The sequence below is a fragment of the Anser brachyrhynchus genome (assembly GCF_964034855.1).
Source record: "Anser brachyrhynchus genome assembly, chromosome: 17".
Classification (NCBI taxonomy): domain Eukaryota; kingdom Metazoa; phylum Chordata; class Aves; order Anseriformes; family Anatidae; genus Anser; species Anser brachyrhynchus.
The window spans coordinates 13,693,984-13,813,448 of NC_137710.1; the positions used below are offsets into that span (position 1 = coordinate 13,693,984).

At 63.4% G+C, this 119,465-nt stretch overlaps 8 protein-coding genes across 23 annotated transcripts in view; 5 read left to right on the forward strand and 3 right to left on the reverse strand.

Annotated features, from left to right (window-relative positions):
* Positions 1-11,268, forward strand: part of EWSR1 (EWS RNA binding protein 1) — a 21,011-nt gene extending 9,743 nt beyond the window's left edge. The window contains exons 5-17 of one of the 3 annotated variants that reach the window (XM_080559755.1): positions 34-220; positions 1,471-1,638; positions 2,402-2,616; positions 3,138-3,318; positions 6,121-6,158; positions 6,680-6,712; positions 7,599-7,717; positions 8,342-8,471; positions 8,885-9,007; positions 9,093-9,270; positions 9,676-9,773; positions 10,404-10,671; positions 10,863-11,268. In XM_080559755.1, coding sequence (XP_080415881.1) covers positions 34-220; positions 1,471-1,638; positions 2,402-2,616; positions 3,138-3,318; positions 6,121-6,158; positions 6,680-6,712; positions 7,599-7,717; positions 8,342-8,471; positions 8,885-9,007; positions 9,093-9,270; positions 9,676-9,773; positions 10,404-10,671; positions 10,863-10,902 — 1,778 coding nt within the window. In that variant the 3' untranslated portion in view covers positions 10,903-11,268. Of the gene's footprint in view, positions 1-33; positions 221-1,470; positions 1,639-2,401; positions 2,617-3,137; positions 3,319-6,120; positions 6,159-6,679; positions 6,713-7,598; positions 7,718-8,341; positions 8,472-8,884; positions 9,008-9,092; positions 9,271-9,675; positions 9,846-10,403; positions 10,672-10,862 lie in introns of all 3 variants that reach the window. The other 2 variants (XM_080559754.1, XM_080559756.1) reach the window with 2 other exon arrangements.
* Positions 11,269-12,612: 1,344 nt separating this feature from the next.
* Positions 12,613-20,986, forward strand: GAS2L1 (growth arrest specific 2 like 1). The gene is made up of 6 exons (XM_080558908.1): positions 12,613-12,859; positions 13,773-14,429; positions 16,859-16,966; positions 17,281-17,377; positions 17,631-17,883; positions 19,043-20,986. The coding sequence occupies exons 2-6, from the start codon at positions 13,779-13,781 to the stop codon at positions 20,160-20,162; spliced, it is 2,229 nt and encodes a 742-aa protein (XP_080415034.1). The 5' UTR covers positions 12,613-12,859; positions 13,773-13,778; the 3' UTR covers positions 20,163-20,986.
* A 239-nt stretch (positions 20,987-21,225) lies between these two features.
* On the reverse strand, positions 21,226-33,470 carry AP1B1 (adaptor related protein complex 1 subunit beta 1). 5 transcript variants are annotated; one of them, XM_080558903.1, is made up of 23 exons: positions 33,380-33,470; positions 32,329-32,381; positions 32,137-32,242; positions 31,355-31,490; positions 30,618-30,863; positions 29,804-29,994; positions 29,132-29,353; positions 28,072-28,192; positions 27,756-27,851; positions 27,273-27,388; positions 26,803-26,968; positions 26,323-26,421; positions 25,989-26,248; positions 25,404-25,605; positions 25,013-25,033; positions 24,699-24,728; positions 24,449-24,592; positions 24,204-24,349; positions 23,609-23,738; positions 23,443-23,527; positions 22,974-23,060; positions 22,537-22,691; positions 21,226-21,856 (listed from the first exon to the last, which is right to left on the reverse strand). In XM_080558903.1, exons 2-23 carry the CDS (start codon positions 32,363-32,365, stop codon positions 21,782-21,784), a joined length of 2,871 nt encoding a protein of 956 aa, XP_080415029.1. In that variant the 5' UTR covers positions 32,366-32,381; positions 33,380-33,470; the 3' UTR covers positions 21,226-21,781. The 5 variants fall into 5 exon arrangements, with proteins under 5 accessions (XP_080415029.1, XP_080415030.1, XP_080415031.1 ...); XM_080558904.1 differs by lacking the exon at positions 33,380-33,470 and adding an exon at positions 33,359-33,362 and having other exon boundaries at positions 32,329-32,385; XM_080558905.1 differs by lacking the exon at positions 25,013-25,033.
* A 2,704-nt stretch (positions 33,471-36,174) lies between these two features.
* On the forward strand, positions 36,175-41,757 carry NEFH (neurofilament heavy chain). Its single transcript, XM_080558909.1, is given in 5 exon segments — positions 36,175-36,901; positions 36,903-37,012; positions 38,101-38,300; positions 38,786-38,910; positions 39,107-41,757. Coding segments are annotated over 5 exon segments (2,955 nt in total). The 5' UTR covers positions 36,175-36,209; the 3' UTR covers positions 40,935-41,757.
* Positions 41,758-42,307: 550 nt separating this feature from the next.
* Positions 42,308-52,460, reverse strand: THOC5 (THO complex subunit 5). Of its 2 annotated transcripts, XM_080558911.1 has the most exons (19): positions 52,222-52,460; positions 51,799-51,942; positions 51,286-51,399; positions 50,490-50,587; positions 50,260-50,406; positions 48,983-49,097; positions 48,354-48,486; positions 47,375-47,452; positions 46,988-47,028; positions 46,332-46,431; positions 45,951-46,059; positions 44,474-44,575; positions 44,253-44,349; positions 43,936-44,050; positions 43,428-43,531; positions 43,260-43,347; positions 43,051-43,166; positions 42,700-42,890; positions 42,308-42,510 (listed from the first exon to the last, which is right to left on the reverse strand). In XM_080558911.1, exons 1-19 carry the CDS (start codon positions 52,315-52,317, stop codon positions 42,447-42,449), a joined length of 2,052 nt encoding a protein of 683 aa, XP_080415037.1. In that variant the 5' UTR covers positions 52,318-52,460; the 3' UTR covers positions 42,308-42,446. The 2 variants fall into 2 exon arrangements, with proteins under 2 accessions (XP_080415037.1, XP_080415036.1); XM_080558910.1 differs by having other exon boundaries at positions 43,051-43,347.
* Positions 52,461-52,701: 241 nt separating this feature from the next.
* NIPSNAP1 (nipsnap homolog 1) lies at positions 52,702-59,645 on the reverse strand. Of its 5 annotated transcripts, XM_080558912.1 has the most exons (15): positions 59,513-59,645; positions 58,971-59,034; positions 58,453-58,569; positions 57,779-57,851; positions 57,458-57,555; positions 57,129-57,232; positions 54,780-54,907; positions 54,615-54,660; positions 54,241-54,335; positions 53,953-54,023; positions 53,711-53,851; positions 53,461-53,492; positions 53,243-53,337; positions 53,064-53,147; positions 52,702-52,980 (listed from the first exon to the last, which is right to left on the reverse strand). In XM_080558912.1, the coding sequence occupies exons 2-15, from the start codon at positions 59,013-59,015 to the stop codon at positions 52,916-52,918; spliced, it is 1,194 nt and encodes a 397-aa protein (XP_080415038.1). In that variant the 5' UTR covers positions 59,016-59,034; positions 59,513-59,645; the 3' UTR covers positions 52,702-52,915. The 5 variants fall into 5 exon arrangements, with proteins under 5 accessions (XP_080415038.1, XP_080415039.1, XP_080415040.1 ...); XM_080558913.1 differs by lacking the exon at positions 59,513-59,645 and having other exon boundaries at positions 58,453-58,557; positions 58,971-59,030; XM_080558914.1 differs by lacking the exons at positions 58,453-58,569; positions 59,513-59,645 and having other exon boundaries at positions 58,971-59,030.
* A 1,834-nt stretch (positions 59,646-61,479) lies between these two features.
* Positions 61,480-102,174, forward strand: NF2 (NF2, moesin-ezrin-radixin like (MERLIN) tumor suppressor). Of its 5 annotated transcripts, none has more exons than XM_080560238.1 (17): positions 61,480-61,723; positions 67,692-67,817; positions 68,835-68,957; positions 71,138-71,221; positions 75,305-75,373; positions 75,825-75,907; positions 76,558-76,633; positions 76,946-77,080; positions 79,362-79,436; positions 80,945-81,058; positions 83,402-83,524; positions 83,915-84,132; positions 85,461-85,566; positions 90,713-90,843; positions 92,670-92,829; positions 94,604-94,663; positions 100,760-102,174. In XM_080560238.1, exons 1-16 carry the CDS (start codon positions 61,610-61,612, stop codon positions 94,637-94,639), a joined length of 1,773 nt encoding a protein of 590 aa, XP_080416364.1. In that variant the 5' UTR covers positions 61,480-61,609; the 3' UTR covers positions 94,640-94,663; positions 100,760-102,174. The 5 variants fall into 5 exon arrangements, with proteins under 5 accessions (XP_080416364.1, XP_080416363.1, XP_080416365.1 ...); XM_080560237.1 differs by having other exon boundaries at positions 94,604-94,648; XM_080560239.1 differs by having other exon boundaries at positions 90,716-90,843; positions 94,604-94,648.
* A 7,595-nt stretch (positions 102,175-109,769) lies between these two features.
* CABP7 (calcium binding protein 7) lies at positions 109,770-117,291 on the forward strand. Its single transcript, XM_080558917.1, has 5 exons — positions 109,770-110,137; positions 112,613-112,756; positions 113,742-113,854; positions 114,470-114,623; positions 114,700-117,291. The coding sequence occupies exons 1-5, from the start codon at positions 110,029-110,031 to the stop codon at positions 114,825-114,827; spliced, it is 648 nt and encodes a 215-aa protein (XP_080415043.1). The 5' UTR covers positions 109,770-110,028; the 3' UTR covers positions 114,828-117,291.
* Positions 117,292-119,465: the final 2,174 nt, after the last annotated feature.

Here is a 119,465-nt window from a genome sequence, read left to right on the forward strand (position 1 = left end):
GCGCTGATCTGACCAGGCTGTCCTCTGTTGTAGGTTACACGACCCCGACCGCCCCCCCGGCCTATAGCCAGCCCGTCCAGGGGTACGGCACAGCCGCCTACGATACCAGCACCGCTACGGTTACCACCACCCAGGCTTCCTACGCAGCTCCGTCCGCTTACGGCACCCAGCCTGCCTACCCTGCCTACGGGCAGCAGCCAGCAGCGTCCGCTCCCGCAAGGTAACGGGGATTCCTGTCGTCCTCCTCCGCTCTGCTGGTGGGGAGAGCCCCCAGGACGCTGCCTGCTGAGCTGGGGCCCGCTTGCTTTGCTTCCACCTTTTCTCTGCCTGTTGCGCTCCAGCTTTGCTTTTGCCGCAGCTGATCCCACCGCCTTCCCAGAGCCGGGGGAAGCAGTGTAGGTAGCTTCTGCTCTGGCACAGTGAGTCAGCGCCGTTACTGGGAGATGGGGGGAGCAACCAGGCAGCAAAAATGGGCTCTTGACTCATGATCTAGACCAGAAAATGGATGAGTCTGATGTGATCTTGAGTCATAGGGTTGCTAGGATGATGTTATGCCCTCCGATTTCTTGAGTGGGCGCACACGCTGAAGACAATTTCCTTTTTAAATCTCTTGTGTCTGGACGCTGTCGATAGCATGTTCAGCCTAATTGTTCGCTCAGGATGTGAAAGGTTTAGAATACAGAATGGAAACTTACTTAGTAATGAGCAAAAACGGCTTTATGCGTTTGCCTGATGTTTGCTGTAACTGTTCCTGTAAGGAAAGCCAGAGCTTGACAGCCCTGTCTGTATCGATCAGATTACATTCAAGTATGAATCCTGATGCCATTTTAAGTAATTTTACCCAGCTTGTAGTTCAGCTCTTCTTAGCTCTGATAAACGCTTTGATATTCTAAGCAGCGTGGGACAATTGTGAAGGAAGGGGACATGCAAATTGCATGCAAAGGGCTATCTTTATTTTCAGGCCTTGAGAGTTAATAATAAACATCCTTTCCCTTTCATCAGATAACGTATACGGGGCAATATCTGCCTGCAGTGGATTCTCCAAACAGTAGTGCCTTTAACTGGCAGCATTTCTGTCTCCTTTTGAGCTGATCATTTACGAGCGTTGTGCAAAAACGGCTGGAGCAGAGGGGCGATGCTGCTGACCGGCTTTCCTGGCCCGTTTGCGTCCTCCACTCCTCCCAAAGCCTAAGCCCCTCACTGTAGGTTTCATGATGCAGCTGGTAAACAGATGCTGTAGTGCTCTTTTATGCTCTCAGCTCAGGATGTTGCCCGGGCCTTTCCTGGTGGCAGGGGAGCGTGCAAATATCCAGTCGGCAGCTGGTAAAACGTTTAGGGCTCGACGCGCCTCTCCTAGCCGGCACTGATGTGGTGCCAGCTTGTAACGCCTCCCGAAGAAAGTGTTCTGTGGTGGGATCCGAGGTGGGGGTTTGTACCAGGCTCCCCTTATTGTTCGCTGTTGCTTTTCAGACCCCAGGATGGCAGCAAACCAGCAGAGACCAGCCAGCCGCAGTCAAGTACAACAGGCTACAGCCAGCCCAGCCTAGGCTACGGACAGAGCAACTACAGCTACCCTCAGGTGCCTGCCAGCTACCCGATGCAGCCAGTCACTGCTCCTCCCTCCTATCCTCCTACCAGGTAATTCTTTCAGAAAGCGAAGCCGCGTGCGGCTAGCCTGGGAACTTTGGGGTTAACTTGGGCAAAAGGATTTTTTTTTTTCCTCAAGGGATTTTAAATGAACAAGCGTAGAAAGAGGTTTGGTGTCCTGGAAGGAGGGAAGTGTGTTTCTGGTTGGGTGGTACTTGTCCAAGGGAAGATGAGGCTGGAATCGAGCACATAAACATCTCTGCCTGCACACCTGAAGTGGCAAGCCAAAACAGTGAAAAATGTTTTTTAAGAAATTCCCGAGCTGTAGAGTATGAAAGTGACCTTTTGCTGCCTCCTTACACGTGATTTTGAGAAGGAGCTCACCTCTTTCCCTCAGCTGTCTTTGATGTTTTGATGCTGCCTGCTAGAGCGTATGTTTTGAAGTGTTCAAAGCCTGAAGTGCGCGAGGGGAAAAGTTTCACTATTCATCATCTGAAAGTATTTGAGTACTGAAGCAGAAGGGGAGGCTGTTAGCTGTCTTGCCGCTGACTTTTGCCCTTGCACTTCAGCCTCTTTCCAGAGGTAAACTGTGAACGGTCACGTTGGTTTTGTTTGTAGCAGTCTACCAGGTTTATTTTTCCTCCTGCCATCAGACCAGACTCCGTAGGATGACTTCACCTTTTTAAGTGGTTTGCGATGGTGCATATGGCTTATAATTGCCTTACTGCCTGGCGTGAGCCAATTCTGCAGCCTAATGCACACGTGTCAGTGGACTGGCTTATCTTCCCGTCTTCTTAATGCTTTTGTCTTCCAGCTACTCCTCTACGCAGCCAAGCAGTTACGATCAGAGCACTTACTCCCAGCAGAGCACCTACGGGCAACAGAGCACCTACGGCCAGCAGACTAGCTATGGCCAGCAGAGCAGCTACGGGCAGCAGCCGCCCCCAACGAGTTACCCGCCCCAGACTGGATCCTACAGCCAGGCCCCAAGCCAGTACAGCCAGCAGAGCAGCAGTTACGGCCAGCAGAGTGAGTGTGCTTAGCAGAGCTGCGGGATTGTTGAGGAAAGGGTCGGTCTCCGTCGCCCTTGCAGGGTGAGCTGTCTCGGAGGGAGGCTTTGCCTAGCTTTATTTGGGTCTGAAGGATCTGAGCGTGCGGCTGTGTTGAAGGGGGAGCATACTGTAGCTGGTTTTTGCCCTCGCTCACTGACAGACAGCTCGCCTAGCTCATTAGACAATTACGATGCTCCCCTCGGTGTGGGGAAGGTGGGCAGATGGTTGAAAAACACAGCAACGAGAAATACCACTGGGGCTGGGCTGGGCAAGGCTCGGTACAAACAACCCGGTGACCGTTCTGCAGAGGGCAGACCGGTAGGGCCTGCCTCAAAACCCGATTCCCCGAGTGGCACGTCTCTCCCGAAGTGCTGTAGCAAACCGCTTTCATGCAATGCTGTCTGTTCTGGTGCTGAAGGTAGGGAGAAAGGCTTTAAAAGGGGACAGGACCCGCTCTTGTCTACAGCTCTCTGATGTTTTTGTCACAAACTTCCTCAGGCTCGTTCCGTCAGGACCATCCTAGCAGCATGAACGTATACGGACAGGAATCCGGAGGCTTTTCAGGCCCAGGAGAGAACCGGAATATGAGCGGCCCTGATAACCGGGGCAGGGGAAGAGGGGGATATGATCGTGGAGGCATGAGCAGAGGTGGGCGGGGAGGAGGACGCGGTGGAATGGGGTAAGAGCAAATCTTTTCTCCTTTTATCTAATTCTGTTTCACCCATAGGATTTGAAATGGAAAGAAGGGACTGAAAGGTTGACATTCCCAGCTGTACTTCCATGGAGAGCATCTCTCTAGCAGCATTGCTTCTATTCCATGGAAATGTTATCTGAGGGGAAATAGGAGCAGGATGTATGTTTTTTTCTGTCCTGCAGCTGGTTGGGCTCGGGGGAACTAGGGGTATTGCTAAACCTGGAACTTTCAGCTCCCTTCGTGGTCATGCAGAGGTGAAATCCTCTGTGGGGTTTAACAATAATTTTGGGTTGAACACACACAAACCTCCCGCCAGGTCCAGGAGTCAATTCCTGTGCCTCACTCACTAGTGGGGCTCTTGAGAGTTCAGGTATGTACAAGGCAGAAGCCTCGTGGCAGCCTCATCGCCTTAGCGGTAGCGTGCCGAGCTACGTCTGTACGTGTATGTGTGGGGCTGATTGCTGCTGTCGAAGCCGCGACTCCGAGTGGCCAGAACGCTTGGAGCTTGGCTGGAGCGTGAAGAAAGGCCCCGAGACCTTATAAAGCTCTGGCTTGACTTCCAGGACCGCTCCCCGTTGGAGCTTTCAGGTGGTCTAAATCAGTTTGGCCATTTTAACTGATGGCAAAACCTGGTTTGGTAAACCTGTGTCTGCAGGTCAGCAGTTCGTCTCCCTGTCTGTGCTGTTTGTTTGGATAAAGGCGAGGAAGGAGGACTGGTCCCAGAGGCGAGGAAGAGAAGGAAGATGTAGCTTTGTGTGTGTTCCATCCCTTCGCACCTTAGTTCAGAGCTATGCAGAGTGTCCGTAGATGCTCACTGGAAATGTGGCACAGGATGCAAAGCGCTGGCCCTCGCATTTGGCAGGGCAGGTGGAACTGCAGCTCCTCGCTGGTAGGCAACCTCTTGAGCTGTTTGAGTGCCTGGTGGCAACCAGAGCTCGGCAAGCTACAGTCCCACTCTGCATAGCTCTGTCGAAATGAATTGAAGTGGCATGAAATCTTTATCGGAGAAATGCAACCACCAATACGTGGAAACAGAAGAAAAAGCCTTGCTCGTGTTGGGACACATCTGGCTTGAATTGGCTCGAGTGGAAGCGAGTTCCACGGTTCTGCATAAAGATTTCACCCATGATGTATTTATTTCTCTAATGGTTTAAAGTAGATGTAGACACTTGAAATGTCTGTCATCACATCTTAAAGTTTCTAGCCCCTCTGGAGTTTCTCATGCCAAAGACGTATCATTTATCTCTAATTTCACGCCGTAATCCCAGCGTAAATTACGTATTTAGCGATTTCCACCTGACTAGACCATAAAAGAGGGCCCCCTGCTTTATGGACGTAGACTTTCTGCTGTCCATGGAAAAGGTGGCCTTCCTATGAGCACCAAGGGGCAGGTAGGGGAACTCGGCCCTTCTTATTATGCTGTGGTGATGGATTTCAGTGTCTCCAGCAGGTAAGGAGCTCGATGTTATTAACGTGCCCTTTTTCATTGACTCGATTATTTTATATTTTCATTGGCTGTTAAACATGGAAACTTTTTAACATGCTTTGTCGCATTTATATGCTACAGGTTACAAAGTGAGAGCCTTGTATACACTTCAATACTTAAAAAGTACCCGTACTCAGTACTCAGCCGGCAGCATAATGAAAAGTGGGACTAGACACGGTGTCCATATGGAGAGGAAAAATATACATAGAATATTTTTAACCAAATGTATTCACTGTATAAATGGAATCCTTCTGTAACTTTGGTAACTGAATACTTGTTGTTTGGTAATAAAACCAGAGGAGGTATACTACTTTAGAATTGTGTAACATTAAAAAAAAGTGTAAACGTATATGTTTAAAAAGAGAGACATTACGTAAATGGTGTGTACTTTAACAAAAGGAGGCAAAGCTGCATGCAACAGCTTGAAACTGTGTATTGACAACTTTTTTTTTTCCAGTATTAGAGGTGCAATACTTGCTAGAAAATAGTGGTGCTCTCCCTCCTCTGCTCATCTCCTTCAAAACAGCTCTTGTCTTTCCAAAAAGAGAAAGAAATGACAAAATCCTTCTCAGGTGGCGTTTTCCTAATTAACCAGCACTTGAAAGCAGTCCTAAAGCGAAAGCTTCAGCCAAAGCTTTCGATGAAAGCTGTGGCCGTGAGTTTGCATTGGCGCGTGCCAAAATCTTCGGTCCCGGTCTGTGTCCACAAAGCTGCACCCCAGGCCTTCGAGCCCTCGCTGTATTCTGTAAGTTCTCCTTCCACAGAGACTTGTTAAATTCAGTAGCGACCTGAATGTATGGCTTTATACCGAGGTTTTAGCGGAAATGTCATCTGAACTGTGTTGTAGGTATCGCGTATGGTTGTCTCCTACCTTTTAACTGTTAATGTCAGGGACCCGCGGGCTCGTGCTGCGAGAGGCTGAGGGTGCACCTTTATGTACACACAGAGGGGAGGGAGTTGACCAGCGAACGCCCCGGTGATTTCTTTGGAATAAAAGCACAATTTGTAACGCCCGAAAACATTTTTTGCCAAGTATTGCACTGATAATACCGCTACAAGTAAATGGAAGGGTACCGACAGCAAAGTGGTGTCTAAAACCAGACAAGCGAGGTTGTGTATGTAAAGGAAATTTGAGCAAGCTGCCCTGAAGAAAGGCATAGTGACAAGATGAGAGAGAGAGAGACAGATGCATTGTTTGGAGATGTTTAGCCAGTGCCCTTCTTCCCAGTGAGCCGCAGAGGCTCAGAGCGGTACTGGCTTTGTAAAGGGAAAGGCCTTCATTTCTTCGTTTATCCCCCCAGCAGCGCTGGAGAGCGAGGTGGCTTCAATAAGCCTGGTGGTAAGTTTTTGAGCATTACAATGGATAGTGTTAAAAAAAAAAAAAAAATTGCAGTCAGTTTTTAGAAAAAGTGTAATTTTTATTAGTTTAAGTGGTTAAAATGACATATGCAACAAGACTGTAATGGGTACTGCCGGCAATGCCTAGGGGTATGCGGTTACAGGACACAGGGTAACTTGGAAGAATTGAGAAACCACTTCTGTAATTTGGGGAAAATAAATGGTTTGGATTTGATAAATTTTTTTAAAAGTAACTTTTTTATTAATGAACTTAAAACCGATTGGCCTGGTAAAGCATTTTAAAAAAGCGTAATAGTGGTTAATGGTTTGAAAGGCTGCTAAAACTAGCGAACTGATCACCAAGTAAAGGTGCATTGCTGACGTTTTTGCAATGCAGGTCAATTTGAGTTTAACCAACGCCATCGAATGGTGGTTATAAGTAGATAGCATTGTGTGTGTCGGTCCTTCAGCCTGCAAGGCGTGCACTAACACAGCTTCTTATGATTCTCTCCCGACTGGCAGGACACATGGAAGAAGGACCGGACCTTGACTTAGGTAATTGCAAATAACTTCTCGCAATCCCTCCCAGGCTCGCGAAATTGCAATTTCTGTGCTCGTCCTCTGCTCGGGACGGGGGCTGTAGCCGTGGAAGACGTTACCCCGTGTCTCACCCTTCTGTACAAGGAGTACGAGGATGCTCTGCCACTTGCAGTCTCTTTGTGGCCGGTTCATTCATTCCTTTATTCCTGACTCATCAGAGCATGGACTGGTGGAAAACCACAGGTGTTTGTGAGAGGCTTACGCTTCTCCGTGGGAACCAGGGGCTCTTCGAGGAGCTGCCCTGTAGCTGCTCTGTGCAGCAGAAAGCACGATTCAGTCTGGGGCTTGCAGGTGCTTGTCCAGTAGTCCCCTTCCCCCTTGTGCCACCCCGGCCTGCAGCCCTGTAGCTCTTTCCTTCCTCCTGCACAGGCGCGTGGCAGTTCGGTGTCAGCCTGCCAGGACCAGCGCCTTCCTCTGACCGCTGAGAAAAGCGGGGATTAGCGCAGCAAGGAGCGGGGCGCGCATCCCTGTGCAGGAGTCCGAAGGATGCAAAGGCGTGTTGTGCCTTTGGGTCTTCCTCGTGCCTCCTCTCAGAGGTCTCCCGTTACACCCAAGTGGCCTAACCGTGCCGTTTGCTTGGCGCTGGGAGGGTCTGGGTGTCTGTCTGTCCCTCTGCAGGGAGCAGGGGAGGCAGCCGGCGCCTTCAGAGCGGAGCTGCCTCCCTGCCCTTAGCAGCTGGTGCGGGGTCACTGCTCTCAGTGCCTGCGTTCCCACGTCCTTTGGTAAATGCGCCCATTGAAAGGGGAGCCGCAGCTGGCCGAGGGGCTGACGTGACACAAGGGCTCCGTGCCGCCGAACCGCTGCCGCTCCTCGCCCAGTGACTCTGTGATTTGTCTCCTAGGCCCACCTATGGACCCAGATGAGGACTCAGACAACAGCTCGGTGTATGTGCAGGGACTCAATGATAATGTGACCCTGGAGGATCTGGCAGACTTCTTCAAACAGTGCGGGGTTGTCAAGGTGAGAGGAACCCGTGTGCGTGGGTCAGCACCCGCCTGCCTCCAGCGGGCAGAGCACAGGGAAGGGGACTGGGCTTGCCCGGTGCGTCGCTGGTTCCCGACGGCCCTTTCCCAGCAGCTGGGCAGGGCCGCTTGGGCAATAAGCTCACCGCAGCTTGGGGCTGCCGTGTAGCTCCAGCTTTCCCAAAGAACCTCTGCAGGATTTGTCCCTCAGCATCTCCATTAGGCGTGTGTGGAAGCAGCAGTGCTTACAGTCCTGGAGGAAGGAAGCGTGTCTCTGTGGATCTGCTGGTGGGATGTGTGACAGCTTGAGGGATCGGGGCGGTGGAGAGAGCGGGGGAGGATGTGGAGAGGCTGCAGCTCAGTTCTTGCACCGGCAGGTGCTCGCAGGAGAGGCTGTTGGGCCAGGCAGTGCTGTTTGGGGCCAGTTCCTCATTTGTTTGCTTATCTGGGGAGTAGCTGTCACACGTAGTAAGCCAGAGGGCCCTTTCTTCTGCCGTGGAGTTGCCAAAGTGAGGCTCACCTCGGAAGCCTGTTGTCTCAAATGGAAGCGGAACAGAGAAGAGAATCCCCCCTCGGCATGCAGGGCTGTGTGACTTGCCATGACATTTTGGTGTCCTGCTAGATGAACAAGAGGACCGGGCAGCCGATGATACACCTCTACATTGACAAAGAAACCGGCAAGCCAAAAGGAGATGCCACGGTATCTTACGATGACCCATCTACTGCCAAAACAGCTGTCGAATGGTTTGATGGTGAGCATGTGGGCTGTGTTTTGTGATGGATTTGCTTCATGACTTAAATTTGTGTCTGGCAGAAGTCAGCAGTTCTGTCCTCCGCATGGAGGCCGGTAGAGATTTAAGGCTAGCTCCAGACAGTCAAGCTCTTGCCTAAAAAGTTCCTAGTTTTAACTGGAACAGGTAAGCCTGGTACTTGGGTTGTGCTTGTCCCCAGTCACCCAGGCCTCTGTCACCTGCTGGGTTCTGCAGCTGGAGTTTCTCTTAGCCCCACAGGTGGAGTTTTGCCCTCCTGCTATCTTTGATGGGCGATGTTTTCCGTGCGGTCAGGGACTGCGTGTGCCGCAGCAAGATGTGGGTGATACCAGGGTCTGGTGAAGAGTGGAACCCCCTGGCTCGCAGTGAGGCTCTTGCCCTTGTGTTCCTCCTAGGGAAGGATTTCCAGGGGAGCAAGCTGAAGGTTACCCTCACGCGGAAGAAGGGCCCGATGAACAGCATGAGGGGCGGGATGCCGCCACGTGAGCAGCGGGGAATGCCTCCCCCTCTCCGCGGAGGTAACGTCCGGCTCCCCCGGGCCCCAGAGGGGCCGCGTCCTCCAGCCGTGGCTCGTTTCTGGCCCTAACACAGCCTTCCTTGCAGGTCCGGGGGGGCCTGGCGGCCCGGGGGGGCCGGGCGGCCCGAGCGGCCCCATGGGCCGGATGGGAGGCAGAGGTGGAGACAGGGGCGGCTTCTCCTCCCGAGGACCGCGGGGATCCAGGGGGAACCCCTCCGGCGGGAGCGTCCAGCACCGAGCCGGCGACTGGCAGTGCCCCAACCCGTGAGTACCCCGCCGCGGGCCCCGCGTGAAACCCCCTCCCCGGGCAGGTACCCGCACCGTGCCGCGTGTCACCGCAGGCACACGAGGGCCTGGCACCTGCGGAACCGCCCCGGGGCGGGGAGAGAGCCTCAGTCTGTTAACTCAGAGCGCCGCAGGGGACCTTTGGTTTGAGGTGCTGGCCAAGACAAATAGGTCCTTCTCAAAATAACTTGCTGGGCCTTCAAGAAGTTCCTTCCACCGTGCTGCGGGCTTGCTCCGGGACTTGCTCCAGGTCCTGCTGACCAGCTTTTGTGTTTCCTGTGCCCGGACATTGTGTTGCTAGTGGCCACGCAACGCTTCTGAGCATTACCTAACCAGGAACGTGTTCCCGGTCTTTGCTGACTGTTTGTTTGTTTTTTAACCTAGGGGATGTGGAAACCAGAACTTTGCCTGGAGAACAGAGTGCAATCAGTGCAAGGCTCCTAAACCGGAAGGGTTTCTGCCACCCCCGTTTCCCCCTCCAGGTACATGCGTGATAGAGTTCACGGCTGGGCTGGGCTGGTGGCACCGAGGTTTCCAGGACCGCCGTGAGGGCAGTAAGCTGCCCCAGGTTCAGTTTTGGGGATGTTTAGGGAGTGGCTGCTCCCAGCCCCGAGAGCTGCTGGGGAATCATCCCTCTTCTGAGCTGTGAGGCAGAGGCTGGGACTGCTCTGACCTCAGCCTCTCCCACGCCTTCCTGAGCTGCCAAGTCTCTTCCTTGGGGCTGTCGCTGGCACTTCAGTTCCCCGCAGCACCGCTTTGACCTCATTACTCCCGGGCAGTGCCCTCTTAACGAGCCTCCTGGCTCTCGAGGAGACTTCCTTGCCACAATCCATCAGCCACTTGGGTCCCCCCCCAGCCCGGCCAGCACCTTGCTCCGTTTGGTTCTGCAGCCCGGGTGTAACAACCACCGTGTGTGCGGGCAGCACCTCCTGTCCGCAGCCTCGTTTGCCCTCGGGCCCCACCAGCTCCTGCTCCTCGCCCCGTTTCAGCGCCAGCTGCATGTGCCCCGGGACATCCCTGGCCGGGGAGGGGACGGGTTGGAAAGCCTGGAGCGGTGTCTGGCCTCGGCAGGCTCTGGCTCCGGTTGCTCCGAGCTTTTTCCTTTCCTCCAGGAGGAGACCGCGGCCGAGGCGGCCCCGGGGGGATGCGAGGCGGAAGAGGAGGGGGCCTCATGGACCGCGGGGGACCCGGTGGCATGTTCAGAGGTGGCCGCGGCGGAGACAGAGGCGGATTCAGAGGAGGCCGGGGCATGGACCGAGGTGGCTACGGAGGAGGGGGACGGCGAGGAGGAGGACCTGGAGGCCCGCCTGGACCGCTTATGGACCAGATGGGAGGCGGAGGCAGAGGCGGAAGGCGTGGAGGACCAGGAAAGATGGACAAGTACGTAGGGGAGCGGGCTGGGGGCCATGAGGGCTCTGCTCTGCGAAGAGCAGGGTGGGAGGGAGGTGCTGGGTCATGGGGAGAGTCACGGGGAGACCCCAAACTCTGGAAATCGACACGGGGTGGTTCTGGAGCCCCCGGCTGGGAGGGACGCCCCGCTGTCACGACTGACCCAGCCTCTCTGCTTGCAGGGGTGAGCACCGCCAGGAGCGCAGAGACCGGCCCTACTAGAGGCAGACCCCGCAGAGCTGCATTTACTACCAGATTTATTTTTTAAACCAGAAAATGTTTTAAATTTATAATTCCATATTTATAATGTTGGCCACAACATTATGATTATTCCTTGTCTGTACTTTAGTATTTTTCACCGTTTGTGGAGAAACATTAAAACCAAGTTCAACGGTAGCGTGCCGAGTTATTTTTTCCCTCCCCCCTTTTAAAAATGGTTGTTTAACTCAGACTAAACCGATGCGAACCCTTTGTTGTGAGCATGCTCGTATCATCGTGTGCCACCCCCCGGAGGTGGCGACTAACTGTAACGATGTTAATGGTTGTGATGTTTTTTTAAAAATAAAATTCCCGATGTTTATAAACGTACCACTTCTGGCCTCTCTTGAGCACGTCCCCCTGGAGCACCGGCCCTGCGAGCGAGCTGGGACCAGCAGCGGGCTCCATCCTGCAGGTGAGAGCTGCTGCCTGGAGGAGCACGCTGAGGGAGCTGCAGCCCCTGTCGGCCCTCCTGCGCCTCGGGGGGGCAGTGGGCCTGCGTCCCCCTTGATCAAGGACCCTGAAACCACAGCAGAGCTTTCTCCTGGGTCTACCGGGCACCTGTGGGGTCCGGCTCATGCTGACCATCTCCCCCTGGGGGGGCTGCAGGAGCTCCTTGGGGCCCTGCCCTCGCTGCCGTGAGCCAGTGCCAGCACCCAGGTGTGGCTCAGCTTGGGGCTGGGTGGCAGAGCCCCGACACAGCCCCGGGGCACAGCGCTTCCCTGCGCAGCGATGGAGTGGGGCTGGAAGCAGGGCTGGGGACAAGGAGCCTGCGGGAGTGGGGGGGTTGCAGGCTGTGTGTCCCTGGCACCCCAGGGATCTCCCTTTGCTTTCATCCCCATGGGGACGCCGAGGGTTGGGGTGACACAGATCCTGCTGCTGCAGCTGGGCCTTGCCCCTGCCACCAGCCTGGAGGGCCCCGAGCCCTGCTGCAGCGAGCGGCTGCTCTGCCCCTGCCTCAGTTTCCCCCTCTCCGTGGGGCTGGGGCCAAATCCTGTTCCCGCACTGAGCCACCACGAGGTGCGAGGTCTGGATGGTGCCTCTGTTCCTGCCTCCCCACGGCCACGTCCCCTTCATGTCCCCACGGCTGTGTCCCCCCGTGTTTGCGTCCCTCTGTGGCCATAGCCCTGTGTCCCTGTAGATGTCCCCCCCGTGTTGGCATATCCCTGTGGCCATACCCCCCCCCGTGTCCCTGTCCCCCTGTGGCCACATCCCCATCATCCCATACCCCCATGTCCCCACGTCCCTGTCCCCCCGTATCCCTGCCCCCCCAAATTCACACCCCCCGTGTCCCCATAGACGTCCCCCCCCGTGTTGGCATGTCCCTGTGGCCATACCCCCCCGTGTCCCTGTCCCCCCGTGTCCCCATCGCCCTGCCATCCCACCCCCCATGTCCCCATACCCCACGGCCCTGTCCCCCCGTGTCCCTGCCCCCCCAAATTCACACCCCCCGTGTCCCCACGGATCCCCCCCCCACCTCCCTGTGGCCACCCCCCCCGTGTCCGTGTCCCCCCGTGTCCCCATCCCCCTGCCCCCCCCCGTCTCCCCCCCGTGTCCCCATCCCCCTGCCCCCCCCGCCGCCCCCCCCGGTCCCGCCGCCCCCCCCGGCCGTGCCCCCGCCCCCGCCGCTCCCATCCCGGCCCTTTCTGGGCCGGCTCCAACTTCCCGGCCGGGCGCGGCGGCGGCGGCGGCGGCGGGGCTGCGGTGGGGGCGCTCGGCCCGGTTCGGCCCCGGTTCGGCCCCGGTTCGGCCCCGGTTGGGCCCCGCTCGGCCCCGGGGGCCGCCGGCGGATGGCGGCGGGGGCGCGGGGCCGGGTGGCGGCGGCGGGGCCCCCCCCCGGCGGTCAGAGCCCGGCCCGGCCCGGCCCGGCGGCAGCGGCCCGCGGCGGGGAGCGGCGCGGGGGGAGCGGAGCGCGGGGCCGGTGAGTGCGGGCCGGGGGGGGGCCGGGGGGGGAAGGGGGGCTGGGGGGGGCTGCGTCCGGCCCGGGTCCCCGTGCCCCCCCCCCCATCCCCCGGTCGGCATCTGCCGCGCAGGTGCTGCCCCTCCCCCGACCCCCCCCCCCCGCCACCGACCCCCCCTGCTCCGGCAGTGAGACCCCCCCCCAAAAATGGACCCCCAGTTTGAGAGCTCGCCCCTCCCCCTGTTAACCTCCCCCCCCCCAGCACAGCGCCCCCCCTCCAGCAGACACCACCCCAAGACCCCCCCCCCGTACCCCTCCAGGGCACCCCCTGTCAGAGCCACCCCCCCGGCAGACACCACCCCAAAACCCTCCCATTCCCCCCGGGCACAGCCCCACTGCCCCCCCCCGGACACCCCCGTGTCAGTGCCCCCCCCCAGCAGGGACCCCCGGGGTGAGGGGTTGGGGTGGGGGGGCTCTCCCCAGGGGCTCACTGGCTCTTGTGACCCCCCCCCCAATGTCCACCCCCCCCCAGTGCAGCCTCCGCAGCTCCACGTTACACCCCCACAGGGTTGCTTTTCGGGGGGTCTCCCTGGACGCCCCCCCCCCCCCCAAGGGTCCCTCCAGGAGGCACCCAGGGTGCTGGCAGCCGGGCGGGTGGGTGCCACCCACGATGACTGGGCAGCTTTGGGATGGGGGGGGCAGTGGGGACATCAACCCCATCGGGGGGGGGGCACACAGCACAGCGGGGTGACGCGGGGCAGAGGGGACACGATGGGGGTCCCGCAGGCGGCGGTGACATCCCCCTGCCCATGGGGGGACGCTGGGCGGGAGGGGGCACCGGGCGGGGGGAGGCTGTGCTTCAGAAGGAGCTGCTGCGGGGGGTGCAGGGTCTGAGCCCCCCCCCAGTCCCTAACGGCACCCGCTGACCCCCCAGCTCGCCATGGCCGACCAGAGCAACATCCAGTCGGCCGCCTCCAAGAGCATCCGCCCGTTCCGCTCCAGCGAGGAGTACCTGTACGCCATGAAGGAGGACCTGGCCGAGTGGTTCAACACCCTCTACGAGCTGGACGTGCAGGCCGACACCTTCCTGGAGAGCCTGGAGACGGGCTGCGCCCTCTGCCAGCACGCCAACAACGTCAACCGCAGCGCCGGGGACTTCCAGCGGCGGCACCCGGCCGCCGCCGCCCGCATGCGTGTCCCCCGGCGTGAGGTGGTCTTCCAGGCCCGCAACGTGGCGCCCGGCTCCTTCATCGCCCGCGACAACGTCTCCAACTTCATCCAGTGGTGCCGGCAGGACCTGGGCATCCAGGACGTCCTCATGTTCGAGACCAACGACCTGGTGCTGAAGAAGAACGAGAAGAACTTTGTCCTCTGCCTGCTGGAGGTGGCCCGGCGGGGCGCCAAGTTCGGCATGCTGGCCCCCATGCTGATCCAGATGGAGGAGGAGATCGAGGAGGAGATGCGGGACCAAACGGCCTCCGGCGCGCTGGGCGTGCACCACGAGGGCCGGGCCTCGCGCTCCCAGGCCCTCGCCTCGGCCGGCGGGGCGCAGCGCCTGGCCCTGTGCGACCTGAGGAACCTGGACGAGCTGGTGAGCAGCGCGGCCGCCGGGCGGCCTCGTGTGGGCGAGGGCCTCCGCTTCCTCCGGCGGGGAGGTCTGGCCTTGGGAGGTTCTCTCTAGCCACCCAACGGGGAGCTCTGTGGCCCATGGGAGGTCCTGTCTAGCCACCCAACAGAGCTGTATGGCCCATAGGATGGCCTCTCCATCCCCCCAACGGGAGCTCTATGGCACATGCGAGGTCCTCTCCATCCACCCAACTAGGAGCTCTATGGCACATGGGGGGTCCTGTCTAGCTACCCAACGGGAGCTCTATGGCCCATAAGATGGCCTCTCTATCCACCCAACTGGGATCTCTATGGCCCATGGGAGGTCCTGTCTAGCTACCCAATGGGATCTCTATGGCCCATGGGATGGCCTCTCCATCCACCCAACGGGGAGCTCTATGACCTATGGGAGGTCCTCTCTATCCACCCAAGAAGGATCTCTATGGCCCATAGGAGGTCCTCCATCCACCCAATGGGGAGCTCTATGACCCATGGGAGGTCCTGTCTAGCCACCCAACGGGGAGCTCTATGACCTATGGGAGGTCTTCTCTATCCACCCAGCGGGGATCTCTATGGCCCGTAGGATGGCCTCTCCATCCACCCAACCCGGACCTCTGTGACCCATGGCAGGTCTCTCCATCCACCCGCCCGGGCTCCCAGCAGCCCATGGGAGGTCCTCCCCGTGCGCCCAACGGGAGCTGTACGGCCCGTGGGAGGTCCTCTCCGTGCACCCAACCAGGCTCTCCGTGCTCTGTGGGAGGTCCTCCCCGTGTGCCCAACCAGGCTCTGGCCAGCCCACGGGGTGCCTGCGCTACCCACCTAGCCAGGCTCTCTGCGGTCCGTGGGAGGTCCCCGGCCGCCCCGCTGGGCTCCGTGCCCTCCCGGCGCCGGGGAAGGGCTATTTCGGGGGCCGAGGCCATAATCGCAGGGAGGACGTGGGTGTCACCGCCACCACCACCTCCTCCCACGGATGTGGGGCTGCCACCCCGCGGTGGCCTCCCCGGGGACATCAGGAGGGGCGCCGGGGGGGGCACACGGCACCGCGGGCGGCTCAGCCGGGATTAGCGCCGTGCTGGGCGCAGGATCCGGCCCGTGCGCAGGGCGGATTAACGCGGCGGGGAGGGGCGGGGGGCCCTGCCCTCCCCTGACCCCCCCCATCCCCTAATCCCAAAGCCGTTTTTTAATCGAAACCCCGATTCCTCCCTAAGTCCCGCAGCCTGACGCAGCTCGGGGAGGGAGGCGGGGGGGGGACATGGGGGTGCTGCTGCCCCCCACCCCGGGCACCCCACCTGCCCCGGTCCCCCCGCCGGGTGCTGCCAGCCCCGGGTGCATTTTTCCGGGCTGCGTAATGCCTCGCCATGGGCTTTTATGGGCAGCGATGGAGCCAGGGAGGAGCCTGCATCCGGCCTGGCCCAGCCACCGCACCGGGGGACGGGTCCCCAGGGGGGGCAGCGCTCGTCCCCACGTCCCCAGGGCTCGGGGTCAGGCCCCGTGGCTCCCCGCTGCCCGCAGCCTCCTCCCGTGCCTCAGTTTCCCCACGGCTGAGGAGCTCGGGGGGGGCCGCATCCTGGCCTGGCTGGAGGAGAAAGATGGGCAGGAAGGAGGAATTGCACAAAAAAATAAGAATAAAAAAGAGGAATTGCTAAAAAATAAGCAAACGGGGGGGGTTGGCGAAGCCAGAGAGGTGCAGGTGCTGGGAGCACCGTCGCAGCAGCACCCTCCCCAGCAGCACCCACCCCTCGGGCCGGGCCCGTGCTGATGCCAAACCCCAGCTGGGGCTTAGCCCAGGCACAAAAGGGGTGTGCCAGGGGGTCCCTGTCCCCAAATCCCACCCCCCGAGCCCCCTGTGTCCCCAGGCTGTGCCCCTGTGCCCCGCCACTCCTCCAGCCAGGGCAGGATGCGGCCGCGTCCCCGCGTCCCCCGGCGTGGACCGGTGCCTAATCCCTGACGTCAGCCCCGCGGCTTCCCGGCCCCACGGGCGCGGGCGGACTGGGACGGGGGACGGCGGGGGTCCACAAGCCCCTTTGGGGACCTCCCCCGCCGTGGGGCACAGCCTCGCCGCCCCCCAACATCCTCGCTTGTTTTTATCCGTGCCAAGAATTAAAGCCTTCCTGAGTGGAAAAACCCACCCCGGGGACACGCCTGGGAGCCGCGGGAGGATTCTGGGGCTTTTTTAATTCTCCTTTTTTTTTTTTTAACGGCTGTTTTCGGTGCCCGGCTGTGGGAAGTCCCTGGGGCCCCTCTCCCAGGGAGGCTCTGCGGGCGCTGCGGCCCCCGTGGGTGCCCCCCAGCCCGGGGGGCACACGGGATGGGAGCTGCTCGGCTCCCCCCCCGCCCCCGGTCGTGGCCGGGGCACGCAGCCAGGTTTTGGGGTGGGGGGGCTGACCGGGGGGGGTCTCGTCTGTCTGCCCACAGGTGCGGGAGATCCTGGGCTGCTGCACGTGCCCGTCCCAGTTCCCCATGGTCAAAGTCTCAGAGGGTAAATACAAAGTGGGAGACTCCAACGCGCTGATCTTTGTTCGAGTAAGAGCCGCCGCACCCCACCTCCTGCTGCTTCCCCTGCCTGCGTTTTGGGGGGGAGGGGGCTGGGGACCCATCCTGTGCGGTGCTGGGGGGGGTCCGTCCACGGGGGAACCCCAGGAGGGTCAGGGTTTGGTGCCCCGGGGCTCAGTGCCCCCAGCCCCGGGTGAGGACGGGATTTATCGTTCCCTGCACACCCCCCCCCCCCCCGCCTCCCTTTGGGGACCTGGTGGGGGCTCCCCCCGCACCCTGGGGGTCCATGATGCCATTTTGGGGGGTTTTGGGGTTTTCGGGCTGATGGCATGCCCCCTGCCCAGGTGCTGAGGAGCCACGTGATGGTGCGCGTCGGCGGCGGCTGGGACACGCTGGAGCATTACCTGGACAAGCACGACCCGTGCCGCTGCGCCTCCCTCTGTGAGTGCCCCCCCGGTCCCCAAAGCCCCCCGCTCACCCCCCCGTGGGGCCGTTTCCCCGTGGGGCGGCCTGCGCGGGGCTCTGATCCGGCTGAAACGGGGGAAAACGAGAAAAGTTTGTTCCCGCTTTCGGCCAAATCAATTCACCCCGGAGAAGGCCCCGGGTCCCGGCACTGCGCGAGGGGCTGGGGGCGGGTGGGACGGGGCGAGCACCCCCTGACCCCCCCCCCCCCCGCGTCCCTTTTCCCTTGCAGCCCACCGCCTGCCCCCCGCCCGCCCCCCGGCCTTCTCCCCGCAGAAAGCAGCCGCCAGCCCCAGCGCCCCGCGCCGTGCCGAGCCCGCCTGCCCCGGGGACCGGGACCGGGACCGGGACCGGCGGCTCCCCGTTGCCGGGGGCTGCCCCCCGCCCAGCGGCATCCCGAAGCCGTCGGCCGGTGCCGTCCTGCCCCCGCGGGTCCCCGCGCACGGCTCCGCCAGCCCGTCCAGGAGCCCCGGCGGCGCCCTCAGGTAGGGCTCAGCGCCCATGGGTGCTGCTCGGGGGGGGGGGGGGGGGGGGGGGGGGGCGGGGCCCCACGGGGACCGAGCGGCACCACAGTGCCCCCCCCCCCCCCGCCTCACTGCGCAGGCGCGGTGCGCGCGGCCCGGGAGGGGCGGGGCTTCGCGGGGCCACGCCCACTGCTGAGATTGACAGGAGGGGGCTGGGGGTGGGGGGGGTAATGGGGGTGCAATGGGGGGTAATGGGGGGTAATGGGGGTGTAATGGGGGGTAATGGGGGGTAATGGGGGTGTAATGGAGGGTGCAGTGGGAGGTGCAATGGGATGTAATAGGGGGGTAATGGGGCTGTAATGCGGGGTAATGGGGGGTAATGGAGGGTGCAGTGGGAGGTGCAATGGGATGTAATAGGGGGGTAATGGGGCTGTAATGGGGGTAATGGGGGTGTAGTGGGGGTGTCATGGGGGTGTCATGGGATGTAATGGCAGGGTGCAGTGGGAGGTGTAATGGGGGGTACTGGGGGGTAAGGGGGTGCAATGGGGGGGTAAAGGGAGGTAAGGGGGGGTGTTAATGGGGGGGCAGTTCGGTGCAATGGGGAGTAATGGGGAGTAATAGGGTGCAGTGGGGTGTAATGGGGTTGCCATGGGATGCAATGGGGGGGGTGCAATGGGGGGTGTAATGGGGAGGTGCAGTGGGGGTGTAATGGGGTGTAATGGGGGGGTAATGGGGTGCAATGGGGTGCAATGGGATGTAATGGGGGTGTAATGGGATGTAATGGGGGTGTAATGGGGGGGTAATGGGGTGTAATGGGGGTGCAAAGGAGGCTGCACAGGGCACAATGGGGGTGCAGGGGTGCAATTGGGGGGGGGTACTAGGGCTGCAATGGGGCTGCACAGTGCAAGGGGGGGGGGCGGAGAGGGTGCAGGTGCAAGGTGTGCAATGGGGGTGTAATGGGTGGGTGCAGTGGGGGGGTCAGGGGTTGCAATGGGGGTGTACTGGGGGGTTCAAGGCATGAAATGGGGGGGGCAGTGGGGGGGGTTCAAGGGGTGCAATGGGGGGGTGCAATGGAGGCTGTAAGGGCATGCAATGCGGGGGTGCAATGGGAGTACAATGGGGGCTGCAATGGGGGTCCGGTCCCCTCACCCTCCTCTTCCTCTCTCCCCCCCCCTCCCAGGCCCCGTGACCCCGCTCCCGCCCGCGCCCGGCGCCACTCCGGGGACAGCGACTCCTCATCGGTGTCATCGGTGTCCTCGGCGGGGCCACCGCGGGGCCACCGGCCTGCAGCCCCCGCGGCCCCCTCGCCCCGCCGGCAGCCCCCCGGCCGCAGCCGCTCGGGCGACCGCAGCCCCCTGCCCCTGCGCAAGCCCCCCGCGGGCCTCGGGGACGAGCGGGGCCGCCCGCGTGTCCCCAACGGGCCGGGCACGGGGCCGCCGCGTGCCCGCAGCCAGGGCCGCCCCGGCGCCGAGGCCGTGCTGCTGATCCGCCGCGGGCGCGATGGGCAGCACTCGTGGGCACGCACCGACGGCGGCACCCGCACCCCGGCCAGGGTCCCGGCCCCCCGGCGCTCCTCGCTGCCCGGGGGAGCGGGACGGGACCGGGACCGGGACCGGGACGGGGACGGCGATGGGGACGCCTTCCAGGAGGAGCTGGAGGAGCTGGTGCGGAGGCTGCGGGCGCCGCTGCGGCTGGAGCCCGGGCAGGAGCAGCAGCTGCTGGGCAGGCTGGAGGAGGAATTTTTGGCTAACACGCGGCTGATGGAGCTGGAGGACGGCGAGCCCTCGCCCCCCGCCGCCCGCCCGACCCAGGGGACCCCCGAGCCCGGCGGCGGGGCGGCCGCCGACTCGGCCTACTGCTCCTCCTCGTCCTCCTCGTCCTCCCTCAACGTCTTCGGCAAGCACGGCGGGGCCGGGCCCCCCCCGGCCGCCCCCCACCCGCAGGAGGGCAGCGGGGGGCACGGGCGCCCGTCCAGCTCCTCGGACGAGAGCAGCTTGGTGCCGGCCTCCGGCGCCGAGTCCGACCTCGAGTGGGTGCCGGCGGAGGAGGAGGAGGACGACGAGGGGCCGGGGGACGCGGGGATGCCGGGGGTCCCCTGCCCCGCACCCCCCGCCCCGCGGCCCCGCGCCAAGCCGCGGCTGGACACGCAGCCCGGCAAGAAGCCCTCCCGCATCCCCACGCCGCGGCCCCCCGGCGGCCCCCAGCCCTGGCGGGCCCTGCAGAGCGTCCTCTCCTCCCTGCTGGAGCCCCCCTGGGCGCCGCGCGAGGCCGAGGGGCTGGAGGAGGACGCCTGGCCCTGATGGGGGGGGGGGGGGGTGCAGGTGGGGGGCACCCCCCCGGGGCAGCGATGGTGGCCACAGGGACGGTCCCCGGGCAGGTGATGGGTGCTGGGTTGGGGTGGCCACGGGGACGGGGTGGTGGCACCGGTGGCACCCGGGGGCTGTCGGAGGGTGGGGGCCCCAGGAGGGCCCCAGGGTCCCCGCGGGAGCAGCCCCGTGGCGGGGGCTGGAGCAGGGGGTGCGCCCGGCCGGCCATAAGCAGGGCTGGGGGCGCCCGGCGCCTCTCGTCCTCTTGGCTTCTCGTCCCACCTCTACTGCCCTTCCCCTTCCCCGTGCCTTTCTTCTCTTCTCCTCCTCCTCCTTTCCTTGCCCTTCTTTTTCTTGTCTTCCTTCTCCTTGCCTTTCCCTTCCTCTTCCCCTCCTGCTCCTCCTTTCTTTGCTCTTCTCCTTCGCTTGTCCTTTTCTCCTTCTTTCCCTTCCTCTTCTCCTTGTCCTCCTCCTCCTTCCCTTGGTCTTCGTTTCCGTCCTTTTCCTTCTACTTTCCCTTCCTCTCCTTCTCTTCCTTCTCCCTTGCCCTTTTTCTCCTTTCCCTTCCTCTTCTTGCCCTTCCCCTCCTTTCCTTGCTCTTCTCTTCCTGCCCCTTCTCCCTTTTCCTCCTCCTCTTTTCCTTTCCCTGCCCTTCTTCCCTTCCTCCTCCTTCTCCTCTCCCCCCACGGACACCACCCGGGGACCAGCAGCTCACCTTACCACCCTGACCCCCCCCAATCCCGGGGGTCCCCCCCATGTGTGCGTATTTAAGGCTCCCCCACGCGCTCCCAGAGCCAGTAAAGCCCGAACCGAGCTGAGCCCAACGCCTCCGCTGTCGTCTGTCCGGGGGGGTGGCAGAGTCGTGGACCCCCCCCCTTTGCCTTTGCCCCCCCCAAAAAGCACGTCCCCGCCGCGCGCCCACCCCAGGGTGCCGGTACCTGGGGCACGGTGAGGGCAGGGCACTGCGCCGAGGAAGCTCGCAGCACCCCGAGCCCCCCCCGGGGGGGGGGGCTGCGTGGGGCAGATGTCACCTTACGGCACGGAGGGGACACAGGCTGCGCGTTACGTATTTTATATATCTATATATTAGGTGGTTCCTGCGGGGAGCTGAAGGCCTGCACCGCACGCTTCTATCGACGGGGGATCGATGGCTTTATTTGGGGGGGGGGGGAGCCATTCGTGCCACCGCTGGGGAAGGGGACACGGCTTCTGTGTCCCCAGGGCCGGGGGGGGGGGACGGTGGGGAGGGGAGGGAGCCGCAGCCCCCAGCTGGGGGCCTGGGGCCGAGTCCGTGCTGGGCCCCCCCCTGCGAAGCCAGGGAGCCCTGCAGGGAGGAAGAAGCCCTTTTTTTGTTTGTTTTCTTTTTTAAACAGCACTCCAAAATTTCAATTTGATGCCTTGAGCCCATTGGGGCAGTAGAAGCATCCCCCGTGGTGGCGCGGGGGGGACCCTCTCCAAGGCAATCCCCCCCCTCTGGGCCCCCCCAGCCTCAGAGCCAGCCGGGGGGGGGGGGGCACGGATCCGTCGGCAGCCCCGGGGGGGACCCAGAGAAGCGGCGGCTCCGTGCTGGGGCTGGAAGGAGAGGGAACATGCAGGGGGCCGCGGCCCCCCCGTCAGTTCTTCAGGATGGTGTCGTAGGCCTGGTACACGTGCTGGGAGACCTCGGGCGCTCGGCATTTCAGGGAGAGCTGGGGGGGGGAAAGGGGGGGGGCGCTTACGGGGTGCCGGGAGCTCAGCCTGCACCCCGGGGCCTGGGGACAGCCCCCAGGGGCCAACGGATGGCACCGAGCCCCCCCAGCCGCCCCCCACGGCCACGTTCACATGCAGGGGGGCGTCCTCGCGGGGCTCTCCCCCCGAGGCATCGCCTGCGCTCGAGCTGGAGGCGCCCCTGGAGCGCAGCACGCGTGTGCAGGAGGGGGCCCTGCGGCTCTCCCCATGCAAAGCGGCCCCCCCAGCGGTGCCCCCCCGGGGTGCTGGGCCCGGCCCCGAGCCCCCCACCCCTCCAGGGCTGGGGAAGGGAGGGAGCAGGCGGCAGGCACAGCCCCGAGGCAGGGTAGGACCCGTTGTGCTGACCTCCAAATCCTGCAAGCGCGGGGCGGGCGGCAGCGGGCGCGCAGCGACGGAGACACAGAGAGGGGAGTCAGCACCGCCGCTCACCCCCAGCGCCCCAAAAAGTCAGCGAGGATGGGGACAGGGACAGGGGGCTGCATCGAGCGCCGCGGCTTAGCCAAGGGACTTCGGGGGGCTGGGACCTCTCTGCTCCCCCTCTGCTGCCTCCCCGCTGCTGCAAGGGCGACCCCACAGGGACCCTGCGTCCCCCCCCCGGGCACGCGAGGGGCACGGGGACGGCGAGGGGCAGGGGCCGTACCGTGAAGGTGGGGTTGCTGGGCTGGATGCGGAGCTCCGCCAGCACCCAGATGCCGTTGGTGAGCTTCAGGGACTGGTAGAGCATGTCCTGGCCCTCCACGTTCCTCTTGGCGATGGTGAAGATGTTGCTGCCTTGGAGCTTGCTGCTGACGGCGTCTGGGGGGGGGGGGGGGCAGAGAAGAGCTCAGCACCAGCTGGAGCCGGCCCCGCTCCCAGCCCCAGCACCGCCAGCCCCATTTAACACAGCAATGCCCCTCCTGGGGCACCGAACATCTCCGCTGGAGGCCACCAGGCCCCAGGCTGCTGTGACCACCTCCGTGGCCATAGGGCAGGGGAAAGGGGAGCCCCCCCCTTTCCCCAGCCCAGCTGGGGTGAGCTGAGCACCGAGTCCAGCCCCAAGGACGAGGCTGAGAGCCCCTGGGAAGGGTTTGGACCCACCTGCGCTGAGGGAACAGTCCTTGATCTGGAACTGGGCTTCGTTCTCGTTGGGGATGTCCTTCCAGGTGGCCAGGAACATCTGCCGCTCTGCAGCCACGACACAACCGGGCGGTGGTGCCGCCGGAGGAGCCGGCTCCTCCTCCAGCCCCCGGCCCCGGCGCAGCACGGGGCCACGCTGTGCTGCCCCCCAGGGCCGGCGGGAGCACCCTGCCGCCCCTCCGGCAGCCCCCCGCGACCAGCCTCGCCCAGCTGCTCGCTGCTTCGGGGTCGGCCAGCTCGGCTGCCTCGGGGAAGAGGCTCAGGAATGAGAGGTGGTGGCCCAAGGCCACCTGGGGCCACCTGGGGCCTGGTCACACCGCGGGATTCCCGTGGGATTCCGGCTGCCCGGAGCTCCCAGCTCCATCCCCAGGGCTGGGAACACGGCCGGGAGGATTTGAGGAGAGGGGGTGGCACCCGTGCTGCGACTCACCCATCTTCCCGTCCTCCACGAAGAGGATGTGCAGAGGGTAGAGGGTGCTGAAGTAGAAGACATCGATGTTGTTCTTCACCGCAACCTGGGAAGGAAGGACAGCGGGACGTCAGCAGGTGCCCGGGCGCCAAAGGGAGCTCCCGGGGGGGTCGGGGGGTGCCCCCACCTGCAGGTTGTTCAGGGGATCCATCTTCATGACGGAGCCGACCGTGTTGAGCGGCAGGGAGATCTCCACCGACTGGTTGGGGGCGAGCGGCGCGTGGACCTGCAGGGGGGCGGCCGGGGCCAGGCCGAAGCTGGGAGGGGGGACACGGGGCGAGGGGGGGTTAGGGCAGGGGGTCCCACTGCCGGCTCTGGGACCTCCCCAGCTCACCTCCCTGCACCCTGATCCCCTCCAAGAGCCCAACCCATTCCCGCCCTGCCCATCCTGGGGCAATCGGAGGCAGCCCCCCCAGCCTGGCACCCTTCTCCTCCAGATTTCCGCTGATTTTTGGTGCTCCCCCACTACGAGCACCCCTCGGTGGTGCTCCTCTCGGTGAGGACAAAGCATCGGCTCCCCAGGAGAACCAACGAGGACGCCCCGCGCCCAGCGAGGCGGTCGTGCCCCGGAGAGCAGCCTCCTCAGACAACTTCTCAGAGGCTTCGCCTTGGCGACCATCACATCGGCGCCATCAGGGAGGGAAGGATCATCACGCGAGGCCGTTCCCCGGCGGCTGCCACCGCCACCAGCCCCTGGCAGCGCGGCCCCGGGGGCGCCCCACCTGTTGCGGTTGAACTGGATGGCGAAGTCGGACATGACCTGCAGGGCCTTGTTGGTCAGCACCAGGTCCATGGAGATGGAGCCCACCTGGCGGCTGAACGTGCCGGAGATCTCCAGCCCCTTGGCCTTCATGGCGGGGAGCCACACCTGGGTCCAGACACAAAATCCACGTGGTTTTACCCCCAAAATAAACGCTTCGGTGACCAAACCCAGCCCGGGGCAGCCGGACCCCGCCGCCCCACTCACCGATTTGGGCGCCACGTAGGACCCCGACAGGGTCCCCACGCCCCCGGTGAGGTCGAAGAGGTCCCCGAGGCCGCTGCCGAGCGGCGCTCCCATGCTGGCCGGCACCGCGGGGCCGGGCGCCGCGAAGCCACCGCTGCCACCCATCTGCGGGGGACAAGGGAGCGGGTCAGGGGACACGGCGGTGAGGAGGAGGAGGAGGAAAAAAAGAGGAGGAGGAAGAGGAAGGTGCAAGGGGCGCGAGGGCACTCACAGCGGGGCTGCCTCCCACATCGCTGCGCAGCTGCAAGAGACAAGAGAGCGCTGTCGGTGCCGAGGGGCCCCACGGGACACCCCATCACGGGCACTTCCCAAAAGCTTTGGCGTGAGTGAGCGAGGGCTCGGGGTCGCTAGGGCTCCCCAGGCACGCCGAGAGCCGGAGGGACGAAGGCTGAGCGCTTCGGGGGCTGGCTGTCCCCAGAGGGGTCCCGAGGACACGGCGGGGGCAGCTCCGCACCCAGCCCTCGGGGCAGGGGGCTGCGGAGGTGGGCAGGGGGCTAGAGGGCTAAGAAAAGGGCCGCTGCATACCCCTTCCGACTCGTCCCCCATCTCCAAGCAGAAGCAGGCAAGGCGGAGAGGAGAGCCAGGCGCATGCAGAGAGAAGCCAGGAGAGGAGAGACCAAAAAAAAAGAGAGACAGGAGATAGGGAGGAGGGAACAGAGGTTAGTCCTGCCCCGGCATCTTCTCCTCGTGGCTCTGGGGCGCGCAGGGCACGTCCCCACGTCACAGAGCTGCTCGGGTGCAGGCACCGAGGAGCCCTGCTCCAGCTGCCTGATGGGATGAGGTTAATTAGCACCCCTCATCATGAGCCGGAGAAGGAACGGGCTAGCCCAGACGTCTCCAGGTGGAGAAGACAATCCCACCCCCAGGAGCCCCAACATCCAACCCCAGGGCAGGAGCACGCGGCGCGGCGACCCACCAGGCTATCCAGGCCCCCTCCCAGGAGGTCCACGGCACCCATCTGCACGGAGGAGGCGGCGAGGGGGGGCCCGCTGACCGGGGGGCCCAGGTCCAGGTTGAGGAGGTCGCCCAGCAGGTCGCCCTGCGCGGGGATGACGGCCGGCTGCTCCGCCGCCTGCCCGGCCGAGGGGGCTGCCTCGGGGCTCTCGGCGCTCTCGCTCCTGCAGGGAAGGACAAGGGAGAGGCATGAGATGCTGAAGGGCTCTGCCTGAGCCTGCTGGAGCCCCCGCGGCTGAGAGCCACCCAGCTGGGCTTTGTAGCAAGATGTCCCATCCGACAGGGCTCCCAACGCCATCCTTGAGATCCACCTTCCACCTAAACCTCCGATCTCCAGGCTTAGGAGGACAGCATGGAGTCCATACTGCTCCTGCTTGGGGATGCTCCTACAGGGAGCCCCCCCTTGAGGACACCCAGCTCACCCAGCCACGCTGTGACCACACCAGGACAGCCAGCCCAGCCCCGCGTCCATCCCCATCACACACACCCAGCTCCGGACATCCCCGTGGGTGGTGGGGACAGCTGGCAGCGAGGAGGGGACACTCACGAGCCCGTTCGCGGGGGCAAGCTCTTGTGCACGACCCCTCTGCTCCCCTCCACGAAGGCGCTGGGCGGCTTGTGGTAGACGGAGGCCAGCGTCCCGATGTAGCAGATGAGCTCGTCCAGCAGCGTGGGCTCGATCAGGTCGGTCTCCTCGGAGATGAGCGGCTTCTCGGCCAGCACAACCTCCTTGGCGGCCACGGGGTCGGTGGAGAGCAGGCGCCAGTAGATGTAGCCGCGGTCCCGCAGGTCGGGGTTGTCGGAGTCCTTCGGGAAGCAGGGGGTCAGTGCCGAAACACGGGGCGGGGGAAGCTTGGCCCCCTGCAGGAGCTGGTACCCACCTGCGTGGCCAGGCTCAGCACCTGCTGCACCAGCTCCTGGGTCTCGGTGGGCTTCTTCAGGAAGAGCTTCACGATGGCCGTCAGCAGCTGCAGCTGGACCTGCGGGCAGACAGAGCAAGAACACGTGAGCTGTCCCCGCACACGCCGCTGGGACGCGATCTTGCACAACGGGTCGGAGGAAATTTCCATGGGTGACCCCCCTCCAAAATTTCCCCCGAAAAATCACCTGCCCCAGCTGAAGGGGCAGGCGCAAGCAGCCCCCCCAAACCAACCCGCCGCTTCTTCAGCTCCAAAGGGCAGATTCTGCGCTGGCACGAGGTGACCAGCGGGTCCCTTCCAGCCTCGAAGAGGGGAAGGTGCCCGGGTGGCACTTCACAGAGGGTGCCCCACACCCAGCGCCACACGAGGCGCTGCGAGGACACCTCCAGGGCCCCGTGACACTCGCGTGGCCGCCAGCTGCGCCCCCCAGCCCCGCCACACCTGGGTGCTCTCGTCGTGGAAGCCCTCCAGGAAGCTCTCCAGCAGCTCGTCGGCGTTGTCGATGCGCTCGGCGTACTCGCCCACGATCCAGATCATGGCAGCCCGCGCCTCGGGCTCGTCCAGGGAGTCGAGGTTCTCGCACAGGGTAGCGATGACGCTCTCGTACCTGCCGGGGCAGGGACGGGTCACCCCAAATCCCCGGCTCCGCTCCCTCATGTTGCCCCGTCACCAGCAGCAGGACTGTTCCTGCTGTTCCCAAAAAGTTCCTGTTTTCCTGAAGGAAGACTTTGGGACACTGCCCACGCCACCCCTTCGGAGAATTCACTTCTCAGCCCCGTCTGTCTGGTCCCCACCCTCTCTCCGAACCGCTGGCTACTCGTGCAGACTGCTGGCTTACTGGTTATCACCGCGCTGGGAGCACCACGTTAGGAGCCGGGGGGGAGCTCCGTCCCGCCCCTCGCCCCACGCACTTGTTGGGGTACTTGCGGAAGATGTCCTTGATGACGACGATGGCCTCCTGCACCACGTAGTTGACCTTGGTCTGGATGAGGTCCAGCAGGGTGCTGACGCAGCGCTCCGCCGATTGCTGCCGGGGGGGTTCGGTCAGCGATGCCCTCACACCCTCGTCACACCCCTCCGTGCCCCCAAAACCCAACGCGGAGCAGAAGGGGGACACACACAGGTGCTCTCTCCCCTTCCTGTGCCCCAAATCCTAAACCAGCTGCAGGCAGCGAGGGGATGTGACGCACTCCTTGTGCCCCACGGAACTGCTCTGAGCCGCCCCCAAGCCCCACCAAAGCTCCTCGGGGATCCTCTTTGGGATGCAAGGCCTTCAGCTCGCCCAGCACGGGCTGGAGCAGGATGCTTGCCCGGCCACAGCTGGCAGCAGGACACAAGGTGACACAAAGGACGGCGTGCCGAGGTGCACGTGTCCCCTTCCGCACCGGCCTCACCTCCACCTTGATGGCGCAGCGGCCGATGGCTCGCACCGCCTTCCTGACGAAGTCCACGTCCACCTCCGTGGCGTACTCCTTCAGCTCGGCCAGCACCTGCCGGGGGGACGAGGCGCTGAGCGCGGCGCGGCCGGGAAAGCCCCCAACCCACAGATCCCCCCGACGCAATGCCCCAAATCCCAGCTGGCTGCCAAGCCACGGCCGGATCAGGAATTTAACGGGGCAGCCGCGGCCCCGGCGGCACCGGAGCATGGGACAGGCAGGGGGAAGCGTTAACGGGGACGGCCAAGCCCCTCGTGCCCGCCCGGAGCCCGACCTGCGCGATGTTGGCCTGGGAAGCCAGGCGGATCATGATGTCCAGCTTCTCCAGCTTGACGTAGATGGGGTCGTTGTACTTGACGAAGAACACCTTCATCTCGTGCTTCAGGATTTCGGGCCTGGGGGGCAAGGAGAGGCAGTGATTAAGGAATCTGGCTGAGGTGAGCGGAGCTGGGAGCTGCCAGGGCTCCAGGCCAGGAGGGTGAGGCTGCCCGGCCATAAGCACAAGGTTTTGGGGCTGCTCAACGCCCAGGGGTTCAAGATGCCACGATTTTCCCCTGACAACTCTTGCCCTTGGTTCCCCTTTGCGGACACATGCCCAACCTTGCCGCAAACCAAGACCAGCTGCAATGCAACAGGGGACGCTGGCCTCGGCGAGGTCGGGTGGGACACCCTGGGGGAGCAGGGACGCCAGCCCAGAGCCCAGGGCCAAACTGGACCTTCCTCACCACAACAGCCTCGAAGGCGGGGAAGGGGGATGCCAGGTCCCCGAGGAGCCAAGCTGCTTCCCGCACGCCCCCTCGCAGGGGCGCTAATTGCTTTCCACCTCCCCCAGGAGCTGCTGCTAGTTTTAATAGGCCACAGCGGCGATGCCGGCAGGGCGATGGGTCATCTGACCGCAGCTCTCCAGCTGGCCGCTGCCGCCCTGAGCACGATCACGGGGCCTCGGCCACCTCCTGCCCTCCAGCAACGTGAGATGGGCCAAGGGACAAGGGGACTTTCAGGACTCGCTTGTTTGATAAGGACGACCAGGTAGAAACAAGTCACAAAAATTCCTCACCAGACTAAAACGACTGAACCAACGCCTCAGCTTTTCGCCTTTCCATCCTTCCCTCCCCAAAATAAAAAAATAAACTGAAATAAACCCTCTGTGGACTTCCCAGCTTAACTCCCTGCCCACTGCCTCTCCTGACGCCCTGCGCCCAGCCCTTGGATTTCAACGATTGGAAGGAGAAAACCCCTGCGCTGGGTCGTGTCGCCAAAGGCTGGATGCCACCACGGCCCTCGGGAGGGCTGGAGCACGGGGAAGCAGCGCCCGTGGGCAGGAGGACACGCACCTCTTCTGCACGATGAGGTTGATGTTGCGGAGAGCCACGTACTGCAGCTCGGGCTCCGCGGAGAGCAGGGTGACCAGCGGCGGGGCCAGCTTCTTCAGCAGCGTGCCGTAGTAGTCCAGGTCCTTGGAGAGCATCTCCATGAACTTCATCAGCACCTTCACCGCCGACAGCACCACCGCCGAGTTGGCGTGGGACAGCCGGGGCGTCACCCGCTCGCAGATGCTGGAAAAGAAAAAAAAAAAGGGGGAAAGAGGCAGTCAGAGCCCAGCATCCCACTTAGAACTCCAAGGAACGTCGGCAGTTTGCAGCACAGCAGGCGGCCACCACTGAAGATCCCCATAAAAGCCGAGCAGCTGGCTCTTAAACGCTCCCGATGATGGTTATTTCCCCGTGGCAGGGGGAGCTCCCTAGTGCCCAGCCCCTTCTCCCTCACTGCACGGTGAGACCGTGTTTTGAAGTGGCTGGAGAAGCCCACTCCCCGTGCCACCGTGGTGACAGCACTCCCTAAGGGACCGCGGGGTCCCCAGACACGGCGCCGAGCAGACGTGGGCTGCTCCTCGCCTGCAGCAGGAGAGGGAAAGGAGAGGAGAGGGAGAAGAGAGGGAGAGGGGAGGGGAACAGGCAGCGCCAGCCCCGTCCTGCCTCCGCCCTGCCGCCCCCAACCTCCCTCACCTCTGGGCCTCCCGGTCGTCCTTGGGCATGTAGTTGGCCAGGCAGTCCAGGATGAAGATCTGGCCCCACTCGGTGCACTCATTCAGGGCCGTGAGCAGCTTGTTGATGGACTGGGGGTTGAGGTCCAGCAGGTTACTGCTCGGGTGCGACTCCGCGATCTCTGACAGCGCCGCCACCGCGTTGGCCACCACCTGCGGAGGGGACGGGACGCGCAATGGGACAAGAGCCGTGTTTAACGGCCCAGGGGGAAGCTGGTGCAGGAGGATGAGCTGCATCCTCAGCGTGGGCCCCCCGCTCCCACATCTGGGCGCCAGCCTCCCCCCGCCAGCTGGAGCGCAGACGGGCCGTCAGCAGCAGCGCGGCCCCGCCGCCCACACCGCGGCTCTCCCGGGGGGCCGGGCTGCTCCCCGCTCCCCACCGCTGCTCGGCGAGTTGTGTGGGCAAACCCCAAAGCCCTGATTCCTCCCGTCCCTCCCCGCAGCTGCAGCGGGTCTGAGCTGACAGCAGCCATGGGAAGCAGACATGCAGCACCGCGGCATCCCCGGCCAGCAGCTCCCCACTGCTACCCGCCCCGATCCCCCAGGGGACAGGAGCTAATCGCACAGGGATTAACGCAGCCCCACGGCTAGCAGCGGCCAGGAGACAGCCACACAACACAGAACACAGCCCCAAGGACTGCTGTCCCTGGAAGCGGCCTGCCAAGCACCAAAAAGCGCGAAGACACGAAGGGGAGCACGGGAGCGAGGGTGTGGAGACGAAGGAAAGAGGGAGGACACCCGCCGCCACCCGGCCGGGGAAGGCAAACCCTAATCACCATGGGGTTGGAGTCCGAGATGAGGTCCTTGAGGGTGTCCAGGAAGCCCTGGTCCTCCACCAGCTGGGCGTTGATGTCGTGGAGCTTGGCCACGCAGACGGCCGCCGTCTTGCGCACGTAGGGGTCCTCGTCCTTGAGGCACTTCCGCAGGGGCTCGCAGAGGTACTCCGTGATCTTGTCCACGCGGATGCAGCCCATGGTCCGCACGGCCAGCGCCCGGATCAGCGGGTTCGGATCCTCGCAGTCCTGTGGGGACAGAGGGGACGGTTAAGACTCCCAGCTCCTGTGGCCACAGCCATCGGGACCTCAATTCTCCTTCGGGTTCCCGAAACCTCGAGGTTTTAGTGCTCAGGTTGCGAGAGGAGGTGAAGCGAGAGTGCCTCCCGCGGGAGGGGACTCATTCCAAAAACTGGAGCATGCCAAAGCCTTAACACCAAAAACATTCCAGAGGTGCCCCAGCCATCTCCACTGCTTACGTCTCCCCTGCTTACACTGAGGTCCCAAACCCCGCAGAACATCCGCCAGACCCGGGGCACACCCCAACGGGTGAACCGCTTTTTTTCTTTAAAAACAAACAAACCGAAAACCCAACAAACCCCAAAGTCCCTGGCAAACCTTCCCACCAGAGGAACCTCACTCCTCAGCTCCTGACCCCACCACTGGGGCCCTCTCTGCCGGTGCGAGGCGAGCCCCGAGCACGGCCGGGCCACCCCGCGGGCACGCGGCGCTCCCGTCACCTTGACGAAGGTGTTGACGGCCATGATGGCCATGTCGGGCTGGCTCTTGGCGTAGTTCATCAGGTAGAGGTAGACCAGCTTCTTCAGCTCCAGGTTGTCCGTCTGCATGCAGTTCACCACGTCCGGGAACAGAGCGCTGCAACGCAGAAGCCGCTTCGCCACGGAGCGCAGCGGGCGCTGAATGGCCCCCGGGTGGGCGGGGGGGGTCAACGTAGGTGCCCCCCACCGGGGCAGGTGTCCCCATTGTCTTGGGAGCGTGCTGCCACCAAAAAGTGTGGGTGGCCGAGGGGGTGGCTGTGCATTGGGATGGGTGGGAGGCGTTTAAGGGGCATGGCATAAAGGGACGAGGTGGGACACGGAGGGACGTGGTGGGACACGATGGGACACCATGGGGCATGAGGGGACGTGGTGGGACATGATGGGACACCATGGGGCATGAGGGGATGTGGTGGGACACGAGGGGAAGTGGTGGGGCACGGAGGGACGGAATGGGACATAGAAGGACATGGTGGGAGATGATGGGACACGCTGGGGCACGGAGGGATGTGCTGGGGTGACACGAACAGACTTGGGGTGACACAAAGGGACTTGGGGTGACACGATGGTGGCTGGTGCTGGGGACCTGTAAGGCCTGATCCAACCCCAGGAGCACCTCACGGGGCACCCCCAAGGCCCAGGCAGCGTTATGGGGCCGGGGGAGCGCAGGGAGCCGCCTGCTGCCCCCTCGGAGAGCCCCAAAACGAGGGAATCCCACCCCAAAACCCGTCAGCGGGGCCGCGCACCTGACGTCCTTGCCGACGGTCATGGAGGCGATCACCTTCTTCACGGCCTCCTTCTTCTTCTCCTTCTTGTCGCTGTTGAGCTCGGCCTTCAGCTCGAAGATCTCCCCTGGGGCCGGGCGGGACGGGCGGGCATGGGGACGGGCCCTGGGAGCCCCCCGGCACCCCTCAGGGCCAGCCCGGGCCCCCCCTCACCTTTCTTGGTGGTGGTGAAGTACTTGGAGTCCGTCATGGTGCCGCCGCGCCTCCTGCAGGGCGGGGGGATTTCACTGATTTGTGGCTTTTTTACCCTAAAAGCACCTGGGGCCTGATCCGAATCCCAATCCTTGTCCCGATCCAGATCCAGATCCGGATCCCGGTCCCAGCGCCCAGGGGGGCTGCAGCTCGCCCCCGGCCCCAGTCAGCCCTGGTCAGTCCCGGTCCTGGTCCCAGTCCCAATCCCAATACCGATCCCGGTCCCAGTCCTAATCCCAATCCTGATCCCAATCTGGATCCCAATCCTGGTCCCAGCACCCAGGGGGACCGTAGATCGCCCCTGGCCCCAACCAGCCCCGGTCGGTCCCAGTCCCAATCCCAATCCCAGTCCCTGTCCCAGTCCTAATCCCAATCCCAATCCCAGTCCTGATCTGGATCCCGGTCCCAGCACCCCGGGGGGTCACAGCTGGCCCCCAGCCCCGACTGGCCCCAGTCGGTCCCGGTCCAGGTCCCGGTCTCGGCCCCGATCCCGATCCGGATCCGGATCCCGGTCCTAATCCCAATCCCAATCCCGGTCTCGATCTAGATCCCAATCCCCATCCCAATTCCGGTCCCGGTCCCTGCACCACAGGGGGCCGCAGCTGGCCCCCGGCCCCGACTTGCCCCAGTCGGTCCCGGTCCCGGTCCCGGTCCCGGTCCCGGCCCCGGCCCTGATCCCAATCCCGATCCTGATCCGGATCCCGGTCCTAATCCCAATCCCAATCCCGATCCCGATCCCGATCCCCATCCCAATTCCGGTCCCGGTCCCTGCACCCTAGGGGGCTGCAGCTGGCCCCCGGCCCCGACTGGCCCCAGTCGGTCCCGGTCCCGGTCCCAGTCCCGGACCCAGCCCCGATCCCAATCCCGATCCTGATCCGGATCCCGGTCCTAATCCCAATCCTAATCCCGATCCCGAACCCGGTTCCGGTCCCAGACCCAGCACCCCGTGGGGCCGCAGCTCGCCCCCGGCCCCGATCAGCCCCGGTCCCGGCCCGTCCCGGCCCCCCCGCACCTGCCCCGTCCCGGTCCCGGTCCCGGCCCCGCCGCCACCGGCCCCAGCGGAAGTGAGCGCGGGGCGGGAGCGGTTCCGGGGCGGGGGGCGGGGCTTGGGAGCGGGGGCGGGGCTTGGGGCGGGGAGCTCGGGGTGGGGAAGGGGCGGGGGTGGGCACGGGGGGGACGGGGGGGACGGGGGGGGCAGGGGGGGACACGGGGAGGGACACGGGGGGGGACAGGGGACGGGATGGGGGAGGGCGTGGGGCATGGGATGGGACACGGGGGTGGCACGGGGGGGGACAGGGGCTGGGGACAGTGGGGACAGGGGCTGGGGACGCGGGGGGGGACGGGGTAAGAGAGCGGGAGGGGACAGGGGACAGGGCAGGGCTCGGGGGGGGTCAGGGATGGGGTGTGGGGAGCGGGGGGGGGCAGGGGACAGGAGGGCGGTGGGACACGGGAAGGGAGCGGGGCTGGGGAAGGGCGCGGGGACAGGAGGTGCGACAGGGCACGGGGGGGGGAGGGCAGGGCTGGGTGTCCCCCCCCCGAGCTGCGTGTGTCCCCCCCCCACACCCGGAGCCACCGCGTCCCCACCGGGATCGGGGCCACCCCGCTGAGCCCCTGTGCCGAGCCAGGGGACGGGAGTGCCGGCTGGGGGGGCGGTTATGGGGGGGCTATGGGGTGGGGGGGTTATGGGGTGGTGGGGTTATGGGGGGGGTTATGGGGGGATCATGGAGAGGTTACGGGAGGCTTATGGGGGGTTATGGATGGTGGTGGGGGTTATGGGGAGGTTATGGGGGGGTTATGGGGTGTGGGGGGGTATTATAGGGGGTTATGAGGGGGTTATGGAGGAGTTATAGGAGGGTTATTGGGTGTGGGATGTCATGGGGGGGCTACGGGAGTGAGGGGGGCTATAGGGGGGTTATGGAGAGGTTATGGGCGGGTTATGGGGTGTGGGGGGGTTATGGAGGGATGATGAGGGGTGGGGATGGGTTATGGGGGGTTATGGGGGATGTGGGGGGGTTATGGGGGAGTTATGGGGGTTTATGGGGTGCGGGGATGTTACAGGGCGTTATGGGGTGGGGTGGGACTGCAGCATCCTGCCGCCGCCCGGCACTGCAGCGGCTCTGCCTGCCAACGCGCTGCTCGCTCAGATCCTCGCCTCCGTCCTGACACAGGGAAAAAAATGGAAAAAAAAAAGGAAAAAATAAATAAATAAACCAAAAGTGATGAGTAGGGAGAGTTTTGCAGGGCATGCGTCAAGGTCAGCGCGTGCCATGCGCGTGGGGAACTCCATCCCAGCACGCCCCGGGGCTGGGGGGCTGCAGCCTCTCCAGCATCCCCCCCCCCCAGGGACCACTGCCAGGGCCGGGTGCTGCGGGCGTGCTAATTGGTGGGGCCGGGCCCAGCTGCTGATTGGCCGAGCTGCTGGTGTGCTGATTGGCTGGGTGGTGTAGGTGACATGGCCGCCGGGGGGGTCCCAGCGCACTGGTTGGCCGGGGGGGGGTCTGTGAGCGACGCGTGGTTGGGTGCAGTGCTGCAGGTGGGCACCGTGCCCACGGCCCCTCGTGGGCCAAGTGGTCCCTGCGTGATGGTTGGGCAGGGGGTCAACGGGCTGGGTAGGTGGTCACCTGGTTGGGTGGGTGGTCACCTGGTTGGATAGGTCATCAACTGGTTGGGTAGGTGGTCAACTGGTTGGATAGGTCATCAACTGGTTGGGTAGGTGGTCAACTGGTTGGGCAGGTGGTCAACTGGTTGGATAGGTCATCAACTGGTTGGGTAGGTGGTCATATGGTTGGCCAGGTGGTCAACTGGTTGGGTAGGTGGTCAACTGGTTGGGTGGGTGGTCAGCTGGTTGGCCAGGTGGTCAGCTGGTTGGTTGGGTGGTCACCTGGTTGGGTAGGCGGTCAACTGGTTGGGTGCATAGTCAACTGGTTGGGTCTATCACCTCTTGGCCCAGTGAGCCATGAGAGCCAGTAGATTGGGTGATCCATGTGCACTGGTTGGCCATGTAGTTCATAGCTCCTCATAGACCAAGTGGTCCATGAGTGCTGGTTGGCTGGGTGGTCCATGCATACTGGTTGGGCAGGTGGTCAACTGGTTGGGTCTACGCATGCCTCTTGGCCCATTGAGCCATAAGTGCCAATAGATTGGGTGCTCCATGAGTGCTGGTGGTCCAGGTGGCCCATGGCTCCTCATAAACAAAGTGGTCCATGTGTGCTGGTTGGCTGGGTGCTCCATGGCTCCTCACAGACCAAGTGGTCCGCATGTGCTGATCAGTGGGGTCTTGGCCCGGTGGTCCGTGAGTGCCGATGGCTCGGGTGCTCCACGCGCACTGATAGCCTGGGAGGGGCCACGTGTGCAGCTTGGCTGGTGGCCCCGTGGGCTGACGGGCTGGTTGCCCCCCATCCCGGGGTCCCATCCCTGATCCCCCCCATCCCCCTGTTCTCCTGGGGACACTCCCACCTCCCCTCCACCCTGCAGTGGCACCCGGGAACCCGTCCCCAGGGGGTCCCCACTGCGGCACGGCTCCCCCAGCACCTGGGGGGAGGGGGCTGCGAGTGGAGCACCCCGGGGGTCTTTGCCCCCCACCCACGCCACGGGAGTGCCTCCGTGCGGCCCCCGAGGGTCCCCAGCTCTCTCCCCCTCGCCCCCCTGTGCCTCCCTCTCCCCCCCGGCGCCGTCCCCCGGCCCCCCCCCCATCCCCCGGGGGGCTGCGGCGGCGGCTCGGGGCGGCGCCGCTGCCGGTGCCCGGCCCCCTCCCGGTGCCGGCGGCGGGGCGGGGCGGCCCCGACGGCGCCCATAAAGCGGGCGGCGGCGGCGGCGGTGCCGCAGTGAGGGCGGGGGCCACCATGAGCCTGGTGCTGGAGGCGCTGCTGGCCCCTCCGGGGGGGCTCCGCAAGGAGCCCGCCCGCTCCGCGCCGCGCTCCGCCGCCGCCTCCTTCTCCTCCAGCGGCTTCCACTCGTGGTCGGTGCCGGGGCGCGGGCTGGGGGCGGCGCGGGGCGGCGGGGGCAGCGCCGCCGCCTCCTCGTCCGCCACCACCGAGAGCCTGGAGTCGCTGGAGGGGGAGCCGCGGGCCCGCAGCGAGAAGGAGCTGCTGCAGGCGCTCAACGAGCGCTTCGCCGGCTACATCGAGCGGGTGCGGGCGCTGGAGCAGCGCAACCGGGCGCTGGCGGCCGAGGCGGCGGCGCTGCGGCAGCAGCAGGCGGGGCGCTCGGCCATGGGCGAGCTGTACGCCCGGGAGCTGCGCGACATGCGGGGCGCCCTGGTGCGCCTGGGCGCCGAGAAGGGGCAGCTGCGGCTCGAGCGGTGCCGCCTGGCCGAGGACGTGGCCGCGCTGCGGGGCAGGCTGGAGGAGGAGGCCCGGCACCGCGCCGGGCTGGAGGCGGCGGCCCGCGGGCTGGAGCAGCGCTCGGCGCGGGAGGAGCGCGCCCGGGGGCCGCTGGAGGAGCGCGCCCGGGCGCTGCGGGAGGAGGCCGAGCTGCTGCGGAGGCAGCACCGGGACGAGGTGGGCGCCCTGCTGCGGGAGGCCCCCGCCGAGCCCCCCCCCCGCCGCGCTGCGCCCCGGCGTCACGGCGGCGCTCCGCGACCTGCGCGCCCAGCTGGAGGGCACGGCGGCGCGCAGCACCCTGCAGGCCGAGGAGTGGTTCCGCGGTGAGCAAACCCCCCCCCAAAAAAAAACCCTGTCCCCCCTCCCAGTGCCGCCCCACGCCCCCCGCATGCTTCGGGGGTACCCCCGGGCCGGGGGTCCCCCGTTCGTGCTGCGCGCCGGGAGGGCGCCCCCACCCCGGGAGGGCGCAGGGGGCTCCCCCCACAGGCTGAGCCGCAGCAGGGCGTTGCGGTAAGTCCCTCTGTCCCCCCCCCCAAGTCCCTGTCCCCCCTCCCAGCCGTGTGCATGGCCCCCGGGTGCGTGCTGCGCTCCGGGAGCATCTTATGGTAACCCCCCCCGCCCCGTCCCCCGCTGTCTGCAAGGGCGCTGCGAACTCCCCCCCCACACACACCCATCCCAACCCCCCCGGGGGATTTTTGGGGAGCCCCCCCCCCATCACCTCCCCACCACCCCCAAGGTCGGGGCAGCCCCACGCTGCCCGCTGGAGCGAGGCCAGGAGCTGCGGGGAGGGGAGGGGGCTGGTGCCGCATCCCCGGCGGGGGGGGGGAGTGGGGAGGACGAGGGGGGGCCCGCAGGGTGTGTCCCCCCTGCGCTGCGGGGCTCGGCACCCATGGGTGCGCTGGGAGCCGGGCGGGAGGGCTCAGCACCGCGGACAGCGGCCCCTGGGCACCGCGGACAGCGCCCAGGGGTGCGGCGTCGGCCCCGGGGTGCGGGGGGCTGCGGGCTCCGGCTCTCCCCGTCCCCGGGGGGGTTGCGGAGCTCTGCGGCACGCCCCTCCGCAGTTCTGCCCCCCCCCAGCGGTGCGTCTGGCCGCAGCCCAGCGTGGCGAGGTGGTGCCCGGGGTGGGGGGGGGTCTGTAGGGCTGCGGCAGGAGCTCGAGGGAAGAGGGGGGGTTACGCTGGAGAAGGTCCAGGGTGGAGAAAATTCCTGCCCAGCCCTCCCTGCCCAGGCGCCTCCGTCCTCCTGGTGCAACGTGGGCACCACCAGAGGGGGGCTGGAGAAGGGGGACCCCTCGGGCTGGCCCCGCAGGGGACGCGCGCGGGGGATTTGCAGCCTTTAAAGGGTTTGAGGCTCCCCAAGGAGGGGAGACCGCAGCCTCCCTCCCTGCAGCTCGTCCTCTCCCCCGCCGCAGTGAGGCTGGACAAGCTCTCGGAGGTGGCCAAGGTGAACACGGACGCCATCCGCCTGGCCCAGGAGGAGATCTCCGAGTACCGCCGCCAGCTCCAGTCCAAGACCACCGAGCTCGAGGCCCTCAAAGGGACGCAGGAGTCGCTGGAGAGGCAGAGGCAGGACTCGGAGGAGCGCCACCATGCCGATGTCCTGTCCTACCAGGTAACGCGGGCAGGGTCCCAGCCCCTCCGGTTGGTGCAGGGGGACTCCCGGGGCTCCCGTAACAAAGCTGTCCCCTGTGTCATCTGCCCATGGCGTTGGTCACAAATGCCACTGAAGCGTGCCCAGGCTGCGTCTTGTGTCCCGAGCACAGCTGCACTGGGTGGTGGCTGTGGACTGAAGCGTTGTCCCCAGGGCGATGCCACAGCCTCGGGCTGGGGTTTGGTGGCTGGGGTGGCCCCCAGACTCACCCGAGTCCTAGAAATGTCACCCCTGCCATCGGGAGCCCTCAGTGGAGGTGGCGCAGGGCTCTGGGGCTCCCCTGGGGACTATCTGGAAGCCCCTGTGCTTGCCCCCTTCCCCCCGTGTCCACCCCTCTGTGGGGGCACCCCAGTGCTGGGTGGGCAGCATCCCCCCCCAAAGACCTGGGGGCGGTTTTGGGGTGCTGCTGCCACCCTGCCCGGCCCCAGCCGCTCCGTGTGTGGCAGGAAACCATCCAGCAGCTTGACAGCGAGCTGAGGAACACCAAGTGGGAGATGGCGGCCCAGCTCCGCGAGTACCAGGATCTGCTCAACGTCAAGATGGCGCTGGACATTGAAATTGCCGCCTACAGGTACGGGGTCGGCAAGGGGAATGGGGGGCCTGGCCGTTCCCCAGGGCTGGTGTCTCTTAGGGCGCTCCCTGGGGACCCTTCTCGGTGAGGGGGAGGCACTTCTGTCCTCTGGGACCACCTCCGAGGTCCAGCTGGGTGACCCAGGAGGGGGCGGGAGGCAGCTGCTGACAGCCCCGCTCTGGTCTCCTCCTGGCAGAAAGCTCCTGGAAGGGGAGGAATATCGGATCGAGTCCGGCTTCGGGATGATCTCCTTCCCCGAGGTGGTCCCCAAGGCTCCCGGCATCGCGGCCAACATCAAGGTGAAGAGTGAGGAGAAAATCAAGGTGGTGGAGAAATCTGAGAAGGAGACGGTGATTGTGGAGGAGCAGACGGAGGAAATCCAAGTGACCGAGGAGGTGACCGAGGAGGAGGAGGCTGAGAAAGAGGCTGAAGAGGAGAAAGCTGAAGCAGAGGGTGGAGAAGAAGAAGCCAAGTCTCCTGCAAAGGAGGAGGCCAAATCCCCAGCTGTGAAGTCCCCAGAGAAACTTGAGTCCCCTAAAAAGGAGGAGGCCAAGTCTCCAGCTGTGAAGTCCCCTGAAAAAGTCCCAACCCCCTCAAAGGAGGAGGCCAAGTCCCCAGCAGTCAAGTCCCCAGAAAAGCCACCAACCCCCTCAAAGGAGGAGGCCAAGAGCCCAGCTGTCAAGTCCCCGGAGAAACCCACGCCCCCCAAAAAAGAGGAGGCCAAGTCCCCAACTGTCAAATCCCCAGAAAAACCCACAACCCCTTCCAAAGAGGAGGCCAAGACCCCAACTGTGAAGTCCCCAGAGAAACCCCCAACACCCTCAAAAGCAGAAGCCAAGTCCCCGGCAGTCAAGTCCCCAGAGAAGCCACCAACGCCTTCAAAGGAGGAGGCCAAGTCCCCAGCAGTCAAGTCTCCAGAAAAACCTGCAACCCCCGTAAAGGAAGAGGCCAAGAGCCCAGCTGTGAAGTCCCCGGAGAAACCCGCTACCCCCTCCAAAGAGGAGGCCAAGTCCCCAGCTGTGAAATCCCCAGAGAAACCCACAACCCCCTCCAAAGAGGAGGCCAAGACCCCAGCCATGAAGTCCCCAGAGAAACCCCCAACGCCCTCAAAAGAAGAGGCCAAATCCCCAGCAGTCAAGTCTCCAGAGAAACCTGCAACCCCCTCCAAAGAGGAGGCCAAAAGCCCACCTGTCAAATCCCCAGAGAAACCTGCGACACCCTCCAAAGAAGAGGCCAAGACCCCAGCGGTGAAGTCCCCAGAGAAACCCGCAACCCCCTCGAAGGAGGAGGCCAAGTCCCCAGCAGTCAAGTCTCCAGAAAAACCTGCAACCCCCTCAAAGGAGGAAGCCAAGGCCCCAGCGGTGAAGTCCCCAGAGAAACCCCCAACCCCCTCGAAGGAGGAGGCCAAGGCCCCAGCAGTCAAGTCTCCAGAAAAACCCGCAACCCCCTCAAAGGAGGAGGCCAAGGCCCCAGTGGTGAAGTCCCCAGAGAAAGCCAAGCCTCCCATGAAGGAGGAGGCCAAGCCTCCGCAGAAGGAGGCAACGCCAGCCAAGGAGCCCGTCCCCTCCCCTCCCAAGGAGCCGAAAGCCCCCGCGAAGGAGGAGAAGGCTGCCTCCAAGCCCGGAGCTGAGGAGGGCAGGAAGGAGGAGGCTCCCAAGAAGGACGCCCCAGCCAAGGTGGAGGAGAAGCCCAAAGAGAAGGTGGCCGCTGGGCCAGAGCCTCCGGCCCCGCAGGTGAAGGAGACCACCAAGGCCGGCCCCAAACCCACAGAGGAAGGGAAAGCCGAGGGAAAACCTCCGCAGGAGGCCGGCAAAGCAGCCGTGAAGGAGTCAGAGAAGCCGAAGGCCAAGGAGAAGGTGGAGGAACCAAAGAAAGCGGTGGAGGAACCCAAGAAGAAGGTGGAGGAACCCAAAGCCAAACCCAAAGACGAGCCCAAAGCCAGTAAAGAGCCCCCCAAGGCTGAGAAGCCCTCCAGCACGGACACCAAAGCCCCGGAGCCGGTGCCCGCTGCGGGGAAGAAGTGAGGGGAGCCCCAGCCCCGAGGCAGCACCCCTGGGTGCAGGAGCTGCTCCGCTCCCCTCCGAAGGGCGAGATGGGGAGGGACCCGCGGAGGGCCCCCCACCCGGCCAGGCCTTACCTTAGCAATATGTTCGTGAGAGACACAGCCCCTCGCCGCCCCACTCCCCTGGTATGTTATGATAGCTTCCGTAGCAGAATGTGATGTACGCAGAGCGCCACATTTAACACTTGAATTACAAGGAGGAGAACAGCCCCCAGGGGACCCGACTGCCCTTCTCCGATAAGTGCATTTATTTAACGGCCGTGCCATCGAGGGACAAGTGCACCGCAGAGCTCCAGCTGCAGGGGACGCGTGCCACGGGCTGGCTGGCAGCGTCCTTCCTCCCCTCCCCGGGGGCACCGACTGTCCCTGCAGCGTGCCCCCGGCTGCAGCGGCCTTCGGTGGGGGAGCACCGCGCAGGAACGCCCCCGCCCCGGGACTACACCGTGCACTAGGAACCTCGAGCCCACTGTCAGTTGCTTATGTGCAATAACCAAATAAAGTGCTTACAGAGACAGCCCGGCTCTTGCTGGCGTTGCTTGGTGGAGGGAGGCAGGGAAGCCTGGCCCGGGGGGGGTAGGATTTGTCAGCTGGGGTGCACAGGGGGTGGCACGGGGCTTTCTGAGGCACGTGGCGGCATCAAGGGCAGGTCCTTCACCTCCCCGCTTTCCTTGGGGGAAAGCCCAGCTGGGAAGCAGGGGAGAGCCCAGCTCGTGGGTGGGCACCAAGGACTGCACTCCCCAGGGGGGCAGGGGCTGGAAACGGGGCCAGTCCCCATCACGCTCCGCAAAGGCCATGTTTTTCTTCCTTCTCTTTTTAAATCTCAGCTCCCCAGGGGTGGGGAGGGCCTGGTTTAACCCAAGCACTACCCTGCACTGCAGCACCGCGCCTGCAGCACCTGCAGGGGAGGGGAAGAAGGGCTACGAGCCTTCGGGGGGGTTGCTTTGGCAAAAATTGTCCCTGTTGGAGAGGCGGGAAGGGGACCTTGTGTCAGGGATGGAGCCCCAGGGCTGTGGGACAGGACCCACCATGGGGAGCTGTGAGGGATGGAGAGGGGACAGGTCGCAGCCCAAACCTCCCCTTCTGCTCCGGGGTTTGTGCCGAGTCAGCTGGCAGGCAGCTGGTGCGGACAAGGCAAGGCTGGGGCTGCAGTGCGGAAGCAGGAAGGGGCTATTTTTATCCATCTCAATTCCCTGTTACCAAGGTTCTGCAGCAGGGAAGGAGGCAGGGCCCCAGGCACAGGGGCTGGGGGGGACACAGCCCTGCCACGGCCAAGACAGAGGGGACAGGATGACCCCCGGGTCCCCCTCCCCAGCCTCAGTCATCACACACACATCATTTTCCTTCAGTTCAGCGTTTAATCCTTTTGGCTACAAAACAAGACCCAAAAATCTCAGAAAAGGAACTCAAACAGCGGGACGGGGACACTCCTCTCTGTGCCAGGATGAGTCCCGGTCCCAGAGCAGCGCGGCAGGGCTCAGCGGTGGCTGAAGAAGCCCTGAGGGTAGTTGAACTTGAAGGGCTTCAAGCGCATGGGGCCCCTGCGAGAAGAGAAAAAGGTGGAGGTTGGCCCCCAGGTGTCTGCTTCCAGCCAGGCGTGGGGGTAAATGCAAGCTCCCAGGCGCGGAGCACCCACGGGAAGGGCCAGGCAGCAAAGGAAAGGCTCCAAGCGGTGCGTGGCTGTCACCAGGTGCGGGGACAGCAATGCCACCAGGGCACGGGGCCCTCACCTGACCAGGCGCAGACACATCTTCTCCTGGGGAAACTCCTTGGGCCCCTCCACGCTGGTGTCGTGGGGCTCTGTCTCCAGGTAGACGTCCAGCACCATGCAGAGGCGCTGCAGCTGGTTGGTGAGCAGCTGGTAGCCGGGTTTGGGCCCCCACAGCTCCTTGTAGCACACGTTGACCTCGCTCTCCATCGCCTGGCAGAGGCACAGAGAGCAGCACGGCCTGAGTTCGGTTTGCTGCTCCTCCCAGCCCCCCACCTGCCCCCGTGGCTCCCTCGCTAAGGGCACAGAACCGCTGGGAACAGCCCCAGAAGCCAGCAGGTCCCCAGCTTCCTCCCCCACCACCCCTGCTTACCCGAATGTTGTCGTCGTTGTTGCCGGTTCGCTCTCCTTTCCAGTTCAGGCAGAGGCTGAAGATGGGCGGCAGCGCGGAGTAGCCGGGGTTCAGGACCACGGCGGCCTGGAGCTTGGCTGAGCGGGGCAGGGCACAAACATCACCCACAGACCACGGGGGCGACCCGGGCAGCCAATAATTAGGCATTACTGGGGGAAGGAAATGCCTACCTGTGCCCCTTTCTATCAGCGCCATGTAATAGAGGTGCGTGTCTTCGGCCAAGCCGGCCTCCAGCACGTCCTTAGTGTAGGGCAGCTCCTGCAGGGGGAGGCAAGAGGAGGAGTGAGCGGCTGCTGGCGCAGGAGCTGGAGGGGACGCGGCCTCCACGCGGCGCCTACCGCGTAATCCTCGAAGGGGATGGCAGTCCACTTCACCAGGCGCGAGACGATCTTGGTGGGGAAGAGATGCTGGCACTCACTGGAGACCGGCACCACGCCGTGCTCTGCAAGCAAGGACCAGGCTGAGCGGGGCAGGGGACGAGAGCTCTCTGCGGGTGGCGGCAGGACCGGGGCCCGGGGACATCCCCTGAACTTCTGACACCTTCACCAGGCGCCCAGAGAGCGGTGGCGGCCTCGGCTGCCATCCTGCTGCTGCTCACAGCCTCGGCGGCGCGTGCCCAGCCTGCTCGAGGGGCACTCGGCACGCCTGGGAACGCGGCTCTCCTACCGCCACGGCCTGAAGCTGCTCCGGCGCAGGGATGGCCGGTCCCAAAGGCCATCAAGAGGGGACACAGCCGCCCTGTCCCACCCCAGCAGGGCCCCCCCCGAGCACAGAGGGGCGGTGGCAGCGCAGCGCTGTAGCACCAGGCACCGTCCCCAGGCAGGGGCCGTGGGGCCGGGCACTCACCGAGAGAGGCGAACTGCTTGTGGAGAGCCAGGCGGGACTGCAGCCTCGTCCGCAGCAGCTTCACCGTCAGCTCCATGTGGCTGGCGCTCAGCGAGTTGTCCGCGGTCACCGTGTGCTGGGGGACCAGGGGACGTCACCGCCTTGCCCGGGACAGCAGCCCCCAGCCAGGGCTGCTCCGCGGCCGGGGCTGCTGCCAGCCGGAGCCCCGGGCCCTCGGGGGGACGGGACAGGACACAACCGCCCCCAAAGCCTCCCCAGAGCCCCGCCAGCCCAGCTCGGCATCCTGCCAGAGAGGGGAGGGAAGGGGCGAGACGTGCCTGAGGCTGATCCTTGGGGAAGTGCAGGCCGCCCAGCTTCTGCACCCACACGTAGGGGTGCCCCAGCTCCGACACATAATCGCTCAAGGTCAGGATGCTGCGGGAAGGAGGAGGCAGGGTCAGGCCACCCCGGAGAGAGCGCCCTCCCCCGCGGGGAGCGGGCTCCTCCTTCCTCCAGCGCGAGCCCGCGGCAGGGCAGCGGCCGCACGCAGCCCGCTCACCCCACTTTGTCGAACTGGAACTGGTTGGCGGGGTTGGGGGTCTTCTTCCCGTGGTCCCCCGGGTACAGGCAGCTCAGGAGGGAGTCCGGGGAGAGCAGGTCGCTGGCGGGAGGGAAGAGGCGGATCACGCAGCAGCACGGCCCCACGCCCCTCCGGGGCACCCACTAACGGGCTGTGAGCCCAGAGAGTGGGGGCAACAAGCCCCATGGGCTGGGTTTTGAGACCACAGCGGCTTTCCTCTAGTTCCACTCCAGAATCCCCCAGGGAGATCTCCCTGGCTGTACAGGAGCTAAAAATCCCCGGGGTTCCCAGGGAGTTACTCCAAGGCACCCCGGTGCGTTAACTCTGAAGCCTACTGATGACCACCTGCACGGGAACCCTGCGGGGAGCCCAGTCTGGGGGGGGGCTCGGCCAGGGGCGTCCCTGCCACCGCCAGCCTCCCCTAAGCAAGGGACCCCGAGGGACCCTGCCTTCGGGGGTCTCACCCGGGGCTAGGGGGGCGCCGAGACAAGATTTGTCTCGGCAGGAAGGATGGACACCTGCCTGTCACGGAGGGGTTTGGGCTCCTACAGGGAAAAGCGAACCCAGGAGGACCGGGAGCCCTCGCGGGGACAGCCTGGGAGGCAGCACCTGCTCACGGGGGTCCCAGGGCAGCCTCTCCGGCCTCCCTCAGACACCTCCTCCTGGCCTGGGAGAGCGCTCAGCTGATCTGAGCTCCCTGGGCGGGCTCCCATAGCTGCCATTTCAGCCACTCCTCACACAAACCAGGCTCAAGCAGTCCCTGGGGAGCCCACGGAGAGGCAGCTGCACCTCTGGTGCTCAGGACAAGGTGACCCGCAGAGCAGGCAGGCAGAGGGAGCTGCCAGGCAAAGGCTGCAGCAGGGAGGAGAGCAGTTTGGCCGCAGGACGGTGGCCGCACGTGGACGAAGAGAGGTTCCCCACAGGCACTGCTCTCCTAAGTGGTTCCCAACCTGCCCTGCCCCTGGTTCGGTCGTGGGGATGTAGCAGGGGGAGGGAGGGGAGGGGGGAGGGAGGCAGGACGCTGCCTGGAGCTGCGGCAGCCTGGCACGGCTCCCACAGCAGCCCTGGAGCTAACGGGGAGGACGCGGCAGGGGCAGCGAGGCAGAAGCACTCTGCACGTGCAGAGGGGCGGCCGTGCTCTTGGGGGCCTCTCGCACCCACTAACGAACAAACCAGGACAGCCCTTGGGCACTGCGGCTCCGCACAAAGGCCTCTGCGATGCCCCCGGTAAGGCAGGTGAGGGACTGAGGATAAAAACTCACCCACGGGCCCACGTCACCCGCGGGGGAGCCGAGGAACGCTCACTGGGCGTTGCGGGGCTCTTACAGCCCACGGCTCAGCTGAGGGACGTTGCCAGCACGTGCCAGCCCTCGCGCCGCGTCACCCCGCTGCTGGGACACCTGGGCAGGGCGCTCGCGACAACCTCTGGGCTCAGCACCCACGGGGCAACGCTCACCCGGCGCTGACGGCGGTCGTCATCTCGACGGCAGTGGTCACCTTGGTCTTCACCGTCATGACGTTGAGGTTCATCAGGTAGTAGAAGGTCAGGTGGAGCACGTTCTCGTCTGCGCCAACAAAGGAGGGGCAACAGCGCGTTGTGCTCCGGCTCGGAGCGCCCACGACTCGTGGGCAAGGGGAGGGCAGGGAGAGCTGCCAGAGCTGCCCAGCGCCTCTGCTCGGCCCCCGCCGCAGGGCCACGCTCATCCCTGGGGAGTGGGGCTGAGGGCAGGGACAGGGCCCCCCCCCGGCGCTGCCCCGCTCTGCCCTCGTTGCCACAAAGGCCCCCTGACCCCCCCGCCACCCACCTCCGCGCCGAGGGCCGCCCGCCCCCACCTACCTTTACACTTGAGGTCGACGGTGACGGACAGCGGGTGCCGCTTGAGCATCTCCTTGCGCTTGTCGTCCAGCTGCACGCCCAGCGTGGGCCGGCGCCGCTTCTGGGGAGGGGCACAGAGCTGTGGGCCCAGTCCCGCTGCCCCTCGGGCCCCTGCTGCCCTCTCCTTCCCTCCCCACCTCCCCAGCCCCGAGGTCCTTCCCTGCCTGGCCCCCTTCCCGCACCCAGGCAGGGCTGGGAGCCGCCCCGAGCAGCCCCGGTGCCGTTTCGGGCAGGCGGCGAGGCCCAGGGGCCGTTTATTCGAAGCGGGGCAGCTCCAGCGGGAGAGCTGCAGGGCGCACGCTGCCCTGCATCCCCAGACGGGATGCGAGTGCGGAAGGGCGCGAGCGCGGCAGGATTGCCCCCCCCCCCACGTGCTGTGCTCGGGGCAGACGCTGGGACGCAGCCTCCCCCCGCCCCGAGGAGCACCCGGGGGTGCCCAGCTGCTCCGGCAAGGCCAGCTCTCCCCTCCCCTGGGACCGGCCGGATTTAAGGCCGGCACGCTTCCCCGCACGCTGCCAGCGCCCGGGGCCGGGCCCCCAGCCGCTCCCAGGCCAGCAGGCGCACGGGGCCCATCCCCGAGACACGGCGCTGGGAGAGGGCACGGCGCCGCCCCTTACCGTGGTCTGCTCCTCCTCCACGTCGGAGTCGCTCTCATCATCTGCCCGAGGAGAGGAGAGGGAGTGAATGCAGAGGAGAGGGAGTGAACGCCGCGGCGAGGGGCTTTTCCCACGCCCAGCTCCTCAAGCTGACACCGCAGCTCCCCCCAGACGTCGGCATCCCCCCTCGCGAGCAGAACGGGCGCGATGCCCTGCTCGGGAACGTTCCCCCGGCACCAGAAGTCACTCCGGCGGACGAGGGACCACGGAGCCCTCTCAGGAAGGCCTTGGGCACAAGGGCGATGGGCTGCCGGGATCTCCATGCAGCGCCCCCAGGCCAGCCCCCCGCCCAGAACACGCCCGCTCCTCCCCCCACGCCGCTGGCTGCAGCAGCAGCTCCCCGCTCACCCTGCGAGTCCTCGGGCGGCTTGTACAGGGCTTTGGCTTCCTCCACGCTGCCTTCGATGGCCACGACGAGCTTCTTGTCTACACAGGGACACGCAAACCGAGTCAGGAACCCAATTCCGTGTGGGAAAATCAGTCAGCAAAAGCCTTGGTGCGGGGTGGTAAGGTGGGGGCGTGGGGGACTGCAGAAGCACGCCCCCGTGCAGCATTTACTAAGCCCAAAGGAAATCCCGGCTGCAGCGCTGCCCCAAAAAACCTCCTGCCCCACGGCTGCACGAGGCAGAGCCCCACAAAGCTCAAACGAGGGGTCAGCAGGAAGAGGAGGGTGTGCAGGGGGTTCTGCGGGGCCGCCATGGGGCCGGATCTCCCGGCAGGATGGGGTCAGAGGAGGCGCAGCACTGGGGTTGGAGGGACCGTCACTGGAAGCCGTAAACACCAAGTCTGTCAAGAACCAGCACGGGCTGGGGGCTGGAGAGCACGAAGAGGGAGCAACGAGCTGCCGAGGCGCTCATTTTTAGGGGCGTTTTGGGCAAAGCACCCCCTTCCTGCTGAGCAGCAACCCAGGAGACGCAGCCGGCGCGGGGCGGCCCTGAGCCCTGCTGGGAAATCCTGGCTCCGGGAGAGCTCGGCGAGCGCCACGACAGGCCTCCCCGCGCAGAGCTGGCCGAGGCAGGGGGGATGATTTCAGGTGAACTGCAGAAGGCAGCACCGGCACCGGGCGGGCTCGCAGGCCGCCGTTATCCTCGCCGACCTCGGTGCGGTGCCGAGGACGGGGGGCGGAGGCGGGCAGGCAGCTCCCCCAGCAGCCCTTCTGGCCAGCAGAGCCAAGCTCCGACGAGGTTTCAGACGCTGCTGCCTCAGGGCGCTGCCTCCGGGCTGAGCAGAAGGCGCCGGGAGGGCCGCAGCGCCCCACGCCTCCCCGGGGCGGCGCTTCCTGCGGGCACCACCAAAACCCGGCCCGCGAGGCGCCGCCGGTGCTCACCGCAGGCCTGCCCGTAGGCGCTGGCTTGGACGAAGAGAACGTAGAGGGGCGGCGGCAGGTGTCGGGCCGTCTCGTACTGCTTGTGCGCCTGGTCGAAGGGCATGAAGAGGTACTCCTGGACGGGCAGGGAGGCCTGCGGGGACAACGGGATGGGCTCCGGGACCAGGGACGGAAGGGAACGGGCGCCCTTCTCAGCGCCTCCCTCGCCCCCCGGCACGTGGGAGAGCGGAAAGCGGCTGAGCAGCTGCGGCGTTAAACGCGAGGGGCAGCCACGGCAAGCCCCCGGGGGGGCCGGCAGCTCGCCCTCCCTGGAAAACTTCTGGACGCGAAAATAACCCGGTTCCTCCTCCTGCTCCCTCCTCCCAAGGCAGCCACAAGGGGCTGGAACTGCGCACGGCTCTCCGGGGGGAGGCCCGCTCAACGAACCCTCGGCCGCAGCGCCGCAGGAGCTGCCGCAGAAACAAGGAGGCCCCGGAGAAGCCAGCGGGGCAGGGAGCAGCTCGGACACACGCGCTCGCTCAGCCGGGACCCGACACCCCCTGGCGCCACGCTGGGCGGGAGGGGACCGCGCCAGCAGCGCTCCCGGGGCCGCGCAGCACTTCCCCTTCCCCGCGGGGCTCAGGGAGTACCTGCATGATGCTGTTGAGGCGAGGCTGCAGGCTGCTCAGGTACTCCTTCTTCACCTCGATCTCCTTCAGGATCTTCTCCTTGATGGTCAGGCACTCCTTGTACCTCTCTGCCAGCCTGCGGGGGGGGAATTCGGTTAGCACCACGCAGCGCGGCGCTGCGGCCGGCCCGGGGCAGCAGCCCCAGGTGCCCTGAGCTGACCCGAGGCCCCGCAGGGTCCGGGAGAGCCGGCGCAGGGGCACGCAGAGAGCTCTCGAGGGCAAGCGGAGGCAGCCGGGAACTCGGAGCAAGCAGGGAGAGGAGGTGGAAGCTGAGCCTCGTGCTGTGCCCAGTCAGGGCAGCGACCACAACTTCCCTCAGCAGCGCTGCTCCCGCGCCAGCTCCGCTGCCGGGACCCAAACGGGTTCATCCTGACCCCGAGGAGCCTTCTCCACTCGGCGCCACGCCAGCAGATCCCAAGGTCGGCCCCTGCGAGTCGGCTCAGCAGGGCAGCGCTTACGCAGTTCTCCACGCCCGGCTGGAAGGCCGAGGGAAGCGGAAGCTGGCCGCGACTCCGGTGCCTCCAGCCACTAGGCACCCTCCAGAACGAAGCCCAGGGGACACGCAGCACGCCGCGCGACGGCAGGGCTACAGATGCCACCGCGACCGCCGCGGAGAGACGCCAACAGGCTGCTCCTCGAGCAGCCCTGCAGCAGCTGAGGAACCCAGGGGGCCGGACCCTGCCTTAGGGCAGCAGGACCCTAGGACCGAGCCCCCTAAACCCGCTCCTTGCCCAGCAGACACAGCAGCGATCGCTTCCTCCCACGCGTCCCGTCCTGCACAGCGGGGTTCCGCATCACAGCGCCTCGTCGCCCGTCCCGAAACGTCACCGCCCCGCCGGGCGGCCTCTGGGCAGACACGTGCCAAAAGCAGCAAGCTCCAAAATCCATTTTCTCCTCTCCACGCCCCGGAGCCAGCGCTGATGGGCACGGCGGGTTCCTCAGGACGGCCGAGGACGCCTCGCTGCCCAAAGCGGAGCACGAGGCGCAGTCCCAGCGGGGCTCCCCTCCGCCAGGCACCCCCGTGAAAGCTCCCCGCTCTGCAGAAAGGGCCCCGGCCAGCCCAGCCCTACCCAGAGGGCGGCTCCCTGTGGCAAGGACTCAGTTACAGTTACCTGCCACTTGCTTTAGGCTTGCTTTGACGGCTTCAAAAGGGTGACAAAAACCTCTCCCCTGTGCCCGCCTCGCGCGGCAGCCCGCAGAGCCCAGCCCGCAGCTCTTTGCGGGCGGACCCGACCCACCTCTTGCGCTGCTCCAGCTCCCAGTCGAGGCGGGCGAGGGTCTGCTGGTGGGGCTCGGTCAGGGTGATGTCCGGCCGGCTGATTTCGGTGGGGGCCTCGCTGTAGAACTCCTCCAGGCTGACCAGCTCGATCTCCTCGTGCTTTGACCTGCAACCACGCAGGGACCGCGGTGAGGGAAGGCGGGGTGGCAAACGCACAGCCCCTCCTCGCCCCCCCCCGGCCAAGCTCACTTGAACTCCAGGCACTTGGTGATCTCTTTCTGCAGGTGCATCACCTCGTAGAGCAGGTTCTGGAGCTGCAGGTGATAGGCGTCCACCTTCTGCTTCGCCTGAAACACGGACGCGGCCGGTGACCACGACAGATGCAGAGCGGGAGGCACAAGCGGCGGCGGCAGAGCGGTGAGGATGCCCTCCCCAGAGACCCCGAGCACACGGAAGCGCTCGGCGGGGTGAGCGGGGACGGGCTTTTACCCCACAAAAGTCACCGATACCCGCGCACCCCCTGGCACCGCCCAGGGATGACGGCTTTGGGGGTATGCAACCGTTTAGGGGAAAAAATGACGTTTTCAGGACTGGGGAAGCAAACGCTCATCACCTCAAACCGATCCCGTTCCCTTTCAGGGACACAGCGTGTTCTGGGAATGAGACCAGGGCAGAGCTGCCTGGGCACGCGGGCCTGGTCTGTCCCAGTGCCTGTTTCCCCAGCAACACGCTGAAAACAAACGCTGCTGTACCATGAAAACCTCTTTGAGGTGTCTGGGTAAAAGCTCTGGAGCCCGTAATTCACATCTCTCAGGCCCTCAGCACACCGGGCTCCTGAGGCAGAGCTTCCCGCCTCACCGCCACAGACAGGAGCCGTCCCTCCTTCGTAATCCGTCACGATTACGTCCTCCGCGTCGCCGCTGAGCCTCCGGGCAGACCTCCAGCACAGGGAGCACTGCCCGGCAGGGCCTCATCCTGCCCACCCGCGCATGCCGCAGCCCCCCCCGGAGCCCCCATCCCAGGCTGGCCACCCCCGGCCCCGTACCTCGTGGGTCTGGTCTCGCCCCTTCTTCAGGCGGATGTGCGCCAGCCGGTTGAGCTTCTTCAGGGTCATGAAGTGCACGCAGCTCTGCATACGCCGCTCGTCTATCTCGGAGGCCTGCGGGCAGGAGGCAGCTGCGGGAGGCGGCGGGGAAGCCCCGGCCGCAGAGCCCCTGAGCTCTGCGGAGCCGCGGCGGCGTTACCGGGCCTCCTGCTGCCCGCGCCCCAGGCTCCCAGCACCACAGGGGGCTCAGCGCCGTCCCTGAGAGCCCCGGTCCGCCAGCGCGCTTCCCAGCGCAGCCCAACAGCACCTCGCGTATCAGTGACCCAGCCTGCGCAACGAGGGCTCGGCCAGAGACCCCACGCCCTCAGCTAGGTCGTGTTTTATTTTATTCGCGACAGACCGTTTCGTTTCCCTAATCCCCCCCGGCACAGAGCACGGCTCGTGGCGCTCCCCGTGTAAGGGAAAACGCCCAAGAGCAGCGCGCGTTCAGCCCGGCGCCGGGGCTTTCCTTACGTTGTCCTTGATGCCCCTGCTCTTCAGCTCCTGGATCTCCGCCATGAGCCTCTGCAGCTCCTGGCAGGTCTCCTTGTACAGCTCGTAGTCCCTGATGGGGTCGCGCAGCTCCACCTCGCACTCCTCGCTGTAGTACCGGGCGTCCTGCGCGGGGAGCAGGCCGCGGGGCCCCCCGTCACACCGGCAGCCCCCCCTCGCCCCGTTAAGTCGCGGAGGGCTTGGGGGCAGCGCCGTGACCCGGGGGCAGCGCCGTGACCCGGGACCCGACCCCCCCCCCCCCCAGCGGCGCCCCAGCTCCCGCTGCTCTCCGGCAGCGGGCTGTGCTGCGGCAGGGCCCGGCCTCGCCCTGAGGCCCCCGGGCGGCCCCGCTCGCTGTGAGGGCCGCGGCGCCCCCCCGAGGGCCGGGCCGGGCCCCGCCGTTACCTGCTCGCCCTCCGCCTTGCCGCGCTTGCCCTCCGGCGGGGCGCCGTCCGTGCGGATCACTTTGGGCTTCCGCTTCTTGCCGGCCTCCGAGGACATGGCGCTGGGGGCGCTGCCGGGGGCGCTGCCGGCGGCCCGGCCCCGGCCTCCCCCGGTCCCGCTGAGCCCCCCCGGTCCCTCCCGGTGCTCCCGCTCCCGTCGCACGCCTCCGCCCGGAAGTGACGCGCGGAGCAGACAAGCGCGGCCCAGGCGGGGCAGAGCGCCCCCCCCCTCCGGCGGGCGGTCCTCCCGAGGGGGCGTGGCCTCGGGCGATTGAGCGGGCGTGGCTTGCGCGCTGTGGGCGTGGCTTGCGCGGCCAGTGGGCGTGGCCTGGTGCTGTGGGCGTGGCCTGTACGCTGTGGGCGTGGCCTGTGCGCTGTGGGCGTGGCCTCGGTCCCGCCGGCGCGCCGGCGGTGCTTTGGTAGCGGGGAGCCCAGGCACGGAGAGCGGCAATGAAACGTTTAATTGGTCCCGCCGCGCAGCCCCTCATTTGCACGTCATTAGCGGTAATTAACAGCAGCTGCCCCGCCTCCGCAGCCCCCCCCCCCCCCCAGCCCCCCACCGGACCCGGGGGCTGCCCCAGCCCCGGGGCTGGGCACAGGACGGGGCCGGGGGTGCAGGATTCAGCCCCCCGCGGCCCCCCCCCCCCCCGGTCCGGTCACTGCAGCGGGGAGATCTTCAGCGGGATCATGATCCGCGACTCCATCGTCCGGATGAGCGGGACTGCAAAACGCAGCAGCGGGGTCACGGCGCGCTGCGGGCGGCTACGGGGCCGCCCCCCCACCCCCCCGGCCCCGCACGCTCACCCGTGTAGTACACGTTCTCGTCCCAGCCCCGCTTCCGCCACGCCGCGTTCCTCGTCTCCTCGCGGGACTGCAGGTCCTTGTAGGCTGCCGGCAGGGGAAGGTTCGCGTCCGAGCCCGCTGCGGCCCCGCAGCGCGCGGGGTTTCGGGTGCCGCGGGGGGCAGGGCGGCGAGAGGCTTACCCCAGAGGTGGTGCACGACGTACAGCTCCCCGATCTGGGAGAAGAAGCCGCCCACGGCCTCCTGGTTCTCCTGCCGGTACTTAATGGCCCGAGCCCTGGCAAAGGGGGCAGGAACGCAGAGGGGGGGGTTGCACAAGGTCCCCCCCGTGTCCCTGCGCTGAGGATGGCCGACGCTTTGTCCGTGCCCCACTTCCAGGGACGAGGAGGCAGCCGCTTACCAGTTGTTGCCCCACTCAATCATGGTCCCTGGCTGGAAACAGAGGAAAAACCCCGCCGGGTGAGCGGCCAGATCCCAAGCACCACCCGCTCCCTCTGCTCCCCACGACCAGAGCGGGATCCCCGGGGCTCAGCAGCCCCCCAAGCCCCCACAGAGCCAGCCCCCGCTGGGGGGGCTCTGGGATTTCCCAGCCGGGTCCCAGAGGCGAGCCCAGGAGGCGCCCAAACCCCGCGGAGGCGCCGTGCCCCCACCTTGAGCTTGTAGGTCCTGAGCTCGTAGATGTTGGGCCCCGGGCGGGGCAGGGGCTCGTTCCAGAAGCTGAACTCGAGCAGCAGCTGGTTCCTGCGCGACAGCAGCATGCGGCTGCGCTCCTTGCGGAAGTCCAGGTACTCCTGGGGACAGCCAGAGCCGGGGGAGCTGCTGCGAGCGGGGGCACCCCGGGGTGGGGGGGGAGGGCCGCGGGAGGGCGGCGCGCTGCCGGCTCGAGCGGTACCTTGTTCTGCTTCAGCTTGTTCATGCAGTCCATGAGGGCCGGGTACCCGCCCGAGAAGCGCCAGAGGTGCACTGGGATGGGACCGCCGAGGTGTGGGCTGGGGGAAAGGCACCGGGCGCCCCGCAGAGCCCCCCCCCCAGCCACCAGGGCTCACCCCGCGTCCTCTCCCTGCCCGGCGCCGGGGTCAGGGCTAGGAGGGGGGTGACGGGGGAGCCCCTGGGGGCCGCTGGGTGCCCCCGTTGGGGGCCCTGCCTTCGCTGTCTCTTCGTGCAGGAGCCCGGCGCTCACCTGCCTGGTCCTGCTCGCCGTACCACGTGTTCCAGTTCCCGACCAGGTCACAGGGGTAATCGGCGTCCAAGTGCAGCTTGGGCAGCACCTCCTCTCTGCGCGGGGCACAGGGGGCGGTTGGGGGGCGGCCGTCTTCCTGGGACACCCCCCCCCCCAAAATGAGAAAGGGGGAGGCTGGGGGCTGGGTGGGCAGCAGCTGCGTCTCTCCCAGCGAGAAGGGGGCTGAGTTTCTTACCCCTGAGTGCTCCTGGCACCCCCATTTGCCCTCCCAGCCCAGCACGAGGGGGGTCTCCCTCCATCTCAGCCCCCCCCCAGACCCCACTGGGACACCGGGCAGCCCCCCAGCGCACGGCAGGGCAGCAGCGGGGGCTCACGTCAGGCTGTTGTAGGCATCCAGGCATTCTGGCTTCACGTTGTGAACTGCGGGGGAAAGAGGGCGAGAGGCTCTGTCGCCTTCCGCAGCAGGGATCGAGGCGGAAACGGGACGGACAGGTGGGCTACAGGGGTGCGTTCCCCCCGCCTGCCTGCGGGGCACTCACACTGGATCTTGTAGAGGTTGCTGGTCTCCTTCTTGGACAGGAGGTTGGAGTGGGCGTCCTTGCGGGGGTCCACCTTGTGCACGAACAGGGAGCGGAACCAGCTGCCCTCGCTGTCCCGCGAGTACGCCCTGCGGGGGGGGGGAACACCGGGGAACGACCGCTGCGGCCTGGTGCGGGGGCACAACGGGAGGCGGAGGCGACGCGGACCCTCCCCAGCCCTGCTCCGGGACCCCTTTTCCCCCCCCCCATCCACCCCAAGGCGCCCCCCCGGGAGGGAGCTCGTTCGTCTCCTAGGGCCCACGCCGAGGGGCTGCGGCGCAGCACAGAGCACACGGAGGCAGCGCGGCAGGGCCGGACCTTTGCCCCGGTAATGTATTAACGGCGCGGGCCGGGGTCAACGGCCCCGTACACACGGGGGGGGGGCCGGGGTGACACCAAACCCCCCCCCCCCCAACCCTCTTGGCGAGGCCGCGGCTGGGGGGGGTGGGGGGGAGAAAGGAAGGGGTGGGGGGGAGAGGGGATGCTGGGGGGGGGCTGGGGGCTTGGGGGGGGGGCTGGGGGCTGAGGGTCTGGGGGATGAGGGGGGGGCGCTGGGAAGGGGAAAAGGGCCTGGGGGGGGGGGGGGGGTTGGTCTGGGCCTATGGGGGAGGGGCTGGGCCTGAGGGGAAGATGGGGCCTGAGGGGGGGCTGGGCCTAGGGGGGGGGGATGAGGCCTGGGGGGGGTCCGGGGCCTGAGGGAGCGGCCGGGGCCTGAGGGAGCGGCCGGGGCCTGAGGGAAGCTGGAGCCCGGGGGCTCCGCCGGGCCCCGGGAGCGGTGCCGGTGCCGTGCCGGTGCCGGTGCCGCCCCCCCCCCGCTCACCGCGCCCCGCCGCCGCCCCCGCAGCACCGCAGCCCCCGCAGCGCCGCCGCCATCTTGCCGCGGCGGGGCCTGGCCGAGGGGCGCGGGGGGCGTGGTCGCCCGAGGCCACGCCCCCGTCCGGAAGCGGTGGGCGGGGCCCCGCGTTGGCCACGCCCCCCGCCGCCGCCGCCCTCAGAAGCTGGCCTGCAGCACCGTGATCCTGATTGGCCGCCGCGCCGCGCCGCCGGCCCCGCCCCCGCTGCCCACAAGGCTCTGCTCCCACGGCCAGCGCCAGGCCTCGCCGGCCGCCCGCAGCGCGGCCGCGCCTTCGGTGGGCGGCAGCCAATCAGAGGGGCCGCTCGCGGAGGGCGGCGCCCGATTGGCCGCGGGGCCTTCCCCCGCGGCCCCCCGCCCCCCGCCGGCCGAGGCGGGCGGCTGCCGCCGATTGGTCGCGGCGCCGGGGGGGCGGGGCTCCGGCGGGGGGCTGCGGGGCGGGGCCTCCGGCGGGGGGGGCGGCAGCGGGGGCGGGGCCGGGCTGGGGGCGGGGGGCGGGGTCAGAGCCCCCCCGGCACCTCAGGGCCCCCTCGGCCCCCCCGTGTCCCCCTGTGCGCCCCCACGGCCCCCCAGATCTCTCCACGGCCCCCCCCAAGGACCCCATATCCCCATATGTCCCCCCAGGGCCCTCCTCCTGTGTCCCCCCATATCCCCCTGTGTCCCCCCCAAGGCCTCCCATGTCCCCTCATATCCCCCCGGATCCCCCCATATCCCCCCCGTCCCCCTGTGTGCCCCCAAGGCCCCCCCAAACCCCACCACGTCCCCCCCAAGCACCCCACATCCCCCCATGTGTCCCCCCATATCCCTCCGTGTCCCCCCACGTCCCCCTAAGGCCCCCCCAGCCTCCCATTTGTCCCCTTATATCTCCCCGTGTACCCCTGCATGCCCCCAAGGCCCCCAAAATCTCGTCATGTCCCCCCCATGTGCCCCCCCATGCCCCCCCATGTCCCTCCATATCCCCCCATGTCCCCCAAGGCCCCCCCATGTGTCCCCCCATATCCCCCTGTGTGCCCCCTAGGCCTCCCATACCCCCCCAATATCCCCCCCACCCATGTGTCCCCCCATGTCCCCCCATATCCCTCCATGTCCCCCCATGTCCCAATAAGGCCCCCCCAACCTCCCATTTGTCCCCCTATATCCCCCCGTATCCCCCCGTGTACCCCTGCGTGCCCCCAAGGCCCCCAAAATCTCGTCATGTCCCCCCCATGTGCCCCCCCCACGTCCCTCCATATCCCCACATGTCCCCCCAAGGCCCCCCCATGTGTCCCCCCATGTCCCCCCAAGGCCCCCCCATGTGTCCCCCCATATACCCATGTCCCCCCAAGGCCTCCCATACCCCCCATACCCCCCCCATACCCCCCCAAACCTCCCCCATACCCCCCCAAATCCCCCCCAATATTCCCCCCATGCCCCCCCCATACCCCCCCGTGTCCCCCCCCCCCGGTTTGGGGGCTCACCCCCCCAGGGGCGCGGCGCAGCGCCGCAGGGCACACACCCAGGCGCTCAGCTCCGCGGGGCTCTCGGCCCCCAGCACGTAGGGCCGCATCCCGGGGTGCTCCGCCTGCAGGGGGGGGGGAAACATGGGGGGGGGCCATGTGTGTGCCCCCCCCCCCCCAGCCACGGCACCCCCAGATCCCTGCGAGGAGCCAGGGCTTGGGGGCCCCATTGCACGGGGCTGGGGTCACCCCGCTCCCAGGGGTTTGGGGTCGCCGTTCCCAAGGGTTTGGGGGTCCCCCTGCCTGGGGGGGGGGGGGACAGGGGTCGGGGTGCCCCCCCCCGGACTGACCGTGAAGAGGAAGCGGGGGGCGCTGGCGGCGGGGCCCAGGACGCGGATCCGGTAGCTGGGCAGGGGGAGCCCCCCCCGAACCCGCTGCTCGCTGCTGTCTGGGGGCAACGGGGGGGGGAGGGGGGCTTCAGGGGGGGGGCAGCCCCAAGGACCCCCCCCCTGCCAAACCTTCCCCCCCAAAAAACCCCCCAGCCCCACTGTAGGGACCTTGGGACCCCCCCACTGTGCTCAGCCCCCCCAAGAGACCCCTGGGCCATCCCCCAGGGCCCCCCCCCTCACTCTGGGCCCCCCCGGTGCCCCCCCCCGGTGCCCCCCCCTCACCCCGGTAGTAGTAGAGGCAGAGATCGACCAGCACGAACCAGCGCCGCTTCCAGAGCCGCAGCCCCGAGCTGTCCTGGGGGGCACGGCGGGGGGGGGGCTGAGCCAGCACCGCCAAAAGACAACCCCCCCCCCAGTACGCTCCAGACCTTCCCCTAAAACCCTTCTGATCCCCCAAACCCCGTAACCCCCCCCCAAATCCAGCCCCCTCCAAACCCCATACCCCCCCCAAAATCCAACCCCCCCCCCCCGACCCCTTCAAACCCCATAAACCCCCCAGCAGCCTCAGCACCCCCCAGATCCCCCCGGTGCCCCCAGACCCTCCCCGTGAAACCCTTCTGATCCCCCAAACCCCATAACCCCCCTACACCCCCCCCAAACCCCATAGCCCTCCCCCAAAATCCAACCCCCCCAGACCCCTTCAAACCCCAAACCCCAGACCCCCAGACCCTCCCCCCCAAAACCCTTCTGATCCCCAAAACCCATAAACCCCCAAAATCCAACCCCCCCGACCCCTCCAAACCCCATAACCCCCCCAGCAGCCTCAGCAGCCCCCCAGCACCCCCAGACCCTCCCCTGAAACCCTTCTCATCCCCCAAACCCCATAACCCCCCCGAATCCAACCCCTCCCAGCCCCCCAAACCCCATAACCCCCCCCAAAATCCCCCCCCCCCCACCTGCTTGTGCAGCCAGCCCCTCATGGCTGGGGGGGCGCGGGGGTCCCTGCGCATCGCCTGCCCCCCCTTCCCAAAGGCGTGCACCCTCGGCACGGGGCGGCAGGGCTGGGGACGGGGCTTCACCGGGGGGGGGGGGGGGCTCAGAGCCCCCCCTCAGGGCCCTGTCCCCCTGTGCCCCCCCCCAAACACCCCCCCGTCTCCCCACAGCCCCCCTCAATCCCCGGGGTCCCCCTTCCCAGGTCCCCTTTGGGACCCCCCCGCACCCCCCAGCCCCAAGCCCCCCCCCCCATAGCTCCCCATGTCCCCTGCCCCCCCCATAGCCCCCTATGCCCCCCCCGCACCCCCACAGCTCCCCATGCCCCCCAGTGCCCCCCCATAACTCCCCAAGCCCCCCTGCCCCTCCCCATACCCCCTTGAGCTCCCCCTGCCCCCCCATAAATCCCCCTGCCCCCCATAAATCCCCCTGCCCCCCCATACCTCCCCCTGCCCCCCCATTTCCCCAGCCCCCCCGTGCCCACCTGGGTGCCGGGGTGCCGGGGGGGGGCCGTGTCGCGGCCGGCCATGGGGTCCCAGCGGGGGCGGCTGGGGGGGGGGCACCGTGAATGGCCCCATTCAGCCCCCGCCGCCCCGCGCACAGAGGCCCCGTTCTGCGGCGTGCGGGGGCGCTGGGCCGGGGGGCCGGGAAGGGGGGGCCGGGGGGCTCCTCGCCCGCCGCTCGTCCCATCCTGCCCGGCTCCGTCCCCTTGTCCCGGTCCCGGTCCCGTCCCGTTACCCAGTGCCAGTCCCGGTTCTGATCCCAGTCCCACCCCATTATCCCAGTTCCAGTCCCGGTCCCATCCCGTTATCCCCCCGCCGGTTCTGGTCCCATCCCATTACCCCTGCCCTCAGTCCCCACCCCGCTATCGGTGCTGGTCCCAGTCCCGACCCGTTATCCCCGCACCGATCCCAGTGCCCCAGTCCCACCCCATTACCCCGTTACCCCAGCCCCAGCCCCATCCCGCTCCATTTTCCCAGTGCTGCTCCCGGTCCCACGACCCCAGCCCCAATCCCAGTCCCGTACCGTTATTCTGGAGCCGGTCCCGGTCCCGTTATCCCGGTGCTGGTCCCGGTCCCGTTATCCCGTCCCTGCGGTCGCAGCCCGGCTGTGACCCTGCGGGGGGCTGGCACGGGGCAGCGCCCGCCCCCATCCCAACCCCGCGGTGACACCGCGGACGGGGACGACCACCGAGCAGTGGGGCACCCCGGGGACATCCCACGGCGGCGTCACGGGCGGCCACGGGAATGCGGCACCCCGAAGTATCGTGGGCACCCCGAAGTATCGTGGGCGTCTGAAGCATCGGGAACGTCCCACAAGAACGGGGACATCCTACAACGTGGACATCCTACAACATGGACATCCTACAACGACACGGACATCCCACAAGAACAAAGACATCCTACAACAACAGGGACATCCCACAGCATCACGGGCATCCCCCAGGAACGTGGACATCCCATGGCAGCACGGACATCCCACAACATCATGGGCACCCCACAAGAACAGGGACATCCCACAGAAATACGGACATCCTACAACGACACGGACATCCCACAAGAACAAGGACGTCCCCCAGGAACATAGACATCCCCCAGGAACATGGACATCCCATAACAACTCGGACATCCTATAACATCATGGACACCCCACCCCATGGAAACCCCATGGCATCGCGGCCATCCCACAACAACACGGACGCCCCACACCACCGTGGCCATCCCACAACAACACGGCCATCCCGCAGCGCGTCCGCTCCGAGCAGCGGGACGGGACCAGTGGCCACCCATGGGTGCTGCGGCCCCGGGGTCACTGCTGGCACCCCGACACCTCCGCTGCGGGGGGATCCCCAGGGGGAATGGGGCTGGGCTGGGGAACGGGGCCAGGGCGCTGCGGGAGGGCCCCGAGGTGGCCCCGGGCCAGCCCCACGCCCTGGTGGCTTTGGGATCGGGGCCGGGGATCCCGCTGAGGGGGGGCTGCCTGGGCACCCAGGGGGGCCGGGCCTGGTGGAGGCTGCCCGGGGAGGCTGCAGAGCTGGGGGCACCCCGGGGGCACCCCATGGCCCCACAGACACCCCACGTGTGCCCCAAAGATGTTCTGTTGACACCCTGTGGACACCTCATGACCCCACAGATGCCCCAAGAACACCCCACGGACACACTGTGGGTACCCCATGGACACCCCATGGCCCCACAGACACCCTACTGACACCCTGCGGGCACCCCACAGACACCCTGTGACCCCACAGACACCCCATGGCCCCACAGACACCCTACTGACACCCTGCGGGCACCCCACAGACACCCTGTGACCCCACGGACACCCCATGGCCCCACAGACACCCCACAGACACCCTGTGACCCCACACATTCCCTACAGACATCCCACACATGCCCTATGGGCACCCCACGGGCACCCCACGACCCCAAGGACACCCTATGGGCACCCCACGGGCACCTCATGACCCCACAGACACCCAGTGGGCACTCCATGGACACCCCACGACCCCCCCCACGCCCTATGGGCACCCCATAACCCCCCACAAACCCCATAGGCACCCCCCCCATCCCCCATAGACACCCCACAGACCCCCTATGGGCGCCCCATGGGCACCCCATAACCCCCCCCAGACCCCCCTATAGCACCCCATGGGCACCCCATAACCCCACACAAGCCCCATAGCCCCCCCCATAGCCCCCCCCCGACCCCCCAGACCCCCCATAACCCCCTCCCTGGTCCTAGTGCCCGCCCCCCCACCACGCATGCGCCCCCCGCATGACGTCACTCCGCGCCCCTCTCTCCTCCTTCCGCCAGGCGGCGCCGCACCCTCCTCCTCCCTCCACTAAGCCCCGCCCCACCCCCTCCCTCCTCCCTTGACCGACAGCCTCTCCCCCCAATCCCCACCCCTTTCTCCCCTCTCCCCGCTTCCCATTGGCCAGAGCGCCCGTCGACCCCGAGGGCGGGGGGCGGGACGAGGGCGGCGGCGGACCAATGGCGTGGCGGCGCCGTGAAGCTCGGCGCGGCCGGGAGCCGCCGCCATGGCGCTGCCCCCGCGGCGCTGAGCGGCCCCGGGCCCGTCCCCCCCCCGGCCCTTCGCGGCCCCCCCCGGGCCCCCCCCGAGCCATGGCCGGGGCCATCGCGTCCCGCATGAGCTTCAGCTCGCTCAAGCGCAAGCAGCCCAAGACCTTCACGGTGCGCGTCGGCACCATGGACGCCGAGATGGAGTTCAGCTGCGAGGTGGGGGGCTGGGGGCTGCGGGGGGCTGGGGGGGGCCTGGGGGCTGAGGGGGTGTTGGGGGGGCTGAGGTGGCCGGGGGGGTATTGGGGGGCTGAGGGGGTGTGGGGGAGGGGGGGGAATATGGGGGGCTGAGGGGGTTGGGGGAGGCTGAGGGGCTCTGGGGGGGCCTGAGGGGGGCCAGAGGGTGGGGGGGGTATGGGGGGGCCTGGGGGGGCTGAGGGGTCCTGGGGGGGCTGAGGGGGTATGGGGGGGTCGGGAGAATATGGGGGGGCTGAGGGGGTATGGGGGGACGTGAGGTGGCTGGAGGGGTATGGGGGGATTGAGGGGGTATGGGGGGGTTGGGGGAGGCTTAGGGGATCTGGGGGGGCTGGGGGGGGCTGAGGTGGGTGGGGGGCGGCTGAGGGTGGGATATGGGGGGGCTGAGGGGCCTGGGGGCTGCCCCCCCCGTGCTCTGCCCCCATCACAGGGGGATGTGGGGCTGTCAGAGCAGGTCCAGAGGGGGCCACGGAGATGATCAGAGCTCCCCTCCCGTGGAGAAGGGGGGGCCGAGGGGTTGGGGGAGGTGTTGGGGGGCTGAAAGGGGCTGGGGGGGCAGGAGGCTGGGGGCTGAGGGGGTCCGAGGGGGGCTGGGGGTCCAGAGGGGGCCACGGAGGTGATCAGAGGCTGGAGCCCCCCTCCCGTGGAAAGGCTGAGGGCTGGGGGTGTTCAGCCCGAGGAGGAGGAGGAGGCTCCGGGGGGGCCTCGTTGCGGCCTTTCAGCACCTGAAGCCCAGAGCGGCTGCGGATGCCCCGTCCCGGAGGTGCTCAGGGCTGGGCTGGATGGGGGGCCCTGGGCGACCTGGTGCGGTGCTGGCAGCCCTGCTGTGGCCGGGGGCTGGAACCGGGGGGGCTTCGAGGTCCCCCCCAGCCCGAGGCAGTTTCCAGGGCGCGGGCAGCGCGGCTCAGCCCCGGCTCAGCACCCGTCACCGCGGGGTGCAGGGCTGAGCCCCAGGGCTGTGCCCTGGCCGTCCCTGCGTGCAGGTGTCCTGCTGCGTGCAGGGCTTGTGCTCTGGCCTTCGCACCTCTTGTATCTGCTTCTGCTGCTTCTTGTTTCCTAATTTTTTCACGGTCCCCTGGTAGTTCTCGAATGTCCCCCCCTTGGTGGTTGCCGTCAAGCCCCAGGGGCCTCATTTGCGGTCGTGTTTGCAGCTCCGGAGGGATGGCACACGCGAAGCGTCGCGCGTGTTGAAGCGTTAACCCTTAAAAAAAAAAAAAGCCAGGCTCGTTCTGACCCAAACCTTGACGCAATTCCAGCGCCCGCGAGCCAGCGGGCACTTCTCCTGCTAACCCTTCTTCCTGCTGCGGCACACTGCCAGCCCCGAGCGCCGCGAGCCTCTCCCGGGGCTCCGGGGCTCGTCAGGACGCCGGGGGGGCTGCGGCCTCCCGGCTCTGCTCTCCCCCTTCCCCTGGCCGTGGCGGAAGGGAAGCGGCTCTGAGCGGGGCGCTCGCTGCGTGCCGGGCTCGGGCCGTTCCCGCAGGGTAACGCGGCGCTGCCGGGTCGGACCGGGAGGCTCAGCGCGTGCCGCGAAGCTGCGGCATCTCCGCCGATCGTGGTGCCCAGGAACTTCTCGTGACCGAACTTTACCGGGGCAGCCGGTCTGCAGGGAGTGAACACCGCTGCCTATTTTTCCCCCCCCCAGACTTTATTCCAGAGCTCTCGAGGCGCTCGGTGCTTTCCCAGGTCAGACCGCACGGGGCGGAGGTGACCCAGGAGCCCCCAGGACCGTGGGGTCGGGGACCGGCACCGCCGGCGTGCCGTAAGCTCCCTCGGGGCTCGGAGCACCCGAACGGGCGGCTCCTGCCCGCTGCTCGGAGGGGCGCCGGTGAAACCGCAGAGAGCCCCGCTCCCGGCGCTGCCTCCGGTCGCAGGATCCCCAGAGGGTTTGGGTGGTGGGGGACCTTAAAGCCCGCCTCGTTCCATCCCCTGCCAAACCCTCTCGGGCGCTGCGGCGCCTCTTCCGCCTCCTGACCAAGTCCGTGCCCCCTCTTCTTTGGTCAGTGCTCCCTGTGGGAGTTCCCAGCCGGCTGTCCCAAGAGAGTAAGTCTGTTGGTCTCTATGAGTTGAGACCAAATCTAAAATAATTAATAGAAAGGGAATCTTACTCTTTGTGACAGTGCGACGAGGCTTATGGTCACGGGTGGGTCTCGCTCTAAAGACCTGTATTTTTTTTGGGGGGAAATCTGAGAGGCGCGAAGTCGGCGTCTCCCTTTTTGTTCCCTCAGCTGAGGCTGTTCGAGCGCGGTCCCCGGTTAACGGGCGGCACCTTGGGGAGGCGCGCGCGTTTCCCTGGCCCTCGAAGCCCCGCTGCAGAGCCAGTCCCCGGCCGCCCCGCGTTCCCCAGAGCCCCTCCGACAGCTCCTGCGCCTGGAGAGCGGGGGCCTGGCAGAAGAACGCCGTTCTCGGGCAGATCGCCCCGCGGCACGCCCCGCGTACCTCTGCCGTGCCCCTTGGGGAAGTTGTTCCTGGCAGCGGCAGGAGGCAGGCGAAGGGGAGGGAGCCGTGGCGGTGCCTCGCGTTGGTGAGCTGGGCGGCTCACCCCCGGCTCTCGCTCAATATCCGTGCCCCGGTGGCGCTGGGGATGCCTTCGGCTCTGCTCCCGCAGCAGGGCGATGGCGGGGGGAGCTGCTGGGGGCGCATTGGCTTCGTCGCCTCTTCTTCCACGAGCTGCCGGAGCGATGGCAGAGCCTCTCCGGCCTCGTTTCTGCGGGGCTCCCGTGCCCACGTCGTCTTCTCGGGGCCGTGGTCGTGGTTGGGCTCCTGGCTCCCCGGCGTCGGAGCCGCAGCACCTTCCCCGGAGGGCACGGTTCTTCCCCGTCCCTTGCCCTGGTGCCCGGACCTGAGGCTCCTGCAGGCAGGAGGCAGCAGCATCCCCGGCCTTAACCTCGGTCAGCGGCAGCTCCCGTGCTGCTGGGGAGAAACGAACGGGGAGAGCTTCGCCTAGACCTGGAGAAACAGCAGGGCGAGACCCTGCGTGAGCGGGCGAGACCCCCTTTGAGCCGCGTTTGGCCCAGCGGCAGCCTTTCTGTTAGGGCCGCGGGGATTTCCGTGGCCGAGCCGACCAAGCTCGTCCCTGGGCCCAGCGGCACGCCGAGGTTTGGTGTTGAACCTCTGCGGTTTCGGGTGAGAGCCGGCGTAGCACGTCGGGCAGCGATCGGAGCCCTCCCCGGCCGCTGCCCCCAGATAGAAGGGCAGGGGGAGGAAGCGGGACGAAGTTTGTGCCCTTCCCAAATCCCTCGGGGGGGTTTTGCCCGGGTGGCTCCATGCCGCCGAGCGTCTGCAGGCGGGGGGCGTTACGGGCAGAGCGCCTCGCTCCCTGGGGCGCGAGCTCGGGTTTTGCTGCGACACAGTGCCCCTCCTGTCGGCTCTCGGGTTCGGGCGGGCGGTGCCTTTTGACACCAGAGGTACCTGAGGAAGGAACGGCCTTGGGAGCGCTCTCCCGGAGGCTGGGGGGCGGCGCTGCCCGATGCCCCCGCTGGAGGAGCCCCCCGCAGCGCCGCCTCCGCCTCGGGCAGCCCCGAGGAGCGTGCCCGTGCCCGGCTGCGCCATCTGCGTGGCTACGCCTGGGCGCCTCTGTTGGCCTCCCCGGCGCTTAACGGAAATAGATTTTAATTAAAAGCTCGTTACCGGGTTGTCGAGGCATTAGTAAATAAAAACAACTTTGACGGCCCTGTCTTGTGGAAGTGGCGACTGCGAGTGTTTGACATCTGCTTGGGTAAAATAACAGAGGAATATCGACCGTTGGATTCCCCGTTTGCTCCAAAGGGGCTTCAAACCCAAATAAATGGCGCTCCGGGGGCGCTCCCTTTATCGCTGGGGGTCCAGGAGGAGAAAAGTAGCGGCTGCGGCCTCCAGGCTGCCTCGCTTGGGGTTGGGAGCCATGGGGGGGGGGCTCGGCAGCGTGTCCGCGTGTCCCTTCAGGCCGGTGGCACGGACCGAGCGGCCCGTGCTGGGACAGCACAGGCACGGCCGCGTCCTGCCCCTTCCGCAGCTGGGGCAGAGCTGCTGGGGCCCTGCGGGCCTCGGGGGGCTGCCACGGAGCTTTTTGGGGGCAGAGGGAGCTTGGGATCGGCGCGGTGCGTGGCCCCGAGGGGATGCTCCTGCCCTGCGCCTCCGCCTGGTGCCTGTCACACCAAGTTGTCCTGCTTCAGCGCAGGCACAGGGCAGGATCCGGAGCTGCCAGGCCGCCTGCACGGCCCTCGGCAGCACCTCCCGGCGCCCGCAAGGGGGGCTTTTGTTCTCTTTTAGGGCCAGGAGATGCGGCGGTTAATGCTACGGGGCCAAGCAGACGCGGGCGAGGAGGGCTGAAGGTCCTCCAGGTCCGTAAAGCACGCTCGGAGCTCGGCTCTCTGAGGCTGGCGCCTGATCGCTGCTTGAGGTGCCGAGGTGCGGGAGGAAGCCGTGTACGCCGCACCGAGCGGGGCTGCTCTTCCCGTTCCCCATTTAACGGGGGCGGCTCGGCGCGGCCGGGAGGCGTCTGCGCGCCGTGCCCCAGGACTGCTAAGTGCGTCTTCCTGCCCGAACGCTGCGTGCGGGGACACGGCGCCGGCGTAACGGCAGCAGCCCCCGACCCCCCTGCAGGGCCGCACCCCCAAACCCGTGCGTGCACCCCCAAACCCAGAAGCGGGAAAGCCGCGGTCTGGATGCGGCCGCCCTGCTCTGTCTGAAACCTCGACGTAACCTCTGAAACCAAGGGACGGCCGGGAGGAGATTTGCTGCCGTCCGAAGCCTCCTGCGCCAGGCTCGGGGCTCGTTCCGGGCACCGGCGGCGAGCTCAGCGTGTGAAACGAAGGTCCCGTAATTACAGCGCTGCGACACCCGCTCCTCCCGGCGCGTTCGACCTCGAGGCGCTGCCCGTGCCCCACAGGGATCGCAGAGAGGCTGCGGCGAGGCGGCCCGGGGCACTGCTTTTCGGGGGGTGGCGTCGGCCCTCGTCCCTTCGGCACGTGTGGGCACCCCGCGAGGGGGAAGAGCGGCGAGGCGCTCGTTCCGTGGCACGCAGCTCAACCGGCTTTGCCCACAAGGCGGCAGTGGGAGACAGCGGGAGCGGCGCTCGGCCCCGCGTTAATGTCGGTGCTGCCCAGGTGGCACCGAGCTGGGGTGGCGCTGACAGGAGAGCGTGGCCCAGAGCCCCTCGCCCCGGGGCTTTGGAGTAACGGCCACGTGTCTCGGCCCAGCGACCGCTTCCGCCGTGCGGACGGAGCACCGAAGCGGCTTTGGCGTATTCAATTCGCCTGCTTTACGGCCCTCCTCGCCTTCCTGCCTGCCCGCGCCTCCTGCTTGTATGGACAAACTCCAGCAGCGAGGTAGCTGCCGCCGCGAGCTTCTTCGAAGGGCACGGCCTCCGGGCACGACACTTGGAGCTTCTCTCCACTCCGAGCCGCTGTTACCGCCAGCGTTTTCAGCACGAAGCGCGGTTTGCCCCGATCGAAACGCGCTCGGAGGGAACCGAGCCGCGGTTGTTTTCCCAGGCGCTCCTCTCCTCGTACCTGCGCGGGGTCGGTAGCTCTGGGCGAGCGCCGTCGAAGCGTCGGTCGTTTCGCTCCTGTTTCGCTCCTGGTTTTCGGGAGCGGGTCGTGCCCTCGTCTGTCCGACCCCGTTGCTGCTCCTGGAGGTGGGATGGGGGCTCCTGGGGCTGGAGGCGGACCCCTTAAAGCTACTGAAGGGTGGTTCAGAAGGATACGCGGATGCTTATTTTTTCTTTTTGTGCTGAGAGCAGACTGCCCGCGGGGGTGCGTGGTTCAAAAGGGGCCTGAACCTCTGCTTGCTGCCAGTGGGTCGCTGGAGGAAGAGGCAGAGGGACCTCACGGTGTCGTTTGGGCGGGGGAGACGTTTCGGTTTCCCAGTCAAAAAAAAAAAGAGTGGATTCGGTGGAGTGGAAACAGTTCTGAAGGCCATTTTATAACTCTGCTTCCCCTTCCTGTTCCTGCAGGTGAAGTGGAAAGGGAAGGACTTGTTTGACTTAGTGTGCAGGACGCTGGGGCTCCGAGAAACCTGGTTCTTCGGACTGCAGTACACCATCAAGGACACCGTGGCTTGGCTCAAAATGGACAAGAAGGTCGGACCCAAATTCCCTTGAGAGGTTGTGTGGGGTGGCAGAAGGGGATTTGCTTTCCCCTTTCTCTGAATACTCGGCTGTTACACGCGATCCAGAAGTGAAAGGGGAGGAGTGTGTTTAAATCCCAGAGCCTCGAGATCCGTAAGCCCAAACGGGCAGAGCTGGCAGAGATTCCTCACCCCGTCTCCTTCGGGGCAGGGGAAGCCTCAGCCCGTGCAGATGGGCTCTGCTTGAGGCATTTTGGGAACAGCCGTGCCGGGACGCTGGGCTTCAGGAGGTCCAAAACGTGAATGCAGCCTTATGGCCTCCCCTAGCCTGTGCCCCTGAGCATCAAACACTTCAGCAGAAGAGCGAGGCTGCACCTGGGTTTCTTTTGTTGTCGAATGTACCGAGGGCTGGGGAGGAGGAGGGAGTGCAGAGGAGGTGGGGGTGAGGAGGGGAACGCTCCCCAAACCTGCGAGCCTCTGGGCTGCCCGGCAGTTAGAGGAGCGATGGATGCGGCTCCGTTTGCGTCCGGGCGAGGTTGCGCTACAGCAGGCGGCGGCTGTGCCCGAGGGAGCTCTTGGTGCCTCTCGTGCCCTGCCAAGGCTTTAAGCTGACACGGATCCGAACCGGACAGCGCCAGCGAAACAGGAAGGTGGCGAGGAGCAGGCGTGAAATACGGGGCGAGGCGGTGAGGGGACCGACCTGAAGGCCTGCTGGTGGCGCGGCAGGACGCAGCGGCACCTGCGGGGCTCAGGAGGCACTGTGCTCGCAGTGGGTCGGGCTCAGCCGCCGCTGGCTCATTTCGCATGCTCTTTGTTTTCTCGCGTCGTTCCGAGCGTCAGGAATGTTTGTTTGTTTTCCTTTTTTAACTCTGCTTTCTGACCTATGTAGGTTGCTTTATCCCTTCTAGACGTCTGAAGTGCTTGACAAAAGACGTGTTGATCTTAGCAGAAAGTAGCGGTGTGCCAGCCGCTGGAGCTAGGGCACGGAAGCAGCTAGAAGGAGTAGCTGAACGGCTCTTGTATCCCGCAGGTTCTGGATCACGATGTGCCGACAGAGGAGCCTGTCACCTTTCACTTCCTAGCCAAATTTTACCCTGAGAATGCAGAGGAGGAGCTGGTCCAGGAAATCACACAGCACTTGTTCTTCCTGCAGGTGAGCGCGCTGCTTTCCAGCCTGGGGGTGGAAGGAGCCAGGATGAGCCAGAAAGTTCTCAGAAAGTTGGTCAGCAAAATGTTGGCTCCTCGTCGTTACGCTCACGCCCCCCCGAGTGCAGTTGTCCTCAACAGCAGAAGTTCCTTAAAATAGGTCAGAGATGGATGGAGCAGTCGCAGGTGCCCAGACACGCAGGAACCTGGCCGTCAGGAATGATTAGGTGGTTTGTAACCTCGGTGTGTGGGAGCTAAGGAAGATGAATCCGTCAGCTGCGGGCACGCATGACACGCAGAGCCTCGGCGCCTGCCTCTCTGCAGGGCGCGGGTATCAGTTGTGCTGAGAGCTGGCGATCGCCTTCCGAAGCGATCGCGTTGTTGTGGGGAGCTGGGGAATTTCTTCCTCAAGCACAGAATGCAGACAGCCCCTTTGGTGTTCCGGCTGGACGAGGTTTGCCTCTTCACAAATCAGCCGTCAAATAACTGGAGCAGAACATCCCAGGAGCACACCTCCGTCAGGAGCTGGGGGCAGGAGGAGAGGGGGAAACCTGGCTGTCCCACCCGCACCTGCAGCTCGGGCTCTTGTGCCGAGCGTTTGGAAACTGTGGCTGACAGTTCTGCAGGCTTTTTTTTTTCTTTTTTATTTAAAGTACACCACGAAAGGTGGTGTCCTGATAAATCAGCTCGGGTGATGTTGTAGCAGTGCTGCGCGGCGCTGGTAATGAAGTGCTTCTATCGCAGAAGCTTTCCCTTTCAGACAAGATCAATTTTCTGAAGCTGTTTCCTATAAAGGGTTGTGTGAAACAGATCTGAGGGCGGGAGTGTTCCAGGCAGGAGAACGGTCCCGGTCAGATCCCTGGGTACTTGCTGGGATGTCTCAGCTGCTCCCTGGCTGTTAAATTGAAGTTGCTCTACACCAAAGTCGGAGCAGCCTGGGTTCAGGTGCTGTTGGAAACATCGCTTTAGACGTCAGGGTGCCCTGTCCTTTGTGCCGGGCCCAAACGTGAGCTCACCGGTTCCTTGGTGCTCCTCCCAGTTCCCAAGTTCGTCTTTGTTCTTCAGAGCTAGAGGAGTTGAAACGCAAAGTGCTGCTGTTAATTTCCAAAGTCTGTCTTGTGCTCTGGCGTCTCCTTCGGGCTATTTTTAAATGTCCGATTTGCCACGGGTTTCAGGCTTGATAAGGAAAAACGCTTTTGGCATCTTTGAAAAGAAGAAAATGAGAGGAAAAGCAGTTAAAGCTGCATTTTAAAAATGCAGACTGGGACTTTTCTGCCAGGATTTCTGATGACAGGAGAGGAGCCTGTGTTCCTGTGCTGTGTGTGAGCAGCAGGGACGTACACAGGCTTGGGAACTCCGCTCTGTGTCTGAATGCAGGAGAATCTTCTCTGTGATTATGTTGGAAGTGACTTTGGGGATGCAAAACCTGCCGTACCTTCAGATTGGTATTGCTGCATCTCTGTGATGATCCGTTCAGGTCTCCTGGCGAAACAGCACTTTTTTAGTAGGAAAATTAAGTGTGCAAAAACATAAAACGCCGCACGCGACGGGTGTAATTTTTTAACGCACAGAAGCCGGGAAACGTAAAGCAGTGGCTTTTGGGAGCTGCACGTTGGCTCTCCCGGGAGCGTGCGCAGGAGCTGCCCGCTGCTAAAAGCAGCGCCCCAGGGGCGACCTGCAGCTCTCCTTGCTCTCGGTGGGACTGGAGCCAGTTGGCCTCCAGCACAAACGAGCGCCGACTCCCAATGAGGCCTGGATATCCCGGAGCAAAACCTTTGTGTGCTCAGGGACTGAGCTGCAAACTTTTTTTTTTTTTTAATCTGGCGTTGTGTATAGATGTCACACCAACCCCGAGCTTATGCCTGAGAAGGTTTTATCTCCGCACCTACACGCAAGCTCTTTTCTCCCTCTGCCTTTCGCAGTGGGTTACAGGTTCTGTCATTTTCCACGTATAAATTTAGTTCTCCTCGCAAACCTGTCTGAAAAAGGTGGCCTGTGAAAGCCTGGGCCCTTCCCTCCAGAGACACCAGCCGCTTCCTGGGCCTGAATAGTAACTGGCGTTAGGCAAGTTGTTGACTGTGGGGTTGACAGCCCTGGTTAAAACGAACCGCAGCCATCTGCTGCGACAGTCGCGCTTTGCAGCGCTTCGCTGAACGTGTGTTCCGTGTCCTTTATTTCCGGGGGCAGGTGAAGAAGCAGATTTTGGACGAGAAGATCTACTGTCCTCCCGAAGCTTCGGTCCTGCTGGCCTCCTACGCCGTCCAAGCCAAGGTAGGCACGGTACGAGGGGTTCCCAGGGGCGTGCTGGCGTGGCTCCCGGGAGCCAGGCGCTCTGCGACGTACCTGCTTCCCGAGGCAGGGGGAGTTATTAAAAATTCACAAGCGACGGGACTACACTGGCGACTGCCTTCTCAGCGCTGCTGCTTTTTGGCTGCCTTTGGACGTTGGACAGGTTTTGTTTTCTCTTTCCAGGGCTCTTTAGCAAGCACTCAGCCTCTGGGCTGCAGGGCCCGCTTGAGCGTGGGTTGCTGCTGGAGCAGGTGAATTCCCAGAGCCCCATCTTTTTTGAATCTCCTCCCTGCTTTTGCTGTTGTAGCCAGCAGCAAACCAGCAATGGGACCGACAGCTCCACGGCTTGTCGTCGTGAGAACGGCTTCATTTTGAGCACTGCGGTTTGCCCCGTAAATGTTGTTGCAGTGGTAGAGGTCTCTCCCTGATTCCTCCCTTTGTCTGAGGTTTGATCATGGATGTTTGGCCTCGCTAGGCAGAGGGAAAACTCAATGGTCATTAAGTTCCCCTTGTCCCGTGGGTGAATTCTACTTTAGACCCAGAGTCAGTGTTTTGCCAAGGATTTGTTTAAAAGAGCCCTGTTCTCTAGTCTGGAGCGTGCAGCAGCCAGGAGCAGAGGGAGCAGCCCCGGGTTTGGAGGTGCGGACACCTTGCTGGAGAGACGTCGTTTATCCCCGTAATGTCACATGAACTTCATTGAGTTTTGCAGCTAATCTCCAGCTTGTGTGCAAAGATAATGTCGTTGGAAAGGAAGAGGAGTTGCTGGAGTCTGATGGCAGACCAGCTCCATTATCACCACGGCTTCGTGGGCATAGTCAGCAACTTGTGGGTGCTCTTCAGGGAGAGGTTTTGGCTTGCAGAGCCACAGCCGGGTGTCTGTGCCCAGGTCTGGCCCCTTTGCCCGTCCCTGAGGAGCAGCAGGGCAGCTCTGATCCGTAAGACCTCCCTCGCTGGCCGTGCAGGACGGGGGATTTGGCTCTGTTGCCTGAAGAGGGCCTGATTCAGGCTGGGTGCAAGTGGTCTGATCGCGAGCCCTGTCCTCAGTGGTGGCTTTTCCTGGGTTTCCTGGTAATTAATATTCCTCATAACCCGTCAGTCCGTGCCCAGTTTGTCTGAACCCAGCGCTGGGTGGCGTGCAGCAGTACTGTGTTTGAATGCTTGGATTCGCTAAAAAAAAGATGCTTTCTTCTCATAGAGTATTGATGAAAACATATTTTGTTAGAGAGACTGATTGGCCAGGGAAAAAGAGTTGCTTCAAAAACCGTTTCTATCCGTATGAAACACCCACCACTCTTACCAGGGTAAGCGCTTGCTTGGCTTTTTCTCCTTTGACCTGCCGAGCTGAGGATCCCAGGGGACGACACGTCCCCTTGCCAGAATGAATAAACCGCTGGGTAAATGCTGAGGAGGTGGACGGGGATCAGGGCACGTCTCCTCGTCTTGCAGATCCTGATTCTGCAGAGGTTGGGAGAAGGTGGAAGAGGGGTGCCTTTTCTTGTCTTAGCTAACGCGCCTTTCACGTCTGCTGTGGACGTGGCTTTTCCTTGCTGCCCCGCTTGTAACCAGGTCGGGGCAGGGCTTTCCCCTTCTGCTCTTTTCCAGGGAAGGTGGAAGCGGAAAGCGTGTCCTCGGTTCCGAGCTGCAAAGAAAGGTGTTGCGAGTCCCCTCCTTCCCGTTAAATAGGGTAACGGTGTCCTTTCTGGACAAGAAAGCAGCCACTGAGCCCAGTAATTTCTCTAACGACGTGCTGATTTGCATGGTTAGGGGCATGGCAGCCTGACAAAGCGTCAGCGTGGCTGCATCTGGTGTAGCCAGTATTTTGACAGCCAGGTTTGCACCGCTGCTCAGCCACCTACCTGAAATAACTGAGCAAGCAGGCGGGCCGTAAAAGTAAAAAGCTTATTTATTTCTATATCCTTGTGTTCGTTTGGGGAATTACTACGTGTTTTTCCCTCTAGACCTGCCATCAAGCCACCCACACCGCTTTCAGATGTTGGAGGTGGTTCGGGTTTCAAGTAGCGGTGAAAGACCTGGCTCTGTTGAATAACGCGTCCTTGCACAAAATGCCAACAGCTGGAAGGTTTTTCCGTTTCTTGCCCCTCCGATGCAAATCTCTGCCCTGCTGCTCTCAGTACTTCAGATCTTGCAGCGCTTCAGCACTAGCGCCAGGGTCTCGGATTTGTTTTGTCCCCCAAACAAACAGTGTTCGGTGTTACCGGCTGGCAGCTGAACGTGCCCGTGTTTGTAGAGGCCAGCAGAAGCCAGGGGTATGAATGATGCAAAGGCGACTTCCATGTGTAACCATGAATATTAATCGTGTCGTGCAATTAACAGGAATTCAAATTCCATGACAGTTTGGAAGTAATTATTTAATTGAAAGGTCTTTAGAAGTGTGTTTGCTGAATCATTTGAGCCAACATATACTGCAATACTTAAGCCATTTGTTGATTTTTCAGTTGTGAATAATTAATGTCCTCATCCAGGCTCCCTCTCGGTACAGATATTCCTTTGGGACATGGCAATATTTTTCACCGTATGAAAATCACATAATCCATACTTAGGTTTGGATCTCCATAGCAGATCACAACAAAAAATAGTCGCATTAATCCTATTTGCTCTTATTTTCATCCCCTAGAAATGATTTATTTCCCACCTCTCCAAGGTTATCGGAGTTGCTAGTTCTGTATTTTTATTGCTGTTCCCTCTTGCCGTGGGTCCAAGGGACGTGCACCCGCAACGTGCTGCTGTCTGAGAAGCTCTGAGCTGGGGGACAGACGATTGCTACTGCTCAGCACCCTCCTGAATGAAATCCAGGGCGTTTTTGGTGGATTAATTGGAGCCTGAGTCAGTGTTGGCTGTGGCGTGCTTCTTCTGCGTCTGCATTGGCTCCAAATCGATATTTGCACCTTTAATCCCCGCTCGCTGCGTGTGAAGCATCCTTTGCTGGGCTGCTGGTGCTGAGCTCGGGGTCTGCTGCGCGACACGGTGCTCCTGGCGATGAAAGGGGACCGGCGCGGGACGGGTCCTGGCTTCCTGCGGGAGCACCGTGCCTGCCTCGGTCTCGTTTTCAAAATCGCCCCCGTTTTGTGCTGCGGGAGGGAAGGAGGGCCGTTCCCCTTGCGGAACGGGTGACTTGAGGGAGCGTTGCTGCGTCTCGTGCAGTCGGTAGTGTCGCTGCAGAAGTCCCGTTTGCCGGGCGAATGGCAATCGCCGCGTTTCCTCTGCGTGCCTCACATCTGTCATCCTCTTTGCTTCAGCTTGCTGGGTTATTTGAGGTGCTGCTTTCTGGCTGTTCCCTGCCCTCTTGTGCTGTAGAGGAGGTAGATTCATTTTTACATGCACTGCAGGGCCACTCGGCTTTTGAATCTGTAAATAGGCACTTTTATTCCTCAGTCACTTGATATGCTGCTCAAAAAGATGTAAATCTAAACAAATACTAGTAATTGCTGCCTGCACTTACCGGGTCTGATTTGGATTGCGCGGCCCAGTCGAGCAGCAGCCCCTCTGGCAGGAAAGCTGACACCTGCCCGAGAGGAGCCTGCAGTTGTCTGTCCGACTCCCGTCATATTTTTTTAACGTTTGTTCATTAGGAGGGTGAACAGCAGCAGAGGAAACGCCGTCTGCCTCACCTGAACTCCTGGTACCGATCAGCCTTTGGGGACAGGTCTTTGTCCGTGTCTTGATTCCCTGTCCCGCTGCTGGAGGGAAGGCGGGGACCTCCCGGTGTAGTCCTAAAGTAAAAAAAAAACACAAGGAAACCTTGAAGAAACCAGCCTGCAGAGGGAATCTTTCCCTGCGATGGAAGAAGTGTTTGCGGGGTCGTGGTGGGCGTCAGCTGGCGGTGGGAGGTTTTGTTCTGCATCCCCCTCTGTCTGCTGCACGAGTAAAAGGAGGGCAAAGAAAATCCGTTTATTAAACTTCCCGAGTAGCGTACGTTCGCAGCCCTAACGGGCCGTGATGCTGGAGGATGCAAGCGGGCTGCGTTCGCTGTGTCGCCTAGGGGTGGTTAGGTAAGGTGAGGAGTTCTGTTGGTAACGCCGGCGCGATGTCTCTGCTTCTTTGCAGTACGGCGACTACGATCCCAACGTTCACAAGCGAGGCTTCCTGGCGCAGGAGGAGTTGCTTCCGAAGCGGGTAAGGAGCCTGACTGAGCAGAGGAGCGAATTTCAAAGCCCGTTAGCATCTGTGTAACGACGCAGAGAGGGGCTCCGAGGGGCTGCCTGCAGGGGAGCCCCCTGCTTTGGTTTTGCTGGACTTCCCTATCGAGGCAAACAACCCAAAAAGATCTACCGAGGGAGGAGAATGCAATATTTTTTCTGACATTTTAATAAAACCAGAAGCAAGTATTTTCCTTCCGGTGGTTTTCAGAGTTTCGTTCTGCCTGCATGAGGGTTAAGTGAACCTGGGGAGGCCGCGGGGCTGAGCGTGCCCTGCTGGGAGAAGAGGCAGGCGCCTGTCTGAGATCGGCCGGGGGGGCTCGGGCGTGCTGCTGGAGGCCGGGGCGTTTCTGGCTTGTTTGTCGGCTAGGGAGACGGGGACAAGAGTGGCAGGGTGACCCGTGTCTCTGTCTCCCTGTGTATCTCAGGTAATAAACCTATACCAGATGACCCCAGAGATGTGGGAGGAGAGGATAACAGCCTGGTATGCAGAGCACCGAGGCAGAGCGAGGTGAGTGTGTGCTGGGGGGCCTGTGGGTCAGGATCCCTCGCCCGGAGAGTTTCGAGGCTTGGGCAGGGGATGGAAGAGCTCTGCTAACAGCAGGGTTGATCCCAGCAAGCTTCTGTCCCAGACCCACCAAAGGCAAAGAGCTTTCTCTGATGGCTGTGGCTGCGCCCTGCTGGTCACTGGTGGGGTGAGAAGCACCTGCAAGGGGGCACAGAGGCCATGGGCAAAGAGAAGAAATGGGGGTTCCCGCGCGGAAAGTCAGACTGACGAGATAGATGTGTTGCTGCCACGGGTGGTAAAACGCTCTTTGTGGGAGATGTTCCTAAAGTAAGATGGATCAAAACCACAGGCCTCCCAACCCGAGATTTTCCCTTTTATGCTTAAGGGATTGGGAGGGGGACAAAGCAAGGCTTGAAGCGCTGCGTCTCGCCGGGCGGGCAGCAACAGCCGTTAGGATGCTGGCAAGCTGCCGGCTGGGATTTGCTGTTGGACTTTATTGATCCTGCTAGCAAAGACAGACTTGACCTGTGTGATAGAGGCAGTCAAGGTTTTAAAGCATTGTGTGCGCTCAGGATCAGAAAGAGCAGCCATCTGGCTCCCTCTGATCGTGCAAACATCTGTAACAGGCCTTTTTTTTTTTTTTTGTCTGACAGAGACGAAGCAGAAATGGAGTATTTGAAGATAGCTCAGGACTTGGAGATGTATGGAGTGAACTATTTTGCAATTAGGGTGAGTGCAGGTTGGGGGTCATGTTTTCAAGGCGCGCAGGGTTCCTTGCTGGGGTAGCTCTTGTGTAGTCTTCATCTTCTGTGCTCCCGTGAGCCTGCGAGAGGCAGCAGATGTGGGAGATGGCTGCGGCGCGTTAACCAGAGTCGCTGCTGCGGTGTGCTTTGCTGCCGGGGAGGCAAAAGCCCTTTTCATATGCAGTGCTGGAGGGTCGCTGCTCAGGGCTGGTTCGTGAAGCTAACAGTGGCTTGGTTCGTGTCAGATCATCTCTGAGTTGAATAAAAGGGTTTTCTGCTCTTTCCTTTCCTCCCTTAGAATAAAAAGGGCACTGAACTGCTCCTTGGAGTTGACGCCTTGGGTCTTCACATCTATGACCCAGACAACAGGTTGACCCCCAAAATCTCCTTCCCATGGAATGAGATCCGGAACATCTCCTACAGCGATAAGGAGGTAAGGATCCATCTCCCCTCTTCTCGGGGAGCAGTACCTGTGAGAACACAATTACAATTTAAAACGACTTCTCTTAGCCCTTCTGTCTGCTGCGCTTGCTGCCACCAGCTTAGCTGAAGGCAGCTCAGCTCCTCCAGCTGAAACTTTTATTCTCGGTCTTCCTGCAACTTTCCTGGAGTTGGGTGCCCAAGAGGTCAGTTGGGAACTATTCTCGTGGTTGTTTTTTAGACTACCTCCAAACCCACCGTGTAATTCTTTTGCAAACAGAATTGCTGCTGATGTGCTTAGCCCAAATCTCACAGTTCAGGGGTTGAAATCCCTTCTTTACTGTATACATGCTCTTGAATTACGAGCTGTAGTGAGAGGTGTTCCTGGTGAGAAGAGCTCTTGCGTCCTGACATATCGTTACATCGTCTTGGGTTCTCAGGCGGCTGGGCTTGGCGTAACAGCTGGAATCTTTTTAGGAGGCTGAGTAATGTAAGCCCACTGTAAGACAGATATTTATTAAATCCAGACTGTAAATACAAATCTTCAGAATTGTTGGCCACCAAACCCAGTGGAGAATAGCAGGAAAATTGGCTGCGGACGGGAAACCGATCCACTCAATTTTTTCAATCTGCGACTCAAAGAAAATCAGCTGCCTTCATGGTAAGGAAGAAAATTAACTTTTTAATTAAAGTGTTTTCCAATCCAGACATGATATTGATCAGGGTAAAAGCTAAAGGTTTCTCATCGGCTGCATTTATTGCATGCCTTGTGAAGTTCTGGGGGAAAAGGCCATGCTGGATTTCCTTTCACTCGGTTTCCTGCTCAGAAACAAAGAGCTCCGTAACTTTGCAAAACAGCTCAGCTCTCAATGACTTCCAAAGACTTTTCTGCCCGTGGCAGAGCAGTGCGCTGGAAGCTGTCTGATCACGCATTGCCTCAGAAATCTGGGGATCGAGGGCCCCGTTACTGGGCCTTGACACAAAACTGTAACAGATCTTTCTCCTGGGGAAAGAAACTGCCACCTTCTATCAGGGCAATAATCTGCCTAATAAGATGACCACAAGTGGAACTGACGTGATAGTAAACAGGCTTAATAGCTGGCTATGACAGCTACATTGACACGACAGAGGTATTTAATCTGTTGGAACAAAGATTGACTGTTTGCGTGGAACCGAAATTCCTCCTCCGGCGTATTTCTGCTGTGGCTTTCGGTGGCTGGCGTGGATGCCGGTGGAGCCGAAGCCCGGGGACGTTCACGCACGTCTGCCTGTGTGAAAGTCTTAAAAGATTGGCTCTTAAACTGACAAAACAAAACACTGCCAGGGCGAGTTCTGCCGAGCCCTTTCCAGGCAGCACAATGTATTGACAAATAGGGCTGCTGTAATGGGCAGAGGCTGCCTGCTACAGCACTAGCTCTTCAGCCAGTTATTTCTGTAGCGTGTGGGGGAGTGATGAAATATATGCATGCCTCCTGAAAAATGCAGTATTGCAGAGCACTCCATCTCTTCAAGTATCCTTTTGTTAGTTCAGAGCCTTCTGTCTATCCAGGGGCTGTGTTACTGGCACGCTTTCGGTTCTGGTGATGCCACCTTTATCCTCTCGAGAGAGTCCTTGTGGGAAGGCACTTGGAGGAGGGTGAACTCGGGACAAGGTCAGAGCTGCTCGGATGGCACAGAGCGTCAATGCGTGTTAGAGCAAGGGGATAAGATTTTGAATTGCAGAGCAGTCTTGTGACGTGGCTGCGTTCCGGAGAACAAAATGCATAGAAAAATCCTTTTGAGGAGCCCTTGCGAGTGGAGGTGCTACCAGGAAGAAGAGCTGCTCCTGTTGCCCTATTCCCAATTCAGTCCCCCTGCCCATCCGTCGGGTAGCTGGGCCGGTTCTTCCTCCCTTCCGAGGCGTCATCGTTTTCTGCTGCCCCTTCTTAGTCCTCTACAGCTTTCAGGGGAGCAGCAGCTTGATTCGGGAGGCTGCGGAGCTGCCTCTGCCCGGCGCAAGGTGATGTGCGGGGGCTGCCCGCTGCTGGGCACTGCCGCTCGCCGGCAGCCTGCACGCGCGGCGCTGCCCCGTAGCGCTCCCTTTGTTCTGGCCGGAGGAGCGGTCGTCTCCTTGGTTGCTTTTGCTCCTGGTTCCCTTGCTTGGCTAAAAGCCACGGGGACAGCTCTCAGCCGTGTTTGTCTGACACTGCTGACCTCCTCTGAGCAAGAGCTTTCTGTAAGGCTTTTATAGCTGCATGCTTATTAAATGCAGAGCACTCAGATAATTTAGTCCCTCTCTATTTTTTCCTTTTCAGTTTACGATTAAGCCATTGGACAAAAAGATTGATGTTTTCAAATTCAATTCATCAAAGCTGCGTGTGAATAAGCTGGTAAGTCTACAGACAGAGTAATTTTTATTGTCTGCAGCAGTTGTTTCTGCAGGCAGTACGAGGCAATGTTCTTCTGGGGCTTTTCCTTCGAGCAGTCGGAGGGAGCGTGCTGGCCCGGACGGACTGTAGATGTGATTTGGTTTAGCAGTTACTACTCGATCATAGCCTCTAGAAGAGAAGGGGGAAGATCAAGCCAAGCTCCTTCACAGAACCTCTCCCCCACTCCTCTGTTTTTGTGCTCCCTTTCTGAGCTCTCAGGGTACATCTGACCTGCGTGGCAGACGCACGTAGTAAGTAAAACTTTCTTCTCACCCCAGTCTTTGCTCCAAGTTCCTTTTCTTCTCCTGCCGATCCCTTCCCTTCTGCCCTGTGGCGTAGGTTTCCCTCTTTTGGGGGGCACCGTTACCAGAGTTACAGCCCTTGCTTTTTCAAGGCTGATCCCCACTCAGGACACTCTCTGGTACGAGAACAGAGGGGACCACATTTAACTGCTCTGCCCAGCGTCCGTGTGGGAGGCCAGCTTTAGCTGGTGTTCTGGATTTAGTGTCTGGAGGTGTCCAGTTGCCTTTGGAGCTTAGATCCAGGTTCTGGAGCAGCTGTGCGCTGTTAACTTGCACAGTGGGCCTGTGGAAGGCAGAAGGGGATATCTTTCCCATCCTTGTGAGAGAGGGGGGGGAACTTCGCTGTCCGTTACTTGCATGCCGTGGGGAAGCGGGGCTTTCTCACTACGGCTTCATTCCCTGCGCTCATCAGGGTCACAGTGCTGTAGCTCCTCTGACTCCAAAGAAGTCCCTTGTGGTTTGTGAAACGGAAGACAGGCTTGCGAATTGGTCCTTTTAGAAAAGAATCAGAGCTTAGGAAGTTGCTATTACTGCTGAAAAATATTCTGAGCTTTCACTCCTCTGCGTTCCGCCCCCCGTGCTTTGCTAACTCTCCCCTATTACTGCCACTTCCCTTGTCTTCCTCCTTGGGTAGCAGAAGAAATCACACAGAGGCTCAAAAGCCTTCAGCAAGGATACCTGAAGGTGTGCAAGGTAGCTCTTGATAAGCCTTCTGTTTGGGTGTAATCTTGCTCACGATGGAAAATATTTTTCCTTTTTTATTTTTCCATCTGAGTGCTTTAAGCGCCCTTTTGGGAGAAGACGCAAGTTAATCTTGAGCCTCAAGAAAGGGAGCAGTGGGAGCTGGGGAATTGGCTGGAGCTGTAGAAGGCTGGTTCATTACTTGACCTAATGCCTCCTCGGGGCTGGTCACCCCAACCCGCAGCATGCTGCGTGGCCGCGCTGAAAGCTCAGCCCTGCAAGGGGCTGGTGGCCAGGGCGTTGGGCGCGGGACCGAGGCTGTGCCTTGCTCCCTGCCCCTCGCGTGGGTACGAGGGCTCAGAGTTCGGGGTCAGTGGATGGCAGTGCTTACCAGCACCAAACGTAGCCCTTTGTGTCGGGGGTCCAAACACCTCGGCACCACGCCTACAGCTGTTTCTCTCCGCTCTTCACCCTTGACTGGAATAGATCCTTCAGCTGTGTATCGGGAACCACGATCTCTTCATGAGGAGGAGAAAGGCAGACTCCTTGGAGGTCCAGCAGATGAAAGCGCAGGCGAGGGAGGAGAAAGCCAGGAAGCAGGTGAGAGACGTCTCGTGCAACCAGGCCGGGAGCCAGACTCGGAAATGCAAATGAACTTGGGGAGGAACAGTCTCCAGAATGGCATCAAGCACACGGAGCAGCTTTGAGGGAAGGTCCAGCCCAACAGCTCTCGTTAGCAGCTTGCTCTCGCCCTGCCCGTCATTCTCCCCTTGGCTCTGGAGGTCGGTGGCAGCCAGAGTCCGGCCCCCGCGCTCGGGAGCAGAGCTGGGAGGACGGCAGGGCAGAGCAAGCCTGGCTGTCCCAGAGGTGGCTGCGCATCCTGCCCTGCCTCCTGTTGTGCCGGGGAGACGGAGCGTGTTGGGGTGGCTGCTTGTAGCTGGAGCAGGGGCTGTGAGGGGGAGCTGTGCTCTGCGGTGGCTCTTCATCTCGTTTTTCTAATTACTCGGTGATGGAATGCACACCGACGGGCCGGGGCGCGCAGCCTGCATGCTAATTTCCGCGCTGGCCTCCGTTATCTGCCGCAGGTCAGCCCAGGCAGCGAAAACTGCTCTTTGGAGGCAGCAGTGTGTAGCCAATGAGTATATATCAGCAAATTGGATTGTATGAATCATTGTTTTCTGCTCGTAGACCTCTTCTACTCACTGAAACCCACACAGCTAATCTGAGCACTGCTGCTCGGAATATAAATGTCCGTTTCACGCCAGAGCCGCTAGATAGCAGCAGCAGAAACCGAAGCAGCCACTTGCACCAGGAGAGTCTGGCTCTCAAGGGACTGCTAGTTTGATGCACTTCGTTTGGTTTCGAGCATGTCCACAGAGTGCTGGAGCTAGGGCTGAGCTGCTTGTCCTGCAGGCACCTCCTGAAGCACGTCTGCCTCCTGGGGTGGCAGGAGGGGACAGGACACGAGTCCCGCTGCGCGGGCAAGCAGGGCAGCTCCGCTGGGCAGCAGGGCTCCTGCCTCCTGCGGGGATTCCCCTGGTCAGAAAGGAGCGGGTGTTAGCGGAGTTAAAGGTCCTCCTCGGAAGGAGCAGCGTGGTGCCCAGGTGCCAGTGGCTTCAGAGACAGGTTTTGCAGCCTCGTGAGGTTTTTTGAAGTGTTTGGATAATGCAAATTGGAGCTGAGACCGTGTGTCGGGCTGCTGGGAGAGGTGAGGGGGGTGACGCACGGGTGCTGAGGGTGAGCAGAACTTAACTCTTCCCCGGAGCTCTCCAATTTAGAGCTCTGGTGCTCGTCAGGAAGGGTCAGGCTTCTGCTCGGGCTGCCCGCTCCCGGGCTAGCCACCGTGCCGTCTGGCACGCTCTCTCCTCCCTCCCCAGGATCCACAGCTGTTAACTGGTTCCAAACAGTCCCTTTACATCAGGGCTCCTTGTTAATGGGAGTCCTGAGTGGGCTGCAGATCGTAACGATAATTGATGAAGGGAGCCTTTAATGGAAGGAAGCCGAGCCGCCGGAGCAGTGGGTGTCCTGCCTTCAGAACGCAGTTGGTGTCCGAGGAGCCGAGAAATGTCTTGTCACACTTATTTCCCTTATTAAACCCGGCAGGTGGCCTGCGCGATGCTGCGAGCCCTGGGTGTAGCGTGGATATTTATAACGCACCCGGCCCCGTGGCGCTGGAGCGCTCAAGCCCGGCGTGTTAATTAGCCCGATGGCTCCCTTTGGCCGCTTGGCGAGCAGAGAGGCAGCTGCGTGGCGCGCTCAGGCTGCGCGAGAGGGGGGAAGAGGCGGCGGGTTGTCTCACGTGGCTTGGGTTTCCCCTCCTGGGGAAGCGTTGCCGTTTTCTGCAGCAGGAGGGGGGTGGTTGTAGGGACAGGTAGAGGTGGCCACGATCTTTGTGGCCTCTTCTGTAAGTGAAGAGAAGCTTGCGGCACTCCAGGGTAGGTGTGTGTGTGTCTGAAAGGAGCAGTCACCGCGTCCCTCAGGCTCCTGCCTGGCCACGTGTCGGAATCAGATGCTCTGAGGGTGCCCTCAGCCCGCCCGTAAGCCTGGTCTAGCTGTCTGCTCGGCTCGCCGTGAGGACCTCCAGCAAGAGCTGGAGCTGCAGGGACCCTGCTTGCCTGAGCCTGCCCTGCGCGGCTGCTCAGGAGACGCTGTCTGGGGATATGACCACCTGCAGCAGCCTGTGGGGCAACAGCCTGCCCAGGGAGGAGGGGATTGTCTCGGAGCGGTGCCGGCTTCTTCAGAGGAGCAGGGTGCTCAGTGTGGTGTGACCACAGTGCGGTCACAGCGCCCCGTTCAGTGAAGCCCCCCTCGCTGACGAGCAGAGAGGAGGAGGCAGCGCAGTCCTGTGCTCAGAGTCCCAGGCAGTGTCTAGTTTCTAGTCCTGGGAAAAGCATTTCTGACGTGTGTTGTTTCTCCGTGCTTTCCCCTATCCCTTTTTCATAGATGGAACGGCAGCGCCTGGCCCGAGAGAAGCAGATGAGAGAAGAGGCTGAGAGGACGAGGGATGAGCTGGAGAGAAGGCTGATGCAGTTAAAGGAGGAGGCGACAATGGCCAACGAGGCCCTGGTAAGTGTCTGGGCGGCTGTTTCTCGAGGCACTGCAGCTGTTCCCAACTCTTTCCGCTGCTGAAACGTTTTAGGAGGCACGTTGTGACTGTTGCGTGGCTGTTCTCAAACTGCCACTGGTGGACAGCGACTGGGAGGCTGGATGGAGCTTACTGCATCCAGGCAGCCTGCTGGGGCAGGGGCACGAAGGAGAACGAACTGGGACAGAGCCTGGGCACATCCAGGTCTTGGCTGCAGGAGGCTGCAGGCTTTTGTGGAAGGGGGAGAGAGGGGCTCGATGAGCCGTGGTGGCCGTGTGGAGCGAGCGGCTCAGGGCCCTGCTCCGGGGGCTGAGAGCATATTTGGGGAGGCGTTCGGTGTGCTCGATGGCTTAACGTGCGTTAATTCTCAGATGAGGTCTGAAGAGACAGCAGACTTGCTGGCTGAGAAGGCTCAGATCACAGAGGAGGAGGCCAAGCTCCTGGCTCAGAAAGCAGCGGAGGCCGAGCAAGAGATGCAGCGGATCAAAGCCACGGCCATCCGGACGGAGGAGGAGAAGCGGCTGATGGAACAGAAGGTGCTAGAGGCAGAGATGTTGGCACTGAAAATGGCGGAGGAGTCGGAGAGGAGGTCAGAGGGTCCAACCTTGCAGCTGCCTCTGCTTTGCTTTCCAGCCCCATTCTGACTTAGCACGACAGCGGCTCACGCCTTACGTTAGTCCATCCAGCAGTTTGCAGCGAGCCCTCGGCCTCCGTGCGTGCACAGCAGCAAACGGCCCCCAGGCTGAGCTCGCTTCTCCTTGTCTCACGCTTTGCCACAGCTAGGCTGTCCCTGAGTAGGGAACGGTACGGGTACAGCAGCAGCGGCCCTGAGCTTCCCCTGGGCTGGAGCTGGAGACCCTTCTCTGAAGTGTGGGGGGGAGAGAGATCCACAGGGAAAGGGGCTGGCAGCTGGCGGGGGAGAGGGTGCTGCGGGCCTTGGCGCTCTGCCTGTCGCGCCTTGAGAGCAGCAGTTGAAGGCAGCTCAACTTGGGGGTGATTTCTGCAAACACCCACTGCGTTCTGAAAAGTATCTGACAACGTTAATAACACTTCGGTTGTCGTTTTGTTTTTCTTCTCTTCTTGTGGCTGTCAGTTCTGCGTTTGCTATCATCTCTTTGTCCCCGTGTTTCCTTCTCAGGTGCTTAGCTCTCCTTAGCAGTTGTGAGGTTTGTTTCAGGTTAGCCTTGAGGTCTCCCTAGCTCCTGGACTCTCTCGTGATAAAACTGACGTAACCATCCTTTTGGTACGGGAACCCAGGCCCTATCATGCGTTTGGTAGCAAGCAAGAAAAAAATCGTTCTTGTTTCCTTCCAACTGATGACTCCTTCCCGTGTGAGCTTGCTTGGCTCAGCCCTTCTGCGTGGACAAACGCTGCCCTTGTCCATCCCTGCTTACCTCGGTCTCTGACTTGTGGAATCTCTGCTCAGATTTCAGTCTGGCAAAGGAAAGCTTCCCCTGGAGGGGTAGGGGTGACCTTGGAAGCCCTTGAAGCTCAGGGCTAGGTACTTGTTTTAGAGTTGTAGGGCCCTGCAAGCAGGCAAAGCTGTGTAGCCTCAGGTGCTTTCCTCTTTTTGTATGCTAGTAGAGACTGACCAGGCAGAAAACTGCCTCTCCTGCTGCAAGTCTGAGCTTAACTTTTGAAGGTGTTCTTCCCGTTATGGCATCTCGGCATGCTCCTCCAGCCCTTAGCCTTGGTTCCTGCTGCTCACGCAGGGCTCATGTCAGAGCTGCCCTTCTGTGGCTTGGATTTCTGTGCTAATTAGTGTCCCACGTGTCAGAGGTTCCAGTGTTGCCCTTGCTCAAATGATTTCTCTAGTTTAGGTCTTGTTAAGGAACAAATGTCTACCTGTTTTACACCTGTAACCTGTCGCCTCCAGGCTTTGATCTGATATTTGCCGTTCGCTATTTTTCTTTGCAGGGCAAAGGAGGCTGATCAGCTAAAGCAAGACCTTCAGGAGGCTCGAGAGTCAGAGCGGAGAGCAAAGCAGAAGCTTTTGGAGATCACCAGCAAGTCGTCCTACACGGTAAGAACGATCTGTCTTGTAATCCCCGGTTTCCAGGCGGTAACTGTGGCCTCTGTAGCCTGGGGAATTCCTGTGCCACCATCCCATCGGTGGAGGGGTACGAGCGGTCTCACTGCATTGCTCAGTAGCTGCTCAGAAATACGTAGCAGCTCTTGCCCTTGTCACCCGGGTACCCTGCCCAGCACATCGCTTTGCTCTTCTTCCTCCCTGTCTGTCCTACCTCATGCTACGAGAGCCAAGGAGCTGCTGGTGAAACTAAAGGCAGCAAGTCGTGAATGAATTTAACAAAGGCGTTAGAGCTGTTCTTTGCTGTGCGGGGTGGGCCAGCTTAGTAAGAGCTTTTAAAGGAGGGCTAAATATGAAAGGGAGGATGTCCTTATTCTTCTTAGGTAGGATAAATGTTGTTCAGAGCCTGTGAATTCATTCTTTGGGCATAAACTGGTTGCTGTGCATCTATGTGCTGAAAAGAACAACTTCCTTGAAGGGAGATTATTCCGTAATTGCCCATTAAGAGGATTTCACACCTTCCTCTGGAGCATCTGGTCCTGGTTGCTGCCGGGGACCGAAACGTCAGATTAAATGACCGCTGCTCCGATTCTGTCTGGCAGTTCTTTTCCTCAACTTCTGTAATTGTGCTGCAGGGCCTGCAAAATCCATCAAGTGCTCCCTCCCCGCAGCTCACACCTGCCACGACTGCCTCTTCTGCAGCTCTTTGTCCTGAGGGGTGAAGGGGGAAGAGCTCGATATCTGTGGGAATAAGCTTAACAGACATACGTGGAAGTTTCCGACCTGTCTAGGGCTGAAATTTTAACTTGTACATGTTGGCTCCTTCCCCTTCTCCTCTCAAAACTTTAGAGAAGCAGGTTGAAGAGGGCTAACGATGAAGTAGCTTTTCATTCAGGTTCTCTGAATATCCCTGCAAAAAAATGTTCAGAAGCTTTTAAGAAACCGCACCGATGGAAAACAGCCAGGTACTTTTAGCCTCGGGGCACTCATTCAAGTGCTAGCTACCTCCGTGCTTTGCAAACCTCATCTTCGGAGTGCTCCTTATTTTACTACAGGTTTCTGGGATCCACCGGGTCTTTGATTCTGGGTTTAACATATGCACGGGGTGGAGTCTCCTCACTGAAAATCTTCTGAACGGCCGCATCAGCCCCGTGTTGACGTCTGGGCAGAGCTCTCGCGTTCCGGCTCTCCTGTCCCCGTGTCCGTCCGTAGGCAGACAAGCAGAACGGCAGCCAGTGAGCTCTGCTGCAGAAACCCCTGCGTCCGCCTGTGCTGGTGGGCGGCAGCATGGCTGTATTCCTGCCTGTGGAATTAAAGCCTAATCATGGGGGTTTTGTAGGATGGCACGGAGCTCAGCTCCACCCCTCCAGCTGCATCTGTCCTGGAGGCAATCTGCGCAGAGCTGCCTGCTCCAGACGCACGGTGCTGCGCCCTCGCCTTTCCTTGAAGAGCCGTGGCCTTCCTTTTTCCCTCCCCAGCTAGGTGGCAGAGTCCCCTCGCCCAGCAGCCGCTCCCCAGTCCCTCTCCCAGCTCTGGGATCAGCGCTCTGTCGCACGGACTGTTGTTTTTCCAAGGTCAGCAGGCTGCGAATGTGCCTGCTGTACCCGTGTCCGTGTGACAGCGCCTCGCCGGGCCCTGCCGCGGGAAGCGCCCTCTCCCCATCCCTTGTCACGCCTGTCTCGCTCCTCTCTTCCCGTGTGGCATCTCTCCTCGCTCTGCCGCCCGCGTGCGTGGGGACGGTCGGGCGCGATGTGCCCAGGCGCCGCTCCTGCGCACGCTTTGGCACGGAGGGACCCGGCGGGGCAGGCGCAGTAAGGAGGGAGAGAGCCAGCCCGGAGCGCCCCGAGGGATGAAGGGTTTTGAAAGCTGCTGCTGGGAGGCTTGTGTCCCTCAGGTGAATGGCAGCTCTGCCAAACAGCACTGCGCTCCGGCTCCTCTCTCCCTTAATGAGGGCGTAACGCTGAGCTTGTTCTTTTCTGTTGTCCCAGCACTTGTGCTCTAGTCCCCCGGCACAGAGAGCAAGGCAGAACTTCCCTCCCGGGGAACGGGAGGAAGGGAGGCGTGGATGGATGTGTTGCAGAAACGACAAGAAGCAGTTAAAGTTTCTCTTTGGTAATTTTCCAGTCTCCCGTACTGGCTTTTTAAAGCTTGTTTAGGTGTCTTCTTAGTCCTTGAAGCCCAAACTGCTTTTGTGATGGTGCAGGTGGATGATGCATGAGGAAGAAAAAAAAAGTGAATCTGAGTCTCAGGCCAGCAGGGCTGAGAGAACAATTCATTCTTTACTGACTTGGCAGCGTCTCTTTTGCCTTCTTCATTGCCATTCAGGTACCACTCAGAGCAAGACTAAAGGCAGTCATCTCTTCTGTGAGTCTCTTGAAGTACTAAGCGCCTGTCTTGGGCTTGCCCAAATCCTCGAGTAGCAAAGTGAAGGCGGTGGCAGCAAGAGAAGCTCTCCCTGCGGGGGAAGCCTCGTGACATGGCTTGCTCTGTGCTTCCTTCATGTCGTCCAGCTCGTTTGCTCCGCTCCCCAGAGGGATGACCGCTGTCAGCGTGGTGCTTGCCTCTATTAACTGAGGGAAATTGCTTTAATGGAATAACAGGGTTATGCGTTTTGTTCCAGGTGAGGGAACACCGGGGAAAAGCTCTGTGTCCCCTCTGGCATCCCGTGCCCCGGTGACACCCCCTGTCCCCTTGATTAAAAATCCCTGTGCCTCGTGCACGGCTTGCCCATCCTCCCTGCGGCTGGTGGGGGACTGCTCTGCTCCAGCTGCTAAGCCCGTGCCTTTGAAAGCGCTCCGTCTGCTCTGCCTTCGCTCTCTCCTTACTCTGCCTCCCCGCTGCTGCTCTCTTACTTCTCCATCATTTTTTTTTTCTTGTTGCTTCATGAAAGAGCTGTGCTGAGGAAAGGGGAGGCAGTGGCTGTAGTAACCCTGACAAATTGGCTTCCGGGCTTAATGATTGCAGCAGCTGAAGATCCCGCTCAACTCTTAGTGCTGTTGGCTGGGGTTGTGTGTGTGTGTGTTGTTTGTTTTTAAACGTAGAACAAGCATGTGCAGAAAAATTGTTAAAGGCTGTTTTAAGGCCAGCAGGGCGGTTTGGATGCTCCTGGCTCCCCTGCACATCGGAGACCGTAGAACCTCACGTGGGAACGTTTTTGCAACCCCCTGCGGGCCTTATAGCGAAGGGACCTGAATGTCGATGGGATGCAAGTATTTAAATCGGTCGGGTGCCTTGGCAGGTCTGTCCCCTTTCCTTAGAGATAGGGATTTCGGTACTCGGCTGTCCCTTTCAGCCAGAATCCCTTTCAGTGTCCGGAATCAATGCTCCGATGTGGCCGTGTTCCGTGGCAGCAGCTGCTGCCGTGGGGAGTAGGGATCGGTATTTTCCTTGTAGCTTAAAGTCTGGCTTAGCCGCGAGACGCCAGCCAGGCAGTGCAGTTCTAGTTGCCTCCTTGTTTACGCTTGTACGAGGTGTTTGCCTTTCGGCTCGGGCTCTGCAGGGTAAATGAAATGTCGTCGCTCCCCGGTTTGTCCGGGAGCAGGGACGAGCCTCGGCTGCTTGTGAATTCCGGGCTGGCGGTGGGGGAGGAGGCAGGTTACTGCGCGAGTAAATCTGTCACGGCTCCAGCGCTGCTGGTTCTGGCCGAAGTGGAGCTGGCTGCAAACAGTCCCCGGAGTATCCCGCACAGAAGAAACACGGAAAAGAAATAACCAGCCAGCGCTCGAGGTTCTGGGGGCAAATACCCTCTGCGTGAGGACCATCCTCCCAGCTTTCGGTGTGTGCTGCCCGCCCAGCCTGTCTGCGCGGTGCCACCTCCTGCCGCTCCGCGAATCCAGCCCGGCTGGGGCACGTCTTCCTTACAGGAATCCCTTAAAGCGGGACGGGGCGTCTAGCAGAGAGCTGGGCGACCTTTGGATGCTGGGCTGTATTGCTCCTACCCCAAATGCCAGCGGGCCGGGCACGCCGGCGGCGGGTCTGACTCAGCTCCACGCGTGCAGTCTGCCGCCTGAAGCTGCTCTGCCACCCTTGACGTGTGCTGCTGCTCGCGACCTCATCTAACATATTGCAGGAGGGGAGTGATGATTTGAGTCAGGCTGTTCTTCCTGCGCCGGTAACGAGCCCATTTATTAGAGGTGTGACAGGGTTTTTGACGGAGAGAAGGGTCGTTTTTTTAAGGTGAGGATAAAAGTGGAGAGCCGGGGCGGTGCGTGTCAGGTGGAGGCATCGCAGTACTTCGAAGCAGGGAAGTCCCAAATCTTCATCTGCGTGCAATTTGAGCGGTTCCTGATGTTATCTCTGCGCTTCCAACTGGGTCTAGCAGTGGTTCCGAAACACTCGGAGCTGTTAGTTACTGTGAAGGTTTAAAAAAAAAAAAAAATAGCGGTGCATCTGTGGACTGCCCTGGAATTGCATCCTAAGTTAACCTTTGGCATGAGGTTCTTCGTTGACCACGCTGCGGGGAGCGCTGGAGCACGGGACTCTGGTCACACGGGGTCTGTCTCACGTTGCCCCTGTTCATAGCTTGCACTTCGAAAACTAGATTTAATGTTAAGAAGCTGCCAACGTCTCCCAAGAGGCAGCTTCTGTCCGGCGTTGCTTTCAGTGACGCAGCGGTGATAAAACCTCGATTTTTACAAAGTTTTGTCGTTAGATTTTGAAGGCAGGAGGTTTCGTCTCCGCTTTACTGCCGCAAAGAGCGGGAACCCGCAGGAGCAATAGCTCCTTGAGGAGCAAATGGGGAATGGAGCAAGGGGATGTGTGGGCCCTGCCTGGTGCTTGAGACGCGGCTTGTTTGCTGCTCTGCTGCTGCAGGGCTTTGCAGCACTTGCCACCTTCCGCACGAAAAGCTCGCCAGCTGGCAAAGAGCCGCTTCGCCCTTCCTCCGGGAAGTTTGAGGCTGGTTCGGAAAGTGGTGCTGGTGGGCCACGGTGCACCGGGGTGGTCCTTCCAGTTGAGTGCCACTCCAGGGAGAGTACACTATTACCCGTGGGGGTAACTAGGACCTTATTAAAGCGTTAGGAAGCAGCACCCTGTGCTGTGTCTTGAGGCGTTGCTCCGGTTTTACCTCTGTTACAGAACGCTTGCTATAGGAGCACTCACGTGGGGCCACAAGCGATTAACTTGTCCTCTCCCTCCGCAGCAGTCCATGAACTCCAGTACGACAGCGCTGCCCACGGACCTGCCGAGCTTCAACCTCATCAGCGAGAGCCTGTCCTTCGACTTCAAGGATACGGACATGAAGAGGCTTTCCATGGAAATTGAGAAAGAGAAGTAGGTGGCGTGCTGCCAGGCCGGGCCAGGGCTGGGTTCGGTTACCGCTGCCTTCCCTCTGCGGCAAGGGGAATCGTACCGGAGCCGAACGTGGCTTTTATGTCGTTCAGAAGAGCTCCAGCATAAAGGGAAGGAGGGAGAAGGCTTTTGGGTTCTCATTCCCCAGGTCATTTGTAACTGCTGAGTACGACTCAGCTGCTGGTTGGCCTTCTCTCAGGGGAGACGGGGACCTGGTGTCACAGTTGCACCTCTCCTGCCCGATTCAAGGCAAGTTTAAGAGTGCTGAGCCCTGCAAGGGGATGATTCCTGTCCGGGCGGTTAACCCAGCTCTCATTTAGGCTTTAATTATCCATCTTGGTAGAAAGAGTTAACAGCAGTGTGGTTGCTGGCACGCTGGGCTATTGCAGGCTGGCGCTTGGGTGTTTGCAATGTGTCCAGGCCACGTTGAGGAAGCTGCGGTCCTGCACTGGGGCTTTAACCCCTTTCTCTTTGAATCTGTGGCATGTTTCTATATAAAAAGTGTACGCAAGCAAGTTTGGATGTGATTATGAGCTTTGATCTTGTGTTTTCCTGAGGGTGTAAATGTAGCCTTCGAAATTACAAATTTAGCAGAAATCAAAGCAGATCAGATTTTAATCTCTGTAGTAATAATGTGCTTTGTTCATTGACGGGATAGGAGATCAAAGCTAGAAGGGCCCTGCCACAACGCTGCGGCCGTAACTTCCCGGCGCTGCAATGAAACACCCCGCATCCCACCGGGTGGCTTTTTCTGCCCCTGGTCAGTTCCCTCTCCCGCGTGTAAGAGAGCAGGCCGCTACTCTAGGGGCAGGGGTTAAAAACTTTTCCTAAAGCCAAAAGGAAAAATGTAGAAGCTGAAAATACCCCACTAATTCCTGGTTCTGTGCCGAGGTTGCTAACTAGGTCATCCCACTCTTCTGAGCAGGAGGATCTCGGCTCTGCCAAACGATAAAAGCAGTAGCATGCTTTCGCTGGCTTCTCCAGGAGTGCTCTCATTCCTCGGATGCTGAGATAAGCCTTGCTACAAATTTTGGCACTTTGAAAGGGTTCTTGTTAGTCTGCTGGTACTTTGACCTCGGTCTCAGTATTTAATCACAAGTACAGGCTGGCATGGTGTGATTTTTGTCTTTTTTTTTCCTCCAGTAGATGTTTCGTTGTGGAAGGCAGTTAAGGCTGAGACCTGAGAATGGCTAGAGGTTTTTTGTGCCTTTTTTTTTTTCTTTTTATTTTTGAGAGGCCTTTCTCTCTCTCAGGGATGCTGTGTGTCTAAAAAGTACCTGATATTTTGGGGAGAGCGCTTGCTCCCACACCCCGTACAAATTAAATCCCTCTCAAACACGAGAAGGCAGTACACCAAGGTCCCTCCTGGAAAATGGCACGAAGGGATTTGCGCCTTTGTGAGTCTGGGAGCTAGGCTTGGAGGTGGAGGGGAGGATGGGACGACAGCGGAGTAGAGCAGTGCTGCTTAAAACAGTGTCTTTTAGGCTGAAACTGCATAATACTAAATCTGTGTCACGGCACGGCTTCGCTCAAAAATCCTCCAGCAGCCCTAGCTTGGCTTTAGTTATTTATTTTATAGTAACACGACTTAGAGTTCTTGGTCGGGCGTCCGGCTTCTCTTCTGAATCCCGAACGAATGGCTGCGGAGGGTGGTTCAGTGTCTGCCGTGACCTGGTGGTGTCGGCTCCGCGCGCGGCGGGTGGTGACGACGGGGTTTTCCTGTTACGGTTCCGCCGCCGACCGCCGCGGCGTCGTGTCGCCACGCGCAGCCAGCCAGCACTGACCCGGCTCTGTTTTGTGCGCGCTAGGGTGGAGTACATGGAGAAAAGCAAGCACCTGCAGGAGCAGCTGAACGAGCTGAAGACCGAAATCGAGGCGCTGAAGCTGAAGGAGAGAGAGACAGCCCTGGATATATTGCACAACGAGAACGCCAGCCGAGGCAACAGCAAGCACAACACTATTAAAAAGGTATCGGAGGGCTCCAGTTTGTATCTCGCCTGATGAAATCCTTTAAAAACAACAAAATAACCCTGCCTTTATTTTGCACACGTTGTTATAATAAAATTGTTTGATCTAGGCTTTCTTCCCTGGCTGCTTAGCTTTGAACCAGGGCGCAGGGAGTCGCAGCTTCTGGTGGCTCTGGTTTCATTCTTGCTGCAACCAAGCCCTGTCTTCTCAGCGCTCTGTGGAGGGCTGGGGCGGTCTTGAGGTTTGCCTGTCCTGCTGAACCTTAACAAAAGCGATGCAGAGGTGCTGGTAGGAGGGATTTGCTGCCCCAGTCACATCAGGAACGGGAAAAGCCCTTCCTGGCTATTGCAACCATTCCCTAAGGGCAATGCAAGGAAGCAGTTTTGAGTTTGGCTAGGGAATAGTAAGGGGGAAACTACTCCTGATTTATGAGCTCTGAGCAGAAAGAGCCAAGAGCTTCATCCTCTCTTTTAATCTGTTCTCGAGTAACCTGTAGTGCAGCTGCAAGTACTAACAGCAAAGTCTGCTGCTGGTAAGGTTCGAGTGGGGTGCGCGCTCCCTGCGCTGCGCACCCTGGAACCACCTGCCTCTAGAAACGCTTCGGGGATTAATGCTTAGCCAAAACGTTGGGGTGCCTGGGTCTGCCAGCGCAGGAGTCACGCCTGGAAGGGCCCGACACGAAAGGTTCGTTATTTGTACATCCAGTCCTCTTCCGTTAGTTGAGTAGCTCTGCTCTTCTCCCAGCTGGGTTCATTCTAACGAGAGCCTGGGCACGCATCCATAATTGGTACAGCGGGACCTAGCGGTCAGCTCCAGTCGCCTGCAGAGGGTTTTTCCCTGGGTTTCTGCTCGCGAGTGTCCTTGTGAGCGCTTCGGAAGTCAGTACGGCACGCGCGGCAGGGTGCAGGTTGTGGTAACAGTTACGGGTTTTCAGAACAAACCCTGGCCTGGTAACATGTCTCAGCGGCGAGCAGTAATGCCTGAAAGGGTTCGAAAATATCAGTTCGTGCCGACTCTCGTGGCTGGGAGCTTGTGATCGCTGAATTGGGGCAGGAAAATGAACCTAGTGGATAGCGCTGGTTTCCCAGTGCTAGCCTTGTGCTGTTTGGGTTCCTGCCTCTCCAGAGGGGAGAGCACAAAAATCTTCACAGGCCCTTTAATCACTGTTGAATCTGAAACCCTTTCTGCTCCCATTAGGCTCTGTGGGGATACGTCCCCATACTCAGAGCCCTCGGTATAAACAGCAAACGCTAACTTTTTGCCTCTGACTGTAGCTTTTGAGATGAGTTAATAGAAAGCTGATGGTCCCATTTGTCTCACTTAACGGAGGCGGCAGGCAGGCGTTCGGGCGTCTGCCGGGGGAGCGTCCCTGTCGCTGGGGCCGCGCTCAGCCTCCCTTTAGGAGCTGCAGGCCTGTCCCCTGCCTCCGGGAGGGGACCGGGGCTGCCTGGCTCGGGCGTCTCGGCCCCGGGAGCAGAGGTTTTCAGATAACAGCCCGCCACCGAAGCGCGTCGGAATAAATTACAGCCCGCTTCTGTTGGTGCCTTCGGGAGGTCAGGAGGGCTTTTGTCCCTGCAGTCCTGATGGAGAGGGAAATTGAGGACGCCCGAGACGGACAGGTGGTTTAGGAATACTTGGGTAATGCCAGCCCCCTGCCGCTCCTGGGAAGCTGTCGGTCACTTCAGCGCTGTACGGATTGCACAAACGACCTGACGTTGCTCGTATCACAGAGGAATTATTTTTTTTTTGTGTCCGTTTTATTTTGCTGGTTTAGCCTCAAGCCCAGGGCAGAAGACCTATCTGCATTTGAGACTTCCACGTAGGTTATTCCGAGGTACTCTGCGTGTGGTGAGGGGGTCACCGGCTGTCACACTAACCCGTGCATGAGCTTGCCCGCGGTGCGCGCTGCTCGAGCCAGCCCCCGGCCCTGCTCCTGCCGCCCCGTGCGCTGTGACCCCGGCCCCCCGCACCCTCCTCCCCGCAGCCCACCCGACGGGGGGCGGCCCCCTGCCCGGCTCTCGCGCCGTCAGAGGCGTTCGCAGCTTCTCCGCATTCATTTTCGCACCTGGTCCTCCACGCTGGGATGCATCTCTCTTGGCAGAAGTTGAGTTGGCAACATCGGTGGGGGAGTGCAGGCAGAGATGCTTAAATAATTGAACACGCCTGCTTCTGCTCTGCTGCCTGTGGCTGGGAATCCGTTGGAGGTACGGGGGGGCCTTTGAAGGTTTCCGTAACGAAGTAAAGCAGGACCTGCCCCCTTGCTTGCTGCAGAAAGGAACTCACGAGCTTAAAAAACCAAACAAGCCCCATCAATTTCCTCTCGCTGCTGCCGCCAGAGCTGGCGTAGCAGGCTGAAACTTCCCCAGCCCGTCTCGGAGCAGGGCAGCACGTGGCTGTGGGACCCGCGTTGCCTGTCTGAGCAGCACCAGAGCAGCGTGCAGGCGGCAGCTGAGGACAGGCAGCGTCTGCAGGTACTGCTTGGGCCTGGCGGCGCGTGGCGTTGGCCGCTGCCACCCCTCGAGGCAGCCCTTTGCAGCCCTGCGCTCTCCTCTCCCGCCCGCTGGCCCCAGCCCTGAGAAGCGGCAGGTGCTGGAAATGGGAAAGGTTTCCTGCCCGTCTCCCAGGGCCCGGGGTTATTCCCTGCAGCCTCTGCTCGTGGCCGCCAGCCCTTTTTAAGTGACCCAAAGAGCGCGTTTCTGGCTTCGGGGGGATGGCTTGGGGGTTGGAGGAGCTGTGTGCTGCTGGCGGAGCTGTTAGCGGGTCCCTCCCGAACCCCGAGGGCGGCCCTGCCTTCCCCGCCACGCTGCGGGGCGCTCCGGTCCCCCGCCTCCTCCCCACGCTGCTCCTTCCTGCTCTGCCGGCCGCCTCTCGTCTTCCTGGAGCCGCTGCCCTCCAAGGACCAGCCTGGCTGAGCCGGGGGCTTGCGTGCCCTCGGGGAAGAGGGGTTTGGGGGAGCTTTTCCGTTCCTTCCGTGGCTGTGGTGTTGCCCACCGACGGCGCCGGGCAGATTTTGACTTGTAGCACTAAAGGATGAGACAAGGAGGGTGCTGCAGCGACGGCGCTCCCGAGCGCAGGTGGCAAACGTGCTTGGAAAAAGCCTTTGTGAGAAGTTCCTGAGGGCCTCCGTAGCCCTGCCCGAGCATCAGGCACACGCGGCCTGGCTGCTGAGCACCTTCCCGGCACCACAGCGGAGGCAGGAAGGTGCTTCAGCCACGGGCTTCTGCCTGGCCCAGGACCAGAAGCGATCAGCACCGCTCGGGGCTGGTGCTGTTCCCGAGCCGCCGGTGCTCTCAGGACTGCGAGGCAGCGCCGTGAATCAGCCAGCGGGGTTTGTGCCAGCTCTCCGTTGCTTCAGCACCTTGCTGGTGTTCCCAAGACGGGCTGCTCCCGTCGCCACGCGTTCCCTGGGGAAAAAGGAGCAGGAAGCTAAAACGAGCGGTGCCCCTCGGGCTGGCCGGCTTCGGGGAGAGGCCGGGTGTCCCTGCGGGGCCGGCTGGCGGTTGTTGAGCCCCCTGTCCCGTCCCCATCGGCGCTGGGAGCTCCGCGACACCTCGAATTTGGGTGAGGTCTGCAGGTGAGCACGGCACGGGGAGGGGCGTTGGAGCCCTGGCAGGTTGTGAAAAGCATCGGGCGGCAGCTGAGAGGGGCGCGGTGCCGGGAAGGAGCCCCCGTAATTAAACCAGCTGCACAGCGAGCGCTGCTGAGTGACCTCTGGGTTTTGTTGCCTGCCTTTGAAGATGCCTGCTAAGTTTTTTCGTGTTTAATTACGTGGTTAACATGCTAATCCTATTTTATGAGCTCTGTGGGCACAGCGCAAGCACCTCATCTGGAAGCCGCTTTCTCTGTAGCGCTCTCGGCCGGGGGCTGGCGCTGCCGGCTCCAGCTGGCTCGGCTTCAGGAGGGTTTTGCCGCTCAGACTGCGGTAGAACATGGAAAAAAAGCTCTTCTTCCCCGCCTGCCCCTGTGGGGGAAGCCTCCCAGGACAGGCTGCTGCTCCAAAACGCGAGCACAACCCGGCCTTTCCTTCCGGTTGCTTTCTTCTTGCGTTGTCCTGCTTATTTACGGTGACTTAAGCCCTTGGAAGTATCGGGGCAAGGAGCAGATCTCTGTGCCTGTTCCCCAGACGAGTGGCTGTGTCCTTGAGCACCGCTCTGGTCCTTCGACGAGCGGCTCTGGGCTCCCGCTGCCCACGGGGCTGCCTTTAGGTTTTTAAGCCGACTTGTAGGATGCAGCGCTTGTCCCTTTCTGGGGCTGGAGCTCGGTCCTTGGGGCCAGCGCCGCCCTCGCCACCGGAGGACCGGGCCGTGCCTCATCCCCCAGGGGGATGCAAGGGACCAGCAAAAGGAAGGTTTTCGCTCCAGGCACCACTTTTCCCCCAAATCCCGGAGGAAAGGGAGATGAATCCCGCACGGCTCTTGCCCCTGCATCCCCGTGTCTGCGAGCCCAGCTCCCCGCTGGGTTTTTATTCCTGCCCTGGTGCAGGCGAGGTGCGAGCTGCTGCGCCTCGGGGACGGGAAGTGAAACTCCCCGGCAGCTAAACTGGGACAGAGCAGCCTCCTTCCCTTGTTTACAAGGAGCGAGAGGAAACCAGCAGCCGTCAGGCCTATCAGCTATTTTTGTGGCAGCCTTTGAAAAGTGTTTCCTTCGACGGGAGTGTCATCTTCTCCCTTTTAAGCGCGCTCATCAAAGCGGTGGAGGCTGGGGGAAAGTTGTGCTCCGGGCCCCGCGCTCGGCACAGAATCAGCGGCCGCGTGGGAGGAGGAGGCAGGGCGAGGGGTGCGGGGGGAACGGGGAGCTTCGGCCCTAAAAAAAAAAAAAAAGGGGATGTGATCCTCGAGCCATCCGGCTGGCCGCCGGGGACGTGGGCAGGGATGGAGAGGACACGGAGGGGAGCGGGGGTGGCAGTAAAGAGGATTTACGGGATGCAGCACTCGGGCTGCGATTTCGCAGGGACTACAGCTCCCTGCCCGCAGCAGCAGCAGCAGCAAAACGTGCCCGGGGAATAAAGACCACGGGGCTGGGAGAGTGCTGAGCACCGGGAGCACACGGCGAGCCCCTGGGGGCCGCCGTCCCCTGCCCCTGCTCCCAGTGTGGGGCCGGGGCTGCCCGGACCCCATGCGCCTTCTGCCCCTTTGTGCCAGCAGAAGGGCTGCGCCCGTGGTTGCTGGGTTAGCGGCTGTCAAGCGGGTTTTCCTCTTGCTGTTTGTTTTCTTGCACGAGTCCAGCAGCTCTGGGTAACGGCAGAGCTCTGAGAAGCCCAGCGCGGGGCTGCGGGGAGCGGGGCTGTTCCCTTCTCCCCCTCTTGATTCATTTGAGCGCTGGCTGCTTAATTGCGCTCCCGCTCCCTCTCTCTAAATTTTCTTTGATGGCTCTGGTAGTGCATTGTGGAGCCCACCCCGCCCTCCCTCCTGCAGGAAGGAGATTATCATAATACTGCTTGTAAATCAATTTTTTTTTTTCCCCCTCTCTGCACTGACGAAAATGTAACTTGCTCCTAATCACTCAGCCTCGCCTGCGCAGCGCTGCTGTGCGCGTGTGGGCACTCAGCGCTCCTTGGCGGGCGAGTGGAGCTGCTGCCAGGGCGCTGGGGGCAGTTTGGGCAGGCAGGAGGTGCTGGGGGCCAGCCTGGGGCTTTCCCCAGCAAACGGGGCAGGGAAAGGGGGCTGCTGCCTGCGCTGCTGCCTGCGCTGCTGCCTGCACGCCCTGGGGGCAGGTCCCCGAGCCCCATCGCGTCCCTCCTGCTGCGCTCCTTGCTTGCCTGTCCCGGTGCAGAAAAGGAAGAGAACCCAACGGGTGGCTCCTGCTGTTAGGGAGGGGGTTCCCTGCAAAGAGCTGCCTGGGGCTCGTGGCCGCAGCCACAACCGATGCCAGCTCAGCTCCGGAGCTCCCCGCGCCCGCCGGCTCGCGCAGCCGCTGCCCGGACCCCGCCGTGGGGCGAGTCGTGGTGCCGGGGGGCTCTGCCCTCCTTCCCCAGGCGCAGCCCTCGCCTCTTGTCATGCCACGCACAGCCAGGCTGCAGCTGCGGTGAGCAGCCCTGCGGCACGGCGCCTGCCGCGAGCGATGTGCGGCCGGTGCCTCCGCTCCCTTGTCAGCGGGGCGCTGCTGGTGCTGCTGGGCAGGGAGCGGAGCTCTGCCGGCCTGGGGAGCCAGCCTGGAGCTGCTCAACAGCGTGAAAAGCAGCAGGAAAGGGAAGGAAGGAAGGAAGGAAAGGAGGGGGTTTTTCCCTCCAGGCACAGCAGAGCATCGCTGGTGGAGTCGGGGTGCGCTCAGGAGCGATCTGAATTCCCTCTCCTGATCCAGCCGCCTGGGCCGTGCGGAAGAAATCCTCCTGCACCACGCGAGCCGCCTGTGCCTCTCTTTTACGTCTCATCGCACCCCTCTCTGCCAGGCTCCTGCCTCTCCTGCTGCCTGCCTGGCCGCGGCTGCCTCGCTCCTCCCGTGCCTCGGTTTCCCCGCGTAGCCCCCAAACAGCGATCAGCGCAGGGAAGGCCACGGGTGGAAGCCCCTGGGCAAGAAGTCGCTAATTTGTGACTTCTTCCTCCGTCTCTTCCTTCCCCCTGCGCCTGTGCCCTGTCCCCTCGTTGCTCTGCCCTCACACAGCGGCGTCAGCTCCGAGAGCCCCGGCTTCACACGCTCGTGCTCTGCCAGCAGAGCGCCGAGCTCGCAGCAGGAGGATGTGGGAGGAGCGTCCCCGTGCTGGGCTTTGGTGGCTCGGGTACCGCGAGCCCCCGACAGCCGTGGCCAGGGCTTGGAGCAGCACCGTTGCCCTTCTCCCCCCGTCCCGCAGAAGAGGTGACCCGAGCAGCGGGGGCGGTAGGAAGGAGGCAGGGGAGAGCTCAGCGTCCTCCTCGGCCCCACCTGGCCTCACCTCCACCCCCCTGGCGTGGCTGTGGCCACCTCAGCCCGGCAGCGATGAGCCCAGGTCGCTGCCGGCTCCGTGGCATCCCCCCGGGCATTATACCCCAAATTCTCTGGCTTTTGACCCAGCTGGAAGGGCCAAAAGCAAGCGCGCGCTGCGGCTCCAGAGAGGAGGCTGGAGGGACGGGGGGATGCTGAGGAGGAGCTGAGCCAGCCCTGTTCCAGTAAAGGGCGTTAAGCCCCTGCAGAAATTGCCTCTGCAATACAGATTTTCGGAACGGCATTAGAGCTGTGAAGGAATTACCGAGGAAAGGACAGCGGGGCGAGCGGGGAGGGGGAAGCGCTTGGCAGCGCTGCCGTGGGGCTTAGCTGGCTGCAAGGCGAGCCCGGGATCCCTGCTTCAGCAAAACGCGCGGCCCCGGCAGAAGGCACGCTGCTTAATCCAGCTGAAACGAAGCCCGTGCAATTAGCTCGCTGCTTTGGCACATGCGGCTGGTGATTCAGCAGCTGGGGGGAAGGTGGCGCTTCTCCCAGGGCGCTGCTGTGGGGGGTTACCCTGAAATACTGGGGGTTTCCTCCTCTCGGCTGGGGGTGTTTCTCCCATCTCTCCTTTGGCCCTTTAGGGAACGGGACTGCGGCTCCCGTGCAGAGCATTATTTTTAGTTTAGCCTCGCTGGCCCTGCCAGAAGCTTTGCTGGGCCAAGTTTCGTGGTGCTGCAGAGCCTTTGCTCCAGGGTCCTCGTGGGGTGAACGAGCAGCTTCAGCTCCCCGCTCTGGGATGGCTCCGGGGTGGGTGTCGGGGCCGTGCTTTCCTCCAGGACCCCGTTCTCCAGCCACCCAAATTCCACCGCTGCTGCAGCCCCTCAGCACCCTTCGCCCTGTGGGGAGAGCAGGGAGCACCCCCACGTGAGAACCCGTAACCTTCCCCGCACCCTTCAGCCAGCCCGCGCTTGCCGAGGCCGCGGCGAGACGTCCCCGCTTCTGCCGTCCCCGCGTCTCCGGAGGGGCAGCGGCCGCCCCGTGCCCGGCGGGAGGAGGGAGTCACCCCCGTCTCCCCTCTGCTCTCTTGCAGCTCACACTACAGAGCACCAAGTCCCGCGTGGCCTTCTTCGAGGAGCTCTAGGACGCGCCCGGCCGCCCCGCGCCGCTCTCCAGCCCCAGCGCCCGCACCGGGCATCGCCGCGGCTGCGTCCCGCCACCCGCCCCGGACTGCGACGTTCTCCACCTCAGCGTCTGCCGATCCTCCTCCTCCTCCCTCCCTGCTTTTGTTTTTTTCCAGCCTCTCCTGCCTTTTCCTTTTTTGTTCCCCCCCCCCCTTATATTTTGGCTCAGCCTTTCGGGCTTTTTCCCGGCAGCGCGAGGCCGGGGCCGGGGCCGCAGCGGAGGAGCGGGACGGGGCTGCCATTAGCAGCCCCGAGCAGGTGCCAGCGGAGGGCTGTAAATCAGCGGGCCCGGCGGAGGCAGGAGGCTGGCACGGAGGATTTGTGGAGGAGCTGCGGGGGAGAGGGCGAAGGCTGAGGGCTGCTGCTGCGCTGGGGCGAGGAGGAAGGGGCAGGAAGACCTCCTCCTCCTCCTCCTCCTCCTCCTCCTCCTCCTCCTCGTCCCTGCATGCAGGAGGGGATGAGGAGCGGGAGAACAGCTGGTGCCGGCCAACTGCGACCTTTTTTCCCTGCAAACTGTGACAAGCGGGGGCAGCCTGAGGCCGGGGGCTCTCCCTGGGGTCGAGGCGGGGCTGCGGCCGGCCGGGATCCTGGCAGAGGGTGATCGCGGCCCCGGCTTCGGTTGTGGGGAGGCAGCGGGTGCCCGCTGCGCCCCGCCGAGGTGCCCCCACCTCAGCCCCTCTGTGCCTTTCCTGGGCGCTGCAGCTGCAGCAGCCCCAGCTCCGTGCCCTCCTGGTCCCCCAGCAGCGCACCCCGCACCCTGCCCGTTCCCCGTCGGGGTGAGCAGGACCAGGAGCTGACGGCCGGGTCCGGCGCCCCCAGACACACGCAGGGACCCCCCCCCCCGTCTCCTCCGCAGCCCCCGGCCGCTGCTCCCCCCACGCCTGGCTCCTGGCCGCCTGCAGCCCTGCCTCCCCATGCAAACTGGGGGTCCCGTCCCCAAAACACACCGTGGGCCCCAACCCTGGCCGCCCGCGCTGCGGCTGCCCTGCGAGAAGCCCCTGAGCGAGGTCCCTGGCGCGTCCTCGTGGCCCCGGCCCCACTCCTGCCCCTCCGTGGGGACCCGGCGGGCTCCCAGCGCCCCAGTTCCTCCCTCGCCCCCCCAGGACGGAGTTGCAGCCCCCCGGGCAGAGCGTGCCCCAAACCCTCTTTATTTAACAGCCTGCTGCCTTGTAGCGACTCCCCGCACGAAGCGCGTCTGCAATTCAGATGGGTTTGGCCGTGGCCTGGCACAGCCTTTTTCTATCCCCGTGGATCGTTGTACTCCGAGGAAATGTGTTTTTTTTTTTTTTTTCTCAGTTGTTTTAATAAAAATTCAAAGCACTACGAGGGGGGGCACGGAGCTCGCCTGGTTCTTTTCCCCCACGCCTCCCGCGCTCGCCAGGACCGCAGCGGGCAGGGGGTGAGCGAATCCCTCGAGGGATCCCTCGAGGAGGACGAAGCCCCCTGGGGACACGGGGTGTCCCCCCATGCCGTCCCCGACCCCGGGGGCTGCTCCTGCTCCCGCGGCCCCAGCCCAGGGCCAGGCGATGGGATTTGGGGCCGCTGCCTGCTCCCCAGTGGGGTGGGAGGCGCGGGCGGGCTGGGAGCTGGGGGTGGCGGTGGTTTTTTTTTTCCCTCTTTTGTTGTTCTTAAGCAGGGCAGCCCAGGGGAGATGGGATTGCTGCTTTTTTCGTGTGTGTCAAAGGGATGCTGATGGGGAAAAGGGGGGGATTTGGGGGCTGCGGGAGGGGGGAGGGCAGGGGGGGCTGACCTGATTTCCCGCGCGCGCGGCGCAGCCTCGGCATCAATAATGCAGCCGTTGCTCGCCGCCTGCGGAGGACGGGGAGAGCCTCGGGCTGGGGGATTTGGCCCCAAAGCAAAGCCTGGAGGGCTGCTTCGGAAACCCTGAGGATGCTCCGTGTCCCCGGGGGGGGTCTCCTCGCCCCCTCCTCCCCCAGAGGGGATGGGGACAGGCGACGGCGTCCCCCGGGGCCGTGGCTGTGCCCTCGGGGAGCGCCCGAGGGTCCCCGTGCCCCAAAGGCAGGGCTGAGCTGTGGGACGCAGCCCTGGTGCTGGGATGCGGCTGCTGTGGTGCCATAGGGCCGTGCACTCGCAGCCTTGCACACTCGCAGCCTTGCACACTCACAGCCTTGCACACTCACAGCACTGCACACCTGCAGCCTTGCGTACATGCAGGATCGCGCGCTTGCAGCCCTGCACACAGCATTGCATCCGTGCAGGGTTGCACACTTGCAGCCTTGCTCACTTGCAGCCTTGCACACACCATTGCACACTTGCAGCTTTGCATACACGCAGGATTGCGTGCTTGCAGCCTTGCAGACGCGCAGCATCGCACACCCACACCTCTCTGTACGTACAGGGCTGCACATTTGCAGCTTTGCACACCCGCAGCCCCGCGTGCTCACAGCATTGCACTTCGTCAGGTGTGCGCGCTTGTGGCCTCCCCCGCTTGGTCTTGCACGCCCACAGCCTTGCACACGCGCAGCCTTGCACGCTCACAGCCCGCGGCAGCTCCGTGTGAGCACTCCCAGCAGTGGCAGAATGGGAAAGTCCAGCGCTTTCAAAGGAAATTTCATTCTGATTTTTTTTTTCTTTTTAGCAAAATTAAATTCATCAAAGTCTAGACAGCTTCAGAGAGGATGTGGATTGCGTTGAGATGACTTTGCCCAAGGAAAAAAATAAAAATAAAACTATCTAAATGGCTTTTTCCACGTGCTGGAACAGCTCCTGCCTCCTTCCACCCGTTCCCCAAACTGGGAAGGACCCCACGCGAGCTCTGCACCACTCGGGGGGCTCTGCCCGGAGCTGATTTTGGGGGGTCCTGGGGGCTGCCAGCGCCCACCAGCAGGAGCAGGAGCAGATCCCAAAGTGGGCAAAGCTTGGGGTGGGTTTGGAAAGGAAATTGGGGTTTTCTTTGCCAAACTGAGGGCCTGGCTCCATTTCGGCAGCGTTCCTCAGCACACTTCAGTGCTGGGGGGCTGGGGGCGGCTTTGGCACTGCCCTGGGGACGGGCTCACGTCTGGTGTTCAGACCGGGGCCATTCCTCGCTGGTGGGGCACCCCCAGCCTCCAGGGGCACCAGCCCTGCACCGGGCATCTCCGCAGGCACATCAGGAGCCACTCCAAAGCCTCCCCTGCTCGCATTTATGCGACTTTGAAAACATAAAATGCCCTTAAAAAAAATCAGCTAAGGCCCACGCTGAAGCTGGTGCTGCAGGAGGGAGGTCACCTCTGGGGGGGGGACAGCGGCTGGCGGAGACGCGGTGCCCCCGCTGTCCCTGGGGTGGGAGGGATGCGAGGTGGCCCAGCCCTTGGGGCTTGGTGCCCACCCAAAATCCATAAAATCCACCTGAAAAGGGGACGGGAGAGCTCTTGTCCCCCCCGGATCACCAGGGCTCCGTGGGGGCCCGAAGTGACTCTCAGGGTGGCCCCAAGGCGAGAGCCCAGCGCCGCCGGAGCCGTCCCAACAGCAAGCAGAGGCGCGTGGGGAAACTGAGGCTCAGAGGAGGGTTGCAGCGGCGTGTCCCCGTGTGCCCGTGTCCCCGGGGCTGCCCGCCCTGTGGGGCTCCCGTTTGGTATTCTGCCCTTGTCCTGCGCGGCGGCGAGGCAGCGCCCGGGGCCTGCAGCCATGCATTATTCATGGGCGCGCGGCGGCGAGGGCGACGCACCCCCAGGAGCTGCTCCTGCACCCCCGGGTGCTGAGCCCCGGCACCACGGAGCTGCCTCCTGCACCCTGCTCTGTGTGTGCGTGCGCGCACAAGTGAAGGGCGTTTCCGCAGGGGTTTTGTGCACGAGGGAATTGCATTCGCACGAGGGGTGCAGTTGCAGGAAGCGGGTTGTGCACAAGGGGCGTGCGCTCGCACAAGGGCTGTTTGCATCCAAGTGCGTGCACAAGGAAGGAGTGTTGCACAGGAGCCACATTTGCACCACTGTGTGCGTGTGTGCGCGCACAAGCAAAGGGCATTTCCATGGGGGCCGTGCGTTTGTGCACAGCGGCGCTCCGTTTGTGCAAGGGATTCTTTTGCACTACAGGTGTGTGCGCACGAGGGACGGGCCCTTGCACCAGGGACACACATTTGCACGCCCCAGCCGTGCCGGGAGCAGCGGGCACGCCGCGTTAGTCAGCGCCGGGCTCTGAGTCACCTCCCAGCCGATGCCACCGGCAGCTGGCACGGCGGCGCCCGGCCGTGGCACTGGGGACCAGCAGAGGACACGGGGCGGTGGGACGCTGGGGAGCACCCACGGGGCAGGTCCGGGCCGCAGGGCACAGCCCCAAATCCCCCCCAGCCCCTCCGTGGGGACACCGCGGGGACGTGGGGGCCTCGTCTCTGCCTCCGCCAGCCCCCGCGCCGTCCTCGGTGGCTCCTCACCCGTAGCCACCAGCTGGATCGGCCCCGGTCCCCCACCCTGTGGGGTGAGGTTCGGAGGGGAGCGGGGCAGAGGCATCGCCCCCAAATCCACCCCCGTGTCCCAGCTGAGACCTGCTGAGCTCGGGGCGTCTCAGCGGGGGCTTGGCTCGCTGCGGGCTGAGGGAACAAGGGCAGGAGGAGCTCTGGAGCTGGAGGAGCTGAAGGAGCGCTGGGATGGGTGCCGGGCCACGCCGTGGGGTGTCAGCATCACGCAGTGGGGTGCACACCTTGTGGTGGGGCTCAGGACCCCGCGGTGGGATGCAGGATGAGGTGGTTTGGTGCGGGATCACGTCGCGGGGTGCGGGAGCATGCAGGGGGTGCGGGACCACAGGGTTGGTGCAGAACCACAAAGCACATTTGGGACCAGGCATTTCAATTTTCCCCGGTTTTCATAAATCTCCTCCCCGTAAAACTTACAAGGGGCTCTTTTACCCCGCGGGTGCCCACGTCAGGCATTGCTTTCCACGCCTTTCCCCTTCTCCTTGCCCAGACCCTGCACCCGGAGGCTCTGCCTGTTATTCCCCCCTCACAGAGGCATTTTTGGGGGCTGGGGGACGGGTCCCCAGTGCCCCCCGCACGTTACCGCAGCCCCGGTTAACAGCGGGCGCCGCGAGCTGGCAGCAGCGGCAGGGACAGATAACCTTGTGCTGGGCACGGCGCAGCCATCCCTCTTCTTCCATCAAGCCTTCATTTAAGAAACATTTCGCTAAATGCCCAGCTGACACCGGCGGCCCGGGGAGATTGATGCCTCCGGCGCCTCGGCGGGCTCGGTGCCAGCGAGTGGCTTCAAAAGGACACGGCGGCCACGCGGGGCCACCACGTCCCCTCCCCGCAGGCGGTGCGGGCGATGCCGTGGCCGGAGGGATGCTCTGCAGCCCCCAGGGGAGCTGAGGGCACCCAGCCTGGGTCTGCACCTTCCCATCCCACCCCTGCGAGCTTTCCCAGCCCCTGACTGGCACTACCGGGTTTTCCCGCCCCATCCCAAGCTCTGCGAGCTTTCACATCCCATCTCCAGCTCTGTGAGGTTCAGCCATCCTATACTCACACATCCCCATCCCCATCCCCATCCCATCCCATCCCAATCCCATCCCAATCCCATCCCATCCCCATCCCCATCCCCATCCCCATCCCCATCCCCATCCCATCCCCATCCCCATCCCCATCCCCATCCCATCCCATCCCCATCCCCATCCCCATCCCCATCCCCATCCCCATCCCCATCCCATCCCATCCCCATCCCCATCCCCATCCCCATCCCCATCCCCATCCCAATCCCATCCCAACCCATTCCATCCCCATCCCCATCCCCACCCCACCCCATCCCTGTGGGGTTTCCCCATCCCACCCCTGCCAGGTCCCCCGCAGGGACAGTCGGGAATCACGCCGAGCCCCCGCTCGCGGACGGCTCCAGCTGGGAGATAAGCTAAGGGCAAGGAGAACACGGGGCTGAGCGGGGCAGCGGGGACGCGAAGGGCACCAACAGCCACGCCAGGGCTGCTAATAAATGAGGAGACCATGAAATTAAAGATAAATCAGAAACATCTGAGTGCCTGTGCATTTTAATTTCTTTTAGCACACCCCCCCCCCACCCAGTCCTCCTGAGACAAGGGGAAATGCAGGCGCTGGGTGCCCGGGGAAGAGCCAGGGGCAGCAGGGCCGGGGGGGGCACAGCACCCCTGGGTGCAGGGGGAGCAGTGGCACCTGCTAACGCAATTAAATCGCTGTTAATTGACCCCCACCTGCCCTTCCCTGCCTGCCGAGGGGGGCAAGTGCATGGACGGGGGGGCTCAGGAGGAGGGAGCAGCGGGAAAGCAGCCCCGAGGTTTTTGGTGTTATTTCTTCTGGATTTGGGTGGCGAGAAATTAATGAGTTTCCACCCCTGGGCCTCCAGTGGGCAGGCGGAGAATTAACTGGGAGGGCGACTTCATTAATATTGAAGAGTGGATGGATCCACCAGGAAAGAGGAGGAGATTTTCAATTAGGCTGCTTTTCCTTTTCCTTTTTTTTTTTTGTTTTTTGGGGGGGGGGGTGTTTCACCCCCGAGAGGCACCACGGAGAGGCCACCGGGGGATTTCGGGCACCGCACGCCTCCGTTCCCCAGCCTCGCCATGTCGCTGCCACCGGGCTGTTTGGCAGCAGCAGCCGACAAAATTCAGGCTCCGGCGCTGCTTTTTCCTTCAGGGTGCATCAAGGGCCCGCAGAGGGCTCAAAGAAATGAATTCCCCCCAAGTTTTTAGCGGCTCGGATGTCGGGGAGGGCGAAAACCCCCAAATCGGCCTCACCTCCCCCAGGGGCTGTGCTGAGCTCAACCCCAGTACGAGACACCGGAGACTCCCCGTGGGGCGCGGGGAGGAGGGGGTCCACGCATCCTGGGGCCGGATGGGGCTGCGGGATTTGGGTTTTCCCATGGGAAGGGGGCTGCGGAGGAGGACATCGCTCCCGGCCGAAGCTCGGCGTGCAGGGACCCCAGCTGGCTGCGCAGGCAGAGCTGCCACGGCCGGGCAGGGAGGAGGAGGAGGAGGAGGAGGAGGATGAAGGCAGTGCTGAAGCCCCTGGGCATCCCAAACCTGGGACAAATTAAAGAGGAGGGTGAAGGAGAGGAAGGAGCGGGGAGGGTACTTCGCCTCCCGTTTGCCCAGGTTGACGAGGAAAGGCTAATCCTCGGGTTTGTTTTTTTAAAGAGCGGCTCGGTGCGAGGTGCGTGCAAAACCCAGCTGCGATCTGCCGAAAGCATCCCCTAAAACGCATCGTCGGGTCCCACGTGGCGCCTGGGGAGGCTGGGTGGGAGGCTGCGGGGAGCCGGGGGGGTTAAACGGCCCCACTGCAGCAGTGGCCGAGTCCCTAAATGTTGGGGCTGGTGGGGAAGCCTCAGCGCAGCACAAGCGGTGCAGGGAGAGCCCGTCCGGCCGTGCCTCGGTTTCCCCATCGCTTCCAGGCACCTTTGGGGTTCGGGTGCCACCGTCCCCGGCTCCTGCCCTTCTCCATAACGGCTCGGGGCTCTCGTCCTCCCCGTGGGGACACGTGGCCCCGGCTCCCAGTGCTCCGCCGCGGACGCCCCAAACCCGAGGAGGAGGCCGGAGGCACCCGGGCCGTCGCGGATCCTCCGCGGGCTCCGTCCCCGAGCAGCGGCCGGGGCCAGCCCGGAGCAGGCGGCTGCCATGTCCCCGCCGCGTCCCCATGGCACGGCAGGGAGCTGGGCCGCGAGGAATCGGTGACCAAGTGAGAAATGAGTCGAAAATGTCGTCAGGGCTCGGGGGGAGGGAGAGGAGGACGGCGGGGAAAGGCTCGCAGCCCGGGGTGCTCCCCCTCTGCTCTGGGCCTCCGCCGCCCCGCGGCGTTGTGCCGGGGCAGCAGGATGGGGCCCGGCCGCGGGGACCCCGCCGCCCGCGGTGTGTCACGGCTGGGGTGCCCTGGGGACAGCGCGGTGAGCACGGCACAGGCTCGGGGCGCCCTGGCTGCTCCGCGTGGGAGGGCGAGGGTGGCCCCGGCTGTGCTGCAGCTCCCACCACCAGGTGTCACCGTCCCTCCCAACCCATCCTACCCATCCCATCCCTCCTCCCCATCACCATCCCCATCCCCGTCCCATCCCATCAGCATCCCCATCCCATCCCATCCCATCCCATCCCATCCCATCCCATCCCATCCCATCCCATCCCATCCAATCCCATCCCATCCCCATCCCCATCCCATCCCCATCCCCATCCCCATCCCATCCCATCCCCATCCCCATCATCCCCATCACATCCCATTCCCCATCCCAATCCCCATCCCCATCCCATCCCCTCCCCTCCCCTCCCCATTCCTTCAGCAGATCCATTCCTCCCCCCATCCCCATCCCCTTCTCCATCCCATCCCATCCCTAACACATCCTCTTCCCCATCCCCATCCCATCCCCATCCCCATCCCCATCTCCATCCCCATCCCCATCCCCATCCCATCCCCATCCCATCCCATCCCCATCCCATCCCCATCCCATCCCCATCCCCATCCCCATCCCCATCCCCATCCCCATCCTTTCTCCATCCCCATTCCATCAGCATCCTCATTCCCATTCTCATTCCCATCCCTATCCCATCCCCTTCTCCATCCCACCCCATCCCATCCCCATCCCATCCCTAACACATCCTCATCCCCATCCCATCCCCATTCCATTCTCATCCCCATCCCCATCCCATCCCCTTCCCCATCCCATCCCATCCCATCACCATTTCACCCCATCCCCTTCTCCACCCCACCCCATCCCATCTCACCCCCATCCCACCCCACCCCTCCCCATCCCCATCCCCACCCCTGCTCCGTCCCCACCCCATCCCCACCCCACACCTACCACTTCCCCGTCCCCTCCCCGCCCCTCTCCCCCCCTCGCCCCCAGCCCGGTACCGGGAGGCGCGGCCGGGGGCGGGGGCTGGGCTGGGGGCGGGCAGCGGCCGCCGAGCCCCGGCTCCTGCCCGGCAAACTTGGCGGCGAGGCAGCGGCGAGGCCGGCGGGAGGAGGCTGCGGCGGAGGCCCCGCCATGCCGGGCCCCGCGGGGCAGCTCCCGGGGGGGCTCCGGGGGGGCTCCGGGGCCGGCCCCGGCCTTTAGGCGGCTCCTGGATGCTCGGCGCCGGCCCCGGCCCCCCCCCGCCCTGAGGCCGCGGGGACGGGCTGCTCGCCCCCGCCGCGGGGGGGGGGGGCTGGGGGCCGACCCCGTCCCGCTCCCCGTCCCCGGTCCCGGGGAGGGCGCGGATTTTTGCCGGCGAAACTTTGGGATTTCGGCCCCGCGCTCCGAAGATGCCGTTCCACCCGGTGACCGCCGCGTTGATGTACCGGGGCATCTACAGCGTGCCCCCGCTGCTGGCCGAGCGGCACCCCGTGGACATCCCCGAGGACGAGCTGGAGGGTGAGGCCGTGGGGAGCCCCGCGCGGGGGGGGGGGCGGGGGGGGCCGGGGGTGAGCCGGGGGGGCCCCGCGGGAGGGACCCCCCCACCCGCACCGCGGCCCCGGGCGGCCCCGTGCCCCCCACGCGCGGCACGGTGGGGCCGGCGGCTGCCCCCCCCCCGCCCCTGCCGTCAGCCGGCTCCCCTGGGGGGGGGGGGAGCCCACCCGTGGCACGCGTGGGTCTGGGCTGCCCACGAGAAGGGGGTCTTTCACCCCAAAAGTTTGGCCGCGGGACGGGGACACGGCCCCCGGGGAGCCGGCGTGGGGGCTGCGGCGTCACCCCCGTGCGCTGCTCGCGGCCCCCCGGCACCGCAGGGGAAACTGAGGCACGGGGCCACGCAGCCGGGGGTCCCCAAAGCCCAGCGTGCAGGGACGGGGGCTCCGCCACCGCTGCACGCCTGTGTGTGTGTGCGTGTGTGCGTGTGCTTGTTTGCAGCCCCCCCCCCCCCCGCACGTGGACGTGTGTGCACGTCTATGTGCACGCGCACGGCCCCGCTGCAGGGTGTGCGTGTGCATGCACATGGGCCGTGTCGCTGCAGCGTGTGCGTGTGCACATGCCCGGCCTCGCTGCAGTGTGTGCGCACGCACACGTGCAGCGCCGGGGAGAGATGGGTTCACGTGCACTGCCCTGCTGCAGGGGGTGCGTGTGTGCATGCACAAGTGCAGCGTGGCTGCAAGGTGGCTGTGTGTGCACGCACAAGCACAGCGTCACTGCAAGGTGTCTGTGTGCGTGCACAAGCACATCGTCACTGCAAAGTGTTTGTGCGCACACAAGCACAGCATGGCTGTCAGGTGTCTGTGCGTGCATGTACAAGTACAACATTGCTGCAAGGTGTCTGTGTGTGCACGCACAAGCACAGCGTCACTGCAAGGTATTTGCATGCACGCACAAGTACAACATCGCTGCAAGGTGTCTGTGTGTGCACGCACAAGCACAGCGTCGCTGCAAGGTGCCTGTGAGTGCACAAGTACAGCGTGGCTGCCAAGTGTTTGTGCACGCATGAGTACAGCACGGCTGTCAGGTGGTTGTGTGTGCATGCACGAGCACAGCGTCACTGCAAGCTGTTTGCATGCACACACACGCACAGCATCACTGCAAGATGTGTGTGTGTGCGTCACAAGCACAGCACTGCTGCAAGGTGTACGTGTGTGCACGCACAAGCACAGCATCACCTCAAGGTGTGTGTGTGTGTGTGTGTGCACAAGCACGACATTGCTGCCAGGTGTGTGTGTGTGCATGCACAAGCACAACATCGCCGCCCGGTGTTTCGGGGTGCATGCTTGCATGCACAAGCACGGCCTCACTGCCGCGTGCATCTGTGCGCACACAAGCACGGCGTCGCTGCAAGGTGTGTGTGTGCATGCACAAGCACGGCGTCGCTGCAGCGTGTGTGTGCACAGCCCCGTTGCAGTGTTGCACGCACGCACACACACACACACACGCAGTGTGCGGTGCACCGACGGGGTGCTTCTGCCACGACCCGCGGCCCCTGAGACGCCCAAGGTGACCCCACGGGAGGGCCATGCGGGGGGGGGGGGGGGGCACCCGCTGCCGGCTCCCTCTGAATCTTGGGGCGTCCCCTGGCCCCGAGCCCCCTGTGCCCGGCTTGGGGGGGCCGGCAGGGAGAAGCGTAGCTATCGAGCCAGCAGGCCAAAACCCACCAAATTCACCCCAAAACGCCTCGCAGGACAACTCTAACGGCACCCAGCTGGGCTGGGAGCTCAGAGCAGGGGGAAAATCACCCGGCACGAGACTTCATGTTTTTAGCACCGCTCCCAAACACGGCATTTTACATCCCGAGCCACGAGCGGTGACACTGGGGCACGCGGCTTTACCGGCTGCTGCGCTGGCGTGCCGCTCCCCGGGGGCCCCAAAGGCCACCCCATCCCCGCGGCTTTGGGGCGCGATGTGGAGTTTGGGTTGATTTTAGCACAATTCCGCGTTTCCCCCCAGTGAAAGTCCTCGCTTGCCGCATGCGGAGCCCTGAACTCCCTCTGCCTGGCTCGGGCTCTGCTGGCTGGGGGAGATCCAAAAGGAAGGAAATCCCCTAAAAAGCAGCGATCGGGGCAAAACCGTCCCACGATGCCCACCGGTGCCTCCGGGAAATGGGGCCGAGTTTGGCTTTAGGGCGGCCAGCACCCACCGAGCTGCCCCCGTCCTCCTGCAGCGCCCAGAGGCTGCGTTTTGGGCCAGAATCCCCAAATCTGCTCACTTTCTCCTTCCCCGTCTGCCCCACCGGGCGGCAGGGCGTCGAGTACCGCAGGTTTGGGATATTTGGGGCTCAGCACCCGTGCTGGCCCCGCGCTGGGTGCCCAGGAGCTGGACGCACCCGGCCCCGCTGTGCCTCAGTTTCCCCTCCGCAGGGGACGAGCGGCTGGCCTGGGGGGGCCGGGGGGGGGCCGGGGGCGGCCAGGCTCAGCCCCGCTCCCCCCGCAGAGATCCGCGAAGCCTTCAAGGTGTTCGACCGGGACGGCAACGGCTTCATCTCCAAGCAGGAGCTGGGCACGGCCATGCGCTCGCTGGGCTACATGCCCAACGAGGTGGAGCTCGAGGTCATCATCCAGCGCCTCGACATGGACGGTAGGACCCCGGCACGGGACCCCAGCGCCCCCCGGCTCCCTCCGGTGATGCTCCCCCTTTTCCCCTGCTGCCGGACTCGGAGGGCCCGGTCCGGGTCCTGCCTCGTGCCCGGAGCTTCATCCATCCTCCTCCTCCTCCTCCTCCTCCTCCCCCCTGCGGCTTCGTTTGGGAGGATTTAACGCTGCTGGAACCTTTCCAGGGTGGGACGGGTGCGCATCCTCACCTGGCAAACCCACCGGGATTGGGGTGCCCAGCCCAGATCCCCCACCCCGGGGCCAGATCCCGCACCCTGGGGCCATGCGCCCACCATTGGCTGCCACCAGCGCCCTGTCCCCGTCACTCCCGTACTCACCGGGACCTTAAGGAGCACGTTAATTTATTGGATTCCTTTTTTTTTTCTTCTTTTTTTTTTTTCCCCATTTAAAAGCCTTTCAGGCGAGGCTGCCAAGCCGCGGCTCCCTCCATTACTCATCGTTAGTGCCGCCGTGACAGCCCCGGGGGCCGGCGTCCTCCTCCCCAGCCGCGGGACGAGGGCAGCCCGGCCCCACCGCTGCGGGGTTTTGGGGGCCTGGGGGGGCCGGGGCACCCGGTGGGCATGGGGGTCGCGGCTGGAGCTGGGCTTCCACCTGGTTCTGGGGGTCCCCATCTGATGCGGGGGTCCCAGGCAGAGCTGGAGGTCCCAGCCAGTGTCGTGGTCCCCAGCTGGATTTAGGGGTCCCCGGCTGGCACCGGGGTCCCCCAGCAGTGTGGGGTCCCCGGTCGGTGAAGTCCCACAGTCAGGGGGGTCTCTGGGTGCTGCCAGAGCCCCCAAAGTGCCAAGCCCTGGAGCGGGGTCCCACCAAAACCACCAAGCCCAGCGGTGTCCCCCCAAAACGGTGCCGTGGGGACACTTCTCAGGGTGCCCACCTGGGGGGGGACAGGGGACACGCTCGTCCCCGTGCCTGGGCCGGGGTGGCGGGGTGACGGCCAGCTCCGCGTCCCGCAGGTGACGGGCAGGTGGACTTCGAGGAGTTTGTGACGCTGCTGGGGCCCAAGCTGTCCACCTCGGGCATCCCGGAGAAGTTCCACGGCACGGACTTTGACACCGTCTTCTGGAAGGTAGGGGGGGTCCTGACCCCCCCTTGCACCGGGGACACCGGGTTGGGGCTGGGTGGGGTCGGGGTCAGGGTTAGGACTGGGGCAGGTGTTAGGTTGGGGTCGGGGTCAAGGTAAGGCTTGGGGTCGGGGTTAGGGCTAGGGTCAGCATTAGGGTTGAGGTTAGGGTCAGGGTCAGGGTTGAGCTTGGGGTCAGAATCTGGCACTTGGTCAGGATCAGGGTCAGGGTTTGGTTGGGTTTAGGGCTCAGGTCAGGGTCAGGCTCGGGCTCTGACTGGGGCTGGGTTTAGGATTAGGGTCAGGGTTGGGCCTGGGGTCAGGCTCAGGCTCTGGCTCCAGGTTAGGGCTGGGGTCGGGGTGAGGGCCAGGCTCAGGCTGGGGTTAGGATTGGGGTCAGGGTCAGGCTCTGGGTTAGGGTCACCTTTGGGGTCAGGATCGGTGTTAGGTTTGGGGTCAGGCTGCGCCCTGGGCACAGCGAGCTGAACCCCGGCCCGGGGCCAAGCACCCTGGGGTGCTGGAGCACCCGGCCCCGCTCCGCCGAGGCTCGGACGAGGCGAGCAGCCCCCCACAGGGGGGGGGACACCCGGGGGTGCCCGAGCCCTCCCGCCCGCCCCGCAGTGCGACATGCAGAAGCTGACGGTGGACGAGCTGAAGCGGCTGCTGTACGACACCTTCTGCGAGCACCTCTCCATGAAGGACATCGAGAACATCATCATGACGGAGGAGGAGAGCCACATGGGCACGGCCGAGGAGTGCCCCGTCGACGTGGAGAGTGAGCGGGGTGGGGGGGCCGGGGGGGGGGGCGCGGGGCGGGCCGGGGCGCGGGGTGACGCCGGCTGTCCCCACAGCCTGCTCCAGCCAGCAGATCCGGCAGACGTGCGTGCGGAAAAGCCTCATCTGCGCCTTCGCCATCGCCTTCATCATCAGCGTCATGCTCATCGCCGCCAACCAGGTGCTGCGCAGCGGCATGAAGTAGGACGCCCGCGCCGCGAGGAGGACGCCCACGTCCCGCAAGGGGACGCCCAAAAACCCCCCATCGGGAGGGGGACGGGGCCCCCCCCCCCCCCAACCCCCCAACCCCGGCGCGGGGTGAGCCCGCGGGGCTGCTCGCACGACGCCCGGACCGCGGCAGAGCCGCACGCGCACACGAAACCCCGCCAGCAAGTACCAAGTGCATGCACCGTGCATGGAGCCCGCCCGCTGTCCCCCCCCCGAGCCGGGGCGAAACGTGCCCGCGGTGCCGGCCCCCCCCCCCCGCTGCACCACGTCCAGCCCCTGCAGCTCCCTATTTATGGCCAAGCCGACCGCCCCGTAAGCAATACACGCGCCTGAGATGGTTTTTTTTTTCCTATTCGGAGAGGGGGGAGCGTTTGCATGGACCTCGCTGCCAAGGGCTGGATCTCCCCCCCCCGCCGTGCACCCCCCCAGCCCCGCGCCGTGCCTCAGTTTCCCCAGCTGCCAGAGGGGGCTGCCCGCGCCCACCGCCGCTTGGGGCACTCCACGAGGACCCGCTGGGAAGAGCCGCACGTCCCGGCAGCCTGGGGACCCCCCCCCTCCGACCCCCCCAGCCTGTATGTAGCACCCGCCCGGGCCCCGGACCGGTTTGGGTTTGGGTCCGTTTCTCATTCTTTGGAGTTCCGTTTTTATTTTATTTTATTTTAATTTTTCCTTCCTGGTCGGTCGTTTCCGATCTGAAATAAAACCGGGATTTCTGAACTGCTCGGGGACGCTCGGGCTCGGCTCGGTGGGCACAGGGCCGCGGGAGCACCCATGGGTGCTGCGGCCCCGCTCTGCCGAGGCCACGCGGGACCTGTGCGAGCACCGGGAGCCGGCTTTGTCCCCCCCCCCCCCCCCCAGCCGGGCCCTGCTGTTTTACGCCTGCGTTTGGTTCATGTTTGGAGCCCCTTTGCCTTACAAAACGTGCAGCACACGCAGCGTAAGCGCGCGGTCGCCCGGCCTCGTGGCACAGCCGGGGGGGGCCAGGATCCGGCCGGCGGCACCGAGGGCCCCGGGGTCACCGTCAGGACCCCCCCAGCTCCTGGTTTATTTATGGCGGGGGTCTGCCCCCCGCGCCCAGCGACGCCGTCCCGCTAATGAGAACATCCCGCTAATGGAAGCACCCTGGAAATCACCTCGCCGTGCGCTCCGGGGGGGCCCTGCACCCGCCTGATGGATAGCCCTCCCCGAGCCCCCAGACGATGCATTTTTAATGGCAAATAGATTAAAATAATAAATAAAAACACGGGGAGCTCTCGGTGCCGTTAGCATCACGGGCACGGCTGCTTCCCTGCAGGAGGTGGCCATCCCCGGGGCGTCAGGGCTGCGAGCCGCCCGCCCGCTCCCTGCTTGGGATGTTCCGAGCTGGGGACACCCCGCTTTGGGTGCAAAACTGCTGAAAATGGGAATTTCTGGGCAGGGAAAGTTGAGGCATGCAGGGACGGGTTCAAGGCGCGGGGATCTCGCAGGAGATGCCGTGGCTCGGTGCGGCGCTGCCAGGAACCGGCTGCGTGTTACTGGGGGGGTGATGTGGGGCTGGCTGGGATTTTTTTTTTTTTTTTGATCTCGTATAATTTATCACGCAAATTGAACCGAACGTCCAAATGAGAAATGAAAATGGGAAGCGCTCCACGGCAGTGAAATCATCTCGGCTGCCTCGAAAAGAGGGGGAGGCTCCGCTCCCGTAATGAAATTTCATCCATCTCCCCGCAGAAACTTTTGCTTTTTTATGAACTGGCGTTTTCAGAGGAAACCACGTGCCCTCGGAGATGTATATACATACAGATATATTTAACCAGGTCTATTATAGATGCTGTGAATAAACATACGGAAGGCGAAAAAAAAGAAAAAAAAAAAAGAAAAGAAAACGAGGACGATTTAATTGGCTAGAAAATACAGTAACGTAAAAGAAAAATTAGCTAAAAGGAAGAACGCGGTCCCCAAAGCTCAGCTTTTCAAAGCTGCTTAATTAATCTTAATGGGAACTGAATGGGGCTTTCTCACGGCGGGTTTGGGGGTCCGGGCTCCCGGCTCAGAAGCACCTGAGCGGCTCCGGGTCCCGGTGCTGGTCCCGGTGCTGGTGCTGCAGCTGGGGCTGCCTCACTGCGGCTGCGGCGAGACGCGACGCGCCCCGCTAATTTAATTAAACGCTCGCTGGGAAAAAAATCTCTCTCCGCGAGCGGTTTGATGGTGGCGCAGCGGGACAAGGGGCGGCCGCGGGGAGCGAGATGAACCCTGCCTGGGGGCTGCTGTCGGTCCCCGCTGGATGGTGCCGCGCCGGCAGGAAAACCACCTGGGTTTGGGGTTTCTGTAGCATCGTGAAGGGTTTTGGGGGAGGAAAGGGTATTTCTGTCTCTCTGGTCCTGCAAGCAGCGTGGGGTGGCCTCAGCCTTGTCCCTGAGCCTGTTCCCATCCCCATCCCTGCTCCATCCCCATCCCATCCCCATCCCTGCTCCATCCCCATCCCCATCCCCATCCCTGCTCCATCCCCATCCCATCCCCACCCCATCCCATCACCATTCCCATCCCCACCCCATCCCATCCCCATCCCCATCCCATCCCCATCCCATCCCCACCCCATCCCATCACCATTCCCATCCCATCCCCATCCCATCACCATTCCCATCCCCACCCCATCCCATCCCCACCCCATCCCATCCCTATCCCCATCCCCGTCCCCCTCCTCTCCCAGCAAGAGCTGCCAGAGGACGCCGGGCAGAGCCCAGCGGGGCTGCGCCTTGGCAGGGTCCCAGGAGCGGCTCATTTCCCTAAAAGCTTCCCGATAAATGACTCCCGCTCCACAAAAGGCACTTTGGCTCGTGCCATCGCTCACGGGCTGCAGCTCCTCTGCCAGCCCCGGCACGGCCCGGCCGGGGACACCGAGTCCCGGGGGGGAACGTGCTGGGGGGGGGGGCCGTCCTGCAGCACCCCCGGGGGACAGCAGCTTGTTTCGGGGCGATGCGAGTGCGGGGTCCTCACCCCTGGAGCCGAGAGCCCCGTCCTGCTCCAGCGTGTTCCTCCCTGCCGTGCAGCTCCCTGCGAGCAGCCGGCTCGGGCAGCGACGCATGATGTTACCGCGGCTCCGAGCTGCCAGGCACCCCCATACAGACCTGTGGTTTTGGGGCTCCTGCAGGAACACGGTGCCCGGCTAATCCCAATAGAAGGAGATCTTGGAAGCTTTTGTAAGAAAAAAAAAAAGAAAACTCTTTTAATTAACCCCCTTCTCTGCCCGCAGCCTCCCCAGCCAGGCGCTGCTGCAGGCGCAGGAACCGCTGTCGCCAGCGGCTTTCACACTTCGCTGGGAGCGGCTGCAGCCGGGCGCGTTTTACGCCGTGATTTTCATTTACATTTCATTTCTGCGGTTCGTCCGGCCCTGCCACACAGCTCCCTGCTGCTCCAGGCTGTGCGGCTGGAGACGTTTTCCTGCTGCGTGTGAGCCGGGTCCGGGGAGCAGCTTCGGAGCCGTGGGCATTTGGTAGAGCAGCACGGCCCAAAGCAGCTGCCCTTTTGGAGCAGGGATGCTCCAAAACACGCCCCGAGCGTGGCTGAGAGAAGGCCACTTGGTTTGCGGGTTGCAGACATTTGCAATGCCAAATTCATGTACATTTGTGCAAGTTTGCAAATCTCCCTGCTTTGGGCACACGGGTGGCACCGAGCAGGGTGCAGGGCTGGCAGCAGGGAAAGCAAAGCAAGTCTCGAAAACCTGGGCTGGGAACAGCAGAATATTTTGATGGTGGATTGCAAAATATCATTGCAGAGGCAGGCGCAGGCACACGCTTCCCGGCCACCCTCGGGATGTCTGCAGGAGAGAAGGGAGGCTTTGCTCTCTATTTTCCTCCGCCAGCAGCAGCTCTGGCCCCAGGAGGAAGGGACCCGTGCACGTGGCCGGCCTCTCGCTGGAGCCACTTGTCACCCTCCAAAGCTGGCGCCGCTGCAGGGGCGATGGGCTGAGCCCCCCCAGCCTCTCCCCGGGGGCTGCACCTCAAGGCGGGGTGGGGGAGCGGCCAAACCTGCTCCCATGGGTGGCCGACAGTGGAGCCCACCTGCTCACGTCCCCGCTCCGGAGCATCACAGCCCCTTTGGGGTTATTTTTGCCTCATTTGGCCTCCTGAAGGCGAACAGCCTCCGCATGCAGGGCAGGGGGTTCCCGTCCTCCAGGGGGGGCAGAGAGGTGCCAAATGGGTGCTGCACCCTCGGGTCCCAGCCCCTGGGCTCCCCCTTGCCGAAGCCTGCAGAGCACAGGGCGCAGCAGCCCAAGCCAGAACAACGCCGGGAAGGGTAAAACCACCCCTGAGCTCGGCTAAAAGCGCACCCAGCCTCCGGCCACGCTCACATCCAGCCTCTGCTCGTGCCGAGGCGGGGGCAGCGCGGGTTGCCGCTGCTCCCGGGAGCCCCTGGCTGGGGCTGGCAGCTCCCGCTGCGCATCGCTGCCCGGAGGCAGCTGGCGGCCGCCGGCGCTCTCCATGAACCTGGAGCCGCCGCCCGCACGCGTGGCCAAGCCTGGAGTGCGCTGGCAGCGGCAGCGCGGCGCTGCTGGCAGGTCGCTGCTCTGGCACGCCGCGGCCACGAGCTCCGTGCCGGAGCCGGGCACCGAGCGGGGCGCACAGCCCTGAGCTCT

Bases quoted from the DNA above. Each gene is read 5' to 3' on its own strand.
- GAS2L1 (XM_080558908.1), top strand. From the start codon at position 13,779: ATGGCCGACCAGAGCAACATCCAGTCGGCCGCCTCCAAGAGCATCCGC. The intron at 14,430-16,858 runs GTGAGCAGCGCG...GTCTGCCCACAG, and splicing joins TGAGGAACCTGGACGAGCTG to GTGCGGGAGATCCTGGGCTG. The intron at 16,967-17,280 runs GTAAGAGCCGCC...CCCCCTGCCCAG, and splicing joins ACGCGCTGATCTTTGTTCGA to GTGCTGAGGAGCCACGTGAT.
- AP1B1 (XM_080558903.1), bottom strand. From the start codon at position 32,365: ATGACGGACTCCAAGTACTTCACCACCACCAAGAAAG. The intron at 27,852-28,071 runs GTCGGGCTCCGG...TCCCCCCGGCAG, and splicing joins CCCAGGCCAACATCGCGCAG to GTGCTGGCCGAGCTGAAGGA. The intron at 23,061-23,442 runs GTGAGTCGCAGC...TCGTGGCTGCAG, and splicing joins CGTGGAGGACGGGAAGATGG to AGCGGCAGATGTTCCTGGCC.
- THOC5 (XM_080558910.1), bottom strand. From the start codon at position 52,317: ATGTCCTCGGAGGCCGGCAAGAAGCGGAAGCCCAAAGTGATCCGCACG. The intron at 51,400-51,798 runs GTAAGGAAAGCC...TCCTGCCCGCAG, and splicing joins GCAGGGGCATCAAGGACAAC to GCCTCCGAGATAGACGAGCG. The intron at 46,060-46,331 runs GTAGGTGGGGGC...TTGTTGGCGCAG, and splicing joins CGTCGACCTCAAGTGTAAAG to ACGAGAACGTGCTCCACCTG.
- NIPSNAP1 (XM_080558912.1), bottom strand. From the start codon at position 59,015: ATGGCCGGCCGCGACACGGCCCCCCCCCGGCACCCCGGCACCCAG. The intron at 57,556-57,778 runs GTGAGGGGGGGG...CGTTGCCCCCAG, and splicing joins CTGCCTCTACTACTACCGGG to ACAGCAGCGAGCAGCGGGTT. The intron at 52,981-53,063 runs GTGAGCGTGCGG...TGCGTTTTGCAG, and splicing joins CGAGAACGTGTACTACACGG to TCCCGCTCATCCGGACGATG.
- NF2 (XM_080560235.1), top strand. From the start codon at position 61,610: ATGGCCGGGGCCATCGCGTCCCGCATGAGCTTCAGCTCGCTCAAGCGC. The intron at 75,374-75,824 runs GTAAGGAGCCTG...TGTGTATCTCAG, and splicing joins AGGAGTTGCTTCCGAAGCGG to GTAATAAACCTATACCAGAT. The intron at 75,908-76,557 runs GTGAGTGTGTGC...TTTGTCTGACAG, and splicing joins GAGCACCGAGGCAGAGCGAG to AGACGAAGCAGAAATGGAGT.
- CABP7 (XM_080558917.1), top strand. From the start codon at position 110,029: ATGCCGTTCCACCCGGTGACCGCCGCGTTGATGTACCGGGGCATCTAC. The intron at 113,855-114,469 runs GTAGGGGGGGTC...CCCGCCCCGCAG, and splicing joins TTGACACCGTCTTCTGGAAG to TGCGACATGCAGAAGCTGAC. The intron at 114,624-114,699 runs GTGAGCGGGGTG...CTGTCCCCACAG, and splicing joins GTGCCCCGTCGACGTGGAGA to CCTGCTCCAGCCAGCAGATC.